Raw genomic sequence first — 144,179 nt, 5'->3', positions numbered from 1 at the left:
CTTATTTTGCTAATGAGAAAACTGAGGCCCGGAAGATTAAGTAAGGTCACAAAGATTGCAAGAAACCATAGTTTAATAAAGAAATAATCACATACAGGATGTAGTTCAATAAAGACAACTGTGGAGCTGTGCATTAGGAGGGAAAACAAAAATACCCCATAAATCTGGCAGAGAAAAATGGCTATGATCATATAGTTCATGACAAGTTGACCATGAAGCATTAGTCTGAGAGTACAGCATAACATTTTTTCTTAAAAAAACCCCAACCCAACAATATTAACAGATTGGAGGGAATTCAGAAAGGAGGGAAATGTATAGCAAAAAACATGTAAATGGGAATCTATTCCTATGCTGCTACCAAATAGTTAAGAAGTTTAATCAGTTACTTAATCTATTTGACCCTCAGTTCCTAAATATATAAAATAAACAGGTTAATTAGGTGATCATTCCCTATCATTAGCTTTTTAGGAACTATGCTCTACTGGTTGGTATACCTACTGAAAGTGGATTTCCTGAGGGCACATACAATAATACATTATTTTTAATTAAAAATTACATAAATTTGAAGAATAGTCACAAAACTAATGTTAGAAAGAAACTGGGGAATTTTAGAGAATTAGGGTTAAGGGATAAGAAATAGGAGACGAGAAACGTGTGGTAGTTATGGCATCACAGAGTTGTATAACTGGGATATCAAATACTACAATCCTTTCCTTTGGAATATGAAGAAATGGGGAATGGGAAAGTTAAATGCTATGATTATAGTTGAAAGTTAACAAATGACAGAGAAGTAGAATCCAAGTCTAAGTCACTTACATTGCCCCTAATAAAGTAGCAAGCTGTGTTGCATTACTGTGGCTAGAATGATAGGATTGAGGAATAGGGAACTTAATTCCAAAGCATTCTCTCCACCTCTTTTAGGAGGGGATGTTTAGTAATGTTAGTTAATGTTTAGTATCGAGCAGTCTGGATACTCAATAGAAATTGACAATCTTATATTTTAATTATTTTTTAAAATTTTCACTTCACTTTCATATTTTCTTAATGATGTTGGATATTGATCCTTGTTAGGTATACCTGTGGTTAATTTTTGAACAGTAGTTAAGATTTTCTAAGAGAGTAATGGCTTCTATTTATAGAAGTACTGAGTTTACTATGTAGCCATACTAGTAGTCAATGAATCCGAGTGGAGCACAGTAACACGGATGTTCATCAGTGGGTTTACTTCTCAGTGGCCTAACATCTTTAACAGACAACAAGTTTATTCAGGTTTCATGTTTCTATTTCCTCAAAAAATATTATCTACCAAAAAGTAACGTTGAGGAGACAGGCAATGATTTTAACATATGTGGAAAATATACATATAGTAAACAAAATCTCCTGAACAAAGGAGCATGCCTTTCTTGATAAGTAAAAAAATGATAAAAGACCATTTGCCAGATGGAAGGGTAATACTGCAAGATGTAAAGTGTCTTGAGACAGAGGAAATACAACAAGGGTTATGACACAGTTGGATCAGAAAAAGAACCATGCAGATGGGGGCTAAGTTCTGATGAATATAACAAAATAGGGTCAAGCTGTGTACCCAATAAAGGGAATGGAACTCAAGGGGTGACAGCTTAGCGTTAGATGGCAAAAAAGGAAAATTACGGATATTACCACTGGTATTCACATTCTGTATGAAGATGTTGGAAAGGCTGAAAGCCAAATCTGAAACAACGTGTAAAACCTATTAAGAGCAAGGGGTGCCTCACTGAGGCAGGAACAGATCTCCACACTTGCAGGTTATCTACTCCATTTGCAACGAACCGTAAACTGTGGTGAAGTCTAAGTAACACTGAGGTAAAGGGAAGTCATGGCTGCTGTGTGGGAATGTGCATCTTCCACTTAATAGTATATACAGAGGCGAAATTTCTAATATAGCTAGACTTCCTTTTGGCACAGTCATTTCTTTAGGAGGGATTTGGATGTGGGGCATGCTCTGTAGTAGTATACTTTCAGAAAGAGATGTTGCTAGTAGCTAGTTTTAGAGGGTCTTTTCCAGTTTGCTGTGTGAAGAAAATGAGACTGCTTTTTAACCTCATTTCAAATATCCAAGAAGTGCTCTGGGGACCCACAGCTGGCCATCCATGTCGGAATATTATAGGCAGTTGCATGCTTTATTAAGATTAAGGATTCTGGGTTTTATTCCTTTTTCTTTTTTTTCGTTGTCTAGGTTATTTTGGTTTTCTATGAAATTCAATGGTGCAGAGTAGTTAGTTATCATAATATTCATGCTAGTGAGTTTCATTTTTCTTTAGAAATAAATTAGAATGTTCAAGAAAGGTAAGCGTTTATAGTCAGAAGTGATTTTTAATTTTTAAAAATTAAATTAATTTTAGCAAGCAACCATACATAATGGGAAAAACCCACAGCCTTGTGTATTTAGGCAATCTATTTTTACAATATAATTTTCCTTGGTAGATAAATCCTGGAGGTATTGGAAAACTTTAGAACCAAAGTTCTGTAGATTTTGATCAACAGCACTAATTGTTTCAAGAACCTCCGATTTGTTCCTGCATTGTTCCTTACCATACTTCATTGACAGTTTCCAGACAGCAACTTGATCACACTCTCCACCTGGTCTGTCTTTGTCCGTACATCCACCCCATTCCCTAACAGCTGAGCATTTCTCTACTCACACGTATAGAGCTGTGCGTGAGAGGATGGGCTCTGGATGAGGTAACTGTCTCACAGGAGTGGCACAGTACGTGGGTGCTCCCAAACTTTAGGCTCTTAATTTGAAGCTCTATTTCCAGGCAATTCAGGAAAATCTTCACTCCCCTGAGAAGAAACAAAATGAACTTCATATTTTAGTACACTCTCAGTCATAATACGCTAATCATGTATATAATGAATTATAAAATTATAATTAACCGCCTATCTTAGTCTGTTTGAGTTACTAACATACAATTACCATAGATTGGGTGGCTACAACAACAAACATTTACTTCTCACTGTTCAGGAGGCTGGGAAGTCTAAGATCAGGGTGCCAGCAGACTCAGTGTTTGGTGAGGGCCTTCTTCCTGGTTCCTATGTGGCCATCTTCTCACTGTGTCCTCACATGGTGAAAGGGGTAAGGGAGATCTCTGTGGTCTCTTTTATAAAGGAACTAATCCCATTCCTGAGGGCTCCATCCTCATGACCTAATCACTTCCCAAAAGACCCACTCCATCACACTAGAGACTAGGTTTCAATATATAAATTGCGGGGGGGGGGGGCGGGCGGCAGGCATGAACATTCCATCTATGACATCACCACTACTGTTTACTTTGGCCCACAGTGTCTAGATTACAAATTACTTTTTCCTGTCTGTTCTTGAGATTTTCCTCTCAATATTTAAATGGCTGGAGATATTCTACAAACAAAGACAGAGTCTGATTCGCCTGTTTGGGTTAAGTGCCCAAACTTTGGCTTGAGTTAAAGTCTTAGCAAGACCATACACAGTGGAGTTGTGCCAGTTCCCTGAAATGAATTTTGGCTCCTTTTACCAGAAGAAGAGAGAAAAGATGTAGGGGAAACCTAAAAAACACAGCTTGTACAGAGCAATCTTCTCGCTGTGTCTTCACATGGTCATCCCTGTATTGTCTGTGTCCTAAAATCCTCTTCTTAGGACACCAGTCATATTGTATTCGGGTTCACCCAGGTTACCTGATTTTACCTTAATTAACTCGTTAAGGCTCTATCTCCACATACACTCACATTCTGAGGTATTGAATTTTAGGAAGTCAATGTATACATTTTGGAAGGTTCACAACTTGGCCCGTAACAAAGTTTACTTAAAATAATATCTCTTTGTAAAAGCATTAGAACAACTACTAACTCTTTAATATATTAGAAGGCAATATATTAAATCTTTCTCACAGAATCACCAAACTGTATTATCCTTATGTGATCTTGGAGATAGCTCAGTCCAACTCCCCATTTAACACGGAAGAAGTGGAAGCCTGGCTCATGGATGTGACTTGTTCAGATTTACTCTGCTGTGTCACTCCATAACAAGTGCTTAATATTTACTTCATTTACTGATTATCTCAACACAATGTAGTGCGCGTCTATTGGATTTTTGACACTGTGATATGTGCTGTGGAGTTTGTGGCAGGCACAGGCAGAAATAGTCCTAGCCCTCATGGAGCTTACAGCCTCAGAGAATGTACAAATACTACAAAATAATCATGTCAAAAATATAAAGCACACCTGTGATAGATAATACAAGAGAAATCCATAGTGCTGTGAGAACCTACCATAGGGTGCCTTACTTGACTTGATCAAGAAGGTCTTCTAGCGGAAGTAAACTTGAGCTAAGGGCTGAATTATGAGTAGGAATTAACCAAATAAGGGAGAGAACCTTCTAAGTAGAAAGGCCCCATGGTGGGTGGTCTACAAAGCCCCCATTACCTCTTAGACATTTCTCCAGTGTCCCCTTCCCCACTCAGTATCAGTTACACTGTCCTCCCTGCCATCCTCTGAGAAGGCTGAGCTTGTTTCCTCAACCCTTAACGCTCTAGCCCTCATCCATGCCATATCTCCTCAGACAGCTCCTTAACATACATCAGGGGGACGTTCTCAATGAAGTTTCTCCTGACCACCGTACTTTCCATAACACTATAATCTGCTCCACTCTATCCTCCAGTACTGCTTTATGTGGCGTGATTACTCTTTTTTCTTCTTCCCATAAGATATCACTTTTCCACATAGTTTATAATTTATTTATATGTAAATATTTATCGTGTATTAACTGACTTCAGCTAGAACGTAGGCTCTGTTGAGGGCAACAATATTTGTCTGCCGTATACCAAATTTTTCTGGTGTATACCAAATACCACAGACAGATACACAGTAGTCATTCAAAAAATACTTACTAGTTGAATTGACTGATTTATTGATTGCTGAAGGAAGGCTTGTGTCTGGAGCATGAAGTTTAGGAAGGAAGTTAGGGGCCAAACCTGGCAGTCTTGTGATGTAACTGAGGTAGAGATAGAGAGAGAAAGGGAGGGGGAGAGAGAGACCATTAAAAGATTTTAGGAAGTGGAACATGAGCAGATATAAATTTTGAAAAAGTTCCTCTGGGATTAGTCACTGTAATAATCCAGGCGAAGGCTATCAGCTTGGGTTAGGGTGACAGAGGGCAAGGTGGAAAGCAGAGGATGGAGTCAAGAGAACTTAGGAGGTAAAATGCTGTGTACATGAGGAAAGTATGTCTAGCCAAGAATGCATCTTTTTTCTCGATTCCTAGCCCATGTTCTTTCTATTACAGAGGAAGAGAGAGAAAAGAGCATAGACTTTATATTCAGTAGGTCCTCAGCTTAAATCCTGATTTCAAAACATGCTAAGTAACTTTGGACAAGTAACTTAACCCCTGAGACCCTCGAATTACTGTCTATGCAAAAGGAATAATACTTGCTGCCTGGCAGATTTTCTGTAAATGTTAAATTAGAAAATGGAGTTAACAAATAGAAGCTATTCTTAGTAAACTCTTTCCCTGAAGAATAACTTTCTTTAGGAAAAAAAAAGCTGTCTTACAAAGTTTGAGTTGCATTTTGGCTTTTCTTCAAAATGTCACTCATGAATGTTGCAATATTAAATGTCTTGTTGTTACTACTGTAAGAGAGAGCATCTACTGTGATTGTCACCTTCAGCAATGCTCTGTTTATGGTACTCTATTGCAGTAATGGCCTCCACTTGTCACCTCCCACACTGACTCCAGGCTTGGCCATATGACTTGCTTTGGCCAATGCAATAGCAAATATGACTTAAGCAGAAAAGCTTGAAAAGCACTTGCACTGTGGGGTTTCCCTTTTTGCTGGTCCTGCGATCACTGTGATTGTCCCCCGAAAAGAAGTCCACTGTAGTCTCCTGGAGGATGAGTGATCACATACAACTGAGCTGAGTTATCTCTGCTATAGCCCCCAAGCCCACAGCCCCAGCTAAGACACTACCTGACCACAGAGATCACCCAAACTGATTCAGACCAGAAGAATTGCCCAGTGGATCTTCTGGCTCAAGAGAAAGAATAAAAGTTTGCTGTTTATAGGTCACTACGTTTTTAAGTAGTTTATTAGCAGCAAAATCATTTAATTGATGTATCATTGTATCTCCAGTCCATAGCAAGATCCCTGGAACATAATAGATGATAGATACAGACTCCAAGAAGTCTGAATCTTTATTTAATGGCCTTAAAACACTATGTGGTTGGATTAATTGCTAAAACTTAATGTTTTGAATAAGAAAACACTTTTCTTCAGCGGTTACTATAACACGAATTATCTGATATGATTTTTTTCTGCCTTGGTAACAGTGTGATAAATACTATTTTCTTAAACTTGTGTGCGATTTATAAGCCATAAAGATCAAGTATCATTTTGGTTCTGTGTTAATTTTGAAATTTTAGTTTGCGTGAGTTAATTACTAATTATGAAAGACAGGAAAATATTTTTGCATACCTATCTACATACACACTTAAAACTACATGTATATATGCATATGTGTGTATTTATGTGTGCATATGTGTATGTATGTATGTGTATAGATGCAAGTGGTTAAATTTTACGTTGTGAGGATTAAATACAATTATATGGTTTGGAGAGCAGTCACAGTTGAGACAAAAAGTTGGCTAAAACCAGCTGTGGAGAAATTTGAACATACCTTGAAGACTGACATCCCACTCAAACACCACAGTCCTTAGAGTACTTACTATGACTTATAAGGCCCTACATATAATGTTACTCTCTGACTCCATTTCTGATTACTCATCTCCTCGTTCTCTCCACTATAGCTCTGATGGTCTTCCTTTTGGTCTTTAAACTTGCCAAACATGCTCACCTCAGGGCCTTTGCACTTACTAATTCCAATGCCTGGATACTTCTCCCAAATAGATTTACGGTTAACTCACTCACTTCCTTCAGGTTTTTGCTTAATAACCACTTTCTCAAGAAGACCTTCCCTGGTTGACCTATTTAATTTCTCAACTGCCCTTCAGGATGTCTCTGATTTCTCCCACTTCTCTGATTTTTATTTTCTCCTTAACACTCATCACTGTATCACATACTATATATTTTACTTATTTATCTTCTTTATTGTCTACCTCCCCACACCAGAATATAGCCAAATAAGGATAGGAATTTTACATAAAGGTTTACTACTTTATCCTCAATACCTAGAACAGTGACGGACGTGTAATAAAGTCTACTAACATTTGTTAAATAAACGAAAGACAAGGGTTTTTATTCATAGGTGTTTCAGAGTCTTGTGAATTAGCTGGACATTTTATGGCGCTTTGGTGTAAATGTAAAGATAATTGCAGTTTTATTGGGAGAGGGTCTATGGTTTTCAGCAGATTAACAGATTACTTGGAGCCGGAACCCAAAATGCTGCAAAGAGTTGATCTAAAGAATTTAAAATATTTTTTGAAATGCAGAGTTGAGAGGTATTGAAGTTTTTGATAAAGAGACAAGCAAGAGAAGAATGGTGTTGAAGGAAGATTAAGCAGACAGAATGATGGATTCAAGTCAGGATAGATTAAAGGCAAAGAGACCAGTCAGGAGGTTATTATAGTAAATAAGACAAGAACTAATGAGGTCTTGAACTGGAAGCATGGTTTTGGGGAATGAAAAGAAGCATTCAATCTCATTATGTTCAAATACTATCAGTAATGGCTACTATGTTACAGTGTGATAGCATTGCTGAAATGGAAATCAAGTACCATAGTAAGAGGAAAATATTCTTTTTTAAAAGTAAACAGAAGTTCAAATAGTGGGATTTTGTGGGCTGAGATAACCTCACTGCATTAAAGAGAGAAAGCTTTCACCACCAATGCCCCAACCAGTTCCAACTTTAATCCAACGGTCATCTTTTCTCTCTGCCTACCGGCGCCACTGTGAATGCTTTTGACTATGAGAAAGATGATGGGACATTATTTGCTTAGTCCCATTAGAGGTACTGGAATAAGACAAAATACTTACTGATGAGCAACACATTACTTACCAGTTTTTACTCTTTTGATTAGCCATGAATATACTTAAATATTTTCACTTTCGGCTAGAAAATTAATGTTATTTGGAAAATATCTTAATGGAAATTATTTGAAATATTTCACTGAATTGTTCCCTGCAGCAGAGAGAAATAAACATGTCACCTTGAGAACTGACCTCTCACCTTAATTCTAAGTCCTATGTTTTATGTGCATTTTGTGTTCTCATCAATAATTTATCTGTGTAATTTCAGTAGAAAATAATACTTAAAATTATTCATTGGTTAAATTCTCATGGAAAAATTCTTTAAGAATATTGATGCTATCTCTATAAACCACCAGTACCATGCTAGATACTCAATTTTGGAAACAAAATGGTAAAGAATTACTTTCATTTTCTCAAATTGTTGCAAAAGGACCACAATATATGGTGAATCATGAGCTAACATAGTTAATAATCAGAAATGAACTAATGGCAATGTTAGCTGCTAGTATTTGAGAAATTGTTAGTATTGCAATGTAATTCAGCAGTTGGGAAGAAGATGCTCTGCACACTTGAATTTCTTTGCACACTGCTGTGAATTTGATGCCCTTACTGCCCTGTTCCTACAGGCCCAAGTCAGGGGTCCCTTCTCTTCCTTGAGCAAGTCCTAGATTCTTATCTTGCCCCTTGAACTTACCTGTCCAGGTGCTATATTCCTTCAACTTCTGCAATTTGATATGTAACTGATCCAGTGCATATGTCCCTTATACTATGTTCATGGATGTTCTTCCAAAGGAGGTCCCCACCCCTAAACATAGGTATATCCCTTCCTGAATGCCTCTCACTTCAGGCCCTTCTTCTCCACTCTCAATGGTACTTCTCCATCTCAATCGGCTCTTTACATCTATGTCCTAACTGCTTTCTCAGCCCTCAGCATTAAAATTTACCTTCCACGTTGCTGGAAATTTGATCACACTATTAACTTTCTCATTTCCCATTACCTTCACAGGTTGTGCTATTTATTTTTTTCCCTGAAACATCATGCTTTTCTCTCTACCTGCTAAATGCACTCATTCCTTGTCTTAGTTTCACTGACTCCCTTCTCTTGCCTAAGCAGATTCTTTTTTTTAATAAATTTACTTATTTATTTTTAGCTGTGTTTGGTCTGCGTTGCTGCGTGTGGGCTTTCTCTAGCTGCGGCGAGCGGGGGCTGCTCTTCGTTGTGGTGCGCAGGCTTCTCATTGCGGTGGCTTCTCTTGTTGCGGAGCACGGGCTCTAGGCACACGGGTTTCAGTAGTTGTGGCTCGCGGGCTCTAGAGTGTAGGCTCAGTAGTTGTGGCACATGGGCTTAGTTGCTCCGCGGCATGTGGGATCTTCCCGGACCAGGGATTGAACCTGTGTCCTCTGCATTGGCAGGCGGATTCTTAACCACTGCACCACCAGGGAAGCCCCTCCTAGGCATATTCTTCCTTCCTGTGTTTCTACTGAACATTATCTCATTACATAGTAATGGTTAGACAATTTCTTGGTCATCTTTTATCTCCAATGTATAACATAGTGATTGGTGCATAATTTGGTTTTTACAGTGATAATACCTTTAATCAAATGATGATTCAAATGATGGAAATTCCAGGTTACATATGCGAGAAGGGAAAGTAATGTCTTTCAAACTGTGCCAGATATGTTTAAGGCAGGCTTAATCACTACTATTCAACCGGTACATTTAGGAAACAATCAGCCCTTGGCTGACTCATTGTCTGGGTTCTGGCTCCCGTAGTGAGGCCATGTGGACACCTAGGAACGAAAGATGAGGGAAGGAAAAGTTTTCAGGAATGAATCAAGGAAACTGCTACCTGGCTTCTGCAACCTCATGCATAATGGCTTCTGGAAGTACAGACAGCTGGGCAGGAAAATCACTGGCTCTCAAAGGAGAGAAACAAATGCTAACCATTTTAATCCTTGCTGTGACTATGCAGGTAAAAAAAAACAAACAATAACAGCAAAAACCCAGCCTCTCAACAAAGAGCTACTTGGCTCCCTCTGTACCAAGGAAATGTCAGCAGCCATGACAGCTTCCTTCATCCAGGTACTGCTTTCTGGAACACAAATCTTGGACCATCTCAGGAATTCTTGGCTTCCTGACAAGACTCATCTAATCTCACTGTCTACTCAAGTTAACCATCTGGAAACGAACCTGCTTGCTAAGATGAGCCACCTTGTGTGTACACATCCAGACACACTGGCACTGTAGCCCTGGTCCAAAACCAGGGTTTCTGTATCTTGAACCTAGAAGCATATAATGGGTCCAACTGCTAGAGTTACAGAAAGTGCTCTACATTTCTGGAATGAACCCCTAATACCTATGAACTAATATTAAACTGAATTTCATTTGTTAAAGGGTCAAGTTTCATTAAAAAATGAAATGATTGTTATTTTAAAATAATGGCATTCAAACATTAATGAATGTATGTATTATAGATGCTCTTTAATATATAAACATAGTCTCTGTATTTTTACATAAAACCGAACTTGCAACATACAGTAAATCTACTTTTAAAAACGTATTCCACATTTCTAGTTCCCTTTTTATGACTTCTATATCTTATAGGAGACAAGCAATGAAGCCATTTCATTAAGAGTTGTATCGAAAACAAAAATTGTTACTTTTGTCCTCCCCTTCCCACAACCTCATGAGAATCTGAGGACTATGTGAAAAACAAAGTATTCAGTGATTATTGATTCAATGATTCCCTCTCTCCTTTCCCTTCCTGGCAACATCTGTAAATCATGCTTCATATAAGTTTTGAAAAAAATAAGAGGGACACTAAAATAATTCATATACATAAACATAACAGTATATTATTTGATCTTTACATTTTGCCCAGTATTTATTTTACTATGCTATCATTTGTTTATAAGTTTCAAAAATGGGTCTGTGTAGTTCTAAGAAATAGATTCTAAAATAGGATTACCAGAGCATCACCCAACAGAAATAGCACCAATTAAGGAATCTGTTTATCTAAAATTCATCTAGCGCTACTCCACTAGGAATGGAAAGATAAATCCTTGGCTCTCGTCCTCAATATTTTATAGAACCCTGCTTCCTTCTGAGCACGCTCTGTATTTTTAAAAGCTTGGGATCATATTACAAAGTTACATGGTAACTATATTTCCATTCTATGTAAATAGCTTAGCATCTAAACATATTAGCTGAGCAATACTTTCCTTGATAAAGGAAGGAAGGAAGGAAGGAAGCCTAAATCTGAAATTAGAAGAGGATTTGCCACTGTGCTCCCATGCCAAAGCCACACCATCTTCAGTGGACAACAGCAGAAGTGCTCTCATCTTGGGACCTAGTGCCGGCATTTGTGGGTTTTGTTGGCATCACCCAGGTCAACCTCAGCCGGAAGCAGTGGTGATAGAGGTGACAGTAGGTGGCAGTGAGGAGTGGTGCTGGTAGAGGCGATGAAGAGGTTTCCTATGGGTTACTCAAAATGGAGGTCTCAGAATAGACGGCTTATCCAAGGGTACACATGAGCCACTTCTTGGGACTCTGCCTAGTATGTGAAAAAGTCTTTGAAGAACATAAAATACTATGTTTTCAAAGAAATAGTTTTACTTAGTCTGAACATGACACCATATTTATACCTAGACTGGAGTAACTAGAAGAAATGGAAATTACATTTGTGAAAAAAAATTTTTTTTCTAGAGGAAATTAGACTGGTAAAAAATAAGACTTATATTTCAAAAAGTGATTTGGGGGGAAAATATTCACATTCAAGGAGGCCACAAAATCCAAAGCCAAAAAAATAAAAGCCAATGTCTAGCTTTGAGATCACTTTTACTAGCAGTCAATGTAAGATATTTGTGAGAGATACAAAGACTCTGAGCACTCCTAAAATCACAGTACATTTTCCTCTGCCACAGCCCTTCATAAATGTAATAGTCACATGAAGTCTACTGAACGGCACTGTTTTTCCAGTTGATAACTTCTTGTAGACTTTTCTTTACAGACATGTATTCATTCTTTCCCCTCTTTAAAAGTTTATATAATAGTTTAAAGCTTATTAGAAGAAAATAAAATCCTCCTTTCTTGAGAGAACTTACGGCTACTGATTAGAACTAAACTTCACTCTTAAAGGGAAGAAAGGACCGGTGAGAGCAGATGCAAACACTTCACCTTTTGCGTACTCATTTCAGCTCAGGTGAGTTTAAAAGTAAACTAAACTCAAAGCAATTTCATTTGAACTTCTCAGTGACCTTTCTGAAATTGGGCATTGGCAGCTTGTGGTACTTCCTAGAGGAACTGGCCGTATTTCAAAACACCAGCGTAATTGGCGCTCCTTCCAATAACCTTTTCAGAGTCACAAGCGTAAGTGGAAACAGAGCAAAGCAAATATTCACAATGGTCTTTCTTGGACAAGGTTAAAGTCTTTTTTTGTCTGTTTGTTTTGTTTTATTGCGTGGTTGTTTTTCATAAGAGGGAGTTTTGCCCGTAATTCTGTCAATCTAGAACCTTTTATAAATATGGAGATAGAACAAAGTCAATCCGGCATTACATGTATTTCCTGTATAAGAATCACTGTAAGAGACACACACACAGAAAAAGAGTAATCAGATCTGAACACAAAAACGCCCATTTATTAAGTCTCCTCGTGGTCAGAACACTACAAATGATATAGCTACATGTTGAAAGCAAGAAACATCAGGGTGCTTTTTTATTTTTCTTAACTGGTATGCACGTCATGGGGCCGACAGTAACCGTTCTATTCCTCCATGACCTGCTAATTACTGGAATACACGACAGTAAGTTAATTGCGTATATGTTTTTGTTTAATCCTCGGCATAGGGAGAATTGAATGGCTCTTGCTTCTGGCCCACTGTGTTTTACCATCTGGATGCCCACAAACTGCAGGAAGTGCCCCTTCCTCCCGAAGAAAAAATAAAAGATAAATGCTTTTGAACACTACCTTATGCCTGTTTAAACATCAATTTCTGACTATACACAGTAGCTTCTTCTACCCCTCCCCCTCATTCTGTTCGTTTCCCTCCCTCCAACTATCCTGACAAGAGAAAGAAGGAAATCTTACCTGTACCGCATCCCCATTATGATCCCCGGTGGGGTGCCATTAAATAGTCCCCTTTCTGAGTGAGTCTAATTGGCCGATATATGGTGCTTTCTATTGATGCTTTTTCGTCACTACAGAGTTCGGTGTACTTACGTGTATATAATTCATCACACGAAAGTCACTTTCTTCACCCTTATTGTCCTGCCGTTTAAATAGTTATTCTATATGAATTTCCATGTAATTAACTGGTTTGGTCGCAATTTCAAGCACTTCAGAAAGACAAAGGGAAAACTGAAAAACGCCACATTTGTGAATTGGCTGACATTCAGAAGCATTACTTGTCGTTTCCCTAGACCACCAGATGTCAGCCTAAATTGAAGAACGGAAAAGAAACCCTGTATCATAGTGTTAGTGTCTAGTGTGCCAGATGGAGTTTTGCACAACCCTGCAGGAAGAGTTAGCCAGCAGTACTTAAAATTCAGCGTTAGAAATAGCACAAGTGACACTGCATGCACTGTAGCATTTTTTGATCATGGAACTTAATTGTATCGTAGATCACTGATAGCTTAATGTATGAGGATTGACTTTGTTAATTCAAGCAGTTCAAAAGTCCCTGTTAAAGCTTCAGTCCATTTAATTGTATCTGACTTAAGCTTCACTCAGGCTCTCAGAAGACGAATGGCTGCATAGAGGTAATACATTTTTATCTTTTCTGCTGTTTATCCATTTATTTCTACATGTATCATTTACTGTGATTTACATTTCAATGAGCAGTATTAGATATATGAGGCAGATTTTTCTTTTAGCTCTCAGTTGAGCTAAAAAAAATGCAAATATTAAACCATTTTAAAAATGTGTCACTTTTGATTTCACTACCATGGGAGAACCAACAGCCCTAGAAGGTTAAGGTTTTCTTTTCAAAATTATCAGCCATCTCAAACTGAGAGATTACAGGTATTACTTCTTAGGACCAAATTGTTGTGGGCTAATCTAACAGAAGTGGTCTGCTATATTTTTCATTAATATATGCAACATTAAGCATGAGGGAAATGCCATGAACACATGCATTAAGAAAAGCAGTCAGGAATATGTTTAATTTTACTACCTTTTGAATTTAACATGGGAGCATGAATAATATATTACACATGAGCCAGTGCGTGTGTGTGTGTGTGTGTGTGTGTGTGTGTGTGTGTGTGTGAGAGAGAGAGAGAGGGAGAGAGAGAGAGAGGAGAGGAGATGAGATATGTATGTTTTGCCCTGTTGTTAGTTTATTTAGGATTCAATCTTGCTCAAGCTGACTCTCATCACTGATGTATCAGTGAAATGAGGTTTTTCTCCCTCTGTCTCTTCACTTTCTCCCTGAATTTTTAACCCTGATGTTTATTTGAACACCAGTAGCCAGCTTCTTATCTTTTTTCACCCCACTGAGCTATGAAAGCCAAATTCCCTTTGAAGCCAATGATAATAATGATAATAAAACCTCTGGTTTGCTTATCATTCTGAAAATAAGAGCGCTTAAAATATGCTACAGACACAATCTTATTAACCTCATAACAAAGTCCTTTTTGACTTAGTGAATGCGAATTTCATAAAGGTTAAAGGCCTGCTCCATGCTTGCACAGTATATCGATGGCAGGATCAAATCAAACTCCTTATTTTATCTCAACGGCGGCTTTGACATCTGAACTTCGTTTAAATCAGATCAGCAGGAAAGAGGGACAAAATAAGAAGCCGGCCCTTTATCCAGTTTTACTTAATCCTTAATAAGGAAGTCTTTTATAGTGAGTTTCTGTGGTAGAAAATAAAATCTGAAGACTTAAGTTTGATTATGTCCTACATATTATGTTTGTATATTTTGAATCTCAAACATCTAATCTATATGTCTTCCATTTTTAGCAAATACTATAATAACCCAGAGGCATATTAATCTCTAGCACATTACAAACAGCCTAGGGTACAGATTTTGTATTATTTACAAAATAAAAAATAATCTTCAAATGGTAGAGATACTGCTATCCAAAAGAGGATAGAACATTCTTACTTCTTTCCCAACATAACCACAGCATACATTAAGGAAAAGTATAGATTTGATTTGCTAAATGTAATTTCAGAAATAAATTACAAAGAAAATCAAAGGCAAAATGCCCAATACAAGCCTATGTGAATTATTCATGCCCACAGGTGTGGAGGGGACATATGGGCCCTGTTACCACAGGTGTGATTAGAGACTGAGTCTGAACATATGCTTTCAGGAACAGGGAGGTAACAGTATACCACACATAGTGGTTTTAGTTTTGCTTTTGTTTGTTTTTGTTTTTCCTATCCAAAGTGGCACAAGATTTTGGGGTTTTGCCTTGCCTGTGCTCCCCCAAATCTCAAGTCGAAAAGAAAAGAAAACAAAGAAGGAAGGAAGGAAGGAAGGAAGGAAGGAAGATAGAAAAGCTCTTACTTTGTAGAAGTCACAAAATAGTAGATTATAGTTAAACCATTCTGAGTTTCACCAAGTTAATTGTTTATTATTTAGATCACAAATAGTTTTGAGAATTTCCCTGAGGACCTGTTCACTCCCATACTTCAGTTGCTTGATGCAATTGAAAACTGGGATTGAGGAAACTTCTATCCTTTTCCACTCAATTCAGCAACAGCCCAAGTCCACCACAGATAGAAATGCATGACGATTTCCCTCCCTGTCAACATTGTGATATTGACTAACAATCATAGTTCTTTTTCTTCCAACTCTCTGTGTAATCTCTCAGTTTGGGAAAATAGGTCTCAGAATGACTTTCATCCCTTTTGCTCTCTGCTCACCCACCTTTCCCATTATGCATCTTTGCATATATAATCTGCAACTTTCTTTTTCTCCTTTACATACTCAAAGCTATTCAACAAACATTTGCTACTAGGCGCTGCAGAGGGGATTCCAGGTGAGTTAGTCTTCCTAGAGTGCACAGTCCAGCAAGGACAGCAGTGGTTAGTGCTTTATCAAAGTAATAGCACTCCTGCAGGAGCCTAGCAAAGGCAACTGTCTCTTCTTTCCTGGATGTGAAAGTGGCTTTGGGAAAGACCCAGCAAAACAGCCTTGAAGCAAGGATAAGATGTTCCCATGTGAATAGTTTGGGAGTGTTTATTCTAGATGTCAAAGGCAGAAATGTATAAAACTTCAGAGGATGTTTGAAGAACAGTATTCACAGAGTATCCTGGGGGAATGATAGCCCTCAACACTGACTTTATCTAATTCTTCTACTTTAGCTTATAACCTTCTTTTTAAATGTGTTCATTTATTACAACCCCTGTTAAGCACTAACTAGGCATTAGACTCTGGGGGATATGCAAACTTCAAATAGCTGAACATTATAGTTCAATTGTCTTCCATTCTTTAGAAACCTCACAACTTCATATTTTTATTCACTTCCTTCCATGATTTAGGGAAAGTTAGCAACTCCAACCTTTACTGCCCTTTGGAATCACCTAAAGGGCTAAACAACAACAACAAAAACAATAAAAACACCCCATACCCAGAGACCTCCTTGGACCAATTAAAGCAGACATTTAGGTGATTCTTGTGTAAGGAGCTCTGGTATAGGCTGTCTAAGGAGTATCCTGTTGGGTAAAACCAAGACCCCTGGAAAGAATTGGCAGTACAATCCCCTACCCTGCCCCAGGGCCATGAGCATGGAACAGATTAACCTCCATCAATCTTTTAAAGCCCTGGCTGCTTTTATCTTTCCTGAGTTAGATACTTAGAATATCTGGAATATCTTTCGCTGGGTCCCCATGGACTTCAGGATAAAGTTAAAATTCTTCACAGAGCATTCAAGACCCTTCGCTGATTTCTCACTAGAGATATATTCAGCCTGAGCTGCTGCCATGAACCCACACACACACACACACACACACACACACACACACACATCTTTTGCTCAAAGATGTAGACGCACTGGCCATTCTCAGTTTTGAACATGCTCTTCCTTCTTCTTATCCTTGTCTTATTCCCTCTTTTCACTCCACACCTGTGTATGACTAACTTGTTCTTCTAGGCTCTATGAGCAAGTGTTTCTTGGTCGTGCCCCATTCCTCAGGATGAATTAGACCCTCCCTCTCTCTACTCTTTGTGCTAGGTCCACTGCAGTACTTTTCTCCCTGTGTTATAATTGCTAACTTTTCATTAGTCTCCTCACTAGAAGGTGAGCTCCTGCTGAGTGGGCAGGAGGTCATGTTTATTTCTGAAACCCTTTGTCCGCCACGTTTGACACACAGCAGAGGCTCAACTATGTATTGAAAAAAAGAATTTTATGATTTCGTTAAGATGTTACTATTCCATAATATTTCCAGATCCCTGCATTGTCGCTAACTGGTTTTTAAACTCTTGGAACGTTAAGGAGCCAACTGCGTGTAGCACGTTTTGGCTATTGCTAGACATATGCACAGCTTTCTGTGGATAAAACGCTTCAGTTTTAGAGTTATGTTATTTTAAAATTATTCTATATATTTAAAAAAGTTGAAAATGCAGACTCAGAAAATGTTCAGTAGTGTAGTGATTTCTTCTCTACATTTATAAAAACTAACTGGATAACTTTATTTGGAAAAAATTCCATGCTGAGAAGGAAAGGTCTTTTCTTTGTGTTTAATTAACTGTTGCTACTTCAGGCTTAAGGTAAAGGGAAATGAGAAAAACAAATTTATTTAAATTGGATAAGCAATCTGCAGATCAGTGAGAAAGAACCTGACGTCCTTTGAAGAGCCCTTTTCTTCAGGTTTCTCCCATTAAAAGGGTAGAAGAGCATTGAAATTGCGTAAATAATGCTAATTAATATTTAATGAGTGATTGACCAAATGCCAGATGTGAACCTACCGTGACCAAAACCAAGGAAATATCTTTCAGTGGTTTTCACAGTCAATGTCTCTGGGGAATCATTTTTCAAATAGGTTGTTAAAATATTCCTAGTTTTCATAATCAGGCATTTATCTTCTGCTTCTATATTTAGGTGCGAAGTAAGAATCTTTGGGCTCATAATCAATAAGCCAAAAATTGTGTCTCATGGAAGTACAGCGTTGTGTGCTTCAAAACTACGGGAAGCACAAAGATAATTTAAACCCTACTGTGCCACTATGCCATTCTGAACTGCTGCAGAGAAATATTCCTGTTATGTAATGAAACTTTTCTCTTTGGATCATTTCCTTTCTTACTATTTTATCTCCATTAATTGCTACTTGCTCTCTTAATACCAGGCTGATACTGCCAAGATGTTACAACTGAAGTTTTCATTCTTAAATGTTGAAATTGGATTATTCCCCTTCACACTTCTATTTTCCTAAACAAATTTTTGGGTCTCTCCACAGTTTTATTTTCTCCATCTGTCTCAAGCATTTTTATCTTACTCATTTCATATTCTTAACTAGCAAGGGACTTTTGCAGGTTGGATTGGCTGGGAAGCAGACTCTGAGATCCAATTTTTTTCCATAAGGTTTATTAGAGAGTGGACTCTAGATTGACAACTGTGGAAAGAAAAGAGAGGAAAGCAGGACTGAGCAGAGGAAAAGATTGAGTGGCAACATAGCCACATCCAAGTCTTCAGCTCAGTCAGTCAGCTGGTCCCATAGGGAGCACAGGGGCTGAGATGACCCATCATCAGTCCTGAGTTTAAATGTGGGTGTTGCCAAAATTCGGTCTCTGTTCACTGGTGCTGGCTTAAATCTTGGAGACAAACCTTGGGGTGAAGTAGAAAGAAATAGCTTTATTGCTTTGCCAGGCAAAGGGGGCCACAGCAGGCTGATGCCCTCCAAGAATGTGTGTCCTGCCCTGGAGGGCGTAGTGAAGAGTCTTATAGTGTTCAAGGAGCAGGGCGTGGTCAGTTCGTGGACACTCTTCTGATTGGTTGGTGGTGAGGTAATCTGGAGTCAGCATCATCAACCTTCTGGTTCCAACCAGTCTGGGGTCTACTTGCTTGTAGGCAGTTCACATACAGTTCACTTCTCCCACCTGATGGGGGTTTCAGTATCTGCAGAACAGCTCAAAGGACATGGCTCAGAATATTATCTATAGTCCTGAGGAAGAACTAAAGGTCCTTGACTTTGTTTCATGGCTAAAGTATTATTATTTTGTCTTGCTTGACTCTTTTCCTTTCTTTCTCCATTTTCTCACTTCTCTGATTAAATGTATTCTTTGACCACAGTTTTTCTACAGACAAAAGGCAGGCAGAGGACACGGGTGGGGATCTATTCTGGGAAGGCCTCATAGGGTCCTGCTCGGTTACAAGGGGCCAAGGCCTTCATACACAGACCAATCATTAGCTCTGGGCTGCCCTTGGTCAAGGAGACTGTCTTCACCTGAGCCAATTCCGGGACTCACAGAGACAACACTACCAACGGCTAGGGGAGAAGTCTTTCCTTCCTGATGGGGGATCTCTGTGCCACACCATAGTGTCCACTACAAGATCAAACTGGTTCAAATGTGCCTTTTAGCAAAGAGAGCTAGGCCAATATTTCCTAAGGGAATTTAATGACTATTGCCAACTGAGGTCTTTAGATAATACTCTGATGTGCGACATGAAAGGTCTCCTTTAGAAAACAATTTGAGAGACTGAATTAGGTGGGGAGGGGGGCGCCCAGGGGGAAAGAGCAGAGAAAATGAGGTGGGAATGAGAAGGACTGAGTGAGTTCGTTTAAGTGGAACAAAGTGCCAATGAGAAACCCCAAGTGGCATGGAAGCCAAAAGGATTTTAAAGAACATAGTTGTCAATATCTGATTGGAAGTTGTTGCTGTTGCTTCAGTGTCAGCCTCTCTCAGCTCCCTCACTCCCATGAAAGTCTTTAATGAAATTTACTTCATGCATGTGTCCTGCATGAATTATGTAATTTTAGTGGAGGTTAAGGTGTAAGTTTGAGATTCATAAATGGGCTGACATAGCATATGTGCAAATAGGAGCTCTGTGAATCAGTAGTTTTTAAGGGGTGATAAAATTCCATGGATTTGATACATGTGAAAACATATATAGTAGTTTGAAAATAAATAATGAAATTATAATTCAGAATTTAGCGAAAGAACCGCTTTTTGAACTCATTTCCCTTTGAGATAGTGAAGACACACTAAATATGTTAGTACACACCTGATAGAACCTTACTGCCAGAATGTCTTTTCTTGCATGGATATTTGTGTCAACAATTTATTAAAGGACTAGAGCAACGAAAATTGGATTAGTAAAATCTGTTTGGGGAAGAAAATCATTGCAATTTTAAGATTGAACCTAGAACAATTGGAGGGATAAAAAGCAAACAAAAATCTGCCATTTTCCAAGTACCCATTCTTGGAAGTGGGTACAAGTACAAGTACCCAAGTACTCACCAGGCCTTGAGCAAGGTGTCCTGATCCTAACACAACCTTGGATGGTAGATAGTCTCATTTTGCATGGAGGAGCCCAAGGATTAGAGAGGTTATGTCACTTGACTGAGGCTATAGAACTAAGATTCAAACCCAGGTTGGTCTGGCTAAAGGCCCATGTTTTCTCAATTGCTGAGAAGTTTTGAAACTTTCTCATTAATTCCGATAAAAAGGAAATGCTCAGTCTGACTGACATGTTTCAGCAAAATTCTATGGTACAGATATTATATTATTTCCAAAATCCTATGTAGAATATAAATTATCACAAAATGAGGAAACAGAAGGAGAAAGGACAAAAGAATCCTCATAGAACCATTAGTATGTTGGGCTAAGGTGTTTTCAATGACTAAGTAAGAAGGTATTGGTGATTAGCAAGAATGTCATGGTAATTATATCTGCATATTATTTGAATTTGTTATACAACATCTGCTCTGGTTAGTAAATTATAACCTGTTCCTTCCATTATCCAATTCCAAACCCATAATATTGCATCAATGATTATCGACATGATTGTGTTGACCTTGAGAGAGATATCTGAACTCACGTGCCAAACTCATAGTTGTAACCACAGAAACAGCCCCCATATTTGTACATGTGGGCTGACCAGGCAAGCAGCATCATTTACCTAAAGATTTCTGAATCAGATCTGTCTATGCTTATTTCTGTTATACCTTAAACTTATAGATGTCAGAAATACCTTATTTTTAACGTATCTATGAATGGCTATAATGGAAAAAAATTTATTCAGTGTGAAGAGCTAATCACACTATGTCTCTGTATTTGTTAGATAAATTTGTTGTGAATCATCTTGGGTAGGTTTTATGTAAACTGGCCGTTAAAGAATGAATCCATGTGGTATGTAAACACAAGATTATATTTAAATTCTAAATAATTAAAGGTGGAATTTCTAGCATTAGAGGATATACTCTTTTAAATTGTTATAATAGTCTCTTCTCCAAAGAGGTATTTTTAATAGTTCCTTGGCGCTTCTTACTCAAACTTCTTTTGATTCTTATGTATTCACCACCACCTCCACTTTAGTACAACTACCCAATATTTTTCCATCCACTCTTCAGAGAACTATTTGGTCATTTTCTTCTATGGCCATGGACTTTTGGGCTTTGTGACTTTATCTTGTTCTGTTCTGCAACTCATAAAAATTAGTTAGCAAGTGTAACACTAAAATCATTTTCTACCACAAAGCCAGCTCCGGTGTCTTCACCAAAAGAAGATGTCACTGCTCAGTTTAGAGAGAGCAGACATGTACAAATCAAATCAGGGCTGTCCCCTGTAGGTTCCAGCATCACACAAAAGCTTGACTCTCCAGTTACCCAGAGTCTGGTCTCAAATATGCTTTCCTTCTAGGCAGGTTTTCTGTAACAGATCCTCTGCCCACAAGACTCTCCCTTGGGCAGAAGCAAGCACAAAGGCGCTTTGTCTTCCTCTTGAACAGGATTCAAGGCGACAGCCCTGGTTTCTTTGCTTGTATGTTCTCCAAGCTGTTCAGCGTGACAGGAGGAAGCAGAATGTGTCTGTGGTCCTCCCACCTGCCACATTACTCTGAGTCACTTGGGAGCAAACTGTTGGGGACCCTCATCCCACTTCTGAAGTGCAGCTTACGACTCTTAACAGGAGTCTTGAAAGAAGCAAGCTTTCCTTTGGTTATATTTATGTGGTTTACTTGGTGTTATTTCCTAAAGGTGTCCTTCCTCTGAGACAGAATAATGTGCCTTTACTGTATGATGTACTTATCAGGAAATATCAACACACACAAATTAATATGTTTCCACAGGGTAGAGGAAGAAAAAAACGTTTTTTTCTTTATGTTTTACATATGTAAAACATATGTAAAACGTGTCTTTGTTTCTTACAGAACCAATAAATATTGATTGAGCTCCTGTAAGTGCACATGAGCAGGTGATGATGAGACTGAAACCCTATGCTTCATACAGGGAAAGTGTGTTCTATCAGTGGACTACAACCTCTAGGAATTATTCCTTTACTTGTGTTTCCTTGCTTATTTCTGCTACGTTAGACTTTATATCCTCTATCCTTCCAACTTGTTTGGCAAAAATTGCCAAATGCTATGTGTTTTCCCCCTTGTCATTTTCTGAATTTCTGTTTGCCATATTTGATTTTCATTGTTCATAACGTGGTACAGTATTTTTAACATCTCTTTTTAATTCTGAGGCCATACTCTTTACAATGTTTCTCTCCTGTGCTCACGGTTTTAAAATCTTTCAACACTTCTAACTTTTAAAGGTTTTATTCTGTGCTTAGCCACTTTCATGCTTTATTTCTCTCTTTTTTCATCCTTGCTTCTGGGTTTACATTCCTAGACTGTGATCCTGCTGGGCAACCGCCTGTTACAAACTGCAACGCAGGAATCTCCCGGGAACAGCCTGTCAAAATCGTCTACTTGGCGATCGGTTACAATGCTTGGCAGGTGGTGTGTGACTGATCACTGCTTGAGCAGAAATGTATTAAACTGATATGTGGCCACATTACTGTCACCTAAACAGCTGATTATAGATGATAAAGTAGCCGTGGAGCAGAAAAATAAAATTATATGAACAAAAAGCAAAATTACCAGTGAAATCACACAAAATAATGGTAAAGTGTCAAAAGATGGACCAAAACATTCATGTTTCATTGTTCTGAGACTACATTTTCTTGTGCTATGAAATAATTTGGTGTACATATGTGAAACAGCATATAGTGTGGATATACCTGTTCAAACTGTGATTTTTAAAAAATATTTTCTAATTCTCATCTTTGTGTTTCTGTTCCCTAGTCTCTCCCCATGTTCACTGGAACGGACCTAGATACTCTACAGCAAAGCCATTGAGTAGAGGATGAGAATGGAGTGGGAAGTGATAAAAACGACGAGGAATGTTGCCTAGGTCCCTACAGTATAACGGTATGGTATTCTACCTCTGGGCCTTAATAAAGTCAGAAACTATTCTTTTATATATGTTGAATAAAGAGGAGCAAGAAATTCAATTTTGGAAAAATAGCAAAGGAATTATATGAAAAAGAAAATCCTTTTTTGAATAATTTATTCTATTAAACCAATAATTATATTTAATCACAAAAATGTTTGATTAAAAGACAACCAGATGAAAAATAACAGGTGCTGGCGAGGATATGGAGAAATTGGAACACTCATATTTTGCTGGGGGAATGTAAAATGGTACAACCACTGTGATAAACAGTTTGGCCGATCCCCCAAAAATTAAAAATAAAATTACCACATGACCCAGCAACATTCCTAGGTATATGCTCTGGAAAACTGAAAACAGGTACCCAAGGAAACACTTGTAAATGAATGTGCATAGCAGCACTATTTACAATAGCTAAAGGTGGAGACGGTCCAAATGTCATCAACAGATGAATGGATATATGCGATGTGGTGTATACAAACAATGGAATATTTTTAGTAATAAAAAGGAATAAAGTACTGAATATGCTACAACATGGATGAACCTTGAAAATATTATGTTAAGAGAAATACATCAGATGGAAAAAGTCACATTTTTGCATGATTCCATTTATATGAAATATTCAAAATAGATAAATCCATGCAGTCAGAAAGCAAAGTGCTGGTTGCCAGGGACTGAGGAGAGCAGGCAATGGGGAGCGATTTCTTAATGGGCATGGGGGTTTTCTTTGAGGTGATGAAAATGTTTTGAAATGGGGTACAGATTGGAGTCACACAACATTGTAAATGTACTACATGCTACTGAATCGATCACTTTAAACTGGTTAGGTTTATGTTTTGTGACTTTCACCTCAATTTAAAAAAGAGAGAGAGAGAACCAAGTCTTTTTGGAGATCCAAAGAAAGATAAAATTTTTCCTGACAATGTGAGGAAATGTATATTTCCACAAAAGTTTAATAATCACCTTGCATTTGAATGAATAGATGAAATTGTAGTTTTACATCTTCTCCTGAAGGTTTATTCATCATTTATTTATTTAACAAATATTCATAGAGTGCCTAGTATATTCTAGTTATATTTTAGTATCACTTGGTTCATCCTTCCGGGGAAATTTTCTTTTTTTTTAAGCAATGTTCTATTAGGTTTGTGGATAAAAACAAATAATTACATGTCTATTTAAAATCTATTTTCATGTAGTCTTAGACTTTAAGGGGAATTGTCAAAGAACGTTTGCTTAAAAGATGAATAAGTTGGAATTGGAATCCAGCCCAACATTTGTTTTCCTCGCTCCCTCCCTCTCTTTTTCTCTTTCTTACTTCCTTTTTATTTCAAAATTACTAAGTCAAATATATGAGAATGTTTTTAAATGATAGCTACAGAAGTTTAAAATATTATGTTTTTGATATATATATAGTATATTTGAAAATAGTTGTGTGTATATTTTTAAAATGTTCCTTTTTTCTATCCTTAGAAGACCAATGATTTTCTAATTCATTTTAGAGCAGAATCCTGTTTTTAAATTTAATCTCATGCAGGAGCTCAATATAGAAAACAGATAAACATGGAGCTGAGCAACTTGAAGCTGCCCCTGCTTTACCCTTCATCAAGTGGCCTCTGACCTTGGAACACAGTTTGAAAACTGCTACTTCAACCAATTCAATATATTTAATGACATTTCTTGTTCCCCTATTTCTATATAATTTGTTGAGCCTGTTACTACAAGAAAGGAACAAATTGCTCATTTTCAGTGATACATGGATTCAGGGATTCCTCCAGAATACAGTTAGTAAATTACTTCTAGTGAAGTAAATTGTACTTTAGTAGCCTGAAAGAGATCATGAAGTTCAGAAGAGAAAACAACCTATGTCTCATTCCATTCTTTCTGTTAGGTTCTGGACATTCTGTACAGTTTGGGTTTTTAAAGGTTTTTGTTGTTGTTTGTTTGTTCATTTTGGTTTTTTGCTTATTCCCATCGGACTAGGTCACGGATCACAGGTTATTGGTCCCTCTTTCTAATTTTTTATTATTAACCTTGAAAATCATCTGCCAGCTATATCTTCATCTAAGCACAGATGATTTTAAAACTTATTCTTGGGGAATGACCAAACAACACATAGTTAATTATAGCAGGAAAAGGCAGGGACCGCATTCATTGATCTAATGACAGCCACCAGGAAGAATTCATTCTAGCGAGATGCATCTCCGTAGGGGCTGGAGGAAGACAAAAATTGAGTTTATCGTAGCTGCTTGCATGATAATGCCTTAGGTGTCCTATCAAGACAACTATGTACTAATTAGGATTTCAAAAGCTGACCAATGTTTATTCCTATGGAGTCCCAAGACATCTATCTTCTGCAAGCATCAGAGACTGCTACTCTTTCCAAAACTTGGTAGAGGCCAGGAAATTACAAATGACATTATTTGCTGCCCACCTGTGCTATGGTTCAGTCATAAATAAAATTATTCAATACAGAATATGTAACTTTGGATAGGTCTAAGCCCTTTTGCCTCCTCGCTCTTTTCCCTCTCACCACCACCAGCAGCATATACTACTTTGACTAATAATTCTGGAAAGTTCATACCCATATCATCCTCCACGCTACGCACGCTCCTCTCCTGCTACCCAACTACTTTCTCGCCAATGTTCAAGAACAGGCCTTATCCTATTATCTTTTTGTTGTGTCCGTTTGGCAAAATGACAACCCTAGATCAGTGTAGTTCCACCTTTCTTTTCCCATACAGGAGATACTGAACGGTCATAATTGCATAAATTGATACTGTAGCAGACTCATTGTGTCCAATCCTGATAGAACAAACTCCCGTTGCTGACCGTCAGTCATTCTATGAGCAGTTCTCTAAATATTTATTAAATCTCTATCACGTGCCAGGAGCTATTCTATGCTCTGGTGAGGTAGCTGTCAGGAAAACAGGAATGGGTCCCTTCTGTCACAACACATTCCAGTTGAGGAGAGAGAATATAAACGAGTGAACCAGAATAAGAGAAAGTTTCAGTTACTGTTGAGTGCGGTAAAAAGGGTCACCAGGATGATATGATAGAGGTATATGGAGAGTGCCACTGCTGGTCACGGTCAGGGAAGGTCTCTTTCTTAGAGGAGGTGACTTGAGTTGAGCCAGCAAGACAAAAAACACAGGGAGGGCATCTCTAGAGCAAATAACTAGATTCATAATAGAACAGGGGCTTTCAAATCAAAGAAATGAGGCCAATGAGCTCAGAGTCGAATATATAACAGTAAGTAGAGTGAGCAGGACTGATCATACAGGGCTTGTAATCCATGCAAATAATGTTCTGAGTACTAAGGGAAAGCCCTTTAAAGGGTCTAAATACTTTTTTTTTACTGTCTGAGAAAGAGGTTAAGCAAAAGGGGAATGCTAGAATGCACCCTGTGGTACTGCATTAGATAGGAATCAGCGGAACTAATTACAAATAGTTATTTACAAATAGATAGATAAAAAACATAAGTGTATGTATGTGAGTAAAGTTTCAGGGTACATGCATATATTTCCTAGCTCAAACACTGAGAGGGTCTGGAAGCAGTGAGTAGCTCTTTGTCAAAGAGCACACCCAGCATCTAGATCTTGGTTTTGAACACATTCTCCAATAAAAGAACCCAGAATTCCTTGGAGAAGCTGATTCCAGGGCTGTGCTGAGAAAAATGCAAGAGAAGCCTAGAGCATCTCATGGTGCCAGAATGTACAAACCCATGCACAAAAAAGAAAAAACGCTGGGGTCAGATTGAAAGGACATAGGAGCCAACCTGAAGGAGCTCCTAATGGTCATATCTGGACCTATTTAAGCAGCAATATACACAACTACGGTACTGGATTATAATGCATACGGATCGGGAATCTGTTGATATTTACCAGTACTGATACAATCCGGTTTTGAAGCTTTTTATGGTTGGCCTTTGTTTGAAGCTGATTTTCACTCTTGGTTATTTCTGTGAGGACTTGCACAATGTACTTTTTTTTTTTTTTACACGAGTGATATATACCTGGCTGAGTTCTTGTTGCATCCCCTCCCCACATCTATCCTTTTACTCCTACGGTCCCTTGTGTCAGGCAGTCACCCTCTTGGGGAAGGTCCCTTCAAGGTGACTCTGGCTCAGGGAAAGCATTAATCCTGAGCCCCCCTACAGACCTGCAGATATAGTTTTTGTTTCCAATAGCCACCTCTATCTACTTTAAGATCAGAAAAGCTAGTCATCTCTAATATCTCATTTTAAAACTTTTCCAGATGTGAATGACACTGACGTAGTACCTCCCCAAAACTCTAGGCAGTACAAGTCAAACTCTGAGTAGTCCTCCTGACTACCCACTCGATTTGCTCATGTTAAAAGGCCAATAACCTGATCCTTTCTTCTGCTGGGAGAAAAGGGAAAGGGAGGAGAAAATGCTGCAGTAGTTCACTAGCTTTCTTCCAAGAAACTCTTTCTCTCCTGTTCATTCAACTTCAGACTTCTAGAATTCAAAGAGGGAATGGCATAGGAAGAAGTATTGGCTAAGTGCACAAAGTTGATTTTTGATCACTTGTTTACAAGTCCTGCATAGATGTCTAGCATATGACTATGAAATGTGGAAATACTTGCAAGCTGTGTGTTAATTCTCAAACTGGCAACAAGTTCTCAAACTTTTGGGCCTTCAGCTATCCTCAAGGTCCAAAGAGGCCCATTTTCTTATTTTGAGATAAGAATAAACTTGCCTAATAAGAACTCATTGCCATTTTCCACAAGAGACTTGAATAATTTTCCAAACAATTCTTGTGGGCCTTGGTAGGAGACCTTACCTTATCTGAAAAATGAACTCCAAGAGAAATTACCTCAGTTTTGCCATTTCAGCTACTTTTATCCTTCCCTTCTTTTTCATGGAGTGCCCGAATTAATGGATACAAATAAATCCATACCTAGACACATAGTGAATATTCAGAACACTCTGGACAAAGAGAAACTTCTATAAGCTTTCAGAGAGGAAAAAAAAAAAAATGGAGGGACACTAATAAAGGGTGAAGGGTCAAAACAACTTTGAATTTCTCCATGATCACATTGAAAGATGTGATCAACGGACAACATGCTCAGATGGCTGAAGGAAAGTTGTTTTAAATTGAGAATTCGAGATCAAACCACACTCAATCAAGGATGGGGATAGAATAAAGATATTTTAGTCATGTTGGGTAGCAACGAATTATGTCCCTTGTACTCTTTCTGTGAAAGCCAGAGAAGATGATCCATTCACACAAAGGACTGAAACAAGAAAGAGGAAAACACTGAATAGATTCTGTTTGGAAAGACATGAAAGGAATCCCCACAATGAGAGTACAAAGCGTCTCTGGAAGACAGCTGTGCACCAGGCCAAGGGGGCAATGAGACTAGATTGGAGTCAAAAAATGAAATTGATAGAATGACATAAATCTGATCATTTAGGAGAAGATTTAAACATTTGGCAAAAGGTTTGGGATTGAATTAGTGATGAGCATAGAGAAAGCTAAGCAAACAAAGAAGATAATTAACTCCAGAGAAAACTCATCTGTTACTAGCATTTGCATAATCATTGTAATGTAAACAAAAATATTAATCTAATCAACCAAATGACATAGCTATATTGGGAGGATTAGTGATGGGATGGTTGTGTATTTGTGGGACTCATCTTCCACAGTAGCAACTGATCAAATGATTCCTAAAACTGAAATATCAAGAAGTAGGAATACCAACATGTTGATGAAAACCATGGAGTTAAATACCACAGTAATCAGTTAAAAGTGATGAACATCATTGCCTATGAAAAGGAGAAACGTGGGGAAAGCGTCCACGGGATTGCTTTGTTACCAAACTTAGGCATTTATTTCTTTTTAAAACTTCTGCATATACCCGGAGAAAACCATAACTCGAAAAGATACATGCACCCCAATGTTCATTGCAGCACTATTACAATAGCCAGGACATGGAAGCAACCTAAATGTCCATCAACAGAGGAATGGATAAAGAAGATGTGGCACATATATACAATGGAATATTCCTCAGACATAAAAAAAAGAATGAAATAATGCCATTTGCAGCAACGTGGATGGACCTAGAGATTGTCATATTGAGTGAAGTAAGTCACACACAGAAAGATGAATATCATATGATATCGCTTATATGTGGAATCTAAGAAAAAGGGTACAAATGAACTTATTTACAAAACAGGTAGAGTCACTGATGCAGAAAACAAACTTATGGTTACGGTGGGGGGATAAAGTGGAGGGGAGGGGTAAATTGGGAGATTGGGATTGACGTATACACTTTACTATATATAAAATAGATAACTAATAAGAACCTGCTGTATAGCACAGCATAGGTCAATACTCTGTAATGACCTATATGGGAAAAGAATCTAAAAAAAAAAAAGAGTGGATATATGTATAGGTATAACTGATTCATTTTGTTGTACAGCTGAAACTAACACAACATTGTAAATCAACTATAATCCAATAAATATTTTTTAAAAAACTTCTGTACACACAAAATTTTAATAACAGTGAAAAGAAAACACAGTAAAAACAAAACATTTACAGGACTAATGAGGTCTCACCCCTGTCAGTCATGGGACTTACAGTCCAGTAAGGGAAACAGGTAAATAATAACTAAATAAATAAAATAATGGAACAATAGCAAACAGGGTACCTGATAGAGAATAACTGGGGAGGTTTCTTTCTTCCTTTCTTCCTTCCTTCCTTCTTTTCCTTCTTTCTTTCCTTCTTTCTTTCTTTTCTTCCATCCATCCTTTCTTTCTTTCTCTCTTTCTCTCTTTCTCTCTTTCTTTCTTTCTTTCTCTCTTCCTTTATTTCTTTCCTTCTGTATTGGGTGGTCAGGGACAATGTCTCTAAAGAGGTAAAATGTAAGCTGAAGTTAGAATAAAAAGTCATACGTGGTGGGAATTCCCTGGCCGCTCAGTGGTTAGGACTCCGCACTTCCACTGCAGGGGGCACAGGTTCAATCTCTGGTCGGAGAATTAAGATCTTACAGGCCACAAAGCCAAAAAAAAAAAAAAAAAAAAAAACCAAAAACAAAACCCCTGAAAAAAGTCATACATAGGAATAGCTGGAGGTGGGGTTGGAGGAATGTTCTATGTAGAAAGAAATGTCAGTTAGAAAACTTGACATTTAGAGAAACTGAAGAAATTCGTAAGTGTTCATTGTGCATGTGATGAAGTGTTTGAGATGAGTTTGGAGAAACAGGAAGGGGCTAGATTAGGCATGGATTTCACTTATAAAATTATATCTAGAGGAAATTAGGATGTTTAAGCAAGCAAGTAAACTTGTCTAAAGATCAACCTGGCTGCCTAATGGAGAATGGGTTGGACACAGGCAAGATTGGAAGGAGGTAGTCCAGACAAGAAACAATGGTAGCCATGGAAATGGAGAGGCATGACTTAATAGAAAACATATTTGTCATATGTACAAAATTAGGTGATAGATCTAACATGGTGTTTAAAGGAAAGGGAAGTATTAATGATAACAGGTTTCTGGTTGGAGCAAGCTGGGAGATGACGGCAGCATTTACTAAGGCAGGGAATGCCAGAGAAAGAACAGATGGGAAGGGGAGCGTGCAAGTAGAAAAGTAGAGTCTTTTCTGCACAATTTAAATTTCAGATGCCTTTAGGTACTGAAGAGGAGCCGTGAATCTCGCAGATGGATTTGTGAATCTGGAGTTCAGACATACGTCAGGGAGCCGTCAGAGATGGGCAGGAGAGCACGGTGATGTAGAAGTCAAAGAGGAAATTGTTTCATGATTGAGAAAGGAAATCAACTATGTTCAATACTGCTGGGGGGAAGGTAAGAAGAGAACAGGTATGTGTCTCTTGTATTTGGCAATATGGAGGATATTAGTGACCTTGAAAAAAATAGCTTTACCAGAATGGTGGAGGCAGCAATCAGAGCTGTTGAAGAGTGAGAGCTGAGTGAAGAATTAAAAACAGTAGAAAACAGAAAGGGTTATTTCCTAAGAAATATTTGTTGAATGAATTGGATATCCAAACAACTGACTGGTCCCTCAGTAAATGGGAAATGTTGAGTAGGCCACAGGATGAGTTGCAGGATAGGCAATAACAAAGGTCAGGAAAATCCTATATCATAGGAGATTGTAGTGTAAGCCTCATAAGTTAGACATTAGATCAGCTCCAGACTAGTAACAAATGGCTAGTTTTATTTTTCAAGTAAAAAGCATTCAAATAAGTGTAAAAAAAACAAAATAAAATCAGAGCCAGTCTCTCCACCAGATTCATAGACATCAAGAAACCCAGAGCTCTTAACACCCAAGTAGTACTTTAGAATTTTAGTTCATAAAAGCAAGCTATTTTGAATGCCTATTGACTCTGACATCTTCGATATGTTTTTGTTAATCATACGATTTTAAAACTGGAAAGATCCTGTGTTAGTTTCATAGGGCTGCTGTAACAAATTATCAAAAACATGGTTGCGGGGCTTCCCTGGTGGCTCAGTGGTTGAGAGTCCGCCTGCCGATTCAGGGGACACGGGTTCGTGCCCCGGTCCGGGAAGATCCCACATGCCGCAGAGCGGCTGGGCTCGTGAGCCATGGCCGCTGAGCCTGCGCGTCCGGAGCCTGTGCTCCGCAACGGGAGAGGCCACAACGGTGAGAGGCCCGCGTACCGCAACAAAACAAAACAAAACAAACAAATAAAAAACCATGGTTGCTTTAAACAACAGAAATTTATTGTCACAGTTCTGGAGATCAGGACTCTAAAATCAGTTTCTTGGGCCAAAATAAGGTGTCAGCAGACACCTGCTGACACGTGCTCCCTCCGGAGGCTTTCGGGAAGGATCTGTTCCTCCCTTCTTCCAGCTTTTTATGACCCAGGCATTCCTTAGCTTGTGGCTGTATCGATCCATGATCACATTGCCTCGTCCTCTTCTGTACCAACTATCCCTCTGCCTCCTTCTTATAAAGATGCTGTGATTACATTTGGGGCTCACCAGATAATCTGAGATAATCTCCCAATCTCAGGATCATTACCTTAAGCACATCTGCCATACATATTAGCTAACTTTTACACATTCCAGGGTTTATGTTCAGGGGAGAGGGGCATCACTTGGCCGACAACAAGTCCTCAGAGAACATTGAGTGTAACTCTCCTTGTTCATGAGGGAAAAGATGCAGAGTTGAAGTGACCTACACAGACTTACCTAATAACAGGACTGAAGCCAGATGCCAGCCCCTTGCTGCGGAAACCTCACATTGAATTAGAAGCAGAAGGACACTTTTTTTCTGGTGTTGTACAGGCAAACTAGAGATTCATGAATTACAGAGACTGGAGATCAAAGATTCGAAAAGAAATCATGAATTTGTGGTTTTATTTGGATGATAAACCGAAACCTTATTTTTAACAGTTGTACAGATGAAGCTTCTCCTTTGTGGTGCTAATTCATACTTTAAAATGTTTTGTTAGATTAAGGATGTAGTGACTCCAATTAGTGTTTCTTCACTGGGATGTGTGGGCAATTTTCCTGAGGGTTCTGGAAAATTTTATTCTCTCTCTTTTTTTTTTTTTTTGGTTAGACTTGTTCCAACTTTTTTTTTTGAATGAAAATTTTTTTTTCTTCTTTTGAAGAAACAATGTTTGGAAACAGTGGTGTTGATCAGTGTGTCAATTTATTAATCATTCAGATAATGAAACATCATTTCCCCTCACACCAGGAGAGATAGAAATAAGCCTTGTGTGGCCAAGATCCCTCCTGTTGAAGGAGCAGGGAACGTTAGCAGGGTTTTCATGCTTCCGAACCATTTGTTTACAATCACTGCAGTGCACTCTTTTCCATTTTATTTGTATATTTGTTCCATACATAAGGTTTCCTAGCCAAAGGGAGGAAAAAAAGTTAAAAACAATGTCTTGGATGAATAAATCATACCACAGACGGTGCTGAAATGGTAAAACTGCTGTTGTCAGTTACCACTGCAGACTTTTCCAAGTGTCAGGTCATTCCTATTAGGTGAAAAAACCGTATAGTACAAGAGGAAAATACTCAATTCAAATCGCTTATTTGACAGTTACTCAAAATTGCCACAGGGAGGGATGAAGAGATAATATCAGCATATCTTCAAGATAATTGGGTCAGTTCTAATGCTATTTGGAAACCTCATTTGTAAATATCTGTTGAAGAAACTTGTCCATTTCTTAACGTGTTCAGCCCCACCATACCTTGTCTGAAAGCTGAGCCTAACAAACGCCATGTTCTGATTCTCGTTTTATGGTTTTGTTTGCAAGAATGTGGGCTGCCTGGGTCCTTCTGTTCTGGTGGGCTGACTACTGTGGGTGGTCTAGCAGGTGTGGCTGGCCGCCGTCCCAGACCGTGCCTGGTTGTAGGGTCCGGGTCACCAGGTGGCGGGCTGTAAAGCCCAGGGGGCCCGGAGCTAATGCTGCTCACTGGCGGGCAGAGCTGCATCCTGGGGTCTGGTTGCAGGATCCAGGGCTCCCAAACCTGGTGCCGGACCACTGGTTGGTACGGCCAGTTCCTGCCACAGCTTGCTGCCGGATCTGGGGTGTCCTGAAGCTTGTGTGGACCTTTGGTGGGTGGGACCGGGGCTCATCCGGTCCAAAGGCTGGTGCTGGCCTGCTGGTGGGTAGGCGGGGTCCTGCCACCACAGGCTGTGGAGCTGTGGTTGTCCTGGGGCTGGCATCTGCCCTCTGGTTGGTGTGTCTGGTCCCAGAGTCTAGAGCAGGCTTGCTAGTGGCATCAGGCCCCAGGGGATTCTGGAGCTGGTGCCTGCCCACTGGCGGGCAGAGCTGGGTCCCAGGCTGCACCCTCTGGTAGGCAGCATGGCGTCCTGGGCAGGCTGTGGGCTCGGGGGTTTTCTGAGAAGCCTGTGTGCTGTTGCGTGGGGCTGTGGCCCTGCTCAGTTAGTTGCTTGGCCTGAGGCTAATAGGCTGGAGGGAGGATTCCAAAGCATCGCTTGCCAACACCAGTACTGTGGTAGAAGGAGCTCCCCAAGCGGCTGCCGCCAGGGTCTGCATTCCAAGGGTGAGCTCCGCTTGCTTCCTGCCTCCCTGGGAGACTCTCCAAGATCAGCAGATGGGCCTGACCCAGGCTCCTATCAAATGACCTCTGCTAGGGCTTCCCTGGTGGCGCAGTGGTTGAGAGTCCGCCTGCCGATGCAGGGGACGCGGGTTCGTGCCCCGGTCCGGGAAGATCCCACATGCCGCGGAGCGGCTGGGCCCGTGAGCCATGGCCGCTGAGCCTGCGCGTCCGGAGCCTGTGCTCCGCAACGGGAGAGGCCACAACAGTGAGAGGCCCGCGTACCGCAAAAGGAAAGACCTCTGCTGCCCAGGGTCCTGGAGCACGTGAGATTTTGTGATGCTCTTTAAGAGTGGAGTCTCTGTTTCCCACAGCCCTCTACGTCTCCCGCAAGTAAGCCAGGGGGCCTTCAAAGCCGAACACTGGGCGGGGCCTATCTTCCTGGGGCAGAACTCCCTCACTGGGGAGCCTGATATGGGGTCAAACACCTTGCTGCTTGAGGAGAACCTCTGCAACTGTAATCATTCTCCCATTCGTAGGTCACCCACCCGGGGGTGTGGGTCCTGACGATACCGTGACTCAGCCTCTCCTCGTCATCTCCTTGGGGTCCCTTCTTTATACCCTTAACTGGAGAAGATCTTTTCTGGTATGTTCTTGTCTTTTTCGCTGATAGTTTTTCTGTAAATAGTCATCATTTTGGTGTGCTTGTGAGAGGAGGTGAACTCAGGATCTTTCTGCTGTGCTGTCTTGGGAACGCCCTCCAATCATTAATTTTAATAACAAAATATCAGATTTTTTCTATTGTGATCAGGCTTATCCAACCATTTTTCATGCTTGATTTTAATCACCTGATCAGCCAGTTGTATAATTTTAAATAAGGGTTTTCAACACCCTGGTTTATTAAATAACATCAACCTGAAAATAAAAATCTTACAATGCAGAACCCAAATAGAACTGATACACAATTATTTTAGTGAGAGTTATGTATTCGTGTAGCATAGTAGGCAAGAGAGTGGATTTTGGAGTCAGACATGGTTCATATCTTTCCTCTGACATCCGGTTCAGATTAGTGAATAGTCTAACATTTCTGAGTCTCTCAGTAACTGCTTATGTAAAATCGGGATAATAATATCTTACTGGTAGGCTAATTTTGAGTTTTAAATGGTTATTGTATATAAGATGCCTTATAATGTCATTTTAAGATACCACTTATGTAAGATTTTAGAGAAGTAGAGTACCAAAATATTTGAAACCTGCAGTGTAGTAGAATCCAGTGAAGTTTCCTGCTGTCACTAAAATATATGAATCAAAATATCCCTATAACTATGGAGTAAATACAATTCCTATGAAAGTGAGAATTATAAAGCACCATTCAGGTGATGGAATGATTCTCACAATTTTACTTTACAAATGACACTCAGGTACTTAATCAATTTTTCAATTGCTCTTTGAGAGATGAAAAATAAACTCACATATTATCAACGTAATAATGTCAGCTGAAACTGTACTTCAGATGATAGTCTTGGAAGGAAAATATAAATTAGATTCAACAATTCCGGAGCCACTTTTTCTCAAGAATTAAATCCCATGGGTCTTAACGATATCTTTAAAACGAATGGGAAAATGCTTGGCAATATTAACAATAAGGTACCGTATGTACTGCGTGAGCAAAGAATAAGCTTTATTTAAGGGAAAACGTATGCTCTATGAGAATGTGAGGACCCATGATTAAGGATTCAAACACAATAGACCTGTCCAACAATGTGGAGGTTGACAGCATGCTGTTATCAGCATACGTGAGCGAATGATTGGTACATTCTTCTGAGAGAGGCAGCCACCATGCTGTGGGAAGATCAAAACACAGATAGAAATTTCTCATTAAGTTTGTTAGGTTGGAGGCAATTGTGTAAGTGTGTTGTCAGCACTCTTGAAAATGCTCTTGGCTAGAAAAGGCAAATTCCTTGGTAGCAAAGTAAATTATATGTCCCCTACAAGCTGTCTATAAGGAATGATCTCTGCATTCTGTTGTTTTTTCAATTCACAGTTAGTGTTTTCCAGGATAGATGAAAACTAATAAAAATTTATTACTGACATAAATAAGTTATACTGACCTTAATATTGTTTCTTCTAAGGGAATTCACCCCACTGGAACATTTATAGATAAGATATAGATGATATAGACATAGATTTAATGTTATCAAACTCTTTTAATTATCTATAACTAAATATATAAATATTAACGTTATATGTCAATTTATGTTAATTGTTATATATTAATGTATTTATTTATGTATATAATCAAAAATACATGTATATGATTGTATAATAATTATATAAATAATTATATATAACATACACGTATAGTTTCCTAGGGCTGCCATCACAAAATTCCACAGACTAAGTGGCTTAAGTAACGGAAATTTATTTCATCAGGAGGCATGAAGTCTAAGATCAAGATGTTCACAGGTTTGGTTCCTTCTGAGGCCTCTCCCATAGGTTTGCACATGGCCTCTTCTTGCTGTGTCCTCACATGGTCTTTCCTCAGTACAGGTGCTTCTCTTATTATGAGGACACCCGTCCGTGGATTAAGACCCACCCTCAAGACCTCATTTTAACTTAATCACTTCTTAAAGACCTTATCTCCAAACACAATTACATTCTGACGTGCTGAGGATTATGATTTCAACCTATGAATTTTGAGGGCGACTTGATTCAGCCCATAACAATACATTTTATATTAATTATGTGTATGACTACATATTAATTATGTTTATAACCACATAATTAATAGACTTTGATTATAGTTGCTAAAAGTTTTACATGAGTAAGTTTAGTGTTCCATTTTCTTTTGTAGAATATCTTAATGTGAAATGGCTCTAGACTCCTTTTAGGTCTCAGCTGCTACAATAGTGGAACAAGATGCCTACCGTCCTGTCAAATGATCCTTGAGTGACACTCCCAGGGAAACTGGAAGTGCTAAGGGGTGGACATTAGCAATCTCAGTGTCAAAAACCTGCCACACCCCTGACGATTCCTGTTAGGCATAGCTTCTGAGCATCCTACCACATGGTGTTTGAACTGGTCCTTGAAGCAAAGCACTCCCTTCTGGGTATGACATTCTACAAGAGATATTAACAAGCCACAGCAAGAATGTAGAGATTATTTTCTATATGACTGTCCATGGCAGAACTAAACTAACTTGTGAAAATGACAGGGAAATGTATTTTACCTCAATATTGGGAACAATCTATGTGGCTTAAAATAGAATGGGCTTCTTATTATGTGGTTAACCCCTTGTCCAATAAGTATCTAGAGGGAGGATAATCCCCAGGCCACCCTCCATGAAATACTCTACTCTTTCAATTTCTACTGTTATTGTAACTGGATCTAACTTGTGCAGGTAATTACTGATTTGTTTCCTCCCAGAGAAAAGAAATCTGCAGATAAGTGGAAAGCTTACATCTGATAGCATCAGGGTTTCTGGAAGGTCAAAGACTATTAAATATAATGGGACAGTTATCATCTTATTCTCCTTCAGTTTTTCAATATTTTGAGGATTTTTAACTGTAAAACTAATTTAATAAATTTTAAAAATCAACAAGCGAACTCCTTCTTTTTAGTGATTTTTTTCTATATGAAGCAGTTATGTTATCCTCAATGGAAAAGCAAATATATGCTGGTGCATTATTTTTCTTTTTTTCCAAAGAATTAACTGTGCAGTCCATTGTATGGCTTAAGAGCTATGGTAGCTTAGTATAATATATAAATGGATTTTTTTGGAATAATTTCAAAAAGCTTGACACCCTCTGACTGTGCATCTTCTCTTTGTATTGTCTCTTAATTCATGACAAATCAAATAATGAGACCAAATTAACTGAAGAAATTTTTATTCCCAGTGATTTAGAAAGGACCCTGCTTGGGCAACTGCTCTCCAAAAGAGAAACAGGCATAATAGGGCAGAAGATGGGGGCATGGGGATTGAGAAGAGGGACTGAATTACATTTCCCAGAGTGTTGTGTACCTTGTATAGGATCATGAGTTCAGAAGTTAGGTTTAGCTTGGGCAGAACCAGTTCTAGGAGAAAGGGAAATGGATTTGACCCTGCATTCCTGGCCTGAGAGTCATATTGCTACACCTAGCAAGTTATTTGATCCTTCTCTCCCATATTTGATGTTGAGTTGAATTTTTCCCCAACATTTTGATATAGTAAAGGGAACAAATACCATATAATGAAACAAAAAATTGTGATTTTTCTCCAAATCTGAGATATATAACAAAGATAGTTTATTATTTTTTTCCTGTGTTTATAATCTTTTTTTTTAACATCTTTATTGGAGTATAATTGGCAGGATGGGAATAAAAATGCAGACCTACTAGAGAATGGACTCGAGGACACGAGGAGTGGGGAGGGTAAGCTGGGACAAAGTGAGAGAGTGGCATGTACATATATACACTACCAAATGTAAAACCGATAGCTAATGGGAAGCAGCTGCATAGCACAGGGAGATCAGCTCGGTGCTTTGTGAATAAAGATATTTTAAATCTATAAACACATGTTATAGTTCACGTGGATGTTATTCCTTTAAATGGAACAAGGTATTTACTTGCTTTATACAACAGCATAAAGATAAGAGAATTCTGAATTTCAGAAAGTAATCTATTACATCTTCTTCTGTCTATGCTCTCATTTTAAGTACCCAACTTTTCCCCCAAACACAGAATGACTGATTTCCTAGGGGTTAATGATACATGTGCATTTCAAAAATAGATGGGAAATCTAGAGTGCAAAATTATTTTCTCCCAGTATTGTTTTTCAATACTTCAACTTTTCAGATGTATATGTATATGACAAAAGAAACCGTATCTTCTGTGAATGTGTTGTCCATTCTCACCTTGTTGCTCTTTTCTCTCTTTGCCAAATCACTAATCTGAATCAGTCACTAGACAACAGAGTCAGTCTCAACCTAGTTCTATTCCCATTTTACTCTATCTAACTGCATTCATTGTCAAGGTGTGTTCCACTGTTTTAATATGCTTATTCTTTCATCAATATTCCTTTGTTCTTTTTTTTCTAAATTTATTCATTTGTTTATTTATTTATTTTTGGCTGCATTGGGTCTTCATTGCTGCACGCGGGCTTTCTCTAGTTTTGGTGAGCAGGGGCTGCTCTTTGTTGCGGTGCCCACAGGCTTCTCATTGCAGTGGCTTCTCCTGTTGCAGGGCACAGGCTCTAGGCTCACGGGGCTTCAGTAGTTGTGGCACACAGACTTAGTTGTTCCGCGGCATGTGGCATCTTCCCGGACCAGGGATTGAACCTGTGCTCCCTGCATTGGCAGGTGGATTCTTAACCACTGCACCACCAGGGAAGCCCTCCTTTGTTCTTTATAGGGGTCTACTACTATGATCTGTTTTTACCTCCATGGAACACTTCTGGCACCAAATGTGTGGATTTTCCACACCAAGCAATTCTCCAGTTCTCTGTGGACACCAGCTCAGTTCCTACACCAATTCTGCCACTATCTACCCAGACCCACAGCTTAAGGGAGCAGTCCCACATGACTGCCCTCCACCTTTAGATGCCAATCACACGTAGTAGGTCCCCAGGTCACCCACACTCTTGTCTGACTTGGCTACAAACTGGGGGTTTCCACAACCGCCTCCTCAGTTTTAATAATTTACTATAATGGCTCACAGAATTCAGGAAAAAACTCTACTTATTATTACCAGTTTATTGTAAAGGATACTCTAAAGGACGCAAATGAGGAGCCAGATGGAGGCACTGGAAGGGTCCCAAGTGCAGGAGCTTCTGTTTCCATGAAGTTTGGGGTACACCATCCTCCTGGCACTCAAGGATGCATTGATCAACCCAGAAGCTGTCCGAATCCCCTTGTTCAAGGTTTTTACGGAGGTTCTGTTATCTAGGCATGATCGATTAAATCACTGGCTTATGGTGATTAGATCAGTCCCCAGCCCCTCTCCCATCCCTGGAGGTCCAGCGAATGGGACTGAAAGGTTCAGGCCTCTAATCATATGGTTGGTCCCTCTGGCAACCAGAACCTTATCCGAAAGCTATCTAGGGGTTCCAGCCACCAGTCATGTCATTGACATATACTCAGGTGTACTTGAAAGGGACTTATTATGAATTACAAAAGACAATCTACTCAGCCTTTTCATTCAAGAAATTATGAGGGTTTTAGAAGCTCTATGCCAGGAACTGTGGGTAAAAAGCAAATATCTATTTCTATTACATCACAACTTCATAGTGGATTTAACCACTTTGTAAAAGAGCTAATTGGATATTTTCTGACCTTCTGTTTGAGTGAAACATAATTCAATCAAGCATGCAGGAATCCAAGTGGATTAAGTTTGAAATCTGTGACTTACCTGTACCATAGACTGAACACTGGAAAAGCTTCAGGTGGGCAACAGAGGTAAGTGGAAATCATTTTAGTACTATCTGAATGTTTCTGTTCTACATTAGCTTACTCAAGATATTCTTAATAAAATGTTTCCTGTAGTTTTTTCCTTGTATTTGTTTCAAGGGAGATTTTCTGGGAATCTCAAAATCTTTGTTTAAAGTGATATCTCTGAGATTAGAAACAAATATTTTGTTAGATAATAAATTGGAGTGTACAACTCTGAGCAACACTGTACTGATGTCCAAAAAGTTTTTATCATTTTTTTAACTTTAAGATTATTTCATTTATTTTTTGCCATCACCTTTAAGTGAAACTCCAGAAATGCTAATAGTGGATATTTCAAGAGTACTGATTATATGCCAGCTAATATTCTAAATGCTGTATGTCTATTAATTTAATCCCTGCACCAACTCTATGAGGTAAATATTATTACCACTCATTTTACAGAAGATGAAACTGAGGCTCAGAGAGATTAAGTAACTAACCTAAGGGCACACAGCCGGTAAGTGGCAGAGTCAGGTTTTGAGCTAAGCAATCTTACTTGTGAATATTATGCATTCTACCTCCTTAAAAATCTTTTATTTAATTGCTCCTGCTCTGCTTTTTCTTTCGGGTCTTTTCTAGTGTGCTAGAGCGGGGGAAAACATTTTTAATCCAACTTTTAAAAATTCTTACTTTAGATAAATCAAGAAATTTTAGGGAAGCATTTTACCACTACTGAACCAAACAATTCTTAGCAATATAAAATGATTTTCTTAACTTTCATGCAATTTTGATATATTAGAACAGTTTGTGAAGTTCAATAGTTTTAACTTCTATACGTTCTATGTAATCTGTTATCTTGACACTATGGTTAATATAATACCTAAAGAAGATATAAATACTATGGTAAAACTGATTTTAAAAGGCCAAATAGGGCTTCCCTGGTGGCGCAGTGGTTAAGAATCCGCCTGCCGATGCAGGGAGCACGGGTTCAAGCCCCGGTCCGAGAAGATCCCACATGCCGCGGAGCAACTAAGCCCGTGCGCCACAACTACTGAGTTTGTGCTCTAGAGCCCGCGAGCCACAACTACTGAGCCTGCACGCACCACAACTACTGAAGCCCGTGCGCCTAAAGCCCGTGCTCCGCAACAAGAGAAGCCACCACAATGAGAAGCCCGTGCACCACAACGAAGAGTAGCCCCGCTCACCAGCAACTAGAGAAAGCCCGCGCGCAGCAACGAAGACCCAACACAGCCACACACACACACAAAAGAAAAAGCCAAATAATCAGGCTAAAACTTTATTTAGCAGCTTATTTCTACTTCTGAAACTAATATAATGTTATATGTCAATTATATCTCAATTTTAAAAAATTTACCTATATGAGAAATCCTTTTTCATTTCGGCAAGGTTTTTCTTCATATCCTTTTGTAGATAAAACTTTTTTACTTCCCTGCGAGGTTTGTGTCACTATGACCTAAAGAAACGTGAAGAATTAATATAGCGTTTGAAGTTGAACAAATAATTTCCTGTTGCATTTTCTTCTTCATATGCCCTCATTTTCTATGTTTCCCCCAAACACTGATGTATCACCACAGGCTAAGGATACATTTCAATTCAGAAGTACGCTATCCAGTGTGCAAGGGTTTCTTTGTACTTATTTTTCTTTCAGTTTTTCAGTCTGTTACATGATGACTATGCAAGTTTCTTCTGGTAACAGGGTATATTTTGTCTTATCCGTTTTCATAAGCTTTCTTACTGTACTAATAATTGCTTTTTATTTCTTTGTTAAAAGTTGAATCCAACAGTAGTTGCGAGCTTGCTATTTGTCTCCTCCCCTTTTCTGTGCCTTCCCCTTTACCCTTCACAATCTTCTTTCCAGCATCACAGTGCTAAGCTCATCATTTATTGAGTACTTACTAGGTGTTAATCATTGCATTTAACATTTTACACGAACCATCATATTTAATCTGTATACAAATCTTAATAATAAATAGGAACTATTTTTATGTCTATTTACAGATAAAGAAAATGAGGCACAAAAGAGTCCAGTGCTCATAACTGGAGTTTGAACTCAGTAATCCATGCCCATAAGATCGGCCCCCCAATAGACTGCCTCTCCCATAAAATAGGTGTGACCTCTGGGTTTGACCAACTGACAACTGATTTCAAGCCTTGTTAAAGAAACTCCTGACCATCTTGGCTCCTAAATAAATCATTAATTCTAGTCAGAAAATTTGATTTAAATAAATAATGAAATTGGAACTTTTAGTTAGCAATATGCAAATAGTCAAGCTGTGGTTTACAAATGGTTTTTATAGCCTTTTATTGGGAGTCGACCCAGTTCCATAGGTTTAATTGTTACACAGAACAGACAGGTTACAGGGAACTCCAATTATATAAGGGAGATTGTTCTTATAAACATTAAATATTACACTTACTATTTCACACACCTGCATGTATAAATTATGCAAATCTTTATGGCATCTTTCTGTTTGAAGTAATTTTAGTTACTTTCTTAGACAACATGAAACATTTGTACTTACCTAAAACATGACCTTATGAACACTTTACTCAGACATTTTTATTCAAGTCAAGTGTTCAGTAAACAAATACTAAATAAATGTCTACTGTATGTTGACCGTTGGGTTAGTCCTGTGGGTATTGCAAACAGGAAAAACCAAGATTAACTGTCTGTGAAATAACTTTAATAAATATAACAAATAAGTGAACATTGAAGATTTCTGATTCTGGGATTCCTTTTTTTTTTTTCCCCCCTATAGTAGCGATGCCTGAATGTAGATACCAAATACCAGTGTTTCTTTGTAACGGAAAGCAACACGTATAGGGTTTCAGAAATCTTTTCTTTTTTAAAATTTTGGTTATTTGAGCAATAAGTTTGATTATTTAGAGAGGTCTATAAATTATCCTTTATTCAAAATGTCTATAATTTTAATCATGTTATTTTAGTTGCAATAGATTGTAAGTTTGCAATAAAATAACAGGAAGGCTGTAACAGATGTTCTGTCAGCACGTGTGATTTCATCTGAGACAATCAAGCATTCATCATGCTTAATCTTCATCGATTGAACTGTACTGATTTTCAATAATGTGAGCTCTGTACATTCAAAAGGCTTCGGATACTTAGGAAGAAAATCTTTTGACTGGGACATTTTTTGTTCAGTGGCTAATTTACCCCAAGGATTGCCTCATCTATTACAAATCATGTTATTTAGTTGTGTATTATTTTCATATTACTTGATTATAAAGGTGGCCATATACAGTCCTTTTTTTTTGGTCATTCATTCCATATATTTTTTTGCACATGACAAATAGTTCACCTAAATAAGTAGAGTATTTCTCTGCATAAGATAAATATTTCACCTAAATAAGTAAAATTTATGTTTAAACCGGATGCAATTTGTAAATAACGATGTTAAATTATTTCTTTGAAATATACGACCCAGATGGCTGTTTAATTAATTTAGACAGTTACAGAATTCTATTGAACAACACATTAGTAGTAATACTTGCAAAAAAGAAAATACAATTAGGCTTTCCTCAGGTCTATTACACAATAAAATAAATTTCACTGAAAATATAGAATTTCCTGGAGAGTGTTTTGTTTTGAATTATTCTTGGACCTTAGAAAATATGGGGCAAAAAATAAAATAGGGAAAAAAGGGACAGCAGGACTTTATAATCTGTACATTCTTTAAATGATGGTTTATGGAAATGTGTGTAAGAAATGGAGAGTGGGGAGGAAAAAGCAGGACAAAGGAGAGAGCCAAAGAGATCATGAAAGTGAAAGAAGAGGCCAACAGGGGTAAATAGAGAAAACACAGGCAGTTAGAAAACCAAAAGAAGAGGAAGAAAAGAAAGAAGAGGAGAGGAAGAGGCAGAGGGCGAGGGCAAAAGGAAAGGGAAATAGAAGGGACCTGCCAAAGGAGAAGCAGAATCGTGAAAGTTCAAGACCAAAGCTCTTCCTTTCACTCGCAAGGCCAGACATTCTCAGACTAAGGCTCAGACGTTCCTGCAGCTCGCCAAGCTGCTGCGTAATGAGAAGGTGATGTCCTGCCTGGAGGCTTGCTTTCCTAGAAAAGGAGTGGTTGTAGGGGGAGAAATGAATGAAAGCTCCTGCCAATGGGACCTGGGGAGAGGCAATTAGGTCTTGGCTGGTTCTCAGGTCTTGCAAAGGCCATTCGTCTGCACCTGGAACCGTCTTGGTTGCTGGGTAAATGACAGCAGTTTGAGAGGCTCCTGAGGAAATGTGGGGAGTTGCCGAGAAACACAGGAAGGGTGAATCTAGAGGTCAAAGTAAGATTTAAAGTGGGCAAAAAACGGTATAGAGTCGCCCTTATTTCTTTGCCTTTTCCAACAAAAGGGTTGGAAAATAAAATAATATACCTTCCAGAATGTCTTTCCATTTATTCTGAAAAAACTGTCATTTTAATCCCGGATGATGTTATATTTCAGGGAGGGAAAATCAGAATTATATGCTTCTGATACCTGTTCTGAGATTTTATAAAGAACTTCCTCTCCCAAACTCCACCCCGACAGTTAATTATTTATATAATGCATTTGATTATCAAATTCTTTCCTTTTCCAAAAGACATGCAGGCTGAAATCAATGAAATGTTACTTTAGGTGGAAATTTCTTTTATCTTTTAAGAAAAAAGAGAGAAATTTGGGGGAGAGATGCATATTATGACATCATTTTATGATCTATCTATCTATCTATATCTATCTATATATATATATATATATATTTTTTTTTTTTTTTTTTTTTTGCGGTACGCGGGCCTCTCACTGTTGTGGCCTCTCCTGTTGCAGAGCGCAGGCTCCGGACGCACAGGCTCAGCGGCCATGGCTCACGGGCCCAGCCGCTCCGCGGCACGTGGGATATTCCCGGACTGGGGCACTAACCCGTGTCCCCTGCATTGGCAGGCAGACTCTCAACCACTGCGCCACCAGGGAAGCCCTATGATCATATTTATATAGAACATATTATACTTTATATTAAGAGCAATCTGAATTAAATGCAGATTCATTTTAAAGCCACTAACTCTAAATTTTTAAAAATTCGATGCATTTTCTTCGGTTTTAGATCTCAGAAAACATATAGAAAGTTTATATTCGCTAACTTCCTACACTTATTCAGCAGCAATACCAGTTTAGATGCTTGGCAATTCTTAGCATTACTGGAGCATAAGCTTCATTTGTTGAAAATGTGCCCACGTTACCCATTCATGCAGTTTGTTTTAATGTGCAGACCTGCCTCACAGGACTTCAAGGAGAATGCTGAATAAACACACTAAAAATCATGTTATACCAGGAAACAATCTTAAAATCCACTAAATGAAAATCTGTGGGAATGCTAACTTCTTCTCTTCTTAGACACATTACCAAGTTTCAAGAACCAAAATATGAGAAAACAATCATAAAGAATTTTTGGAATGAGGGAGTAATACTTTCCCCTTTGCTTCCCAATTTGTGAAGCTACTGTTACATTACTCAGAGAATAGTATTCCACACAGCCCAAAGGACAATGTCAAAATTTTTTCAAGACAAAGTTACAGGTTTTCAAAAAGGCAGCTGGAGTGTGGAGAGACAGTAACAAGAGGCATTGTACACTTTCTCTGCTAGAGAAAACACTTTGAAACACTGCGTAAAACAGTGACCAGCTTAAACCAGTTTGTCTTCTTAAATAGGTTGTTGATTAATCAAACTGAAACAGCTGGTAAAGCACTGATCCGCTTAAACTGGTTTTGCCTCCTTGAATAGGCTGTTGATTAATCAAACCTTGAGTTATTTTACATAGACAGCACTGGGCATGTGCAAGATGAGAACCCATGTCTCCTGGATAACTCCAGAGTGAAGGATCTTCAGTCTATGGAACTCAAAGAATAGAAGTGTTGCCACCAGAGCCCTTTAGCAATCAAAAATTCCTTCAGTAAGGAAAATCTGGCTTCCAGCAGCACGAGTAGTTTATATGGACTGCTTTGAGACTAGCCAGTCAGCTTCCAAGTTTGAAATTTCCCAAACCCCTTGAATTTCACCCTGAAGCCTAGAGCAGGAAGACAGATTTGAGCCCTGTTTCCTGTCGCCTTGCTGGTGGACCTCAGAAGAAAGCGCTCTATTTTCTCAAAAGCCAGTGCCAAAGTATTTGCATCTGTGTGTGAGAGGCGGCGAGTCCTTGCTGGTTAACGATGTCGTCTGGGCTTAGAGGTAAGTTGATGAAATGGTACCAGTACCTTACATCTCAGATGGTTTTCACTCCTCCACGCTATCTCACCCTGTGTTTTCTTCTGTTCCCTCTTAGCACTCTCCTCCTCTCATGGGAAGCCTCCCCCTTCTACTCATCTTCGTTTTCCTCCTCCTTATTTCGGTTTTTTTTTTTTTTTTTTTTTTGCGGTACGCGGGCCTCTCACTGTCGTGGCCTCTCCCGTTACAGAGCACAGGCTCCGGACGCGCAGGCTCAGCGGCCATGGCTCACGGGCCCAGCCGCTCTGCGGCATGTGGGATCTTCCCGGACCGGGGCACGAACCTATGTCCCCTGCACCGGCAGGCAGACTCTCAACCATTGCGCCACCGGGGAAGTCCCCTTATTTCTGTTTTGATCTTTCTTCTTTCTCTTGTCTCCATACATTTTCTGTCAGAAGCAAGAGGAAAAGGAAATATTTAGGAGCTTTCTCTTTGTAGTTTGTGTTGCTTTTGATTTTACAGTTGTAGGGGAAAAAATGATGTTATAACTTTTTTTTTTAACATCGTTATTGGAGCATAATTGCTTTACAATGGTGTGTTAGTTTCTGCTTTATAACAAAGTGAATCAGTTATACATATGTCCCCATATCTCTTCCCTCTTGCGTCTCCCTCCCTCCCACCCTCCCTATCCCACCCCTCCAGGCGGTCACAAAGCCCCGAGCTGATCTCCCTGTGCTATGCGGCTGCTTCCCACTAGCTCTCTATTTTATATTTGGTAGTGTGTATATGTCCACGCCACTCTCTCACTTTGTCACAGCTTACCTTTCCCCCTCCCCATATCCTCAAGTCCATGCTCTAGTAGGTCTGTGTGTGTAGTGATACAAGGGAGGTTAGTAAGTTGGTGTGATGTGTACTTCAAAAAGAGAACGGCAATTCATATTCTGCATAATTACTTACTAGTGAAAGTAGTCGTTCTTCCGGAGGTGGTAGCTATTTTGCCTTCTTGCAAATAGTTTCCTCACAAGGTTACTTGCCAAGATAATTTTTCCATTGGTGTGAAGAAGACATAACTTGCTAGCAAAACTGCATCAGTGTATTAAGGATGTATCTAGGGCAAATAAGTAGCTGTTTGTTACAGCCCAGAATGAGAAAATTCGATGCCTTCATCACAGGGCTAAAACCTCTGTCTAACAAAGGTAACAACATTAGCCAAATATAGATGTCACATTTTAAATCTCTACATCAAAAAAAAAAAAAAAAAAAAAAAAAAGTAATATTTTTATAATTGATAAAAAAAAAAAAAAAAAAAAAAAAAAGAAAATCAGGACTAGTTTTGGGGTTGGTGATCACAAATTTGAATATTCAAATTATTTTTGTTCCATTAAAGTAAGTAAAATGAATTTTACTAGAAAATTTTCTTTTAGTAAAATTAATAAATTTAAGACATTTAATTCTTTCCGGTTTACAGCATGTTCTGTGTATTTACTGATCTCAGTGATCTTCCACTAGCTGCAGTGCCAAGAACTTTATTGATGGGCAAATGGTACCCGACCTTGTGGAATTCTATTGTAAGGTGCTTTATAGGCATCTTAGTCTGCCCATTTTTCAGAATACACTACAGAATCAGTTTTCAGGTACTGGTACTGCTCTAGTAACAATGCATTTCTGAAATATAAAAAGATAGGTTCCTTTGTGATACCCAAGAATGCCTTTAGGGATGTTGGTGGTCATTGTTGGTAATGATGATGTTGTGGTTGCTTTCTCAAATATGCTGTACTTTGAGTATACCACATGGGATGAGAGAAGCCAAAATTATACAGACATGCAGTGATGGTCTTTGTTTATTGCTTCCATTCATTGAGTGGGGTGGAGTTCACAGTTTGCTGTTAATATGGAACTCTGTGAAAGGCTAAAACCCACGTATGACCTGTCAGTTTGCCAACCATTTAAGGGAATGAGAATTAGTGTTTATGAAATAGAATCATGATTCAAAAACTTAATGACAAGCTTCAGAAAGGGCAATGAAAGTAGCATTAAAAAGACATGTAATCTCTGGAGAGTCTTTTAAATCTACAGAATAATTTCCACACTATTTAGCTGCCTCCTCAGCAGGATTAGAGAGCTAAACATGTTCGTTAAACAGCAATTCTGCGATGGTGGGATAGGGAATCAGTAGGGGATTGAAAGAGGGTTTCAGATTGCGGGAAGCATCTCTGTAGAGTATTCTGTGTTAAGCACAAGATTACTCTGTGACGTATACATGTGAGTATATCTAAGAAATTAGGCTAAGAAAAGCACATGTTCTTGACATATATTGGATGTGTAAGTAGCAACTATCTTTGTTAAAGTTTAATATTTTTCCTATCATATATTATTCATCTAGCCACCTCAAATGATTTTTGGAAATGGCTAAGTGGTACAAATAAGTGTATTTTTTTCTACACATGTTTTCTGGCAAATTATTGTCATCCTTAATTCACAAATTTCATATAGATGAAGAAATAGATATGCAGTCCTCTTTATACACATTATGTGCAATTAAATGCATTGGTGGTGATGATGGTGACAGCAAAGATCAATGGAGGGAAGTAAGTTACAAAAAACATTTTTGAAACTATCTGTAATTTTAGAAACTATCTGTAACTGTCTGTTTCCTGGTAAGAAGGATCTAGTCAAATTCTTCAGTAGTGGCTAAGGTAAGCAAAGTAGAGTAGTATTTATAAGAACACTCACCCCTCGGGTTGTGTCATGTAGTATTTTCATTCTTAACCTGAGTGGACTTGATACAGTTTTTGTTTGAATCTAAAAGATATAGGGAATTCAAGTGTTTGAATACAAATATTTGGATGTAGATTTAAATACATTGAAAAAAACACACTAACTCCTAGGTTGCAGTCTTGCAGCATTTTAACTGTAGTCTTCAATGGGCTTGGATGTAAGTATTTATTTGAATCCAACAGAAAATCATGTTGCCACCAGGATCTGCTATGGACTAATATTTTTTAAAATATGGGAATAACATTTTTAAATGTTCTAAATATTACTACATAATACTAAATATTACTACAAACGACACTTGGTACCAGACCAAAGTCTGGGCTTTGATATTTCATGAAGAAACCCACGAATAAAAGTACTAAAAAGTACTAAAAGTACTAAAAAAAAAATCCTAAATTTGGACTTCTTCCAAAGTCCAAATTTGGGATTGTTTAATCACGATGCCAGCCCAGAGAAATGAACACTACTTTGTTGTTGTTTTTCTCCAAGCACAAACGCAGTATAGCTCATTGAAGATTCTCACTGAGCTGTGATAAAAGCTCCCAAGGGAAGGTGCTTTATAACACTCCTCTGCTCATTGATGAAACCCTGGGTTTGAAACCACTGGGGCAGCAAACATCTCTGCCTCTTACAGGGAGGATCAACCTAACTAAATGTACAATCTAGGAAGGGCGGGCTATCATTTCTGCTCTAATGCATCCCACACATACTTGCAAGGATAGAGGATAAGCAAACTATTTTAAATAAGGAGAATTTTATTGCATCAAAAATTGCTTTTGAAGACAAAGATTATTACTCAGCTAGTTTCTAGTGTGAAAAAGTTGACAGTAATAAACCATAGCAATTTTTTTTTTAAAGTACCAAGTTGTATACCCATTTTCTTTAGACTTGGATAAAAAGTACATGATAAAAATCTTAAGTTGTATATGTATAATATACATAATTTATATATATTAGATAGAAAAATATTTATATTAGATATATATTAGGTAAGTGAAAACCTTAAGTTATATATATATAACATAACTGAATGTATATGTAATATAAATATATGTATTATATAGAAAATGTTTCTATATAACTGAACTTCTACAAATTAGAAATTCATTCAATTCAGTAAATTTCTATTTTGAAACAGATAAACAACTTCAAAAAATCCCCTTTAAGAGCATTAAACCAGTCAGCCGAAAATCAATATGGCTTATTTTTAGCCTCTTAATGCCCAAATGATATTAGTCCATTCTACCAAAATGAGAAATTTGGTAAGAGACAGTAAGAAAGAGCAATGTAGGCACACTTGGCTTCGAATACGAAGTTTCTTAATTCTTAGAGTGATCCAAAAGCAAGTAATGGAAGTTCAGTCAGAGGTGCAGAAAAAAGAGGGGTTGGTTATTAAAGATACATTTCCTATCCTTATGGAACTACTCACGATTTGGTGGAGTAAATCGCAGCATGGCTCTGAATAATGTATTTAAAATGCAGTATCTATCTGTGCTGATTTACTAGATACTTATTTTTACATTATTTAATATATGATTTATCCTGCCTGTCACAAAGTAGGTGTTTATTAAATAATTGATGAATGAATGGGTATGAAATTGTCATCAGTAATTAGAGTCTTAGTATACTTTGGGAGTTTGCTGGGCAAGAAGGTCTGGTGAGAGAGTAGAGCTCTGGAATTCAATCTAGGAAATAATATCCATTAAAGTCTGCTGTCTCCATAGGAAAAATCAAGAAAATCCCAGTGTTATATTTTTTATACATGGAAAGTTTGATCATGATGATTAGAAATATATTACACAGCTGTCCTACATTTTATTGGGTGGCTTTTTAAAAGATACCGAGACAAGGTCACAGCAACTTAGAAGTGGCTGGAACGCTTTTTGGCTATGGGTGGCAACTTGTCATTTAACTGTGTATTTTTACAAATACGTATGAAAATAAAGAATAATATTAGTAATTAAAACTCCAAACACCGAAGCATCATTTAGTGCTAAATGTTCTAAATTATCTAATTACAAAATCAAAAATTAAATCGTGCAGGGCAATAAAAATATTGTCAAATGATTTACTTCCTTCTGTTCTTGCTAATATTACAGAAAAGGCAGGACATTGAAATCACTGGTATCTGTTGAAGTATATTTGGAAGAAAAAGATTCTGTTTAATCTAGGAGTACTTGAAGAAATTAAAAAAAATTATTTTTATTTTTAATTATTTTTTAATAGATCTTTATTGGAGTATAATTGCTAACAATACTGTGTTAGTTTCTGTTGTACAACAAAGTGAATCAGCTATATGCATACATATATCCCCATATCCCCTCCCTCTTGAGCCTCCCTCCCACCCTCCCTATCCCACCCCTCTAGGTGGTCACAAAGCACCGAACTGATCTCCCTGTGCTATGCAGCTGCTTCCCACTAGCTATCTGTTTTACATTTGGTAGTGTATATATGTCCGTGCCACTCTCTCGCTTCACCCCAGCTTCCCCCTCCACAACCGTGTCCTCAAGTCCATTCTCTATGTCGAGGTCTTTATTCCTGCTCTCCACTAGGTTCAGTACCATTTTTTTTTGTTTTTAGATTCCATGTGTATGCGTTAGCATATGGTATTTCTTTTTCTCTTTCTGACTTACTTCACTCTGTATGACAGACTCTATTTCCATCCACCCACCTCACTACAAATAACTCAATTTCATCTCTTTTTATGGCTGAGTAATATTCCATTGTATATATGTGCCACATCTTCTTTATCCATTCATCTGTCAATGGACACTTAGGTTGCTTCCATGTCCTGGCTATTGTAAATAGTGCTGCAATAAACATTGTGGTACATGTCTCTTTTTGAATTATGGTTTTTTCAGGGTATAGGCCCAGTAGTAGGATTTCTGGGTCATATGGTAATTCTATTTTTAGTTTTTTAAGAAACCTCCATACTGTTCTCCATAATGGCTGTATCAATTTACATTCCCAGCAACTGTGCAAGAGGGTTCCCTTTTCTCCATATCCTCTCCACCAATTATTCTTTGTAGATTTTTTTATTATGGCCATTCTGAACGCTGTAAGGTGATACCTCATTGTGGTTTTAATTTGCGTTTCTCTAATGATTAGTGAGGTTGAGCATCCTTTCATATGTTTGTTGGCAATCTGTATATCTTCTTTGGAGAAATGTCTATTTAGGTCTCCTGCCCAGTTTTGGATTGGGTTATTTGTTTTTTGATATTGAGCTGCATGAGCTGCTTGTATATTTTGGAGGTTAATCCTTTGTCAGTTGCTTCATTTGCAAATATTTTCTCCCATTCTGAGGGCTGTCTTTTCATCTTGTTTATGGTTTCCTTTGTTGTGCAAAAGCTATTAAGTTTCATTAGGTCCCATTTGCTTATTTTTGTTTTTATTTCCATTTCTCTAGGAGGTGGGTCAAAAAAGATCTTGCTGTGATTTATGTCATAGAGCTTTCTATTTATGTTTTCCTCTAAGAGTTTGATAGTGTCTGGCCTTATATGTAGGTCTTTAATCCATTTTGAGTTTATTTTTGTGTATGGGGTTAGGGAGGGTTCTAATTTCATTCTTTTACATGTACCTGTCCAGTTTCCCCAGCAACACTTATTGAAGAGGCTGTCTTTTCCCCACTGTATATTCTTGCCTTCTTTATCCAAGATAAGATGACCATATGTGCGTGGGTTTATCTGTGGGCTTCTATCCTGTTCCATTGATCTATATTTCTGTTTTTGTGCCAGTACCTTACTGTCTTGATTACTGTAGCTTTGTAGTATGGTCTGAAGTCAGGGAGCCTGATTCCTCCAGCTCCATTTTTCTTTCTCAAGATTGCTTTGGCTATTCGGGGTCTTTTGTGTTTCCATAGAAATTGTGAAATTTTTTGTTCTAGTTCTGTGAAAAATGCCATTGGAACTTTGATAGGGATTGCATTGAATCTGTAGTTTGCTTTGGGTAATATAGTCATTTTCACAATGTTGATTCTTCCAATCCAAGCACATGGTATATCTCTCCATCTGTTTGTATAGTCTTTAATTTCTTTCATCAGTGTTTTGTAGTTTTCTGTATACAGGTCTTTTGTCTCCTTAAGTAGGTTTATTCCTAGGTATTTTATTCTTTTCATTGCAATGGTAAATGGGAGTGTTTTCTTAATTTCCCTTTCAGATTTTTCATCATTCGTGTATAGGAATGCAAGAGATTTCTGTGCATTAATTTTGTATCCTGCTACTTTACCAAATTCATTGATTAGTTCTAGTAGTTTTCTGGTGGCATCTTTAGGATTTTCTATGTATAGTATCATGTCATCTGCAAACAGTGACAGTTTTACTTCTTCCTTTCCAATTTGTATTCCTTTCTTTTTCTTCTCTGATTGCCATGGCTAGGACTTCCAAAACTATGTTAAATAGCAGTGGTGAGAGTGGACATCGTTGTCTTGTTCCCGATGTTAATGGAAATGCTTTCAGTTTTTCACCACTGAGTATGATGTTTGTCATATATGGCCTTTATTATGTTGAGGTAAGTTCCCTCTATGCCCAATTCCTGGAGAGTTTTTATCATAAGTGGGTATTGAATTTAGTCAAAAGCTTTTTCTGTATCTATTGAGATGATCATATGGTTTTTATTCCTTAATTTGTTAATATGGTGTTTCACATTGATTTGCTTATATTGAAGAATCCTCGCATCCCTAGGATAAATCTCACTTGATCATGGTGAGATCCTTTTAATATGTTTTAATATGTTGTTGGATTCTGTTTGCTAGTATTTTTTTCAGGATTTTTGCATCTATGTTAATCAGTGATGTTGGTCTATAATTTTCTTTTTTTGTTATATCTTTTTCTGGTTTTGGTATCAGGGTGATGGTGGTTTTGTAGAATGAATTTGGGAGTGTTCCTCCCTCTGCAATTTTTTGGAAAAGTTTGAGAAGGATCAGTGTTAGCTCTTCTCTAAATATTTGATAGAATTCACCTGTGGAGCCATCTGGTCCTGGACTTTTGTGTGTTGGAAGATTTTTAATTACAGTTTCCATTTCAGTACTTGTGATAGATCTGCTTATATTTTCTAATTCCTCCTGGTTCAGTCTTGGAAAATTGTACCTTTCCAAGAATTTGTTCATTTCTTCGTGGTTGTCCATTTTATTGGCATATAGTTGTTTGTAGTAGCCTCTTATAATCCCTTGTATTTTTGCAGTGTCAGTTGTGATTTCTCCTTTTTCATTTCTAATTTTATTGATTTGCGTCTTCTCCCTTTTTTCTTGATGAGTCTGGCTAAGGGTTTATCAGTTTTGTTTATCTTCTTAAAGAATGAGATTTTAGTTTTATTGGTCTTTGCTATTATTTTATTCATTTCTATTTCATTTATTTCTGCTCTGATCTTTATGATTTCTTTCCTTCTACTGACTTTGGGTTTTCTCTGTTCTTCTTAGTTGCTTTAGGTGTAGGGTTGGATTGTTTATTTGAGATTTTTCTCGTTTCTTGAGGTGAGATTGAAGTGCTATAAACTTCCCTCTTAGAACTGCTTTTGCTGCATCCAACAGGTTTTGGGTCATCGTGTTTTCATTGTCATTTCTTTCTATGTATTTTTAACTTTCTTTTTTGATTTCTTCAGTGATCTCTTGTTTATGTAGTAGTGCACTGTTTAGCCTCCATGTATTTGTGTTTTTTACAGTTTTTTTTTCCTGTAATTGATTTCCAATCTCATAGCATTGTGGTCAGAAAAGATGCTATTTCAATTTTCTTAAATTTTCCGAGGCTTGATTTGTGACCCAAGATGTGATCTATCCTGGAGAATTTCCATGTGCACTTGAGAAGAAAGTGTATTCTGCCACTTTCAGATGGAATGTTCTATAAATATCTATTAAATCTAGCTGGTCTGTGGTGTCATTTAAAGCTTGTGTTTCCTTATTTATTTTCTGTTTGGATGATCTGTCCATTGGTGTAAGTGGGGTGTTAACGTCGCCTACTCTGATTGTGTTACTGTCGATTTCCACTTTCATGGTTGTTAGCATTTGCCTTATGTACTGAGGTGCTCCTGTGTTGGGTGCATAAACATTTATAATTGTTATATCTTCTTCGTGGATCAATCCCTTGATCATTATGTAGTGTCCTTCTTTGTCTCTTGTAATAGTCTTTATTTTAAAGTCTATTTTGTCTGATATGAGTATTGCTACTCCAGCTTTCTTTTGGTTTCCATTTGCATGGAATATCTTTTTCCATCCCCTCACTTTCAGTCTCTATACATCCCTAGGTCTGAAGTGGGTCTCTTGTAGACAGCATATATATGGGTCTTGTTTTTGTATCCATTCAGCCAGTCTGTATCTTTTGGTTGAGGCATTTAATCCATTTACATTCAAAGTTATTATCGATATGTATGTTCCTATTACCATTTTCTTAATTGTTTTGGGTTTGTTTTTGTGGGTCTCTTCCTTCTCTTGTGTTTTCTGCTTAGAGAAGTTCCTTTAGCATTTGTTGTAAAGCTGGTTTGGTGGTGCTGAATTCTCTTATCTTTTGCTTGTCTGAAAAGCTTTTGATTTGTCCATTGAATCTGTATGAGATCCTTGCTTGGTACAGTGATCTTGGTTGTAGGTTTTTCTCTTTCATGACTTTAAATATATCCTGCCACTCCCTTCTGGCCTGCAGAGTTTCTGCTGAAAAATCAGCTGATAACCTTATGGGGATCCATTTGTATGTTATTTTTTGTTTTTCCCTTGCTGCTTTTAATAATTTTTCTTTGAATTTAATTTTTGTTAGTTTGATTAATATGTGTCTTGGTATGTTTCTCCTAGGGTTTATCCTATATGGGACTCTCTGTGCTTCCTGGACTTGGGTGACTATTTCCTTTCCCATGTTAGGGAAGTTTTCCCCTATAATCTCTTCAAATACTTTCTCAGGACCTTTCTCTTTCTCTTCCTCTTCTGGGACCCCTATAATTCGAATGTTAGTGCACTTAGTGTTGTCTCAGAGGTCTCTGAGATTGTCTTCGATTCTTTTCATTATTTTTCCTTTATTCTGCTCCTTGTCAGTTATTTCCACCATTTTGTCTTCCAGCTCACTTATTTGTTCTTCTGCCTCAGATATTCTGTTATTGATGCCTTCTAGTGTATTTTTCATTTCAGTTGTTGTGTTTGTTTGTTCTTTAGTTCTTCTAGGTCTTTGTTAAACATTTCTTGTATTTTCTCAGTCTGTGCCTCCATTCTATTTCCGAGATTCTGGATCATCTTTACTATCATTACTCTGAATTCTTTTTCAAGTAGGTTGCTTATTTCCTCTTCATTTATTTGGTCCTGTAGGTTTTTACCTTGCTCCTTCATCTGTGACATATTCTTTTGCTGTCTCTCTCTTTTTTTTTTTGGATGAGTGGGATTGTGTTCCTGTCCTTCTGCGTGTTTGGCCTGAGGATTCCAACAGTGGAGTTTCTAGGCTGTTGGGTAGACCTGGGTCTTTGTGCCAAGATGAGGACCTCCAGGAGGCCTCACTCCGATGAATATTTCCTGGAGTCTGAGGTTCTCTGTTAGTCCAGTGGTTCGGACTTGAAGCTCCCACCACAGCAGCTTCAGCCTGACCCCTTGCTCATGAACCAAGATCCTGCAAGCCATACGGGGTGACAAAAAAAAAAAAAAAAAAAGGAGAACAATAAAAAATAAAATTAGACTAGGAAACTAACAGTTATGTTAGAAAGAATATAAAAATAAAAATATAGATGAAACAACAACTGGAATTCACCTTGTTCCTGAAACAAAACCACAATAGTAAAAAAGGAGAAGAAAAAAAATGGGGGAGAAGGCCTTGCTGTGGAGGGTGAGGCCTAAGAAGGGGTGGGGTTTGGGTGGTGGGCAGGGCCTATACTTAGCACCCACGGGGCTGGAAAAGGCCCTGGGGGGTGTGGAGTGTGGAGCTTAGGCTCAACAGAACAGAAGGGGCCCAGGCGGGTCTCCTGCCTCTGGTCTCAGAGGGTGGGGGACCAGCCTGGGTGCTCATCAGGTTTCCCGGGCTCGAGTGGGTGGGGCAAACATCCTCTGCTCCTCTCCCACTCCTCAGGTCCTGGAGGGCCCCTCCCACCTGCCTCTCTTGTAGATTGTGATGTAATTTCAGGCAGGGACTAAAGAAATTATCAAAACTTTCCCAATATTTTTGAAAATGACACATTTACACAGAATAGAAATTGTCAATCATTCGGCCTTTACTTGTCAGCATCTGGCTCACACTCTTCCCCAGTGTCCTGAGTGAGGCTCAGCTGTGAAGGCACAGCTATGTTGGCTCAACATGAGACATTCTGATGGGCAGTAGTCACTTCACGCTTACCTGCAGGGTTCTTCCAGGTTCATTAGGCTGCAGTTTGAAATCTTCTACAGATTATCTGTGATATGTGTTGTAGTGTGTTCATTCCTTTTTATTGATTGGCAGTCCTCTGCTGTATGGGTATGCCAGAGTTTGCTTAACTATTCATCTATTGCTGGACGTGTGGGTGGAACCTAGTTTTTGGCTATTATAAATAAAGTTACACTGAACATTTGTGTACAACTCTTTGTCCGAACATATGCTTTCAAGTTTCAGCAAATTTGAAAAATTTTTAAGTTTCTGCCATGAGGAGATAATATTTTCACTTTTGAGATTGGCAATATTTTTAAAAATTGTGAGTTTTAATGAGTATGTGTTGGGGGTAATGAGTACTCTTTAAACATGAGCAAACTGGGCCTATGGAGTGGTACAAATCTTTTCAAGGGCACCTTGATAGTACGTTAGAAAATAAAAATATATGCTTATCCTTTGTTCCTGAAATTCTCACAATTTGCTGAACTATTGGGAAAATTACCTTCTTCCTGCCTCTGTTCCTCATAAGTATAAGGAGAATAATACATGATACATATCTCACATGGTTAGTATGTTATACATAGGACTATAGTAAGCATTAGAGGAATTAATTCATGAAAAATGTTTGCCATACCAAAAACTTCTTACTTATTATTTTTAGGATAATTTATAGGAATCTCTTGTTCAAAACTATCTTGTTAAATACATAGGGAATATATGTTTAAGGGTGTTCACTACAATAACATTGTTATAATGAAACATTGGAGATAATGCAAATGGCCTTCATAAGAGATTATTAAATCAATTATGGTACATCTTAGGAGGTAACATACAGAAAGGATGGATGTGGGTGCTGGAGAAGAATGGCTGATTCTAAATACTGCCTCAGTCCTTCCTACTTGTGAAGCTTGGTCCATTCCTTAGTCAATTGCTGTTCAACCATAAAAATGATGATAATAATACCCACCTTATAAAAGCTTTTGTAAGGAATCAGTAGAAGTTGCTTAGAAGAAAACCAAAGCAGAGGGAGCATCCCATAAATCCATAAATTGTAGTATCACCGTGGCATATATGCACCTGTTATAAGAATAAGGCAGGTCTGCATGTGTTACCACAGGATACTCATTAGAGAAAAGTGTTATTTTTTTCCCCTGTAGATATTGTATGATGGAGGCAGGTAAAATGTCCACTTCTATATTTTTAGACTTGGGTGTAAGTGTTCAAATGTGTCAAGTACTACTTTATTCTCTAATTATAGGAAGGGAACAATAGGTTTTTTTAAAATTTTATTGAAGTATAGTTGATTTACAATGTTGTGTTAGTTTCTGGAGTACAACAAAGTGATTCAGTAATACATATATATATTCTTTTGTCAAAGTTTTCATTATGGTTGATCACAGGATATTGAATATAGTTTAGGAAGGGAACAATAGTTAAGCATATTTTAAGTTTCTAATTCAGCTTTAAAAATTCTCATTACAAATGAAAATTTTAATATGTAAAATTAATCAACTCAACAGGAAAGAATAAAAATCAAAGTTAAAAGAAACTTCTTGGTCTTTGAGTACTTTATTTGAATTTGTGAATTTAAGAAACATATGTTATATATTTATGTACACAGAGAATACCAAAAGTTAAATGTTCTATTGGAAAGACTACTGTGACTGGCAATATTGAGTGATTGTCATTTTATAATATTTCTTTTACACTGAAATGCCTTAACATGAAAAGACAAAAATAGGAGTGGTTATGCTAACAAATGCACTTTGTTTTCCATGCCTCTAAATCTCCTTAGGAGCAAGAACTCCATATACAGGTTGTCCAAAAGATATTCAAATAATTTTATGAAATAAACAAACTTGCAGCCTTACTCAGATTTTAAAAAGAAGTTGGTTTTCATTCATGTGGAAAAACCAAAAACAGAGCAAATGTGCATGCAAAGATAAATAAAAACACTGGCTGCTTCTCAGTAAAGGTGACAGTCTGTCTTTCACACTAATTTATGTACGGTATAATAAGTAACCACTAAATGTAGTAGCAGGGGGAAATTTGGCTGGAATTGTTCCTTTTACAAGGTGCAACCACACTTCCTGCCCATAATTTAATTCTAATAAGGCATCCCCAGTCAAAACCCTATCACAGCATATCTCACCGTTAATACTTTCAGACTCAAATGCAAGCTTGTCTACTCCATCAACCACTAAAAATCCAGAGATATGAGCACTAAATGACTCAATGGTATACTTAAAAACATACACCCCAAGATAGGGGATTCTGAATTTTCCAGTTCTTGGAGTATATGAGGCACCATAGTTGACATCCAAGTTATTAAATAAGATAGGACCAGGTGCAGTCATTCCGTATGTATGAGATGCAAAAAATGCCACCATCGGTGCATATCTGTAAGATCCTTTTGAAAAATCTGTTAGCGGAAAAAAATGGAAAGAGTTAATTTTCATGTTTTGATCTTGTTCTGTTTATATCTTTATCATTTTATCTCGGTTACAAAAAACGTTAGTAGAAGAAAAAAGGTCATTCATCAGACTTAACAAGGGCATATGTGTCTGGGTGTTTGCCCCTTTTCTTGCCTGAACTACCCAAAATTGCTTAGCCTCTCTGAGACTGTTTCTCCGTTTAGATCAGGATAGAATGGTGGTAGTAACACTCAATACCTTCCTCATAGAAATGCCTCAGAGATTAATTTGCATGTTGCTTTGATCTCTCCAGAGATGAAGGAATTCAGAGCACTCTGATTATTATGGTATGTCAGAATGTTTTAAAGCCTCTTGCAGGAATTAAAACTGATATGATGCAGAAACAATTTTTCCAGCACCTTGTCAAACAGTTTCTAGAGGCTAAAACAGAAACCCAATGAAATTGTATGCACTATCGAGAAGTAGACAAAAGCAATCTTCTATGTAATTAATGCCAAATGTACTTACAAAGAGTGAGATTTAAAAACAGACTAAAAAATGTACTCTTTATTATGCAGCGCACTATTAAGAAAAGCCTGATCTGCAACATATTTTTTTGCTGTCATTTTAAAGAGACTATATTTTAAGCCCTGCACACATTTTCTTGTATAAAAATCAGAAATGGTACGCTCTGGAAGTAAATCTATAGCAACCAATACTTACGAAAGTAAATGGGCAAAAAGGCATCTTGTTCTACTCAATACATCTGAGCATGTTCTAACAGCCCTTAGCCAGTCAAAATGACACTATGAACTTGACCTTCATAGAAGACATACTGCTATTCACTTATTATGGCTTCATTTAAAGGATCAGATCTGATATGAATCAAAGATGTATTCTTTAACAACTTGTTTGAGGAGAAAAAGTTTATACTAGTTCGACATATATATATATATGTATTTTCTTTTAAGATGCACTAGGAAAAAAATAAGTGGGGGGGGGATTTTCACTAAACTGCCTCTATTATACCAATATTGACAATTTCAACTTGTGTATATCAGTGAGTTTACCTGACAAAATCATGTATGTTATTCACTTAATTTGAGAAGTAAAAGGAATTAATCCTCAAGTGAGTCCAGATTAAGCAGGTCTAAACATTCATTCGTAAACAGTTCAAAAAATGTTTTTATGACCTTGAGCAAATCCAAGGATGCGTGTACTTTCTTACCTGGAGCTAAAGCATTTTCTTCCACCACCTTGACAGTACAGTTGTCACCAGTAAAAGGATGTCGGCAAGCACAGATAAAGCTAGTTCTTCCATTTATACATGTGCCCCCATTCTGGCATGGAGATCTACTACAGTCTGAATACTCCTCTGTTACTGAAAAAGAATCAAGATGAAAGAGGGTAAAAGTGACCTGTTTTCCTGTTGATCTCCAATCATAGTTTGCAGCAGAATTAGAATTAAGGAAAATGCATTCCCAGGCCCAGGACACCCACCAATGTAATCATGGGACTTCGTGCAAATCTCTGAACTACCTGAGCGGCTTCTTCTGAAGCCCTTTCCTGCTTTGTGGAAGTGGGACTAATTCTGTGATTCACTGCATTTATGTGTGGTAAATATTAAGATTTTGGTCAACTGTAGAACAGATAGACTATCTGGACACACAATCATGTATATTTGGAACCAGTACATGACAAAAGTAATATTTCAAATCATTGGAGAAAAAAAAGTCTATTCAAGAAATGGTGCTAAGCTAATTGGATATCCATAGAAATATAAATTCCATGTGTGTAAAAATACTAAATGTGAAAAAAACATATATGATTGCATTACAATCAAATAAAAGGAATACCTTTGTTGAGCTTTAAAATTTTGGAAAGCTCTTTCAACACAAACAAAATAAACAAAACCCAGAGGCCATAAGAAAAATCCTGACATTTGACCACCTAAGAATTAAAACTCATCTGCAACGAAAACCACCCATTATAGAATTTCAAAGTGCCAGATTAAGAGAAACTATTTTTTTTAACAGCTACAACAATGTAATGACTAATTATAGCAAATGAAAACTTCTGACTAATCCAAAAGAAAAAGTATGTAAACCTGTAAAAATAGTGAAAAGTGGGCAAATAATATGAACTGGCAAATCATTGAACAAAAACTACAAAAGCTCATTAAAATTTTCAAAGCTTATTCAACCTCACTACTAATTAAGGAATAACAAATTACCACCACCAACATTTTATCAGGTGGCAACATTTAAAAACAAAATAATCATGCACTATGAAGGAAAATGGGCATTCTCATACAATGTTGGTTAGAGCTTATATTGTTGGAACCTTCGAATAGGAGGACAATTTGACCATATTTGACAGAATTAAAAAGGTTCTTTTGCTTTGGAGTCAGAAATTTCTCCTGGCCAGAATATATATTCCAGATACCCTTGCATATGTATACAAAGATAATTATTCAAGAAAGTTCTTTGTGATATTACTTGCACTAGTGAAAAATTGTAGGACACCTACATGACCATTGATGAGGGACTTATTAAATGAATTTATAGTATCTTTTCATCCAGGAATATTAGACAGCAGTAAAAGAGTGGGGTAAATCCCCAATATGTTTGATTTGCTGAAGACGGCAAGTTTCAGTTCACTTATTAGGTATAGAATAATTTCAGTTATTTAGGAAGCCTCAAATTGTGAATACGGTTATAAACATAATTCATAATTACGTGGAGAGGAAAGGTTGGAAGAATACATTACTGGCCACAGTTACCACTGTGGCTCCACCTTGTGGAAATAGTGTAAACAGTTTGCAATTCACTCATTTCAAATCATGGTCACTGATGATTTTTAAATTTAGGGTTATTTGTTTTAACATTTGTCTCAAGAGTCAGATCTATAAATATTTTAAATAATTCTACCTCATATTTAATAATTCTAATTCATATAAAATGTGACCAAACTGCATGCCTGTATAATTAGAATTAAAAAAATTTTTTTGAAGTGTAGTTGATTTACAGTGTTATGTTATTAGTTTCAGGTGTACAATATAATGATGTAATATTTTAACAAACTATACTCCTTTAAAGTTATGATAAAATATTGACTATATTCCCATTTTGAGAAAAATATTTAATGGATCAGTGTCAAGTACAGAGCCTTATAACATACAACCAAAGATTGGTTGGCACTGATTTGTCCTTTGAGACTATTTGTATTTCATTATGCAACCAGCTACAAATCTACTTTTGTATATCATCTGACTCATATTTTTTTACTTTATTACTAAAATACTTTAAAAATGGTTAGCTACCTTTATAATAAGTTCCTGTACATATTTGTGCTCAATAGGCAATTTCTTCTTGAATTAACAGGAAAAATCAGACTCCAATAAAGCATCATTTTCTTTTTGACATCTTTCCTCATCCCTTTTGATAGAATTAATTGTATGAATTCTCTTCTTTGTTGTCTGATGCTCTGAAGTTCTGTTGAATTTATCATACCCTACTGTAATTGCTCACTTGTCCTTACTTCCAATGAGTGTGGGCTTTTGTGAGGTGAGGGCTCAGGTCCTCCATTTCTTAAACTTTGTGTCACTATTGACTAGCACAGTGCCTGACATATAGAAGTGCTAAATTGTCTTTTTAAAGATGAATAAACAAATCAATGGAAGATGGAGTAGATGACCTCATCCTTAATCTAATACTCTTATCCCTTCATCACATGTTCTAAAACATCATGCAGAGTTCGATGCTATGATGTCACTGGCATGTTTTTCTAGAGACATAGAATTATTTCAAGCAGACTTTCCACAACTTCTACCTTGGGCTTCCATGACCTCTTAAACTCCTTCCAGTCCATTTATTTTCTTTGTTGGAGATCGTACAATTAGTTAAGTTCTGCCAACTCAACATTCTACTGTCTTGTGCAAAGAGCATAACTAATCTTTTAATATTCATTTCCCTGCTCTGAACATGACTAAAATTCTTTTACCACTGTCTTGGAATGTTTCATAAGTCTCAATTTGTTCTGATCTTTGCTTTCTGTGCCCTAATATGTGCTCAAGTTACACTTTTCTATTAATCCTACTTCCATATTTCATAAATATTCATGTTAAATTTGAACTGACTGAAGAGCTCCTTACATTTTCAATGCACTCTCTTTGCCAGTATTTACCATTCTTTATTTTAATTACTTGCTTAATGTCTGAACTCCGTGAGAAGAGGGATTGTGTTGAATTTACCACTCTGTCCACTCAACCTTTCTTGGCGCTCATTCAGCACTTATTCAATAGGTATTCAATGAATAAAATGAAAGGCCGCTTTATATTGATGTCTTCTATTTTTATTTATAGTACCCCTAACATGTCATATATAATATGTTTTACATAACATAATGTTTTACTTTTCTTAATTACTTATTTAAATTATTTTTAAATTTGTAAAGCTTAGTTCTATTTTAGCATCAGTATTTTATTTTTTTATTTCTTCATTTAAACAGTAACGTTATAGAGAGCAGATAACTCTGATGTCTGCTTAGGGCAGAAATGGAGTTTGAAACAGGTTAGTGAGGAGACCTATCACTGCCTCTGGGTGAGTTTTGTCATACACAGGAAAACATTATACAAATCCACCAGTATCTGCTCTAGATACTGTATCCACACAACATTAGAACTTTTCTTTATCTTTCATCCTGATGCCAATGCTCTCTAACACGTTTTCACCTTCATACCGATGGATGCATTAATTTTCAATGCTATTCTGTTGCATCATTTATCAAAATTATACCTATCAAATAATACTTATCCTTCCATTGCTCTAAAAATACTTCATATGTCCCTTTTCAACAACTTCTAGAAATGTGAACAGTTGTTTATATTACATTTTCAGATTCATTGCTCTAATCACTCATATTCTGTTCATTGGTGTATAGACAGATGGCAATATTGTTTCCAACCATCTTTACTACTTTTCCTTCAATTGTCAGTTTTAATTTTTGTTCTTCTTTTTAAATCGCATCTGTTGTTCTTGATATTGTTTCTGGGATCTTTTTTCTCAACCTTTCAAATATAATTTAAAGCTCATTTAATCATATCAGCAATCTTTACCAAATGAAGTAGCCCTGTCCCAGATGATTTATTATAACCCTTGTCATTAAACTATTTTCATTTATCTTAAGCCATGACCCCAAAAATTTAATGTTTTTTATTTGATATTATCATCTGTTTTACCTTTTTCTCATAATCTTCAATCAAAAGAAGTATTAAAAACAGCAAATATATTGAAATATGCTCAACAACGTTAGTCATTAGGAAAATGCAAAATAAAATCACAATTAGATACAGTAATACACTTATTAAAATGGTAAAATAAACAACATTGACAGTGCCAAGTGCTGACAAGGTTGTGGAGCAATTAGAATTCTCATACATTACTCATGGAAATAGCAAGTGATTGGCCTGTCCTTATAAAGTTAAAACTGTAATTATCTTACAACCAAGCTATGCTACTGGTACATATTAGCTCAAGAGAAATGAAAACATATGTGTACACAAAAGCCTTTATGTGAATGTTTATAGCAGCTTTATTCAGAATCACCTCAAACTGAAAACAGCCAACATATCCTTCAACTACTAAATGTGTAAACAAACTGTAGTACAGCCATACACAATGGACTACTACTTGATAATGAAGAGGAATACATGCAACAACATGGATGGATCTCAAACATACTATACTAAGTGAAAGAAGCCAGACTCAAAAGCTTACACACAGTGTATGATTTAATACACTTTGAAAATGTAAGGGAAGAAAACAGATCACTGGTTGCCAGTGGCTGGGAGTGGAGGTAGGGTTTGACTACAAAGTTACGTAAGAGAATTTTGGGGGGTGATAGAACTGTACTTCATCTTCATTGTTGTGGTGATTGCATGACTACACATCTGTCAGAATTCATAGACTGCACATCAAAAACAGTGACTTGAACTCTATGTAAATTATACCATAAAAATCAAACCTCTCCCCAATATTTTTACTTCTATTATTTTGTTTGCACAGGTCTCCTACATCACTATGTCTTCTTGTCTTTTTCTTAAAGACTTTGAGTTCAGAGAATCACGCACTTTCCTTGTTCTGATGGTTCTGATTACTCCTCCCCCAACCCCCGTGCTCTCTTCAAATAAAGGAAATCTCCATGTTTCTGTCTTCAGTTCTTTTCTTTTTCTTTAGCTACCTAATTCACTTCTTTGCCCCCAGATATCACTTCCGTGCAATAATTTCCACTTTTTATCTACAAACCCTCTTTTGGTTCCAGACCTACATTTGTAAATGACTTCTGGACATTTCTGTAGGGATAAGAGATCTTTAAACTCATGTATCACAGAATAAACTTCTCTTCCTGTGTACAACTGTACTTCCTCCTTAACCTTCCTATTTCCATTAATGGAATTGACCAACTTCCCATCACTGATGCTTTATTTAAACTTTGGTGTTATTCTTTATTCTAAGAGTTTGTATTTTCAATTAGCTGTTTTCTACTGAATATATATTCACTTTTAACTAACATTCCTAGTTTCCATTTTGTTCCTTTCTCTATCACTATTTGAAGTCTTAATCTATTCAAGCCAGGGCTGCTGTAATAATTTTCTGACTGATCTGTGGAAGAATGCAAAATAAATCGTAATAACGCACATACGAGGTGATGTCATACTCCTGCTCAAAAATGTTTAATTGTTAACAATAGGATGAATTTAAACATATTATACTCAACACAGTGTGTAAACGGTTGATTGAATAAATGCTCAGCCCAAAGCTACCTCTTCCGTGAGATTTGTCCAAACATCCAGTTCTCAATAAGACACGAAACTCTTATGATAATGAACTCCTATAACATTCATTTAGTGCTTAGTACATGCTGTGGCATGTTTCTTTTCTTTCACATTCAAAACAGCTTTATAACAGCATAGTGTTCAAAAGCACATGGAAAAAATTTTAAAACTTAAAACATAACAACCAAATATCACATTACTCTGTAGGTACATCTTCCGCTGTCAACTTTTGTTACAACAAAATAACAAAGTTTCCATTATATCCCTAGTTGCCTGCAGAATTCACTATTTTTCCCACAGTTGAAGCCTATCCCACCATCTTATTTAATAATACTGCACTTGGCTCCCAACACACTCAGCACATTCCACAAAACTCTGCTTCTCTACCTTTCTCTTTTTTTTCTTTTATGCATAATATTTATCACCTTTTAACATACTATGTAATTTACATTTTTACTTACGTTTTTTTTCTCTATCCTTGCTAGAGTGTAAACTCCAAGAAGATAGAATTTTTTTAAATGTTATGATGTATCCAAAGCATCTATAACAATACCTGATTTTATTGGCACAATATTTGTGCTGATGCCTCTCGAATCTAAATATCCATGAAAAATTTTAAATTTAACGCTTGCTTAGGATTATAAAGCCTAGAAAAGAGTTCTTAAAGGACTGTTGATTAACTATAAAAATTGATTTCCTTTTTTGTAAAAGTTAGATGTGTATTTTAATTCCTATATGACTCTGGCACATTGACACACAATAACTTTCTTTCACTGATTTCTTTAGCTGTCCAAACACTGTGTAATAATTTTTCTGGTAATTTGTTCAAGAGGTGAAGAGACTTGAGTTTTCATTAATCCATAGTATCAACAAAGTGCCATGTGATATTTTCCCCTAAAACAATGATATTCAAAATAAACAGCTTTGAATAATTCAAATTAAGTTTATAATAAAATACTTATTTCCATTCAGATCCACTTTGAGGCTGTGTATAGTAAAACTGGCAATTACAACTTTTAGGGTATGTTTTCCAAATTTCATACGCAGTTAATATACGGCAGAGCTATTTTTTTATGCTGCAATTTTTTTGTCAAGATGCGAGTATCATGTCCACTCAGACTGCTGTGCCACATGGTCACAATCTGTGATTTAATAATCCCAGCACATTCTTTTTCATGTTTGATAATCAATACAGCACAAAATAATACTATCGTGTGCAATTTTGAACTTATAGTGTTGTCAGGGACTGGTGGAAAGACATCTATTCAGTGTATTTAATTACAGACCAGTTAATAATCAAATTTGGTGTCAAAACTTTCGTGTCAAAGAAACAGTCTATTGTTGAGAAATAGCTCCTGTGATTCTTGTTAGAAAACGAATCCCAGCATATGCAGTGACTATGTAAATGGAGCCTGGTATCCTGTCCCATTTCCTTTTTATTGTCAGACCATGTGTCATAAATTTTGGTTCAGATGTGAGTGTCAAGTGCATGAGTTTCTGACTGTTCACCTTAGGTACCATGGTCACTTTATTGCAAGACATGAAGCAGGAAAGGATTGTTAATTTTGTCAGCATCCTCTCTTCAACTGTCATCCTTCCATACAAAGGGGCATCCTCTGGAAAACTAGGGGAGTCTTTTCTTCTCCCAGGGAACAATGAACAAAAACTAGTTCATTTAATATTCTTTTCAATACTGATATGTTTTATTGACACAAACTGGGGAGGCTGTCCCCAGAAGACAGGTTTGCTAACCAACTCTGACACAAAGAATATCTTTAATATCATGAGCAGAAAAGAGTCAATATAACAGGCCTGAGACTGCTGCCTTTAGAAAGGCTGACTTGCAAGGATTTTCCCTTGATCTATGCCTGGGAACTTGGCTTGTCTCTATTCTCTAACTATTTAAAAAGTGTCTTTTGCAGTGCCTTGACTCTTCAGACAAGCTATATGGTTTATGCTGAACGTCTACTTTCCTTTTAGAGTATGGAGTTTTGGTATGTGCTCAACAGAGGGTACCTACGTGACCAGCCCTATTATGGAGTGAATGTTTGTGTCCCCCAAAAGCTCATAGGTGGAATTCCTAACTCCCCAGGTGATGGTACTAGGAGGTGGGGCCTGTGGGAGGTATTTAGGTCATTTAGGTATTTAGGGTGGTGCCTTCACGAATAGGATTAGTGCCCTTTTAAAAGGGACCCCAGAGAACTCTCTCACTCCTTCCCTTTCTGCCATGTGAGAATAAAACAAGAAGTTGACAGTCTGCAATCCAGAAGAGGGCTCTCATCAGAACCTGACCATGCTGGCCTGATCTCAAAACTGTGAGAAGTGAATTTCTCTTGACTATAAGCCACTTTATCTATGGTACATTGTTATAGCAGTGTGAGCCCCAATAAAACCCTTGAGAGCTTAATATCTGATGGTCTTCTCTGGGCAGAAAAATTGCACACATGTGACTGCATTTTTTGGTGACTGGAAAACAGAACACATAGAAGTACACCCCCTCATGGGAGGGAGGGAGCATAAGAAAGCCTACGCATGGATTTCTCCAGACTCCGCCTGGGTCTTTCCCCCTTGCTGATCCTCTCATCTATTATTTCACTGTAATAATCCTTAGCTGTGTGTATAACTAAATGCTGAGTCCCATGAATGCTTCTAGCATAGCAAGCTTGTGTGTCATTTTGGATACCTTACAGAACACATCGTAAACTCAATTCAAGTAGCTATCCTTCAAAATTTAATTAGCTTATAGTCAATATTTTGTATAGAAGTCAACTTATCCTGAGGTATATGTGAGAATGTTTATTTTTTATGATATGGAAAAGCATATAAAGAGTTGAAATACCTTGGAAAAAACTCTTGTTAACACTTTTGTGGATATTTTTTAGTGCTTGTCAGTACCCATGCATTTTTATACATTTAAGCCTTTATATTTTTAATCCTGTTCTTTTTGATTTATTATGTGGTAAGCATAAGCTCATTTATCAACACATGCTGAGTTTAAAACACAGTGACATAAATTAACGATGGAACAATGGAATACGATGAGCATTTAAATTACGTTGCTACATGGAAATAATTACCTATCAAATATTAAGTGAAAATTTTAGAGAAAATAAAATATAAACATCGAATATAGCTGAGAAAATTGTATCATATAGTCCTAACTACCTCAATAATACACTGTATGAAAGTTGATTTCTTTGATTCTCAAACTTTGTAAGGTAGATATGTTATTCTAATTTTATAAATGAGGAAAGTAAGTTTTAGAAAAATAAATGACTTTTACAAATAAACACATTGCTAGGCAGGACTTAAACTTTGTTTTCCTGATTCCAAGTTCAGTGCTTCTTAGTCATCACAACTGCCTCTGTGCTGTGTCACAGAATTTAGAAATGGTTTTAAAGTGATGTAAGACAGTAAAATATTCACTAGGTTCTTATTTTTTCTTTTAAATTGCTTATATTCACAGAAATGATAATTTAAAAAGTTGTATTTGGTATACTGCCAAATCTGTTACAGAACGTAGTCTTTCTTAAGAAGAGTAGTTAAAGTGACAGTGATGAATAAAAGGTTTATTAAGGAGAGTTAAATATACTTAGTAAATACTGGAGGAACGGTTAAAATAAAGAGTCAATGGTCTCAGGAGCAGAAGGCGCGTCGTCAGCCATGCTGCTGACATTGTTACAACAGTTCAATTCAGGATTCAGCTCCTCTTGCAAGGCAAGCAGCCCGACCTGCTCTGCGGGGACAAATCTGCCAATTGCTCCACAAACAAGTCTTCAAAGAGGAAATAAAATCCTCTTGGTGTCTACTGGACTTTTGTTTAGAAACAAATCAAATATTTAGGGATTCAACCAGAACAGTTTATCTATCAGAATTGGCCTGAGAGGAATCATAATTAGCATAACTGGATGTGGGAATGGCTCAGGAGAAAGTGATATGGAAGAGAACTCTGAATGTTACCTCCCACTGCATCAGCTCAGAGAAGATATGGTGAACAACTGATGCCAACTTTCAATGGCAACTGCCCACTGGCCATTAACACAGAAAAGCTAAACTGAAAAGTAGCCTTTTCACTTCCTTCTGGTCAACGCAGAAACAAGTGGTAATATTTGGGTCCTCAAGAAAGCAAACTCCCTGGGAATATCAACTCTGGCCATATGGAATATTCAGATATGGCCAGACTCTGAGATAGATATGATTCGTCAAACACAAGCAGAAGGAAGAGAAAGGCAGGTGAATAGACTTCACAATCTACTTCCGTACAGTAGTTGAGCGGAGCCCTGAGTCCAACAGACCAGGAGTCAGGCTCCATCACTTACTAGTTGCATGACCTTAGGCAGGATCCCTTAGTTCATCTCTCTGAGGTTTAGTTTACTCACCTTCAAAATAAGAATAATGATAGCTACCTCATAGATATTAAATGAAAGAACATATGTAGTATAATTTGTACAGTGCCTGGGATGTAGTAAGTGTTAATACATGGTGTCCAATATTACATCATTATAGTATTACTATTATTAGGCTTCAAAGGAGGTTATCAGTTATTAAAATTAAGATTAAACAGAAAGAGAGTCACAGACATAGAAAACAAACTTATGGTTACCAAAGGGGAAAGGGGGAGGGAGGAGGGATAAATGAGGAGGTTGGGATTAACATATACACACTACTCTATATAAAACAGACAAACAGGGCTTCCCTGGTGGCGCAGTGGTTGAGAATCTGCCCGCTAATGCAGGGGACACAGGTTCGAGCCCTGGTCTGGGAGGATCCCACATGCCGTGGAGCAACTGGGCCCGTGAGCCACAACTACTGAGCCTGCGTGTCTGAAGCCTGTGCTCTGCAACAAGAGAGGCCACGATAGTGAGAGGCCCGTGCACCGCGATGAAGAGTGGCCCCCGCTTGCCACAACTAGAGAAAGCCCTCGCACAGAAACGAAGACCCAACACAGCAAAAATAACTAAATAAATTAATAAACTCCTACCCCCAACATCTTAAAAAAACAAACAAACAAAAAATCCAGACAAAAAACAAGGACCTACTGTATAGCACAGGGAACTCTACTCAACATTTTGTAATAACCAGAAGGGAAAAGAATCTTAAAAAGAACATATATGTATAACCGTATAACTGCATCACTGTGCTGTACACCTGAAACTAACACTATATTATAAATCGACTATACTTCAATTTAAAAAAAAGAAAAAACAAGATTAAATTTTAAAAACTATGTTTCTGTGGTTTTTCTTTCTACAAACTGCATTTATTCTGCAAATGATGGTGGCTATAATCTGAATAATATTATTGTGAGATTTGTAAAATCGTGATAAATTACCTTCTGGTGTTAGGTAGGGGAGTAATGTGGCTAGACAGTATTTACAGTATCATAGCAAAAGTCAAAGGAAACACAGCCAAATTTAACTAGTATGGCAGTGTGTCTCACAGTTGGTATCCAAGGAAGTAGTTTATTTTGCAATTGGTTTATTCTTAGAGGAGAATTTAGCCTGAGTCCACTGGTTTCATTATCTTGCATAGACTTTACCTGCTCAGCTGTTCAATGAATACCATCAGTTTTACGACCCATAGAAGCAGAGCCGGCTTAATGAGCACGCATATCTATGCATCCACTTGAAAGGGCCTCACACATTTTTGTTGCTGATCCTGCGGTACAGTGAATATCTGCCCCACATATGAAATTAGGCCAATATACCTTTATTGCCCTGACATCATTATGGGTTATCTTTACAAAGATAAAATAAAGAACTTTTAATTAATTATTAACTTGAGGCCTAGAAAAATTCTACTTACAGTAAATAAAGGAGCAAGAAACAATTATATCAAGGCATCATTAAAAAGAGAATCAGTACTAAGTTAATTATTAGCCCATTAAGCCCAATATTGAGTCAACTTGATATAAATGTCTCAATGCAATTTTTATAAGCTCCTAACATGCATTCTTTATACTCTGAAAGTTTATTAGTTCTTATGTTCTACTGAGTCTCTTAACTCAATTAATTTTGAAGCTATTTAAATTTATACTTACTGTAGAGATACGGGTATTTTTTGGTTTAAGGAAAAAAGAATGACCCAGTTTGCCTGGTGTATGATCACATATCCTGCAGAGTTTAACTGAAACTCATTTGCAGTGTCCACAAGAGAACCAAGGATTAAAGTAGTTTGGAGAAAGAGCAACTCAATATTTTTCCTAAAATGATTATTGTAAGAACATCTTGTACTGAAATACTACTTTTCTCTTGGAAACGTGTAAGCCTAAATAATTTGTTCTGTGATCCCACATGGTAAGATTAGTCCTCCTGGGTCAGATTAATTTGGAAGGAGTCATAAATAAATACAATAGCTTAAATAGTCAAGAGACAACTCAACTTTGTATTATTCTGTGATTTTTCATATTCTCTGAACATTCAGAGATTAAACATGAAGGGTCATGTTAAGCTAGGATAATGATTACCCTTCTGTAATGAAAAAGCAATAAAATTCAAAATTCATCCAAATGAGTGTATATTTTAACAGCAGACTCATATGAGAGGTTCACTGTATTTCTTTTAATAAGAGTCCGTAGCTATTCTTTTCATTGTGGAAAGATTATTTAATATTACTCATATGCCAGACATCTTAATAAAACACTTCTTTCATACAGAGAGACTATTAAGTAGTTTATATGCACTACACTAAATTCCTCTTTCTTCCCAAATGTGTGCTTCTCTGGTGTTTACAACATCTGTCAATGGTACTTCGACCCTCTCATTTCCCAAATGCAAAACCGCAGAATATTCTAGATCTCTCCCCTCCCCAAGTGCTGTGTATTCAGGCTGTGAAAAGCTCATGTTTTTTTACAGCAATGCAGTCTGCAACATATTTCTACTAATGAGCTCAGAAAAATACCTACTGCAATCCCATCTCATAAAAGGAAGAAGCCGAGACCCAGAGAGGGGAATTACTCAAGGCTACACAGAAACATACGGAAATAACTAGGACCGGAATCATGATTTGTTGTTCCTTAGACCATTAATTTTCCCACAATCTTTCTGTTTCTGTTGATGTTACTTTCATGACACTATTCATACCCATCTCCTCTGATGCAACTACCTCTTCCTAAGATCTGGCTTTCACTGATCTTGCCAATAGTGTCCTAACTGGTATCTCTGATTTCTTCTTTGTAGTCATGCTACACGCTACTCCTAGCTTCGTGCTTCTGAGACACAGTTCTCACCATACCCAATGCTCTGCTTGAAATTTTCAAAGACCGTTCTTTACAAAATCATGTCTACATGCCTTGAATGTATCTCCCCAAAATTTATATGTTCATATCGTAACTTCCACAGTTGCTGATATTAGGAGGTGGGGCCTTTGGAGGTGCTTAGGAGATAAGGATGGAGCCCTCATGAATGGGATTAGTGTTCCCAGAGCTCCCTCACCCCTTCTGCCATGTGAGGACACAGCATGCAATTACTGGAACCAAGTGAACCTGAAAGAGGGCCCTGATTTTGGACTTTCCAGTCTCTAAAACGTCGAGAAATAAATTTCTGTTGTTTCTAAGCTACCCAGTCCGTGGCATTTTGTTAAAGCAGCCCAAAGGGACTAAGATACTTAGCTTGTCATTCAAGGCCTTCTGTGATCTGCCCAAACTAAATACCTGCTCACTGTACCTTCACTCAGCCAGACAGTCATTCAACAGATATTCACTGAGTTCCTGTTGCATACTGACACTTTGCCAGGTAACACCAAAATGAATAGGATACAATCTGGTCTTACTCATCAGGGAGCTCATTGTCTAATAGCTTCCTTTAATTACACATGTAAAGAAAAATGTTCTACAAGGGCAAACTTGATTGTTTTATAGGGGTCTTGTCAGAAAAAAAGTTAAGAAATATGTAGAAAAATATTTACACTATAAACAGTTGTTTTGTATTGATGCCTGCTTTATATAGGATAAAATCAGCTTCAAATAATATATCAGGGATCTTTGAATTTCTTAACTATTTACTCAAGTTTAAGTAAGTGTTCTTTATATCTTATGGTCTTGCTAAACCATACAGACCTACTAAATACCACTTAAATAGGAAAAGAGATTAAAAGTTAATTTTTAACAATAGCTTACCAGGAAGTAGAATGTTGTCTGTGTTTCTTTGGGTCCGGCCCATCAGGACAGTGGTCAGATTCACTGTTGGTTTCTTAAGTGTATTGGGTTTCTTCAGCAATGGTTTTATTTGTTTCTGTGACTTGACAATGTTTGCAAGACTACCAGACAATGACTGATTTATATACCGAGTTAAATTAGATAGGGCAATTTGGGTTTTTATTTCAATCACTGATTCCACAAATTCTGTCAGACCTTTCTGAAGAAGCTGAGTATCTGGTATGGAACCTTTTATCTTGGGTATGGTAGCATTCAGTTCTGATATACTTGTAGAAGCATCATGACATATTGTTAAAGCTTCATAGAGAGTCTTGTTAAGTAAAGAGAAATTAATGGAAAGATGAATGGATTTTGCTTCCAGTGCTTTAAATCTGGAATTTAGTACCTGCAGTTGTAGAGCCTGGTCTCTCTCATTTGTAGCCACAAAGCCTTTTTTTAGTGACACATAATAAGGTATGAGCGTCTTGGTCACTTTAGACTCAACGCCTTGCAACCGAGTTTCAAAATTTTTGGAAATGTTTGTGGCTGAGAGTATTTTTTCCTCCAAATGACTCATAATTTGCTGGTATTTTATCACTTGGGAACTGGTTTCATTGATCATTTGAGAAATCTTTTGAAAGTTGGACAGACTTAGTTTTTCATCTTTAGGAATATTTGCAAGGGCCTTGGCAACTTGCAGAACAAAGTTATATTTCTGATTGTCATTGACCAAAATCTCAATAGAATCATTCAAACGTTGGAACTGAGAAATGAATGTCAAAATAGTCTCCATATTTTGGGTACATTTGTGATGGACCTCAGGGTTATACTTTGTTGTATCTAAAGTCTCTTTTAGCATGTAGTTATCTTGAATGAAGTCAATGGCATTATTTATAATAGTTATTGTCTTATTTAGACCGTCTTCCATTTCTAAGGCATGTTCATTGATACGTCTGTCTAAGGAATCCCCACGACTCTGTACTTCATTTCTAAGTAAGTTGTATCTTTTTGTAAGTTCTTTGATAAGCAAATTTAGACTGCTAACAGCAGTCATCAGATTTTCCACTTTTTCCTTTGTAGCTACTACTTCTTTTGGTTGCTCATACGTCATTGTCTCTCTAAAGGATGCTCCCTGCTCGAGCAAGGGTTGAAGAATCTCCATATCGTAAGTCAGATCATTTAGTTGCTCATTCATTTTATCCATCTTAGTGTCCATTGGAAAGAGAACCTCAACCAATGTTTGGTTTAAAACTTGTAAATTCTCTTCTGTGTCCTTAATTTGAAATTTAAAATCATCTCTGCATTTGGATAACATGTGTTCACATTCCTCCCTGACAGATTCTTTCTCCATCTCCAAAGCAAGGGTGAGATTGTTAATCTTGCTATCTTGGGTGTGCAAATCATCGAACATACGCAGCAGCATCAAACCCTGCTTCTTTACAGTCTCATGTAGAGTAGACGTGTATTCAGTGACGTTATTGCTAACTGATCCAGCAGCTGGAACACTCTTCTGATTTGATACTTGTTCAGTTGATAAAAGATGCTCCTGCATGTCCTTCATTTTAGAAAGGGTCTTGTTGAGGGATTCATGATACAGAATGCTCCTTGAGCGCTCCTGTTCTAGAGCACCTTCTAAATGAGTCTGCTTTGCTTCTAGTTCTTTAATAGGCTTCTCACATGTAAAAGTCATTTCTTGTCTTACATTCACAATGCGATTTTTTAGATCCAGTATATCAGTCGAAGTGGGCCTATTTTCTTGCATTAAAACAGACTTTTGCTGGACTGCTACTGAAACCACGGTTTCATTAACTTGTCGAATTATCTGTCTGGTGTTTTCAAGGTCCTCTGAGAGAGTTGATACAGTCTTGAAGAGCTGCACTATGGTCTCCTGCATGTCATTTTGAAAAATTTTAAATTGTTCTCTTACTATATCTTTCACCAGATCATTAATGCTTTTGGATTTTAGACCTGGAGAAAGAAATAATAAACAACAATAAATGATACATGATTTTAATAATGTAAACTTTAGATAGCTCTAAAAAGATAAAAGTTTGAGACTAAACATTAATGACATGAAATAATGAAAATATCTCTTGACTACATTTACTTATGAAATTTTAAAAAAATTACTAGAGTTCATATAAGGTGGTCACCCTCTTAACTGATAAGTCTGAGGGAAAAAAATCAGTTGCCGGGAACACGCTAGAATCATAGAACTAAGGTTCTCTGGACAAAGGCATAAAGGAACTACTACCGACTTCAGTTAATACACCCTTGTAGGCAATGATTCTAGCCTTAGTCTTGCATAAAAATAAATGGTTTGGGGCTTTCTGCCTTAGTAAATAATACCTGATGTTAGCTCATGACTGTTTATTAGGTTTCTAGTACAGTTGACCCTTGAACAATGCAGGGAATGGAGTGCCGACCCTCTGCACAGCTAAAACTCCACATATAATTTATAGCTGGCCCTCCGTTATATCCAAGATTCCTCTGAATCCACAGTTGCACATCCTTAGATTCAACCAACCGACTGTGGATTGTGTAGCACTGTAGTATTTACCATTGAAACAAGTCTGCTTATGTAAGTGGACCCAGGAGGTTCAAACATATGTTGATCAAGGGTCAACTGTAATTAGGTTTCAGAACTTGTGTTTCGAGCTTATAAAATTTAATATATTGGGCTTCCCTGGTGGCACAGTGGTTGAGAGTCCGCCTGCCGATGCAGGGGACATGAGTTCGTGCCCCGGTCCGGGAAGATCCCACGTGCCACGGAGCGGTTGGGCCCGTGGGCCATGGCCGCTGAACCTGTGTGTCCGGAGCCTGTGCTCCGCAACGGGAGAGGCCACAACAGTGAGAGGCCCGCGTACCGCAAGAAAAAAAAAATTTAATATATTGACTGCAGAGACGAAATTTAATGAGGTTCCCAGAGGAGGAACAATATGAAGTAATAATCACAAGATTCAACAATAGTTCATAATAAAAATAAAATAAAAATAATGAGAGGTTTGAGGATCACAAAACTAAGTCAAATGACAGAAATTTAAGATACACATTGACTCTCATAATATGACATTAATTTTTTTTTTTTTTTTTTTTTTGCGGTACGCGGGCCTCTCACTGCTGTGGCCTCTCCCGTTGCGGAGCACAAGCTCTGGACGCGCAGGCTCAGCGGCCATGGCTCACAGGCCGAGCCGCTCCGCGGCATGTGGGATCTTCCCAGACTGGGGCACGAACCCGTGTCCCCTGCATCGGCAGGCGGACTCTCAACCACTGCGCCACCAGGGAAGCCCGACATTAATTTTTTAGGTGATTTTATTTATTTTTAGTTTGATAATTCTTTTTTAAAATATTTCTATTGAAATATAGTTGATTTACAATATCATGACATTAATTCTTAACAAAAAGAGGAGAGGAAACTTGCCACTAATGAAGCACATACTAGTTATCTCCCCTTTAGAAAGAATAGACTGATCACGAGCCAGAATTATGGATAAACGTAGCATTAGAAAAAAAAAGGAAAAAGAAAAAAAGGGTCTTGAACTATTCAGAACTACTTAGAACAGGAAATAAATATTCAAACATGTAAAAACATAGAAACAAACCTGTTGCATACAAAAACAGAAAATGGGAAAAATAAAACATGCTTGAGGCATATTTATAGTACATGGCAATGAAACAGATATAAATGGAAGATATGTTCATTCAAACATGTAGCCGATATCTATAAGGTAAAATACAGGCAACATAATACAAAGCATTTTAATCAGGAAGGTCTGTACAATGGAGTATTGTGAAGTAAGTTATGGCTACTATGAAGTCTATTCAAGAAAGATGATTATAGGATAAAAATACATAGTCTCTACATGTCTCTATTTTGTAAGCAAGTTTTAAAAAGTATTTAAGTTGCTTGAGAGACCTGCATAAAACATATTGTGAAAGAGCAATTATACCAAATAGAATGATATATTGCTTGAGGGTCTTGATACTAATTAATGTGGTACAAAGACAAAGCTGTGAATGGATAAATATTTCCCTGGAAATCCTAGACCTTAAAGATGCATGTTTTTAATTGATCTTTAGGGTCTAGGATTTCCAGAGTACAAAAGTTTATTTTACATTTCTAAATCTAGTAGAAACTGATATAAACTTAAAAGTCTAGAAACTATAAGTAAGTGAAAATCAACTTGTATGTAATAGAAAAAAACAATAAAAGCACATGAAGTATGAAATAGTAATCAGTGACACACAGCACCAAAGTACTAAGGAAAGGCTTAGAAAAGATTATATAGCTGCAGTTAAGATAAATTATACTGAAACAGTCCTAACTTTTGCATTTACTAACATGAATAATCATACCAAGAAAAGTTTTAAAGTATTTTTATTTTCTAAATTTTACTTAGCATTTGACATGTCACTCATTTATACAACAGATCTTTGTTGAGTACCTTCTAGATGCTACACAGAAAATGAAATTTGGAAAATTAGATTTCTTATGCTTAAAATAGAATATATTAGCTTCACTAAGTGTAAGTGCTATTAACTACTTAATACTACTTAAAGTGCTATTAACTGCTTAATTAACTACTTAATAGCAAAGTTATTTTTATTGCACTTTCTACAGGATCATTTAGTCATTTCCTGTGGGTTGAAATTGTCTTTAATTCTCATGATGAAAACAGCTAGATGAAACACAATAAAATAATTAAGGTTAGGAATCAGACTTCCCTAGGATTTATAACCTCATAATTCTGGCTTAAAATGTTTTTCAAGATTGACAAGGTAAAATAAAACTTAAGCGTAATTAAATTAATTAATTAATTGTGGACAATAACAACAGGTTTTAACTACAGCAAGGGAAAAACTACATGATCTGAAAGTCAGAAAAAGAATGAAAATAGGCGAAAACACTGTAATAGGTAAAATTCAGTACAGAATCTTGATCAAATTAACTAGGAAAAAAAGTAAATAATCAAAGTAAAAATTAGAAGGTACTCTCATGCTTTCAAACTTCAGTGGAGGCCGGGGGCCCCGCCGCAGGGAGGGGAGGAGGAGAGGCAAGAGGGTTTGGCTGAGCTGCAGCTGTTTGTCTGTTTGACACGGGCTTGGGCCCTACGGGGGGGAGACGGAGGCCCAGGACTGTTGAAGCCTGGAAGTCCCTCCCCTCCCCCTCTCCCCTCCCCCTCCCCCTCCCCCTCCCCCCTCCCCCCTCTGCCGCTTTGTGGCATCCCCCTCCCTCCACCCTTTCCCACTCTTATAATCTAGCCATGACTAGCAGAAGCACAGCCAGGCCCAGCGGGCAGCCCCAGGCCAGCAAAATATGTCAGTTCAAATTGGTCCTGCTGGGTGAGTCTGCAGTGGGGAAGTGTAGCCTGGTATGACGTTTTGTCAAAGGGCGGTTCCACAAGTACCAGGAGAGCATCACCAGAGCGGCCTTCCTCCCCCAGTCGGTTTGTCTAGAGGACACAACAGTCAAGTTTGAGATCTGGGACAAAGCTGGGCAGGAGCGATACCATAGCTCGGCCCCCATGTACTGCAGAGGTGCCCAAGCTGCAGCTGTGGTTTATGACGTTACTAATCAGGAAACCTTCGCCTGAGCAAAGACGTGGATAAAGGAACTCCAGCGACAGGCCAGTCCTAGCATCGTTATTGCCCTGGTGGGGAACACAGCTGACCTGGCCAGCAAGCGCACGGCAGAGTACCAAGAGGCCCAGGCGTAGGCAGATGACAACAGCTTACTGTTTATGGAGACTTCAGCCAAGACAGCTGTGAACCTGAACCATCTCTTCCTGGCGATAGCTAAGAGGTTGCCGAAGAGTGAACCCCAGGATCTGGGGGGTGCAGCAGGCCGAAGCCGGGGTGTGGATCTCCACGAGCAGTCCCAGCAGAACAAGAGCCAGTGTTGTGGCAACTGAGGGGTGGCTAGCGGCAAACAAGGATGGAGCTAGCGCGAGAGCTCAGAACTAACCTCCGCCCCCACCGCTCAGCACACAGCCCCTACGGTAACAGCACACTGGGCCCTGGCTCCCAAGGGCTGCCCCTTGACAGCTCCGTCACGGCACTTTGTAACGCTTCAGCAACACCAGGCAGCTGTTGCCACTGGCCTCCTACCCCTACTCTGGGGCTTGGGGGGCAGATCCCCCAGGACTTACCTTCCAAATCAAACTTTCTTCACTTTGTATTATAGGTGCAAGACAGTGACCTACTTATCTTTCCTCCTCCTCCCCATTTTTTCAGAAAACTCTCTTTTTGTCTCCTTCCCCTTCCCCTTCTGCTTTCGGTCAGTCTCTGTTCTTGATCCTCTTTTTCTTCCCCTCCCCGGGATGGAGAAGGTAGTGAACCCAGGAACTGAGGAAGGAGGTTTGCAGTTCAGTCACATTAGGGGCCCTGGGGGAAAGTAAGCCTCAGAGCAGAGGGGAGTAAGGAAATATTTCCTTTTTGTTTTTATGTGGCTGGAGTTCTCATATTTGGAAACACTGAGTTGGCCTTGTGGAGGGTGTTTCTAGGTAGAGGCGAGAATGGGAAGGCAAGCTCTCAGGCACCAGGTTGGAGTCTTGTTGTTAGCTAACTGGGCAGAGGTGGAGATGCAGTGTCATCTGTGGCTCAGGAACTCTTCCAAGGCTTACTGTCCCCTCACCCAGCCTCTTAGGTAGCTTCTCCCCCATAGTGGGGGAGATTCTGGACCCCAGAGTCCTCCAAAGAATCTTCACTGGCTGCCTGCATCTTTGGCTCTACTGTGATCTACAGGGAGGGACCAGCCTCTGACTTACACATATGCATTTTTTTCTCTCTGGCGCTCAGATGGCCTCAGACCCAGACCCTATATCCCCCCTGCAGTTTGTACTTTAATTGATGGTAGTTCAGTTGTGATACTGTTTTATGGGGGGTTTGATTGATTTACCTGCCCTCTTAACTTTTTAATTAAGTGTAATCCGAGGTGTATATGAGGTTTGGGGAGGGGCTGTAGAGAACAGTACCGGTGGCAGCTACTCAAGCCCAATCTCCATTGCTAGTTTCTGATTCTTACTTCACCTATGTTCTGGTCAGCCTGACTCTTGGGTGTACGTTTAATCTTTCCTGAGGAATTAACTGAGCAGCTGGAGAGCAGTCTCAGGATAGCACAGGCCATTGTAGGGGAGTGAAAAGGAGTCAGCAAGATGGAAGAGTTTTCTGTCCTTTCCCAGGGTTCCCATTCAATTTGATCCACCTATTACCATGTCTTTTCTACTTCCCTGTAAATAGGTATGATCTTTATTTCCACTGTACAGTCTGTTCTGCCCCCCACCTCCCGTCAGGCCCTATTTCTTTTCTCCTTTGTTAGTATCTTCGGTTTGGTCCCTCCATGCTTACCCCCCAAACCCATTACCATGCAACCAGTAGTTTAATCCGCATACCACTAGGAGGGTAGTACCACAGAGGCCTACTTGTGGCCCCCTAGTACCATAACACCTGTTCCTGTGGACAGGGAACGACTGGCACTGAGGGTCCCTCATAACTATCTCACATCACCAGAGGATGTTGGTCCTTTCTAAATCTTTAGTCTCTTTTCACATCCCTCATCAGGTATTTTAAGATGTCTTTGGGAGGCCATCAAGGCAAGAGAGAACTCTAAATCCCTCCTTGTTCTAGCCCAGGGTTTTGAGGAAATTGGAGGAAATAAGATAGGAGAGGCCATAGTGACCTAGGATTGGAACCTTTCTGCCCTTTTGGCTTGCAGACTGCCTCCTGTCCCAGAGAAGCTGAGAAATCCATGAAGCTGAGATTCTGAAGGACCCAGCTTAGGGTCTTCCACTTACACCTAAATTCCCTTCCTTTACCAGGGACAGCCTTAGTTCCCGTGGCCCTGAAACATGTACACATTTTCCCCTCCTTTTCCCAGCACCCACTAGCCCCCCAAAGCAGCCAGTGCATCCTTACAAGTGGAAGAACTACGCCGGCTCCCTTAAGTTTCTTAGAAATGAAGCTCTTTCTCTGTGTAGTTTTCCCCATGGAGCAGTAGCGAAGATGTTTCATTGCCTTGGGGCTGGGAAACCATTTTCTTCTCCCCCCCCTGCCCCCCTTAGGAACAGGATTGGCCTTAGCTTCTGGGCCTACCTGCTGCCTTCCTTCTACTTTCTATTAGCTCTTCTGATTTCCTTTGAGCTCTGTTGGGCTTAGGGAATCTTAGTTTTTATTTCATAGCTCTTCATTTTTTTCTTCTGATCATTTTTTTAAGGGGGGGGTATCATTTTTTCTTTTTTGGCTTCTAAGAAAGCATTTGCCTTTTTTCCCCTTTCCTCCTCTCCCAACATAACGATCGTGGTAACAGAATGCAACTGCTGATTTACCGATGTATTTAATGGAAGTAAAAAAGGAGGAAAAAAAAAAACCTTCAGTGGAAAACTACATTGGGCACAGGGTAAAAATCACAGCAGTGTCTGAAAAGGAATCAAACAGATTATTAGCTTAAAAGCTCGTTTCAGGAAAACAAGCTTTTCAGATAATATTTCTATAATTTGTTACTAAAGAAACAACCGTGCAAGAATCTGATTTTGCAAGGATACATCAAAGTGCTTTATGTCAGTGTATGAGTGGGCACATCATTTTAACTCTATTTGATTCTGTGTCATGTGACTCAAGTGCTTCTACTTCCTAAACGATTTGATATTGTATTTGGTAACAACAGACATATTTGATTATCAGACACCTGGGCATGTCGCTTCTGTGGTTGTGAATGCATGGCCTATTCATAAGATTCAGATACTTCTTAAGGTGTTGGGGCATTTGATTTTGAACAGTTTCTCTGGCTACTAGCAGATGAAGCACTGCTTCTCAACTTGGATGTAGAGTAAGCCAGAGAAGGGGTGGTGGTTTCAGGAAAACACAGTGCCTTGGGGGTGAATTTAGTTTTTGTTTCCTGTATAAACATTCATTAACTGCAAGCCATCTGGTTCTCGTAATTGATTGTGCTCAGTAAATGATTAACGTGTCCTGTTGAAGAGGGAATACTGTTGTTGTTGTTGCTGTGAGTGTGTATTTTTTCCCATGTCTGGGTCAGAATTTTTGTTAGTAGGTTCACAAACAGCTGCTGACAGGCCTAATTCACTGAGGCTATGATAACCAAATTTTGCTAGACAAATTTCATTACTGTGGTTATAGTCAATTATGTACTGTTCCTATTTCACTTCTTTCTCATGCTCACTTCAGGGAAAATATATTCCTCTCATGCTTGCCATGGGTAAGTTTTAGCCATAGGGAGCATGCCAGAAACATAGGACAGAGTCTTTCAGTTGGTTAATAGCATCAATAATTTACATGATTAAAAAAAATCATGATTGCTCTGTACTGGTAAAGGATATGGAAATCACCTTTTTATTTCTTTTACATGTGAACCACATAAAATAGAGAAAAAATAACTTGTCAGTGATAGAAATGGGGTGTACAGTGAGTATGTTTTATGCATAAAACAAAGTGAAAGGGACCAATAATCCTGAAACTTGGGAACAAACAATAAGCCCAGTGAATTGAGATGCGCATAGTAACCAAAATACTTTCTGGAATATCTGTGCGCTACCTGAAACCTCTGCCGAACTAACTCCCCCTGATCCCTTATCAGTTGAGATGGTTTTTCTTTGCAGAAACCTTCCCTGAAGTCTAAGACTGGATTGATTGAAACTATCAAGGGGCCCCACTGTATCGTACAGAACACTACCATGGCAATTTCTCACTATATATTCAGCATACATCTCTCTGGTAGGCAGAAAAATGCTGCCCCACCTAAGATGTTCACACCCTTATGCCCTTAACCTGTGAATATGTTACCTTCCATGACACAAGGGCCTGGACATATGTGATTAAGGTTGAGAACCTTGAAATGAGGAGATTATCCCGGATTATCCAGATGGGTCCAATGTAATCATATGAGTCCTTACAGAGGAAGGAGAAGGCAGAGGAGTGGGCCTGAGAGCTGCCATGAGGGCTCAACAAGGCCACAAGCCAAGAAATGCAGTGGCCTCCAGAAGCTGGGAAAAAGCCAGCTTACAGTCATCAAGAAAATGGAATCTCAGTCCTACAACCGCAAGAAAATGAATTCTGACAACTCAAATTAGCAGGAAATGGATCAGCCTGTAGATCCTCCAGAAAGGAACACAGCCTGCTGTTTTTAAGAGCACAAAATTCAGGCAAAACTGACTCACATTTCTATGAATAACAACCTGATATGTTTTAGAATATATTTTATTGATTATATTCCATGAGCGAGATACTTTCTGGGATAATAATACACTTTAGATTTATCCTCAATATCTTCATCAACGTTAAGATGACCATGGATCTAGCTGTCCCTGACAATCATCCCTTAACCTCACCTTTATCTTGAGCTGCGAACCACAATTGGAGCAGATTAAGTACGGCTCATTTTAACTATAAAGGAATACAAGTTAGACTGTAACTAGGTACATAATGTCAATAAGTCAGATGAAATATTCAGACAAAAAGTTGACTATATTAGTAAACAATATTTAGATGCTTCAAGTTATTTCAGAAATTGAGGGATTTAAAAGTATCTTATTCAAAAAAAATCTTAGACTTCTCTATCACCCAATCTAAAGCAAAAATCCCAAAATGATGTGAGAAAAGATAAATGAGTCATTTGCTGTTTGTCTCAACTGAATGAATAATTTATTTTACGTTTACCTTTTAGAAAAGATTGAAATTCCCTGCCTTTATCTTCACTGATTTTCCCTTCCAGTGAGGAGTATGTGTTCTTTATATCACTCACGGCCAAAGAAATATTGTCAACCTTCTTCTGCAGAAGGGTCAGTTTCATTGCCTGGTAGTTCATCTGGTCAGTCATTTTTTGTGTCACTGCTGCATATAGAAGAAGAGAAAATGGGAAACGTTTAAACATACATATTTAAAAACCACTCAAATTTCATGATAGATTGAAAGGTCATTCAAATAAGCCATGTTTGCACTTCATATTTGAAAATACAGATTATATGCACTTAGCAAATGGCATCCTGAATTTTATACTAATATGTAGGGGTAGAAATTTGTAAAAAGCATTCTAATATCTTAGATTTCTAAAATGTTTTAACTTTGTCTAGAATTTTCAGTCTCTCTTTTGCTAACCTGAAAGAGTTGTTGTTAAACTTTCAATAGATGAGGAAATTGAGGGTCAGAAAACTGAAATACCTTGCTTGAGGTTACAGAGCTAATGCTTTATCTTCTGCTTTCAAATCCAATGCTCCAGCATTAAATAGATGTAACCACAGATATACACACACACATATGTATATATACTACATGTACGTATGTAGTTTGTATCTATATTCTGAGAATTTTATTCTTTACTGAGGTATTCTTTAGAGAGAGAGAGAGATTCAGAATTTGGTTAGAATCACTTTATAAAGCAATGATACTTTCCATGCCATTACACATGCATTTCAATAATTCAAGGAGGATTTTACGGTATCTTGTGAAAATACTGAATTTCAATCCCTTAAAAAAATTTGAGTACAGATCCAAAGCTATATTCACCTGCATTCTTAAAGAGATCCCCTTAAATCAGATTTCTCAATTTGAGTGCCTTATTCTGTATGACTAGATATATGCCAAACATAGTGAGATGTTTTTAGCAGTAACCAACTTTATGTTTCTAAGAGATGAGGTTAAGTCTAAAAGGAATGGTAAAATATTTATGATTAGAAAGATGAGAAAATATGTAACATGCCAACTTTAGATCAACACGAGGTCCTCGTTGATTCTGAGCCACATTCTTTGCCCTACTCGGTGAGCAATACCCCTCAGTGATCTCTTGTCAACCAAGGGAAGGGAGCCTTCTTAGCTCCCTTAAAATGATCCAGTCCACCCATCCATGTCAAGGTTCTTCCATGATTGTACTCTTTGCAGGACAAAAGTTTCATTTAATTTTGGAAACCTGTGATTTCCTTACAACCTAGTATGACAGCATTTTTATTCTCCTTCTGTGTCTGCACACAGAACTCCAGTAATTACACATGTTCCCTTCAGGCTGGGAACCTGCAGCTCACCCATAGTTTCTCCCAACAGGCAAATAGAAAAGGATCGAGAGGTATGTTAATGTCACTATCAAACGTTTGACAGCCAAGTGATGTCTTGTTTGGAAGTCATCATAAATAGTGTTGACAGTGATTGGGTTTAGGGATGACAGTAATTACAGTCTGTGACCTGTGTCACCACAGTCTTGCTGCTGCTGCTCGGGCATCCCTCTGCCACCTGCGGCGTGACTCTCAGCCTGGTTGCTGTGTATCAGCTGCTGTTGTTCCTGGGCTAGAGGGAAGCAAAAAGAGAAGAGAGACAGTTAAGCACTGGGACCGCCTCATTTTTTTCCAGTCCTGAGCAGCAATATGGCTGCTGTGCATTTTCCCGTGTACTGAAGCTTGACGGTCAGCGATGACTGCAGAATAAGAGGCTCCGCCCCCATCCACAGGGTGATGTGCTCCCACATTGGTGTTGGAAGTGCAAGACTCTAGTTCTGTTTGGAAAAAATAAAATTATTAAGGTTTCCTTTTAGGTGAAAATGGTGGTAGTTTGGGGAAGCCGTGTAAACCGGGGTACGTAAACTGCCGGCATGATTGAGAGGAACCTTAAAATCAGCTGTGTTAAAAGCTAGAGCAGCTTTCTAAGTGGACTGTCACAAAGATGGCTTGTTTAACAATGCAGTTTCCAACTGGTGGCCACTTGGAAGTAAGGGAGAGCTACAGGTTCTTTACTAAAAGAATACCTGCGTAATAGTGCCACTTAAATGGGTTGTTCCCAGATTTTTAAGAAATGCATAGGCTCAAAACCTAAGGACTGCATGTAAAAGTAAACCATTATAGGGCATGTCTCGAGGGGTTCTATCTGTAAAATCAGTGAAATTTCAGAAGAACAGAAATTCTTGTAAAGCAAATTTACTCTATTAAAGAATTGCTTCTCATTTCCCATGAATCAAGTAATATTTTAAATGGCAATATAAGTTTTCATTGGGGAAAACAGTTTAGAGGGAAGATTTATTAAACATATTGAACACATCAAGTAATGTATGTCTGTAATTTGCAGACTTCTAATGAACAAATTTATTCATGGAAGTCTGCATATCAGACATGAGAAAACAAGTGTTTGGGGTCTGACTGTGCTTCTTCCCGTGTGAAATTATGTACCAATGAAACTGCACCTCTGGCACATGTTAATTATGCTCCCTAAGGCATATGTGGCTGCGACAATACTACTAAAGCATCTCTACTCCATAGAAAATATATTTGCCACTAATTTGAGTTAGTCTCTATTGCTAGATTGAATTTTGCATTGCTTTCTTCAGGGCATTGAGCTAAATTCATGAATCTCCATTCATGTCCAAGGTTTTTGCTTTGATTTTGTTTCTTCTTTTTCTCCACTGCATAACAGATGGTGCTGCATAACTTGATTTATTTGGTGGAAGAAAACAATCTGTAGCTTGGGGAAAAGTGTATGCATTTGAGGGCTGCAGTAGGTGGTGAGAAGTATTAAACTTTTGCTAGATCCTAGTAATAAAGTTCTTATAGCCCCAATTCAAATGAATTCATACAAATATATCTGCTAAATAATTGTATGGTTTTTAAAATCAAGGTTCCTTCTTAGATGATGTAATAAAGCATTTTCCTGGCAGCTAAAATCTATCTACCCAGGAGGGTTACCAGAGAGTAAAGCAATGATTCTCAGACCAGGCTCTCTGAATCAGCAGTGTCAGCATCTCCCGGGAACTTTAAAAAATACAACTTCTGGGCCCCATCCCAGACCTGCTAATTGAAGAAACTCTGGAGTGAGGCAGCAATGTGTGGTTTAACAAGCTCTCCAGCTGATTCCAATGCACACTAAAGTTTGAGAACCACTGGAGTAGAGCATCAAGATACATCTTCCTTAGCAACTTCCCACCTCGCTACCTTCCCTGTTTCTCTTAGCAGTGGAAGAGTGTTCAGGATACAGACTTGTCAGTATTACAGCAAAAGGAACAGGTGGGTTTAACAGAATGAACAAATGGGTCTATTCATTTTTTTACTGCTTACCTTTCTGAGCTAGATCATAGGAAAACAAAAAGGGCTGGTGTATTGAAATGCATACCACGACTTGGTAGGCAGAAGACTTTGTTAGGAAGCAATGTGTAATTATGGTAAAACAAAGACCATATTGTTTTGTGACATACAAACAAGGTTGCTCTTCAAATTTCTTTTTCTATCATTAACTTTTAATGCATATTATGTTTTTGCTTTGTTTTTTTTTTACGTTTCTTTAGAATAGTGATTTTTCATCATGGGTGGAAATCAGAAGCATCTGTTAACTTTGAAACACTAAGTGTTAATGTTCTCTCCATCCTCCTCCCACCCATCTGAAGATTATGATTCAGTAACTGTTCTGGGGAATTGAGCATGTGTGTACAGAGTTTTTTAAACTCTGCAGGTGATTTCGATGTATGACCCTGGTTAAAAAGCACTAATTTAGAACAAATTTCAATATTTTCTAATTCTAATAAGTAAATTCAGTGGTGTAAGGCAGAAAATACCAGATGTTTAAGTTAAAAATTGCAATCCAGAAATTGATCTTCAGAGATTTTTCAACAGCCGTAAGTGCTTGTTGATAACAAGAGCATATGTTCAAGACTTGATTTATTAAAACTCTAGTGAATGAAAACCTTTAGTCTCCTCCCATTCCATAGAGAAGCGGGCCTTTACAAGGAGTCAGTGAAGCGGGGTGGACGTGCAGGATGATGGTCACTGTTCGTGACTCCCTAGTATAGATGATATTATTCTCTCTGTTGTTAGGACACAGAATCGCTGAAGAGGGACTCCTAAGCATGGATGCATGTGAAGTGTCTCAGCCACCTCCCCAGAGATCAAACCCAGAGTCCACTTACAATTGTAGAATGTCTCAGAAATAAAAGGGCCTTTCCACTCAAGGCCTAGGCTATCGCTCCTGACTCCTACCTGGTAACATTCCACATACCCCAACTCCAAAACTGTATTTAGTCAGTATGCACTGGTGTGACCTAGCAATTATTAAAATACTGAAATACAGCCATACCTATTGGCAAATATATAAAGTGTAATAACTGATACAATTAATTATAAAAATCAAAATATTAACTTATTCCAAGTTAATTGTGGATGCACGATAAAGAATAAAGATATATCTTGTAGGATACATGATAAATGTATGGAATTCCTATTATAATAACATCCGAGAACCGTTTTTCAGAACTAGCAGTTTGTTGGGCCCGTTTCACGCACTACATAGAGTTTATGAAACATTCTATGTTTTGGCAGAATCATCAGTTTATCATTATGTGTGATTTATGTAGTAGTTAGAATTTCCAAATTGTTTGGTACTTACTTTAGTTTACTTGCTAGCACTAATTGTCCTCAGCACATAATTTTTGCTAAATATTATTAAAGAATTTATAATCAATTATTGAAAACACTGGAAGAGACAAAAGTTTAAATTTTCAAAGTATTTCTTTTAGATATCATGAGTTGGAATTTTTTGAATCTGAGAAAAAAACAAATGTTTTCAATAATGAAACTAGTCCTGGATTATCTAATATACAGTGCAGAAATCAGTTAGTCTGGGAAATCTTTTGATATATAAAATATCAAAGTCAAAAATATCAATATCAAAAATCAATTCAATTTAAAATGTAATTAGTATTTTTGAAATAAAATCAGCTTGATTTTCAATAAAAATTAGTGGGCTATTTTTACTTAATATATAAATGTTGATTTCAAATAATGATATGAATTTGTATCATTTAAAATAAAAATTGGGCTTCCCTGGTGGCGTAGTGGTTAAGAATCCGCCTGCCACTGCAGGGGACACGGGTTCGAGCCCTGGTCCGGGAAGATCCCACATGCCGCAGAGCAACTAAGCCCGTGAACCACAACTACTGAGCCTGAGCTCTAAGGCCCACGAGCCACAACTACTGAAGCCCACATGCCCTAGAGCCCGTGCTCCAAACGAGAGAAGCCAACGCAATGAGAAGCCCGCGCACTGCAACAAAGAGTAGCCCCCACTCGCCGCAACTAGAGAAAGCCTGCGTGCAGCAACTAAGACCCAACACAGCCAAAAATAAATTAATTGATTAATAAAAAAAGTAAACCCTCAATACTAATCTAAATGAAATTACAATACAAGCCTATATGAAACAAGTAAAATAAAAATTACTAGACTTATTTGTCCTCATAATGACATTCAATTTCTGTTAAAATTCATTTGTGATCAAGAGAAAAATATTAAAGAACTTCATGAAATTAGTCTCATGAAATAAGCTTTTGTAATAATAAAAATTTTCAAGTTAAGCAAAGCTTTTGAAATAAAAAACTTCAAAAACACTTTATCAAGTATGTTAATAAAAATCAATAAAATAAAAATATTTAGAAAAAGTTAGAACTTTTAACATTATCATATAATTGAAATAGTAGATCATTTCAGCAAAGAAAAATATTATGGAAGTTACCTGACAAAATAATTCTGATATAAGAATATCATTTCAAATCAGTTTTACGTTTAGCATTTGGAAAACAAGTTTTTTACAAAAAGAAAAAAGAGAATTGGTTTTCAGAAATGACAGTCTAATAGAAATGTCAATCCTTTTTTATCTTTATAAGGGAAAAAAATATTCCCCTTTTTAAACTGGAGATAACTTGAAAACTGATAAAAGATATTTTACATATGAAAAATGTTTATACATACTATTTGACACAAAAATTAATAAGGGATAAACTACATGAGAAAACATAGATTTTCTAATAAATCATATGAAAATGAAATTTTTATGACAAAACTCAGAAGTATAATAAATGTTTAAGTTCCTTGATTTATGATGCCCTAAATTTGACCAAATGATGTTTGCAAAGCTTTATGAATTAATTAAATAGGACATTCGTACAAGAATTTTTATGATTTAGTTAATAATAAATATACTAAATATTTAAAAATGCACACACTATTTAAGGACTGAAAAAAAAGGAATGCAATCACTGTTAACTCAGTAGTGGCCAGTAGATAATTCAGCAGGATGGCAATATCATTGATGTTAAAAGAAATTATAAACATACTGAGATTTCCTGTCACCTAATGGCTCTAAATCTGATGGAGAAATCTCTAAAGGAGATGGACCTGTATTAAATCATCTCTCTGACATCATTTAGCTGGTGTCATCCATGTCAAAAGAAAGAGCACACCAATAATTTGTAGAAATTAATAAGCTGTTTAGAAATTATTTGAATGATACACGATGAGTGATTTGTGTTATGGCTTATATTACTTGGTATATAGTTTATAATATAGATAACATATGCATTAACTTAAGAAAATAAAAAGTAATGCATTCTTAATTTTTGATTTTTATATTAATGTATATATTAATTGATACTGAGTCGGTTGTCAAATGTTTGAATATGACCCCTGCCCCTTCTTACCCCATCCTCATAATCAAGAGGCAGATTGGTTGAGGCAACCACGATCCTGACTAAGGTGGAGTCACCGCAATAGAAATCACGACAGCATTTTACACAGGGTTTATTTCCAGGGGCTCAAAATCCTACGCTAAAGCTTTATTATAAATCATAAGGCATTATTTTATATTGCATTATCATATTCTAATGAAATTGGGTCTCTTCATCTCTTTACAAAGTATTACATCTTGCATAGTTAATGTAGAGATTATTACATTGCATCTCATTGAATATTCTCCATTTGAAAAGTACTGGCAAAGCAGGGAATCACGCGCACACACACACATACACTCACACTCACACAAGAGGCAGTAGGGGGTATTTTACGTGTGCTCCGTTCCTATTGGAGGGGGGTAATTCATCAAGTCGTAGTTCTCGCTTTGCCACTCAGCCCAGGCAAGATCCTGAATGTGCAAGAAGTGAAAACAAACCTAGGTTAGAGGGAAAGGGTCAAGAACAGAAAGGAGGCAAACAAAAAGAACTCAAGAGTAATTTTCTATTGACCTTAGGGTCAAAAGAATTTCAAATAAGTCTTATTCATGCAATCTGGAAAAATCCTATTGCACTGCAAATGAGAGGATAGAAAGTGACATACCAGAGAAAATCAGCAAATTAGAAATAAAAACTAAAAAGAGAAGAAAAAAATTTTAAACCAGTGACAAGTAGGAGAAGAGAAATTAAATAAAGCTTTCAGGAAGAAAAAAAAAATAAACTGAAAGGGATAAAGATTAACACATAGAAGTATTGAGTGGAAGTCTTCAATTTTCTTGCACACTCGTTTTTGGTGATTCACTCCTCAGTATGTGGAAACAGAATATCTATGAAATAAAAATGAAAATTTCTCCATATTTTTGTAAAGTTTTAAAGAGACTGATTTGAAAGAAAATGTAATTGGAAAAATCCTTTCAATATTGAATTACAAAAACTAATGTGATTGTGTGTGTGCATAAAACTTTCCATTTGCTCTTAGCTATAGTTATTTTTAAATTAATTGTTTTAGGAGGAAATAGGTGAGGAAATTATACTCCTAATTGTAAAAGAAACAACTATTAAACATCACACAAAGATCTTTGAGATCCAATTGTCATATGAACCTCTTTTCTCTGGAATTCATTGGATGGGGTCTGTGAAAACCTGAAATACCTGTTTAGCAAATTCAATAGTTTGTTATCTTTCCTTAGCTCTGTTTGTTGACTGGAGTTCAATACTTGCATTCATCCCAATTTATTTCGCAGTATTTAGCTGGTGGAGAAGCACTGATAGGATCTCTGACAGAGGAGTCAGTTACTCTCCTGTGATGAAATTCCTGGTTGATCGATGCTCTTTTGTTTTTTCATTTAGCAATCTTTGTGTCTTCCCCACGTATTCTCTACCACAGGACTGCCACGATTCTAGGTTTTCCAGGCAATGTATCTTATCTTGCACTTAAGCACAGACCTTTACTTTGTTCCACAGGGCCCAATTTTCTGTCTCTTCTTTTTTGATCCTTTCTAAGATATTGGAGCTGAGACAGATGGGCATTTATTTAAGTCAAATAATTTCCAGAGATCTTTATGTACTTCTCATTTAAAAAAAAATTCAATATATTTTAAAAATTGGATTTCTTTTTTCTCTTCTCCCAATACAATTACTCTTTTTCCCTTGCACTAGAAACTCTGATCTTGGTGGATCAAGGACTTAGAGAAGCAAGGTCAGCAAGTGTCAAGAGCAACCGTTTTCTTATTAGGTGCTTTTTCTTTCTTTCTTTTTTTTTAATTAGACAGGTATTATTTGTGAGGTTTTTTTTTTGTTTCCTTCCAGGCCTTTGAGGCATATCGTGGAAGTCATTAATGGCAACTCAGTAATGAGGAAGCTTGCTCTCTCTGCCTTAGAAACAGAAACTTTCCTGTGTGGCTTGACAAGACGGGTTTCCAACTGATTCTTTGATATCAACTGAATGCTTGCATGACGATGTTCAGTACATATGTAAAGATTTACCGAGATTTAGTAGTTAAACAGTAGAATGCAGTTTTATGCAACAAAGGTCCCTGGTGTTTTTTGACTAAATGTATCTTAATTTTATTGAGCAAAGATGCTTACAGGAGGTAATGTTCTTTTTCAAAAAGGAAAGCATTAATCACCACCGAGGAGAACCAGATATGCAAAACTATAAGAAATACAGGGTTTTTTCTGTTTTAAATATTATAACTTTTATGGCATAGTAATTGGAGTAATATTTAAAATAATCTTACTAGAGAAGCCCCATATTTATAGTGTTAGTTACAATAGCTCTGACATAATTTATTGAATTAGTGCACACTTGTGAAATGAAATATTTCTATATATTCATAACATATGGCAGGGTTAGTTTATTCCAATTACTGCATAATTGCATTTTTTAACATTCATAATAACTGTGATAGATTTTATAAAGCACAATTTTATGAAATATCTTTTCCCTACATAGAGGATCTGATCAAAGCTGACTGGACTTTGTTTTTTTATTTTTTAACATCTTTATTGGAGTATAATCGCTTTACAATGTTGTGTTAGTTTCTGCTGTATAACAAAGTGAATCAGCTATACATAGACTTATATGCCCATATCCCTTCCCTCTTGCATCTCCCTCCCACCCTCCCTATCCCACCCCTCTAGGTGGTCACAGAGCACTGAGCTGATCCCCCTGTACTATGCGGATGCTTCCCATGTGGCACATATATACGATGGAATATTACTCAGCCATAAAAAGAAACGAAATTGAGTTATTTGTAGTGAGGTGGATGGACCGAGAGTCTGTCATACAGAGTGAAGTAAGTCAGAAAGAGAAAAACAAATACCATATGCTGAGTAGATTTTTTAAAAACAGATTTGCAAAGAAGTTTTTTTTTTTCCTTCTCTCTGATCTAACATTATTTGAACTTAAATTCCTGTACTTTGTGTCATTAGAGCAAAGCCACAATTTCCTTGTACTACTTGAGAACATTTTAGAGACATCTACTGGAAAAGCTAATTATTGCAATTTTTATAAAACTGGCTTAAAAAGTATGTTGTTACTGACATTTCAAAAAACTTTCTCGCATATCATATCACAAATCTAGCTCCCTTTCTGAGACAAACTCGTTGACCCTCAAAAAGATATAACAAATGTAAAATATATAAAAAGTGTTACTTTGCCATTGGACTTAATGCTCCTTTTTCTCCCAGCAACACTCTATTCACTTAGACTTCTTAAAACTTAGTTTCTTCTTGACAGTATGACTAATATTTTTAATAAACTGATCTAGAACTTATTACCAGAATTTTGATTATCTGAGTTGCAGCAAAAAGAGCATCTGTGGAGGGTTAGTAATATTATAAACAGCATATTGGAGAATAAGACAACGGAATAATTGCCCCACGGATTCTTTTTTAACTCTTTATTTTATATTGGAGTATAGGTGATTAACAATGTTGTGTTAGTGTCAGGTGTACAGCAAAGTGATTCATTTATACATGTACATGGATCTGTTCTTTTTCAAAGTCTTTGGACCCGAATTTTGAATCACAGCATCCTTTACGAACAGGTCGGGGATGGGTCTATGGAGAGAGAGAGAGACAGAAAAAGAAAAAGAGAGGGTAGAAAGTGAAGGAGGAGAAATAAACAAGAGTACAGTTGCCAGCAATTCCATTTTATTCCTGATCTACCGATTTTTTTTGTATATTTAAAAAGACCTCCCTACTGCAATTTAAATTAAAATGGTTACTTTTTCTATTACGAAATGAATTTTGTTGTGGGGAGGAAACTTGTTGGGGAAACAGGGAGTTGTGAAATTCATGTAATAGTTTACAAATTTTCTGTGAATAAAATAATTTCCTCTTGTTGTAAAGGACTAGCACTGAAGTAATTATCACGGTAGCTACATAACCAGGTTTTCCAAACCCTTGAGGGCTCTGAAGAGCTTTAAAGAACGGATCAGTCACACTGATTATTCTTGCCATATTTGGAGCTGCTTGTCATATGAGACAGTGTGGAGAGTGCTGTCAAAGGAAACCTGACAATTTTCTCTGCCACATAAGAATAAAAGACTGTTGGCACATATATAAAGTGTGATGAAAAGGGGAGGGGGACCTTGGCACATAATTGGGTAAGAATCAGAAGGAAAATATGTGCACCTCCCCACCCCCTGCTCCAAGGATAGATGAGATAATGAAGAATGGCTCAAGGGACAAAGGGACTCAGTAGTTCTTGATACTACCAGTGCATCAACTGCAGTAATAAAGAATTCAACAGCTTTTATGTACTTCAATAAAAGGGAAGATGAGGATGGTCAGGATGCCGTAGGGAGCAACAGTCGGTTCTTTTGGAATCACAGTTGTATTAGAGTTGACTGTGTGACAAAATGACACAATGGGCATATCTGCCATCAGAAAATTATTCCTACCATAGATTTCAATAGAAAGAAGTCCTTCCCACAGCAGCTTAATCAGCACATACCTGAATTATGAGTAATTCTAGTTACAGTATTGTGACAGAGAGTCACAGAACTGTTCTGGGACATTTTTGTTAATGGGGATTCAAGACAACGATTTGTGAATCCAGTATTAAAGATATCCACAGGTTGCATCCATTAGAACATGAGGTGTTAGTAAGCAATCAAAGCTAAACTGTTTGAATTCCATTTAAATATTTCATATAATACTTCTCTAAAAAAGGGAAAAATAGTACGTAGCAGGTATTCAAAACTGTCAACTTGTCTTGTCTCTTGTATGTGTATTTATAATGATGGAATTCTATGTTTTTCCCTCCTAGGCATATACAGTCCATCATAGTGATTAATAATCGATTAGCAGGTATAAAAGGAAGAAGCATGAAACAACACAGTCCTCATCAGCTGGACACCATGACATTCTTTGACATACAGACTTTGCTTCCTATCTCTTATGTACGATAGGGTGTGGAACGACATTCGAAATTTCTAGAAGGGTATATTGTGAACAAACACTGAATATTTAAGAAATGATCATGGAATTAAAATCCTTTTTCATAAGGAGAGAAATATAAAAATTAATCTTAGACTTTAGAAATATAATTCTAAATACTCTTAACCGTCTGACATACACAGACTATAAACAAATAGGCTTTACTGCTGTGAGTATATCTGTGCACCTCACGGAAATTAGAAATCCTTTGAAAGCAGGATCATATTTGGAGTTTTTCTTTTTTACAATATGGTAAAGTATCTTGTTTGCAAATATTTTTGGTATAGATGATATTTTGTTTAAAACTTTATTTTACCTGGTTATAAATGAAGTACATATTCATGCTGTACTCTGGAAATGTATTAAATTTTTATAACATCTTTGAAATTAAGGCCATATCCAGAATAAATAGCGTTACAGTGAAATTTGCCTATAGATTCTCAACGAATGGGCTAGAAGAACCATATATAATATCCTTAACTAAACTGCAGGTTTTCTAGAGCTTTTATATTACAACTTTCTTTTTGTAAAATGTGCATCATAATGGTTTCTCCACACTTACATTAATTTTTAATCACAGTCTCTTACACTGCTGATTGAATTCCCCACTACCGCTAATAGCCTTCCTTGTACTATTCATTCATTTAAAATATGTATGCGGAGGCCATATCTTACGTTTCACAGGGAACCTGTTTAAAGCCCAAAGCAAAATAACAGCCACATGGATGCTACGCCACAGCAGGTTACCATGTACTTGATGAGCCTTTTGCCACCAGAAAATCCTTAAAATCTGTTGAAAAAATGGCTCCATTAGGAGATTTTTTTAAAAGCAGGATTATTCATGTCATATTGGTATATTCTTTACAACTGAATTTCATTTATAGACGATATTATTTCCAATAACTGAACTGGAACAAAACTAGAGGGTAATCTTATTTTTACGTAAGGTCACTTCTAATGACAGTTTATTTAAACATATACAATTAGGATTTCTGATATTTTAACAAGGCATGTGTCTATGCCATATAGCTAAGAAACAGTAAGGTATGTAGTCAGGTCTCCAATTATTCATCCTGTGAAACCAACACAAAAATGATGAGAGAAGTTAAAGGACAGCTTATGAGATATCACAGCTACTAAATTAGGAAGCTCGAAGAAAGTAACAGTCTTGATAGTTTGGCTACATGTTAATTAACTTTGTTCAAAAGATAAATTGCAACTCTTTTCTTCACTGGAATCAGTTGCTTATTCTTTAGAAGTTTTATGCTTCTCATTGTTATTATGAAATTAAGATTAGAATATACCTTCTAACTGACATTTTGGTCCACTGAATCCAGGACAGCACTTCCATTCTAATGAGGTAACAATTTTATGTTGCATCCTGTACACAGGATTTGATATCTTCTGAGATCTAGAGAGGAAAACAGTTGGGGGAAAACAGATTATTTGTCTCACGTTAAATTATCAATTGGAATAAAAGTGTTTGGGATGATACCTGGAATATAATAAACATTCAGGGACTTCCCTGGTGGTGCAGTGGATAAGACTCTACATTCCCAATGCAGGGGGCACAGTTTCGATCCCTGGTCAGCAGATCCCACATGCATGCTGCAGTTAAGAGTTTGCGTGCCACAACTAAGGAGCCCACCTGCCGCAACTAAGACCCCATGCAACCAAATAAATAAATAAATATTTTTAAAAAATAAGCATTCAGTAAGTGTTATCTGTTCTTATTATAAGAATCTTCATCATCAATATTATTGTCAAACTTAGATTTCCTTAAGTACATTACAAAAAGCATTAAGGTTTATACTTTTTGGTATTTTAAATTTATACCTATCATTATGTTTTCTAAAGACTCTATAACTTTTCCCTTGGTAATGCTTTTCACTAAACCAATGTTAAAACTTATTGTAATTCTAATTTTTAAATAGTTTATGGGAATAATTTTTTTAGTTCTTATTTCTTAAATCATTATTGTTAAAAGGATGTGTTTTCCTCCAGATCAATATCAAATAACTCAAAACAAATTAGATATTCCACTGTGACTTCAACCTGTACTTTCTCACATCTCAAGTTTTTAAATTGTACCATCTATTATTTCTCTCATCTAGTATTTCTCTAAGAGGGAGGTGAGGAAGGGAAGAGGATCTAACATGAGAAAATGTTGTTTTTGAGAAGAAGCCATGAAAGGGAAATAAAGAAACTATAACATTTCAAATTAACAATCAATATAAGTAGTGAATGGCCCTAAATTGCAGGCGTTATGTATGTAAATGGAAATCATAAATCCAATTTGGCCATATTAGCCTTATCCTCATGACTTCAACATTTAGCTAATACCTATCAAATGATTCTGTGAAATGGGTATGTATTATCTTGTTTAGTCCTCATATTAGTTCTATGAGGAAAGTATTATTATTATCTTGACGTGCTGATGAGGAACCTGAGGAACAGAGAGATGGAATACTTGCTGCAAGTCCCACATCTAAAAGTTATCGAGCTAGGATTTTAATCCACTCTGCATGGCTTAGCCTCTCCTGTCATTATCTAGAGTTTGTTATGTATGACTATGGGGCGACCACAGTAGTCACTCTCATGGATTATGTATTATAACAGACTGGGTTTTAGTTTCTGCTATAACCTGATGGGCAATTAATTATGTGTGAAATTATTCCTCAATTTTAAAATGAGCTGTAAGACTCCTTCCATCTCTGAAAGTAGGCTAATCATTCATCTGTGTTTATTTCTGTAAATTATACTCAGCCAATAACTCTGTTCAGTGAAATATCATATCTAGTCCAACAGCTAGTGCTAAACAGGAAGTAAGGTAGCTTGGAAGGGATTCTTTAGAGTTTATTAGGGTGAACTCAAGCAGTTAGTTGCATTATTATTGGATTCAATGTTCCTGCTTTGGCAAACCGGATTGCTGGTGTATGTGGCTCAGACAGAAAGAAAAAGTGACAAACAGTGCATGTGCACTGAAATAGTGAGTGAATGGAGAGAACCATTCAAATGCAGAGAAAGATAAAAAATGAGAATAAAGATACCTATTCCTAGTTTGTTTAAAGAGAGAAAAAAGCTCACCTTGAACTCAGAAGGGCAGTATGATGGGGGTTACTGTGGTAATAGTTTCATTACTAAAGAATTAACAGTGCATTCTTTGTATCTCAGGTTGACTAGGAAATTGTCACAAAGGGAGTAAATGCCAGAAACAGAACTGGAGCTCAGCTCTCCCAAATCCCTAAGATATGCTTAGTTCTCTGGACCATGAGCCCTAGCTATTTCTTTAGGGACTACGAAACACCTTGATTTTATGTATCCTTATTGCACACTGTTCCAGATTGCCAATGTGTCAGATTCACTGCCTGAGTTACTCGTATGACTATTTGTATAACATTAGCCATCGTGGCCTGAATGACAATTTTAGTTTTTATTGCAGGCATTCCTGAAACACCCCCAGCTGAGCTACTGTGACTGTATGAATTCAGAGAATTTATCAATTACTCAGCCCCACATTTTAGGACAATTACATAATTAAAACAAAAACCCCTAAATAAGTCATTACAATAGACACAAGAAGAAAGGCCCTACTTAGCTGCTTTACCATGCATAATAGCAATTAGTGGCTTGCAAAGTTATGGACTTCTCTTTGGCCTAGTATGAAAGGGAAATTATCAATAGCCCTTTAAAACTGTGTATGAATTTAATGGAATTAAAGGACAGGATTGTTGGTCAGGTCATAGAATAAAAGTAATAGTAATAGTAAAAATAGAAAGACACATGAGTTAACATTCACTGAAGACTCACAGAGTACCAGGTACTAGGCTAAACATATTACTCCATTTATCTCACATATTCTAAAAACACCCACATGAGGCAAGTATAATTAGTTTCTGCATTTTAACTTATTTAAGATCATACTTCCAGTTTAATGTGATGACCCTACCCTGACCCTCCTATACTTACATGTACCTGGAATGATTAACTTTCTCTATATATTCCAGGCCACACATGATTATGGTACAAGAAGTAGGTATTTTCAAAAAATATTACATACCTCTGAGGACAGGATCCACTGGTCCAGCCACAGGGCCCTCTACCAGCTGGAACATAAGTGACTTGGTTGTCCAGTATCACTGTTGGAGATAATCTGGTATGTACATAAGCACACCAGTTCCTAAGGAAGAGATCATTTTTGTTAGAAAAAAATTGTCAGAAAGAATTCTTTTCATCAAAGTTATTTGCATAGACCTATACTGTCAGTACTGTGTATCAGATACATTGAAAACTTGATATCTGGCTTTAAAATATCTAGAAATGACAGAAAACATATGTTACTTCATTACTGTACTGATGGACAGTAAAGAAGCACTGTAAGGGGAGATTTGAGAAGATGGCGGAAGAGTAAGACGCGGATATCACCTTCCTCGCCACAGATACATCAGAAATACATCTACACGTGGAACAACTCCTACAGAACACCTACTGAACGCTGGCAGAAGACCTCAGACCTCCCAAAAGGCAAGAAACCCCCCACGTACCTGGGTAGGGCAAAAGAAAAAAGAATAAACAGAGACAAAAGGATAGGGACGGGACCTGCACCAGTGGGAGGGAGCTGTGAAGGAGGAAAGGTTTCCACACACTAGGAGCCCCTTCGCAGGCAGAGACTGTGGGTGGAGGAGGGGGGAAGCTTCGGAGCCGCGGAGGAGAGTACAGCCACAGACACGGGTGTGGAGGGCAAAGCGGAGAGATTCCCGCACAGAGGATCGGGGCCGACCGGCACTCACGAGCCCGAGAGGCTTGTCTGCTCCCCCGCCGGGGCGGGCGGGGTTGGGAGCTGAGGCTCGGGCTTCGGTCGGAGTGCAGGGAGAGGACTGGGGTTGGCGGCGTGAACACAGCCTGAGGGGTGCTACTGCGCCACGGCTAGCCGGAAGGGAGTCCGGGGAAATGTCTGGACCTGCTGAAGAGGCGAGAGACTTTTTCCTGCCTCTTTGTTTCCTGGTGCGCGAGGAGAGGGGATTAACAGCGCTGCTTAAAGGAGCTCCAGAGACTGGCGCGAGCCGCGGCAATCAGCGCAGACCCCAAAGATGGGCATGAGACGCTAAGGCTGCTGCTGCCGCCACCAAGAAGCCTGTGTGCAAGCACAAGTCACTATCCACACCCCGCTTCCGGGGAGCCTGTGCAGCCCGCCACGGCCAGGGTCCCGGGATCCAGGGACAACTTCCCCGGGAGAACGCACGGCGCGCCTCAGGCTGGTGCAACGTCATGCTGGCCTCTGCCACCGCAGGCTCGCCCCGCATCAGTACCTCTCCCTCCCCCCGGCCTGAGTGAGCCAGAGCCCCCGAATCAGCTGTTCCTTTAATGCCGTCCTGTCTGAGCGAAGAACAGACGCCCTCAGGCGGCCTACACGCAGAGGCGGGGCCAAATCCAAAGCTGAACCCCGGGAGCTGTGCGAACAAGGAAGAGAAAGGGAAATCTCTCCCAGCAGCCTCAGGAGCAGCGGATTAAATCTCCACATTCAACGTGATGTACCCTGCATCTGTGGAATACCTGAATAGACAACGAATCATCCCAAATTGAGGAGGTGGACTTTGGGAGCAAGATATATTATTTTTTCCCCTTTTCCTCTTTTTGTGAGTGTGTATGTGTATGCTTCTGTGTGAGATATTGTCTGTATAGCTTTGCTTTCGCCATTTGTCCTAGGGTTCTGTCCATCCGTTTTCTTTTTTCTTTTTTTTTACTTAAAAATTTTTTTTCTTAATAATTTTTTACTTTAATAATTTTATTTTATCTTACTTTATTTTATCCTCTTTCTTTCTTTCTATTTTTTCTCCCTTTTATTCTGAGCCGTGTGGATGAAAGGCTCTTGGTGCAGCAGCCAGGAGTCAGTGCTGTGCCTCTGAAGAGGGAGATCCAACTTCAGGACACTGGTTCACAAGAGACCTCCCAGCTCCATGTAATATCAAATGGCGAAAATCTCCCAGAGATCTCCATCTCAACACCAGGACCCAGCTTCACTCAACGACCAGCAAGCTACAGTGCTGGACACCCTATGCCAAACAACAAGCAAGACAGGAACACAGCCCCATCCATTAGCAGAGAGGCTGCCTAAAATCATAATAAGCACACAGACACCCCAAAACACACCGCCAGACGTGGACCTGCCCACCAGAAAGACAGGATCCAGCCCCATCCACCAGAACACAGGCACTAGTCCCCTCCACCAGGAAGCCTACACAACCCACTGAACCAACCTTAGCCACTGAGGGCAGACAACAAAAACAACGGGAATTACGCGGCTGTAGCCTGTGAAAAGGAGACCCCAAACACAGTTAGATAAGCAAAATGAGAAGACAGAAAAACACACAGCAGATGAAGGAGCAAGGTAAAAACCCACCAGACCTAACAAATGAAGAGGAAATAGGCAGTCTACCTGAAAAAGAATTCAGAATACTGATAGTAAAGATGATCCAAAATCTTGGAAATAGAATAGAGAAAATGCAAGAAACATTTAACAAGGACCTAGAAGAACTAAAGAGGAAACAAGCAATGATGAACAACACAATAAATGAAATTAAAAATACTCTAGAAGGGATCAATAGCAGAATAACTGAGGCAGAAGAACGGATAAGTGACCTGGAGAATAAAATAGTAGAAATAACTACTGCAGAACAGAATAAAAAAAAAAGGATGAAAAGAACTGAGGACAGTCTCAGAGACCTCTGGGACAACATTAAATGCACCAACATTCGAATTATAGGGTTCCCAGAAGAAGAAAAGTAAAAGAAAGGGACTGAAAAAATATTTGAAGAGATTATAGTTGAAAACTTCCCTAATATGGGAAAGGAAATAGTTAATCAAGTCTAGGAAGCACAGAGAGTCCCATACAAGATAAATCCAAGGAGACACATGCCAAGACACATATTAATCAAACTATCAAAAATTAAATACAAAGAAAACATTAAAAGCAGCAAGGGAAAAACAACAAATAACACACAAGGGAATCCTCATAAGGCTAACAGCTGATCATTCAGCAGAAACTCTGCAAGCCAGAAGGGACTGGCAGGACATATTTAAAGTGATGAAGGAGAAAAACCTACAACCAAGATTACTCAGCAAGGATCTCATTCAGATTTGATGGAGAAATTAAAACCTTTACAGACAAGCAAAAGCTGAGACAGTTCAGCACCACCAAACCAGCTTTACAACAAATGCTAAAGGAACTTCTCTAGGCAAGAAAAACAAGAGAAGGAAAAGATCTACAATAACAAACCCAAAACACTTAAGAAAATGGAAATAGGAACATACATATCGATAATTACCTTAAATGTAAATGGATTGAATGCTCCCACCAAAAGACACAGACTGGCTGAATTGATACAAAAACAAGACCCGTATATATGCTGTCTACAAGAGACTCACTTCAGACCTAGGGACACATACAGACCGAGAGTGAGAGGATGGAAAAAGATATTCCATGCAAATGGAAATCAAAAGAAAGCTGCAGTAGCTATCCTCATGTGAGACAAAATAGACTTTAAGTAAACACTATTACAAGAGACAAAGAAGGACACTACATAATGATCAAGGGATCGATCCAAGAAGAAGATATAACAATTGTAAATATTTATGCACCCAACATAGGAGCACCTCAATACATAAGGCAAATACTAACAGCCATAAAAGGGGAAATTGACAGTAACACAAACATAGTAGGGGACTTTAACACCCCACTTTCATGAATGGACAGATCATCCAAAATGAAAATAAATAAGGAAACACAAGCTTTAAATGATACATTAAACAAGATGGACATAATTGATATGTATAGGACATGGCATCCCAAAACAACAGAATACTCATTTTTCTCAAGTGCTCATGGAACATTCTCCAGGATAGATCCTATCTTGGGTCACAAATCAAGCCTTGGTAAATTTAAGAAAATCGAAATGGTATGAAGTATCTTTTCTGACCACAATGCCATGAGACTAGGTATCAATTACAGGAAAAGATCTGTAAAAAAGACAAACACATGGAAGCTAAACAATACACTACTTAATAACGAAGTGATCACTGAAGAAATCAAAGAGGAAATCAAAAAATACCTAGAAACAAATGACAATGGAGACACGACGACCCAAAACCTATGGGGTGCAGCAAAAGCAGTTCTAAGAGGGAAGTTTATAGCAATACAAGCCCACCTTGAGAAACAGGAAACATCTCAAATAAAGAACCTAAACTTGCACCTAAAGCAATTAGAGAAAGAAGAACAAAAAAACCCCGAAGTTAGCAGAAGGAAAAAAATCATAAAGATCAGATCAGAAATAAATGAAAAAGAAATGAAGGAAACGATAGCAAAGTTCAATAAAACTAAAAGCTGGTTCTTTGAGAAGATAAACAAAATTAATAAACCATTAGCCAGACTCATGAAGAAAAAAAGGGAGAAGACTCAAATCAATAGAATTAGAAATGAAAAAGGAGAAGTAACAACTGACACTGCAGAAATACAAAAGATCATGAGAGATTACTACAAGCAACTCTGTGCCAATAAAATGGACAACCTGGAAGAAATGGACAAATTCTTAGAAATGCAAAACCTGCCGAGACTGAACCAGGAAGAAATAGAAAATATGAACAGACCAATCACAAGCACTGAAATTGAAACTGTGATTAAAAATCTTCCAACAAACAAAAGCCCAGGACCAGATGGCTTCACAGGCAAATTCTATCAAACATTTAGAGAAGAGCTAACACCTATCCTTCTCAAACTCTTCCGAAATATAGCAGAGGGAGGAACACTCCCAAACTCATTCTATGAGGCCACTATCACCCTTATACCAAAACCAGACAAAGATGTCACAAAGAAAGAAAACTACAGGCCAGTATCACTGATGAACATAGATGCACAAATCCTCAACAAAATACTAGCAAACAGAATCCAACAACAGATTAAAAGGATCATACACCATGATCAAGTGGGGTTTATTCCAGGAATGCAAGGATTCTTCAATATATGCAAATCAATCAACGTGATACACCATATAAACAAATTGAAGGAGAAAAACCATATGATCATCTCAATAGATGCAGAGAAAGCTTTTGACAAAATTCAACACCCATTTATGATAAAAACCCTGCAGAAAGTAGGCATAGAGGGAACTTTCCTCAACATAATAAAGGCCATATATGACAAACCCACAGCCAACATAAACCTCAATGGTGAAAAACTGAAACTCCACTAAGATCATGAAAAGACAAGGTTGCCCACTCTCACCACTCTTATTCAACATAGTTTTGGAAGTTTTAGCCACAGCAATCAGAGAAGAAAAAGAAATAAAAGGAATCCAAATCAGAAAAGATGAAATAAAGTTGTCACTGTTTGCAGATGACATGATTCTCCACATAGAGAATCCTAAAGATGCTACCAGAAAACTACTAGAGCTAATCAATGAATTTGGTAAAGTAGCAGGATACAAAATTAATGCACAGAAATCTCTGGCATTTCTATACACTAATGATGAAAAATCTGAAAGTGAAATTAAGAAAACACTCCCATTTACCACTGCAACAAAAAGAGTAAAATATCTAGGAATAAACCTACCTAAGGAGACAAAACCTGTATGCAGAAAATTGTAAGACACTGATGAAAGAAATTAAAGATGATACAAATTGTTGGAGAGATATACCATGTTATTGGATTGGAAGAATCAACATTGTGAAAATGAGTATACTACCCAAAGCAATCTACAGATTCAATGCAATCCCTATCAAACTACCACTGGCATTTTTCACAGAACTGGAACAAAAAATTTCACAATTGTATAGAAACACAAAAGACCCTGAATAGCCAAAGCAATCAGGAGAATGAAAAATAGAGCTGGAGGAATCAGGCTCCCTGACTTCAGACTATACTACAAAGCTATAGTAATAAAGACAGTATGGTACTGGCACAAAAACAGAAATATAGATCAATGGAACAGGATAGAAAGCCCAGAGATAAACCCACGCACATATGGTCACCTTATCTTTGATAAAGGAGACAAGAATATACAATGGAGAAAAGACAGGCTCTTCAATAAGTGGTGCTGGGAAAACTGGACAGGTACATGTAAAAGTATGAAATTAGAACACTCCCTTACCGTACACAAAAATAAACTCAAAATGGATTAAAGACCTAAATGTAAGGCCAGACACTATCAAACTCTTATAGGAAAACGTTGGCAGAACACTGTATGACATAAATCACAGCAAGATCCTTTTTGACCCACCTCCTAGAGGAATAGAAATAAAAACAAAAATAAAGAATGGGACCTAATGAAACTTAATAGCTTTTGCACAGCAAAGGAAACCATAAACAAGACCAAAAGACAACCCTTAGAATGGGAGAAAATATTTGCAAATGAAGCAACTGACAAAGGATTAATCCGCCAAATTTACAAGCAGCTCAATGACAAAAAAACAAACAACCCAATCCAAAAATGGGCAGAAGACCTAAATAGACATTTCTCCGAAGAAGATATGCAGATTGCCAACAAACACATGAAAGGATGCTCAACATCATTAATCATTAGAGAAATGCAAATCGAAACTACAATGAGATACCATCTCACAGTGGTCAGAATGGCCATCATCACAAAATCTAGAAACTATAAATGCTGGAGAGGGTGTGGAGAAAAGGGAGCCCTCTTGCACTGTTGGTGGGAATGTAAATTGATACAGCCACTATGGAGAACAGTATGGAGGTTTCTTAAAAAACTAAAAATAGAACTACCATACGACCCAGCAATCCCACTACTGGGCATATACCCTGAGAAAACCATAATTCAAAAAGAGTCATGTACCAAAATGTTCATTGCAGCTCTATTTACAATAGCCCGTACATGGAAGCAACCTAAGCGTCCATCAACAGATGAATGGATGTAGAAGATGTGGCACATATACAATAGAATATTACTCAGCCATAAAAAGAAATGAAATTGAGTTATTTGTAGTGAGGTGGATGGACCTAGTGTCTGTCATACAGAGTGAAATAAGTCAGAAGGAGAAAAACAAATACCATATGCTAACACATATATATGGAACCTAAGGAAAAAAAAAAAAAGATGATGAAGAACCTAGGGGTAATACGGGAATAAAGACACAGACCTACTACAGCATGGACTTGAGGATATGGGGAGGGGGAAGGGTAAGCTGGGACAAAGTGAGAGAGTGGCATGGACATATATACACTACCAAAGGTAAAATAGATAGCTAGTGGGAAGCAGCCGCATAGCACAGGGAGATCAGCTCGGTGGTTTGTGACCACCTTGAGGGGTGGGATAGGGAGGGTGGGAGGGAGGGAGACGCAAGAGGGAAGAGATATGGGAACGTGTGTATGTGTATAGCTGATTCACTTTGTTATAGAGCAGAAACTAACACGCCATTGTACAGCAACTATACTCCAGTAAAGATATTAAAGAAAAAAAGCACTGTAAGATAAAAGTAAATTAAGAATAAATCAGAGCTAAAACCAGAATCTCTATTGTTTAGCTATAAGCTAAGTCAAATCCAAAATTGCCCTTATGCAGATATCAATATTAGACTGAGGTAGTGACTCAGACGTAGATCTGTTACTTCCACTGAACAATGTGCAGTAAGATGAAAATAAATAAATAAATGATGTAAGGATCTAAAATGAGGGAAAAAATAACTTATTAGCAGCAGGTGATATGATTGTGAAGAAAGAAAATATAAAGGAGTCTATATGTAAATGATAATAATGAATGAGTTCATCAATTTAGTGAAGATCAATATAAAATGTTTTATAATTAATACAAAAGTTTAGCCATACAGTTAAGATCAGTTATAGTTTGATGTGCTAACAACAAATTTAAGAGAGATACTGTTTATAATAGGAAAAATAACATTGTTCTTGTTAAATTTAACAGCATGTAAAAATAAAACATTGACCAGCTTAAACTGGTTTTGCATCCTTAAAGAGGACGTTGATTAATCAAACCTTGAGTTATTTTACAGACAGCCCCGGGCATGTGCAAGACAGGAACCCACGTGTGCAGTATAACCCCAGAGCCGAGAATCTTCAGTCTATGGAACTCAAAGAATAGACATGTTGAAGCTTTTATGAAATGAGAAGTTCTTCAACAAGGAAAACCTGGCTCCCGGCAACAGTGGGAGCTTATATGGACTAATTCAAGCCTAGCCAATCAGCTTCCAAGTTTGAAATTTCCCTAATCCCCCTAAACTTCACCGCGAGCCCTGGATGGAGAAGACACATGCGAGAGCCTTGCTTCCTGTTTCCTTGCCGGTCGATCTCGCAGTAGAGCTTTTATTTTCTCCAAAGCCGGTGCCTTGGTATTGGCTTCTGTGCACATTGGGCAAGGAGCCCTTGCTCGGTAGCAGTGTTGGTCACCACAAAGGGACGTAAATCTCGTGACTACCTGCCAGAGGCACCACAGCCCCTGGCAGAGTGCAGGCCCTCGTCACCCACCCTGAGCGGCCACCCAGACCAAACTTGTCTAGAGGGTCAGCTGTCACATTGCTGCTTCCCGCTGCTGCTCTCCAGGCTCCTTGGTGCTACTTTCACTTTTGAGAGAAGAAACTGCACCTGGATCAGACGTCTTTTGGGTGAGTAACATCGTTAAAACGTGCCAGCACGTAAAGTTGTCTAATAACCTTCTCAGGATTGTGAGAAGGGAGGGAGACAATATAAAAGGTTACAGCTGCTGAGGTACTCAAAGGATGGAGTCCTAAGACTTTGGATTTCTTTGTCCATGTTTGTCGATGTCTATTTCGTTAGGATTGGTTAAGAGGGGTTGGCTCGCGGATGACTGTAGCAAAATATTAAACCTGATATTAGTGGGGATCCTCTGAATCAGGCAGTAAGATATTGCTCCCTGACTAGAAATCTTGCCTTTACGCAGGGGTTGGTTTTTCACCCATGCCTAACATGATCGCCTGGAGGTATAGATACAGGTGTGTGTCCTTAATGGAACCTGCCCCGATTACCATGTTGTGTGAGAGGGTAAAGGAGAAATGAGGGACTGTAAATCAGGAAAACTCTCCACTGCAGAACGTGTTCTGTGCCTAGGTTAGAGGAATTTCCACCCAAGACGCCTCCTTGGTGTCATTTTGCTCTGGTCATCCTGAGAAAAAGCCCTTCCAAAATGGGGTATGTCGACGATATACCTGCTAATTTAACAGGAAGGGAAAAGAAGAGACATGTGATCATACCAGTCAGTCTAAGGAGTAAGCACAGTAAAAATAAATAGGAAATATAAGAAGTAAAATTAGTGAAATGGGAGCTAAGAGAAAAATCGTCTATTTCCAAATTGGTGGCCAGCATGGAATAAAAAGCACACCTGTGTCTTTAGAGTGAGTTAATGAAAGGCAGAGACTAAAGAAACAAAACAGGTGGGACAATGTTATTAGACAAATAGGGATTTAAGGAAGGTTGAGATTGTTAAGGCAGTAACAGGACAAAGAGGAATTGTGTATAATTACTTGCAGTTTAAATAATAAATATGGTGGTCAGACTTGGCCTACATTTAGCCGACTGTAAAGCAAAGCAAAAAAATCTTCCAAAACACAAACAAAACTTGATAAGAGCTATTTTCGACAGTCTCACTAAGAATTCTCTTACGTATTAAACACATCTGAGAGTGGCTGGAGAGGGCTGAAGTATTTTGAAGATGGAGATAATGTTTTCTAATGGAGATAATGTTTTCTAATGGAGATAATATCTAAGAATCAACTGGATATAGAACTCGTATCAGTAAGTTTGTACCTGTCCTTTCTGATAATGTGGCTCTTTTAGCTACGTGCTTTTATTCTATAAATGGTAACGTATTATGTTCTTAATTCTGTATGACTTCCTACTGTATGTGGTATACTGGAGTTACGAAAAAGAAGAAAATGACTTTCTTTTGTAACACAGCCTAGCTCCAACATCGGCTAGAGTCAGGGGGAAAATGGCCTGAGAATGGGTCTTCGAATTACAACACGAACTTACAATTAAGACTGCTTTTGCAAAAGAGGAAAAATGGGAGGAAACCAGCTGTCTCCCTGTTTCTTGCAAGGAAAGAGGCCTTTATACAATTGGACACATTTGGGTTTTTCCTCAGTGAGAGTTTTAACCCTCTTTGGTATGAGCCAAGCTAGCAGGCATTGAACTGCTTTTAAGTGTGTAAATATGTATGTTAAAAGGAAACTTTTCCAGGAGGAGCAAACCTTGGTGGTGCTAAATACCATGGGCTACGTGGAGGCCTAAATGCATTCTACCTGGAAATTGCCCAGACGTCTAGATTAGCTCGTCTGTGATCTCTGCTGGGGAGGTAAAATGTTTTGATCTTCTCCCATGAAGATTAAACCCCAGCGTGCTCAGAAAGAAGTGAGGCCTTGATTATTTCAGCCTATATCCTCTGTCAAATTCAGCTCTGAGTCTCGGGCAGACTCCCCACTTCACTTTCTTCAAGGGGATACAGTCACCTCTTCCACCCTCCTCCCTATTGGGTACGTTTTTCAGGGTGGCGAGCGAAACAGAGGCTGGACTTTCCTAGGCTCCTCTGCGGTAGGCAAGTCCACCTCAGCACATGGGGGAGAAATACTAGCAGGATCCTCTGACCAAACCGGCTACAGTCTTGGAGCTGCTTGGACGGATTCCTTGGCAGCTGGGAAGCATGCGTGTAGGCTACAGTTCTGACAACCATCTCCAATGGAAAGCTTTCCAGGGTTCCCTAAGTGAATCCTCAGGTCCAAGCTAGTCAGTCGTCTTGGAGACTTGGTCCTCAGTGGCTTCTCAGGGAATTCTTATAGCCAAGTTATAGATAGTCCCTGCTATATTGGCTTGCTTCTTTCCAGTAACCGAACTAGGAGATGGAATGGGTTCTTAAACCCTCAGGTTCTTGCTTTCTCTCTCACGCCTCTTGAGGCTGTTTGATTTCCTTCTGCTTTTTTTTTTTTTTTTTTTTTTTTGCGGTACGCGGGCCTCTCACTGCTGTGGCCTCTCCCGTTGCGGAGCACAGGCTCTGGACGCGCAGGCTCGGCGGCCATGGCTCACGGGCCCAGCCACTCCGCAGCATGTGAGATCTTCCCGGACCGGGACACGAACCCGTGTCCCCTGCATCGGCAGGCGGACTCTCAACCACTGCGCCACCAGGGAAGCCCCTCCCTCCGCTTTTTGAGGGGAGTGAGGGAAGGTCCTTTTCTAGAGATTTGCAGCCCACAGACTGTTCTCAGCTCTTGCGTTTGAAATCTGGGATATTGACCGAGCTGTGACCTAGGAGTCTCGTGCTCACACACGTGCTCTCTCTCTCCAAACCTCCATTCTCAGAGGGGATGGCTAACCCCTCAGAACTAGCACTAAGGGGGAAAGCCTTTGAGGGGGCAAGCCTCTAGTGTGCCAAGGTGCTTCCTATAAAGGAAGAAGTGGGCTTTGAGTCCCCGGATGTGCCTTCCTTCATCTCCCGTGAACTCAAGGGTTTTCCAGGTGCAGCCAACATTGCTGCATCACACAGACCCCGAGTTTCTGGTAAAGCTGCTGGTTGACACCAGGCCCAGTTCATGAAGGCTAGGAAAGGCCTTTCCAGGCTCTTGGTGTATGTCGCCAAATAAGCAAATTTTGAGAATTTGACAATCTCACGTGTTCAGAGGATATAGAGAACTGGAATCTCATATATACTGTTCGTAGAAATATATGGTAAAACCACTTTGAAAAACAATGTTAATATCATGTAATAATGAACATGCGTATACTGACCCAGCAGTTGCACTTGTAGATATATACTTTAGAGAAACTCTTGCACATGTGTTCAGGAATCATGTTATCTGAGTATTTATGGTAGCAAGCATTATTCATAACTATCAAAACCCAAAAGTAGTTTAAATGTCCATTTACCATAGAATGGAGAAATACATTGAAATATTTACACATAGGTATTATTCACCAAACAAATGAACTGTACTATTCAATAACCCAAATATAACTTATAATAAACTTGTGTGATACAAGCAAGTTACAGAAATAATACCATACAATGCTTTTTTCTTACATAAAGCTAAAAAATAAAAGTGAATGATACACTGTTAGGGATACATATGGTAAAATTAGGTATTATAATACATCTATTTCGTATCAAATATAGCACAATTTTAAATGATATGATTAAGAATAACAAATAAATCCTGCCTTACAGAAAGATTTAGCTGAATTGCTGTTCTGATCCACATGTCTTATCAATTAGACCATATTGTAGCCATAACTTTCTCAAGCCCATTTCTAAAAACCTTTGTTTATATCCATCCATGTATGCTTACTGTCTTCAACATATAAGATAGTAGAGGAATATGAATTGACCACGCTCCAGTGAAGCTGAGAAACTTTAACAGCATCAAAGTAGGCCATTTGCCACAAAAATGCCGTGATCAGACAAAAACAGCCTTTATTAAAATACCTATTTTTAGATGACATTCTGGTAGAAGCCAACCAAAATCATATAGATACTGTTTAGGAAAACAAAAATCAGCCTCATTTCTGGTTGTAATACCAGTTATTTTATTATAAAACATCCTATACTAAACTGTAGAAAGTTCTTAATAACTATAGATTGAATGATTGGATTATAGCATGATTTTTTTCTCTTTACTTTTCTGTTTCTGTCATTTTTTCCCTATTGTGAATATGTACCTTGTTATGTTAAATTTATATTCTTCCCTCTCATTTGTTTTCTGAGGTTTTTTATCGAGGGTAGAGGCAGAAATGATTTACAAAATCTAGTACTAAAGGAAATGGTAAAATCAAATCACTATGAGTTCAAATTGATATGAGATGTACGCCACTAAATCAGTGAAACGTAAGAACTCTATGCTGCTTAAAATAATAATTATTATCATAATTAAAATAATGCAGAAGTCAACCTAAATGTTAAAAAGCAAAGAAGGAACACATTTTTCCCCAGAGTAGAGTCACTAAAGTTAGTAAACATCTGCTTTGGAATATTTAGGCCTCTTTGGACCACATGCTCCTCTACAAATAAAGCTGACTCAGCCATTCATCTGTCTAAGGCAGATAAATTGAGCACTGTACAGCTTATTGTGCAAGGTTCTCTTGAATGAGAAGTTTGAAAATTCAGCTCCATAAAGGCATGAAAAGACACGTTGGTATATTTTGTTCAAGCGTGGTGATACTTGGCAAAACAATGTGAAACTAAGTACGGCAAAAACAGGAAATAAAAATTTTAAAATTAATAAAGACACCATGATAAAGGGATATTTTTAAAATAGATTTCTCCTGCAAATCCACTGATTATCCTAATTACAGAGAACGTCTAACTTCATCAGAAGCACACATTGTCTGTCACGTGAGCACTGGCTGAATGACTATGGAGGGCACAGGGCGAGGCAGGAAAAAAATACCACCGTCCCTGCATACCCTGGATACTGAAAAAAAAAGAAAAGAGATGGTTGTTAGAAAGACAGACAGACAAACAGAAAGATATTGTTTGTGAGAATAAATCAGTGTCACCTGCAGAGATTGTTTAAAACCCTAAATAGTGAAACCATTTCATGACTAAAATAGTTGAGTAGGCAGAAAAGCAGATTGCCAGGGGCCCAGCAATCTTTGATCCAGTGTAAATTGGAAGAACAAGCCACAGCCAGAGCCCCTGGTGTGACTTGTAATTAGGTTTATGCCACCGATGAAATAAGCTCATCAAGAGATGTTAAAAATGTAAATATAAATTTAAAACTAAATAATCTGAAAATATAAGTTTAAAAACAGAAAATTCAGCATGGTGAAATGGTGACAGGCCAGTATAAAAGCAAATGTAATGATCCCAGACAAGTATTTTGCTTAAATCTAGAGATCCTTTGTACGTTTCCAGAGTGATTATGGCCGACGGAGAGCGGTTTCTTTGAAGTATTGGGCTTTCCGTGGGGTCCGAACACTCCTAACAGCAGATTGCATTTGGGATTCTCTTTAATGGTTGCTTTTGTGCGGCAACATGTACTGAAAAAAGCTTGTATTGATCCTTTGGATTTTCCAAGTTAATAGGTAAAATGTTTGTTTGAAGAAAAAGCAGACATCTTTTGTTATTTATGAACGTGAGCCTGGCTTGCAGAACTTACAAAAGGGAGCAAAGGATTCTATTTTGACAGAGACAACTTGAAGTCTTGTGGATAATGAACTAAGAAAAGCATTGTAAGTAAACAATCACTGTACTTTTGGTTGAAACATTTTAGAAATCCGGTCTTCCAAGGAGCCGTGAAAACACTAAATTAAAAACAAAGATTTCATTAATTGGTCATTTGCCATTTGAAGTGTACCCTGACCAAACCCTGGTCCAAACATATCCATTCTTATCCTGAATTGAGAGTGGACTGAAGCAACAAAGGATTCATTTAAGTAATGACCATGACAAGTATTTTCCTTAAGAAATAGAAGATATCAATCTAAGAATTAATGTTATTTATTTATACTAGTCCTTCGAACACAGATTAATAAATTGCTTGTCATCCTGTTCGTAGAAGACAATGTTTAAACATTTATATTCATAACCTGTGATTTGAATTGACACCATAGCATGAAAATACCAAGTCCTGAGGCTATTCACTAGAAATCAAGGTGAACCAGCAACATCCCCTCCATAAACTAGCCAATGATATGTGATTTTCTCTTGGAAGTTGGAGAAGATTTTCTGCTTCGGGAGATGATGTATTTAAGGACATTTTGACTTTGTTTCCTGTCATCCCGTTATTGAGATGCACTTAGGGATTCAACGAGGAACAAGAGAAAATGAAACAACTTATTAGCCATTAGCTTGTTTGTTCAATGTGGCTTCCTCATCGATACAATGAATATAATAATATTACCTACCTACCTCACAGGATTGTTGTGAGATTAAATAACTTAATATATGTAAAACACTTGCTGCTGCTGGTAATGCCTAGATGATTCAGAGAGCTCAGTAGGATTTTTTATGAAGGGAATAGATACCTATATAGCTATATATATGTATGTATATATCTCCCATTTTGTTTCTGGCCTCGTACACAAGTAGAGGTTGCTCCTTTCTTGTTTCAGTAATGACCTGATAAATTCATCTTAACCATAATTGCTTATGTATATCAGGTCAATAATAAGTTCCAGAAAACCATGACAGAAGACTATTATTGGTGATGTTCAATTCATATGATGAGGCTTAGCTCTCAGAAGAAATATATTCTAAATGTCTTTATAGTCTTAAGTAGTTATGAACAAAAATACTTCCTAAATGTTATGGAATCTTTATAGGAATCTTTATTTTTTTCAATCAAACTAAAAAGAAAAGATGAAATTATTAATTATTATGAGAGACCAGGATTTACAGGTAGTTCATCAGTCATAAATGAGAAAGGAAATATACCCAGTGTGAAAGAAATATTAACAGAAATTGGAAGTAAGCATTTAGATTTAGTAAAAAGATTCTTAATATGTAAATCACACACAAATAAAGCATTAGACTTTTTATATTTAGTTTTGGCTATTAGTCCAAAAGATAAGTCCATCTTGATACGAATCGCCTTAAGAAAATTACTATTTTCAAATTAAAAAAATATTGTGGTTCATTTTATTTTAGTGTAAATACCTTTATATAGTCCATCCTTTTTCAAAAGTCTATATAATATATAAACTGGGATAGAAGTATTAGTTTTATAAAAGAATCATGTAAATATTTGAAACAAATCTTGAGAGGCAATCATGAAAAGCTCAGATTATGGGGAATATCTGATACTTTAATTTTCTGGTTAATTTAGGTTTTAAGATGAAACCCCTTTTATATACCAACTTTTGCAATGAAAATCTTTGGTCAGGCACTGATTTGCCTTCCACGGTGGGCACAGTGTAGTATGTAATTGAGTTTTTAATGATATATGCCGTATAGTACCTCAGAGTCACAAATCATTGTGTACATACAATAATACTACTAATAATTTCTCAGTGTAAAATTTTAGGAGAATGAGCTGAGTGTGTCCCCCTCTCAGGATGTGCATGGAGTTTGCTTTTTGGATCCAACCTATTTTCAAAGTTTTAAAGCCAATGACAGTACATTTTTAAGAGGTACACTGAATTAGATATAAAAATACATATATTATACCTAAGAAACAATTCTTAAAGGTACCTTAATTAAAGTTTTTTCACAAATTTGTTTTCTTTTACCTAACTTTATTTTTTTGTTTCTTTTCCCCATCCTGTTACTTCAACGTATTCAGGGACATTGTAAATTCTATTCCAGTAGGTGTCAGACTTTCCCAGTGTGCAGACCACAGAGCCTCGGGAAAGGCAAGCTAATAGGTGCTGTGATGCTTAATTCTATACTTAAACCAGTTGTTCCTGTAAACTGACTCTTTTAGCATTTCCCGAAATAACACATTTTTAAATTAATATTTTGGTATTTAAAGAAACAGAAGGTGTACAAACGTTTCTTGTTTAATCACCTAGACGGTATAAATTCTGGCATGTATCATACAATATGTGTGTGTATATTCAGCGGCAATTTAGTGAGTAGAAATATCAAAGAAATAAAAAAGGAAACGATTAATGAGAAAAAAACTGAGGTACTGAATATACTTTAGTATTTTCACTGGCAGTAATGTAGTAGATACATTTAATTTCTCAAGGACATAAAAAATACTCTTTAATATAATGGTGTGTTTCTTTTTAGAATTTAACAGCATGTGAGAATAATCCCCTTGGATGCTACTAGGCCACTGATAAGAACTTTGCAAACTAGACATGATAAAGACTGAATGTTTGTGTCCCCCCAAAATTCATTTGTTTTTGTTTTTGTTTTTTTTTGCCGTACGCGGGCCTCTCACTGTTGTGGCCTCTCCCGTTGCGGAGCACAGGCTCCGGACACGCAGGCCCAGCGGCCATGGCTCACGGGCCCAGCCGCTCCGCGGCATGTGGGATCTTCCCGGACCGGGGCACGAACCCGTGTCCCCTGCATCGGCAGGCAGACTCTCAACCACTGCACCACCAGGGAAGCCCAAAATTCATTTGTTGACATCCAAATTCCCATTATGATAATATTGAGAGATGGGGATTTGGGGAGGTGGTTAGGTATAAGGGATTAGTGCCCTTATAAAAGTGGCCCTAGAGAGATCCCTCATGCCTTCCACAATGTAGGAGTACAATGAGAAGTCGGGAATCTGAAAAAGGCCATGCTGGTAACCTGTTCCTGGGTTTCCAGCTTCCGGAACTGTGAGAAATAAATTTCTGTTGTTTATAAGGAACCCAGTCGCTCATTTTGTTATAACAGCCTGAATGGACTAAGGTGGCATCTGAATTTAATTGACCAGATTTTTCACATGTAAAACCTCATAATTTACAGAATTAAGCAGAAAAATGCATATTACGATAGGCAGCAGAATTAATTTAATGGTTAGTTTTTGTAATTTTAAACCATTAAATTTTAAAATTTAAATTTTCTATTTACAAGTGGTTTAATAAAAGACTTGTAGAGTTTATCATGTTAGACATATTAGAAATCAGAATCCATTTAACTTGAGCCACCTATTTGTACATAAAGCAAGTTACATAGCTTATAGAAAGAATAAACAAGTGAAATTCTAAAATAAATAAAGTCAATAAACTCAGCAAACATAGGATTCATCTTGTTTCATATTCAACTTTTCCCTTCTGGCCCTTTCATTAACATTTTACCATATTTATGGCCATTCTATATGCAAAATCAATACAATGACAAACAAGTAAGTGGGAAACTCTCTGGAAGAGCTCTGATTTCTGCCCTCTCCCCCTCCTCCCTTTCGTTAAAGAAAGAAAGAAAAACTCCTCAATTGAGCATCCGTATTTCTATAGTTCTCATATTTCCCAGACTTATATTTCTAGTGTTTATCTCCGCTGTGAACTCCAAATCCATCCAATAATCAGTCATTCCACAGAGTTTTGTGGAGCTCTCTCTATGTGCATGGCACTATTGTTGGCAGTGAATAGAATAATAATAAGGAAGAAGGTCAAGGGTCCTATTTTCACAGAATGTATTTTGTGGAAAAATATAAAATACACAACTGTCTGCATAAATAGACCCAATAATTTCAAATAAATGCTCTGAAGAAACAATAAGGGTGATAAGATAAGGATGGCAACTTTCCATTCGGTGGTCAGAGAAGGTCTACTTGAGGGAGGGCCATTAAAGCTCAAATTGCATAAGAAAAGGAGTCTTTTGTCTAAATGCTGAGGGAAGAGCATTCTCTCCAGAGCAAACAGGAGTTTCCTTGAGATATGTATTAACTTGGCATGGTCAGTAACCAGGAGGAAGGGCAGTGTGGCTGGACGAGATTGAGAGGATTGAGCTTGGAGCATGGTAGAAAATGAGATGATAAAGATAGGCAGGGGTCATGTCAAGCAGGACCCTGTGTGCATGGTGAGGATTTAGGATTTTATTCTAAATGTATTGGAAAGCTACTAAGTGATTTTGAGCATGTGAGCAAAATACTAAATTTCACAGGTTTTAAAACATCTCTGAAATCAGGAATATATTTTGAAATCAATGATATATTTTAGTCACTACTAGTCAGACAGTAGTTTTTGTCATTGCCTTAGAAATGTCTTAACCAGTTTCATTTATATCTTCATTTCAAGGAGGCAAAAGTGATATAAAATAAGATAAATAAGATAAATCTGAAAACTTTAAATAATGTCATACTTTCTGATTAGTACATAAAATCACATCACAATAGATGAAGTCTTACATCCAATGAAACGCATTAACCTGAATTAAAGTTTAAATACCTTAAATGTATACAATGTTCTATGTCCAATGTATTCAATAAAAAAAAAGTTTGAAAGATCTCACACTTGTGTGGAGGCAAGAGTGGAAACATGGACAAGTTAAGAGACTAAGTAGTAGATAATGGTGGCTAAGAATAACATGGTGTGGTGAAGGTGGAGAGAAGCTGGCAGATTTGGGGGATATTGGAGGGAACACCAAGAAGACTTCTTGATTGATTATATAAAGGCCGGGAGAGAAAAAGTATAAAGGGTATAGCCAAGGTTTCTAGTTATGGAACTAGCCGTTCACTGAGATGAAGATTCAAGTACGTGTGTGCAGGGGTTGGGATTGTGAGAGAAGTTCGGTAGGCAGTTAATGCCAATATCTCGTTTCACCTACTATCCTCTCAGGGAAAGCTCATAGCCTCCAGGTAGACCGCTCATCCTGTTATGTTCTCTCATAAACTTCGTTCAGAATGTTTGTTCATCACCATTTTGATTCAACATCAGCATTTGTGATGTACTGTTTTTCCTCCCCATGCCCTTTTCCCACTGGACTGCAGATTCCGTGAGGACAGAACAGGTGGGAGTTAGTCTTCACTGTTTTACCCTCAGCACAAGCACAATGCTGGGCACATATTAGGTCCTCAGCAAATACTGGTTCAATACCTAAATGCATTAATCCCAGTTTCTTCTTTTTATCCTGCCTGTTTCAAAGTGCTTGGTCACGGACCAACACCCACTGTTCCAGACAGGAAACCACAGCTCTGGTGTAGCCAGGAGTTCCTGTGGTGGTAAGATAAGGGAAAGTACAAGATGAGACAAAAATATGCCAGAAAAATTCTGTTGACAGAAGTATTCCTTTTACATAGAACCACTATAAAATTCCAAAAATAGTAAGGAAAAAGAACCCCAAACCTGAGATGAGTTTATCCCAAGTCAACAAGGTTTTATTATACAGAAATATTTCTTTGGGAAGGATTCATCTATATATTCACATATAGATCCATAAACTTTACATTCAGTTTGTTAAATACTGTGTACTTATTGTAAACCAAACACCTTACTAGCACTGGAAATATGTCCCTAAACTCAAGGAGATCACAAGTTCACTGTAATTATAACACTGTAAGTGCGGTGATAGAAGAATTCAAAGAGAGCTATATGAGCAGTTAGAGGGGCCACATAACTGAGCCTGAGAAAGCTTCCTGGAGGTATTATTATCAGCTGTAAAAGAAGTAGGTGATGGGAAAAGAAGACCATGCTAGCCAGACGGACAAACAGGGAACAAAGATAGGTTTAACAAACAGCGTATTGTGGACTAGAAAACTACAAATTTTCATGGCCAGAAAGTCACAGAAGATGAAGCTGGGGAAGTAGGCAGGAGCCAGATCAAGGATGACGTTGTATGACCGACTGGGAATGAAATCTGGAATTTATTCTGGAGGCAAAGAATAGCCTCCGAAGCCTGAGAAGTGGGGAAATAAACTGGCCACTCGTATTTTCCCAGTTGGGATAATAGACTGTATTTGCTGAAGGAGTATAATGTACGGATTGAGAGCTACGTCTCTGAAGCCAGCCAGCCTGGGTTTGAATTTTTGTCCTGGGATTTACTAGCTAAGTGACCCTAGTTAATTTTCTTAACCTCTCTATAATGAAATAGTAACAGAATCTTCTTCATGGAATTATGGTTATGATTAAAGGATTGAAAATATGCGAGTGTGTGTGTATACATATGTATACACACACACACACACACTCAGAATAGTACAGTACTAGGAAAAATGCCATAAAGTGTTTGCTATTATCATTATTTGCTAATCAAACGAAAATATGAAAGACCTCTTTTGACCTTACCAAGGCTTATTTGCATCAGCACTGTGGCCATAATAGATGGACCTAAGTTTTCTCTAATACTATTATCAATTGCATGGCTAATGAGTAAGAAGTCTGGGACTTAATGAAGTATTACTTAATGAATGAATACTTAATGAAAAGTATTACCGGGACTTTACCTGGTGGCGCAGTGGTTAGGAATCTGCCTGCCAATGCAGGGGACACGGGTTCGAGCCCTGGTCTGGGAAGATCCCACATGCCATGGAGCAGCTAAGCCTGTGCGCCACAACTACTGAGCCTGCGCTCTAGAGCCCGCGAGCCACAACTACTGAGCCCACGTGACACAACTACTGAAGCCCGCGTGCCTAGAGCCCGTGCTCCGCAACAAGAGAAGCCACCGCAATGAGAAGCCCGCACACCGCAACAAAGAGTAGCCCCCGCTCGCCGCAACTAGAGAAAGCCCACACGCAGCAATGAAGACCCAATGCAGTCAAAAATAAATAAAGAAATAAATTTATAAAAGAAAAGAAAAGTATTACCAAAGAGAACCTTAGCTCTCTAGGACCTCAGGATGTAGAATCTCTAAGTACAGTTAGTTCTTTTCTCTAGAAATAATTTAAGATTCTTTTCATTGGAAAATGCATGGGATGGAGTTCGGCTCAGCAAGTTACACCTTTAATATCTTGTTTCCTCCTAACATATAATGAATTTTTAAAAATCTGAGATATGTTGGTGCTTGCTTTTCATATACCACATTCCTTGGGAGCAGGAATTATTTTTATTTGAAAAATTCTGTTTCCCCCGAGACCAGCAATGTATAAACAGTCATCAAATAAGTAAGGGTTCATAAGCTTTGACAGTGAGGTCTTTGGATAAAGCAACTAGCATTTATTTAAAAACTAGTATTCATCAAATTATCAATTACTAGTTCTAATTATGAAACAACCATATGCTACTTTCTATATGCTATGTAAAATTTAATTGGTATTTTACGTTCAACTGTTCCCTTCTTTTGGTTATATTTACTAGTCTATTGAAAAACCCCTTTATAATAACATCTCTAAAAGGTTCCAATCATTTCCTATGAGTGCCTAAGACTTCTATATAATTGGTTTAAAAAATTACATCATAGTCTAACAAAATATGATTAATAGAAATGACATTATACATGACTCAGAAAAGACTCTCAATAAATTACATTTTTTACTTAATAGACCACATTCTGTTGTTCCTAAACATGAGAAAGTTTAATTTATATCTGTTAAAATGTCTGTTTTAGACAGTCTGTCTATCCTAAGTTGAACATTTTGTAATCTGTAGCATTTGTTTTTACAGTAAATTGGCATGTTCCAAATTCCACCATGTTAATAAGTTTTTATAAAATCAAATTTACTTTCATGTTTTAAAAAATGCCATAACCTTTGAAATACAGTGAAAAATGGATTTGAATAATAAAGAATACATAAATACAAATTTATTGGCTTATATACTTCCCAGTGTCTCATGTTTATATCAACAACAGTGTTAACACAATGCCTTTCATAGCAGGTGTTAGTTGCTATTATTAACTTGAATTATTTTACATAGTCAGGTGTTTAACTTTGAACATTAAATGAATAGAACATTGATGCGCATTTTCCAGGGTTTTGTTTTTGTTTTTTGGTCCTTTTGAAAGACTTCTTTAATGATACTTCTTTAAGCTTTGTCTTATTATTTTGCTTCAACAATTCAAATTGAATTTTCTCTCATTTTAAATCAAAATCAATTTGAAAAATTGGCCTTTCTAGTCAACCCATTCATAATGATGGCATAATTCAGTATAATGGTCCTAGTAAAAGATGACTTGTTGAGTACCTATTCTGTGAGAAGCGTGTGTCTAAGCACATCTCATTAATTTGAATCTTGCATGATAACCCTGCAAAGTTGGTATTTTTGTCTGTACTCCTTATACCATATCTGTCTTTTACAAAAGAAGAAACTGAGATTCAGGGACATCAATTGACTCGCTCAAGTCAAGGATCTAGACAGTACTGGAGCCAGGATTCCAACCTAGCTCTGCTTAGTTTGAGCTTTCCACAGCGCAGGCTGTTTCAGTTTTTAAATCTGTTCACACCTTAACTGTAATGACATTTTTTCTTTCATGTTGTGTCCGTAGTTCTGAGCACAACCAACATACCCTTGATCTGAATTAACTAACAGTCACTGTGAGGTTACACTGTTTGTTACCGACTATCCCCAGTTAAAGCACCTCTATTAGTAACTTGGACCACTTCAATTACAATAAATTGCTGCGTTTTGTTTGTCCATCTTTTCCCTTTTAGATAAGGTAGCACTTGATTACCTCACCTAACTGAAATATGATCTGGTTTCATCTTGGACATGAAATCCTTTTCTGGAAGTGAGACAACTGTTAGCTTGCAATCTTATAAACCTTATATTTAGAAAGAAAAAAAAAAAGAATGTTTCTTACTTTCCTCTCGTTGTTTCAAAGCTTGATTTTTGGTAGCTGGTCCTTTGGCTTCCAGGGCTGTCACCTCTGCTGAGGTACGTTTCCCGTGGGGATCGATTGCCAGCGCCTCTAACCGAGTTCAGAGAAATGGCTTGTTCATTCGACTTTCTGGCAAAGCTCTGAAGAAATTTCAGGGTGGAGTTGGAAAGGACCACTGACTCTGCTTTAGGACTGAACCTGATGCTCGATTTGGTCGGGAGGGCAAGAGTTTGTAACTTCAGTACCACTTCTGTCTTCCCTGTGGGTGTGAGAGTTTGGTTTCTCACACGCTCGGGAGATGCACTTGTCTCTGAGGGAAGCAATGTCGATTTCAGAAGACTCTCCTCGGAAGTGCTTGCCTCGGGAGCTGTGGCCATCTCCACTGATGTGATCCGGGTGGTTGGCAGCACGTGAAGACTTTGTATTTTGCTTAGAGGAGCCGGAGCAGAGGTCTGGGAGTTCCAGGAGTTCTCATCCTCGGGTGTAGTCCAAGTATGTGTAGTGTTGTTACGCCCAATCCCCCCACTCCATAAACTAGAAAGGAGGATGAATAGCCTTGCTCCTTTCATTTCAGTAGTTTGAAGCTAGAAAGCTCGTGTGAAATCGGGAGGGGGATAAAGTCCTTCTAGCCTCTTCGATGGCTGCTTCCACACTGAATCTGCTAAGACAGAGCTTTGCCAATTTGAGATGTGTAGAGGAAACAGGTTTCTGTGTTTTGCAGTGGACTCAGGAAGTTTGATTTCCTGTTTCTGTAGGTTCTGTGGGATCTGTGACCTCTGGGAGGATGATCTATGGAAGCAGTGAAGGGTGTCTGACGAGGCTAAGGGTAAATGGAAAAACACAGGCAATTATTATCAGGAAAACCCATGAGAGAAACATGAAGTAAGTTTCCTTTCCTAGGTTCACTCATATTTCATGTGTTGCTGATTTTGAAGAGAAATTTCACGTTGATCATGGAATTTTGTTTGGATGGGCTGAATCAAGGAGTTTAACATTTTTTTTCTACTATACAAGGAACTCGAGAAAAAGTTTTGTGGTGCTTCCTTTCCACGGTGCCCCATCCAGAGAGCCACATTTTGTTCAAGGACATATACGCATGTACACGTGTAAACAAAAACTCATCTGCAACGTCTCTGCTCTTTCACACATCGCAGGCTGAATTGTGAAATATATATATACAACCTTATTTTTATATATACATTTCAGCTGTAGCATTATTTGAAGTTAATCTCAATGATGATAATAAAAAAGAAAAGCATAAATTATTGAATTATGTGAGTATACAAGAAAATCACTTTAAATTATGCTCTCCAAATTTCTATTAGAACCAATTAATGGAATGAATAATCAGAAATTTACTTCCTCTATTTTCTAATCCTTCTAGTGGTTGGGGGGTGATTGGTATTTTACCACTAAGGAAGGGATGAAAGAAAAAGTGGAGTCACATGAAAATAAATTAAACTGGGACCAGTTTTTGTACTTCTTCTGTAGTGCAAAATATAACAGCTGCAGAAAAGAGAACTAAATTGATCAAAGACTTTTCTGTGGTTGTTTTCCCAGTAGAGATGCTTCGTGGGATTTATGATTTCACTACTCCAACAAATGTCTGATTCTCAGACTTCCATTAAGTTCTCTCATCTGTAAAATATTCCATAGCAAACTTTTCAGACATACAAGTAACAAGCTAGAACAGTTCATCCATCCATATACATTCCTTTCTTCCTTCCTTCGTTCATGTGGTAATTACCCAAACCCTCAGTCAGCTTTAGTAAGGTACTCGCTTAGGTGCCGAGATTATAAGCAGGAATATTCTTGGCTCTCAGTTTGCTCGTGGCCTATATACGCTATCTGAAGGCTAGATCTCTGTGTAATTAATCCTTCTGTCAGCTTCTATGTGTGGCATTTGGTTCTTGTTAAATATTCAGTCATGGAATGTTTTCTTTCAGAACTGGAAAATTGGAAACCTTGTGACTATTTGGTTATATATTATTGTAGATATATACTCTTGTCTCTAATCTTGGATACAGGACACCGGGGTTTGAAACAAGACCTAGTTTTCCTCTGAACTACTAACTTTTTGGTGTTAATACTCCTTTCTCCCCTTACTCTTTGCCATTCTCTTACACAAGCATATGGTCGACATATTAGAGAGTATATAGTATGAGGTTATTTAAACTACGGTACACAGTAGTCGGCAGCAACCCCAGTTGACTTTGGCATGGAGTACAAACATCTGTTTCTCGGCTATATCACAGAACAATCCCACAAACTTGGCGTTAGTAAAAGAGCAGAACGGTCCAGCACAGACAATCCAGGCAGCAACTAGTAACTAAAAAGAGTGATGAAACTGCATAATTTTCACACAAACATGGTTTTCAGTACTAAGAAAAAGACATTACAGCTTCTTAATCTGGGAAAGACACAAGCAACTATCTTTGGCTTAGAGCAGAATAATAGTTAGAAAAATCCAAGTAAAGTATCTATTTAGTGCACAATTTTAAATCCGTTTTCCTAGATTTAGTAAAAGTCGATGAAGAAACCATCTTGAAAGTTTAAGAAACAACCAGAAAAATGACACGTGTAGATTTTTTTGCTTCTATGATTTGAAAAACAACATCTTGATCCTGTTTAGGACAAGTGAACTTGAGTGGTAAAGGGTCACTCATTGGATCTATAAGTGATAACAAATGGCTCTCAAATGGTAATAAAAACTGAACTGAGCTAAGCAATTCATTCCTCCTCCCGTAAGTTATTGACCAATAATGATCTTGGTTACTCTTATCCTAGCCTACAAGTGACCTTGCAATCAAAAGCCTAAAGGTTCTGTATCTCATTATCAATTCACTAAGCCATCCTGTGCTATAACTCCCCAGAGTCCCCAGCTCATCTGATGGTTTTAGATGTATGGATCGTCCCTTAACTGGAGACGTAATTTATGTCTGTACTTCAGAAACTGTCAGAGAAGCTGCTTTCTGAGGCTCATTAATACTTATCAAATAACAATTAAAAAATAATATTCCTGGGATTATTGCCTAAAGAATACTCAATCATTTTTCTAACTACTCTAAATACTATCCTTGGATTAAACTATATCATCAGATTTTTATATACCTGGACCCCATCATTCTGCTACATCCCTGTGCCTGCTAAATTTTTTATATTAAATTATGTTTTACCCTATTGCCTTTTTTTTCCACTAAGTGATTTATAAGAAAGAAACTATGAAACTCATTATATTATGTGCTATCAGGAGGTTTTTATGTCATTTTTCATTGTACCATAAACAAAAGATTGAATACGTATTGCAAAAGTGGTTCTCTCTAGGTGATGGTATAATGGGTTTATTTCAGTTTTCTTTCTCTTATGTATTATTATTATTTTTAAAAATAAATATATTTATTTTTGGCTGCTTTGGGTCTTTGTTGCTGAGCACGGGCTTTCTCTAGTTGTGGCGAGCAGGGGCTACTCTTCATTGTGGTGCGCGGGCTTCTGATTGCAGTGGCTTCTCTTGTTGCAGAGCACGGGCTCTAGTTGCTCAGGCTTCAACAGTTGTGGTGTACAGGCTCGGTAGTTGTGGCTCATGGGCTCTAGAGCGCAGGCTCAGCAGTTGTGGCGCGTGGGCTTAGTTGCTCCACAGCATGTGGGATCTTCCCGGACCAGGGCTCGAACCTGTGTCCCCTGCATTGGCAGGTGGATTCTTAACCACTGAGCCACCAGGGAAGCCCTCTAATGTATTATTATTTAATTTATTATACATTATTATTTTAGTCTTCTAATCATAAGAAAAAACAAAAATGTTATGAAGTTGAAACAAAAATACAAATGAGTTAAAAGAGAATCTTAGATTAAGGATTTCCTGGTTTGTAGATGGTGCCACGTATTATTTAAAGCCATTTTTATGGCTGCTAGAGTTATTATCCTTTGTAAAATATTGGGAGTAAGGAATAACTTCCACTAGATTATTAGGACTTCTTAGCAGCTTCTTTCTTTCTTACATGAGAAATTATTATTGTCTTAAAATAGTATGAAACTTTTAAAATAATACTTCACTACACCCCTTCTCCATAAATTGTCACTGTCAGAAGATAATTGCAGAAAACAGTGCTCTAAGCTTTTTTCGATTTTATGTTGGTTGAAAGTATTAAAAACATGTTACATTTATATGTGGACCCAAGGGGGGTTATAACCATACGGTAATAGGGCTGGGGGAAGGACTGAAACAGATTTACATGTGATTTTTTTTTTTTTTTTTTTTTTTTTTTTTTGCGGTATGCGGGCCTCTCACTGCTGTGGCCTCTCCCCTTGTGGAGCACAGGCTCCGGACGCGCAGGCTCAGCAACCATGGCTCACGGGCCCAGCCGCTCCGCGGCATGTGGGATCTTCCCGGACCGGGGCACGAACCCGTGTCCCCTGCATCGGCAGGCGGACTCTCAACCACTGCGCCACCAGGGAAGCCCTTACATGTGATTTTGATGAGCTAAGCAATGTGCTAAATAAGTTAAATTTGGCATATTAGTTAATTCTCCTAATCATGCCAAGTAAGTATCCAACTCTCATTTTACTGAGGGAAAATCAGGCTTAAAGAAGTTAAGTAACTTCCTAGGGTAACACACTGGTAATCGATAGATATGTATGTCCAATTCTGGTTCTTTCCACCATCTGAAAATATGCCCCCAAAAGAAATAGTAAACGTCTAAGTTTACAAAAATCTAGAGAAAATAATTTTCAAATTATCTTAAATTCATTTTCTCTATTGTTTTTAACTCAATATTTAGCTTTTATTTCACAGCTAAAACATATAGTGAGATAATGCTAATAACATTATGATTTCTATTTGTTCAAATTTATGGAATTAGAGGGGAAGTGTTGTGTTTATAAGTTTGCTTTTAGTCTAATCTTTACTTTTTATTCTCTTTGGTTGGGTGCCTTTTTCAATTCCTGTGCAGTATTGTAAGTGATGACATTGCCTTATCCTTGACAGCACAGATAATATGCTCCTTTCATTTGCTAGATTGGAACCTCCAGGACAGTATAAGACTGCTACATCCCCGGCATCTAGAACAGTGTTTGGTAGGCATTCAATAAATATTTATCAAACACATGAATGGATAAAACTATGAATGTAGTTCTATATATCTGTAGTAGCACCTGTCAGGGGTTAGAGAGGAGGATCTATTTCCCCAACTCATAGCCACACAAAAGAAAAAAAAAAAAGCAATGTAAATAAACACAAGTACTCCCTTTATGAATACAGCTTCAAAAGGTCTCCTAGAATACCCTTTCAATCAGATTACCTCTTGCAAGTCCTTCCTAAGTAAAACTCAGAAAGCCCATTTTTTCTGCCTCATCTGTTTTCAAAGTATATTTGAAACAGTTTATTTTGAAACCATTGCAGACACAAGAGGACTGTAGAGCAAAGTCTAAGAGCTGTATAAGAAAGGGTAGTAACAAAGTAGTTAGGCCAGAAAAATCTCAGGTGTGCAACAAACTGAAATTAAGAGTAAAATTTAGGTCTAAGTAGGCTGGTAGAAAAGGGAATATGGAAGTATAATGAGTCATATAATTCTTAATATTAAATGAGAGAAATGTATTAGTTTGTCAGGAAAAAACACAACATATTTTGTACTAACATAAAAATTTTAACGCTATAATTAGGAACATTAAGAACAAATTGATAAAAGATGACCAAATCTCCTTCATAAGCAAATGTTTATATTGGTAGGATGCAAAACTGTACTATTGCTTATTTTATATTTCCAATTTAAGTAGAGCAATACACTTGAAAAAGTTAATTTAAAAAGTCTTTAAGCCTAATTTCTTTTGCACATTTTAGAAATAACATTTTCTTTACCTTCATGAAAGTTATGTCTGGTCATTGAGTGATTATCATTAGTGACTTCTGCTTCTGGACCTATGGAATAGACATACTTTTCCCTATTCCTCCTGCTAAGTACATCTAAAAATCCTGGACACTATATGTAAAACAAACATAAGACTCTGAGGTGAAGAAAAGAAGGCAGATTGGCTAGGAGACCCAAGGAACAACACAGCATTGGGTTCTCTGGATTTTCTTTTTGCCTCATACCTCCCAGACTGAGTGCTGGAGAATTTGGCAAACTAGAAACACCAATGGCATGAACAATAAAAAAAAAACCCAAGAAAAGCCAAAGGACCAGAAAGCGGTCAACCTAGAAAGACAGAAATCTTATTAGACAATAACTGCTCTACTAGCACAAAATACCACAGAAAGAACTGTGGTGCTGCCCCGTCCCTGCCTGCAGAGCCTGAATGGAGAGCTTAGGCTTCCGCACTCACATGGTTTGTACAAGCAGCCTCAGCCCCCATCCCTTCCCTGGGGTAGTGACAAGAGAAGGCTAACAGAGGAGAACTTAGTCTCCACTAAGTCACTGCCATAACCCTCTGTAGGCTGGGTAAAGGGCAAGAGAATAGGAAAAAAATAACTTTGAGGCATGCCAGGTCTTCACTGAGCACACTTCGATGGTCCCCCAAAGGTAGGTGATAAGGCAAAAAGTCGGAGATATATCTTCCATAGTGTAGAAATCCAGGGAGTGGTTCTGGGGAAGAAAGATAACTCATCAGAGATGAAAAAAATAGATTTTTTACTGTAAAGTAGGAGATCTCCCACAGTGTTTTAATCATCTCCTCTTCACTGGTGAGGAAGGAATTCCCACCCTAAGGTTATGGGGGTGGCTGAACACATGGCACCCGATACTGGATGAATGTATACTCACAGAGCTGGGAAGGAAGATACCACACACCATGCAGAGCGGCACAGGGGTTGCACTTGAGAACAGAGCAAACAGCCAGGAGCTGTGAGAGGCAGGCTGTGTAATATTAAGAGTATAGGTTGCCCCCCCGGCTCTCACTGGCGGATGCAATTGGCTTGTTTGAGTAATTCTACAGGCTGGCAGAGAACTGAAATCCACTACTCAGGGACAAGCAGGAACTGTGTCTGGTCCCCTTGATAAGAATTATTTGGCCAGGGGACCTTATCCGCTGGAGCAGAGTGGGGAAGGGAACTTGTGGTTAGGCCATATGAAGCCCTCGGGGTTTCACATGTCAAGGCAGCATATGATAGTAAACCTTAATTTTAGGTCTTATAACACACAAAGTTCAGAGAGCTTTTTTCTGTATTGCAAAGAATAAAGAACTCTCTGGAGCTTCGTTTCTGCTCAGATCTTAAGCTTAGTTGAAAGGAAAATACTGATCACACCCTCAAAGTATTTAAAAACTATAGTGAGTTAAAACCAATAAAAGATGCAACAACTTGGTTTAGATGAAACCGAGCTCACTGCAAATTGGTGTGAATCAGCCTCCATGCCAGAGGCCTGACAGGAGAAAAGGTATGCCCTTCTCTGAGGTAAATATTATTTACTACAGTTCTTTTACACATAATGCCTCTCAAAAATTATGAGGCAAATGAAGACACGAGAAAATGTGACCCGTAGTCAAGAAAGAAAACATCAGTAGAAAAAAATCCAGAGAAGGCTCAGATATTAGATGTATTGACAGAGAATTTAACCTAACTTGGCTAGAATGAGGGAAGCATGTCTGAAAGGGAATTTGAGCAGAGACAAAAGCTGTAAAGAAAATGGAAATGCTAGAAACAAAAAATATGATATCAGAAATAAAGAATTAATTTGGTAAGCTTAATAGCACTGTGGAAATATCAGAGAAAACAACTGGCTAATTTGAAGACAAGTCAAAAATAAATTGTCGAAACTGAAACACAAAAGAGATAAAGGTGTAGACGAAAGGAACAGTGCCTGAGATCTGTGGAACGTTTTCATATGGTATAACATAGATGTAATAGGAATAAAGAAAAGAAAAGAAAAGAAAGAGGTTAGGAAAAAAGATAAAATTTTAAAAGATAATAGATAAGAATTTTCCAAAATAGGTGAAACACATTAACCCAAACACTAAAGAAGTTCAGAAAACCCTGAGAAGGAAATTGTGCCTGGACACACTGTAGGTAAAATCCTGAAATACCAAAGAACATTTTGAAAGCACTCAATAATTTTTCTAAAAAGTCACAATTACATAAAGGGTACAGCAATTATGGTTGACTTTTCATTAAATACAATGAATGAGAGAAGACAGTGGAATGACGTCTTTAAAGTACTCAAAGGAAAAAAACCAGTTAATTTAGAATTTTATATCTATCTAGTAAAAATATCCATAAAAGGAAAGGAGAAATAAAGATATCTACAATAGGCAAAACCTAAAAGGATTTTTCTCCAGAAGACCCACATGCCAATATGTTTGACAATTTAAATGAAAAAGATATATTATTTTTTTAAAAAACTTACTAAAATTGATAGAATCATAAAAAAATCTAAAAATCCCCATTCATAATAAACTTTCCAATAAAGAAAACTCCAGGCCCAGATGGTTTCACTAGTAGGTTCTATCAAACATTTAAAGAAGAAATATCATGTCTTCATGAGCTCTTTAAAAAAATGAAGTAATATATTCCAACTCAATTCATGAGGTCAGAAAAACACTAGTACAAAATATTACAAAACCAAATACTTCAATAAAAACAAAAGCACAGACTAATGTCCTTCACAGACATGAAAACAAAAATAACTAAATAAGAACACTATGTAAAAGGCTATTATATCATGACCCCATGGCAAAAAAAATGGGAGAAAAATGGAGAAAAATGGTAGAAATTCAGATATTTGAACAAATTAGCTATCCAGAATGTAAAATGAATTCCTGTAAGTAAATAATAAAAAGACAAATAATCCAATTAATAAGTTGGCAAAAGCCTGGAACAGACACATAACAAAAAAGATACACAAATAGCTAATATACACATGCAAAGGTACCCAGCATTTTTTGTTATCAGAGCGAAGTAAAACAAAACTATAATGAGACACCATTCTACCATTAGAAGAACTGAAATTTAAAAAGACAACACCCAATGTTGGAAGGGGGTAAAGCAATCAGAGCTCTCATATATTTCCAGTAGAAGTGTGAAATGGTACTACCATTTTGGAGAACTGTGAGACAATTATAAAGTTTAAATATATATCTCACCCTTGATAGAGGAATTTTACATTCAGATATTTACCCGAGAGAAATAAAAACAAAAAGATCTTTACAAGAGTATTCAGAGCAGCCTTATTCATATTAGTAGCCCCAAACTGGAAACAACCCAAATGTCCATCAAGAGAAGAAGATATAAATGAAGACTGGAATGTTCATACAGTGGAACATTACTATGCAACAAAAAAAGAATGAAGTACTGATATGTGCAGTAACATGGATGAATCTCAAAATCAATATGTTGAATGAGAGATCTGAGATAGAAAATATAGTAGAGAACACAGTTCTATCTATATGATATCCAAGAATAGGAAGCACTAATTTATGGTGGTAGAAATCAAACAGTAGTTTTTTCTGGGGGTAGGAGGATTTATTGGAAAAGGACATGAAAGATCTTTCTTAGATGATGTAAATATTTTACATTTTGCTTTGGGTTGTGAGTAATGATTATGCACAATTGTCAAATCACTTAAGAGCTGTGAATTTAAGTGTATGTAATTTACACATTAATTTTTTTAAGTGCAAGAAAAAGAATTTAATAAGCTTGAAATCAAGAACATTTGCCCCTTCTTAGCAGTGTGTTGAACTTTCTTATATTAAGTGTACAATCTTTCCTTTATCAAATACAACAAATCTAATATTTACATTCATCTGTAGAGCAGAGGTGATTTTCAGGGTAAAAGTCAACTTCAACTGAATTGATATTTACCAAAAATTTAGTATGCCTAGAACATGAAAGAAAAAATACAGTAGGACACTGAGAAAATTTTGCTGTTAGAATCAGGACTAAAATCCAGGGTTTGTAAAATGGAGTCAGTAATCCTTCTATACCTAATTTTGTCTTCATACACATTCTCTTACAACCATCTTAGTAAAATTTAGAGCTTAGAAGATTTGTTCTAATTTTATTAAACTGGACAAAATTTTAAGTGCTGTTTCCAACTAACTAACCATGATATATATATATGTCATTTATTTTATATATATATAAAATAAGTAGCTGACTAGCAATCCAGCAGTTTTTTTGTTGTTGTTGTTGTTTCTTACCGTGACAAAACTCACTTAAAATAGAAAAATAAGAAGCCAATAATATCCTCCCATCTTAGAGGAATTAAAGAATTATGGTCATTCTACAGAAATGTGATTCAAGATGGCGGAGGAGTAAGACGTGGAGATCACCTTCCTCCCCACAAATACATCAAAAATAAATCTACATTCCTATGACTATAGGCAAAGGGACTCTCTGGATTTGCATTGAAGCAGTCAAGAAATGACTTTCCCTTAGGTTTATCAGTACTTCTGCTCCTAAATCCCAGTAGATAAACCTCTCTTCCAAAAACATCTACCCTAACAAAGCACATAGTTTTTCTCATATTTTCATGGACCCCTTCTCTCCAAATTCTTTAACTATTTCTTTTAGAACCGTAGGCAGTGCAGTGCAGAAAGAAGGCAGCATGGCAAATTATCTCAGGTTTGAACCTGAGACCTTCTTTCTCATCCTTGCTCTGTCATGGACTACTGGTATGATCTTAGACATGTCCCTCGATCCTGCTAAGCTTCAGTTATCTCATCTGTATTCTCCTTCCGATGATTACATGGGTCAGTGCACATGAGACTTTTTATACAATGTAAAGTAATATACTGGTCAAAGTTGGGATGTTACTGTATCAAGAAACCAGAGCTATATTTTATCAACCCTATGCTTAATTTCCATTATATTCTCTCTACTCTTGACAAAGTAAGAGCTTCGACCCACCTATTCGTGAATTCCTTTGATCTTCAAGGAAGGATTATTCTTACTCAAAGCACCAGAAAGCCTTCTGTGTGGTTCATCTGTTTTATAAATTTTTGTCGGACACATAAATTTTGTTTTTCCTTCTTATGCCAATAGAAAGATTAACGCTGATTTAACTTCTGATAATTATAATAAGTGTTAGCTTAGTACGCACTGACTCTGTGCCAAGCATTATCTTAAGTGGCACATAAACTGTGTTGTTTTATTTCTCTCACAACCCCTGATATGTGACTCATAATCCCTATTTTACCAAGAAGTCAAGTAACCGCCCAAGGCATGGCAGCTGAAAAGTGACAGAACCGCCATTTGAAGCCAGGTCCTTTAACTCTGAGGCTTTGCCCTCTTTCCAGGTTACCCTGATCTCATGTATTAAGTTAGAGTCTTAGTTTTTGTCGACACACAGAGGTCAATTTCTGTTATATTAGAGAACTGGTTTAAATAGTTAACACAGAGCTTGGTTTCAAAACAAAAGAAAGCAGTCAAATTTGCAAATGCACCAAACGTCCTTCTCCAAGGTTTCTACATCCAGAGCAATCAAAATATCTGTAAAATTAAAGCCGCAACATTCTATTGTCCGAAAGAGTAACAGTTTCACAGTACAAAGTCTTTTGATTTAGGAGTTGATTTCGTCTATCAGTTAAAGAAATAGCTAAATACTTGTGCCATAAGCAATAATAACATGATAACACTTTTCAACATAAATGCTATTTTTCAGGTTGTTTTCATATATATTGCTAAGTTCTGCCAAAAAGTTTTTCTCTACACAAGCTCCTACTGGATTATGATAAATGCCACATATTTTAAAGGAAAATTAATGCTTTAAAAATAAATTTATTATATGTTCCACAAATACTAACACTATTAATACTTAAAATAGACCTGTAATCTCATTAGAGGCAACAGTAGCAAACTTCTGTTTAAAAAAAAATTCTTTCAAGCAGAATGTTAATTGAGAAAAAATCCTTGGTAGCTCTTACCTTAAAATTCTTTGCCCAGGGATATATAAACTAGATGGAAGCATGTGGAAACCTCTGTTGGCCTCTTTGTAGGCTGCTTCCAAATAGTCACTTATTTTCAGAACCAGAGAAACAGCAGCTTAAGCAGGGCAAGGGGAAAAACGCCCTTACAATAGCCCTGCCATTATTCTTTCTGTGAGCGCCTAGCAACAGAAGCCCAGAGAGGGAGCAACTAAGGTGCCTGAGGGCACTGACCCCCAGCCTGCCTCCTGTCCTTTCAGTGTTGATGTGAGCCAAAGGCTCTTACTAAAAAGTGTTATCCAACCTGGAGGTTTAGCCACTGCGATGAAAGTGTTCTTACATTAGTGGCATTATATTTTGATGGCATTATATTTTGTTAATAATATTTAAGCCAATATTGAAAACAGACATAATGTATAAATCTTATTTATTAAGATTTAGACTTAGTTCTACCAGATTTGGAAACAAGAAAAAAAAAAATGGTGGAAGCTAGGGTAACCTGCTCTAGCTTTTCGTTAGCACCATTACTGCAGACCTGGGTTGCATTACTGAGAGCATTTCGCAGTCAGCCACACCTCACTGATAAAATCTGCTTTAATTCTTTGCTAAGGCATTCTATAGTTTCTCACGCAGCTCCAGAGAGTGGATGGAAAATGAGTTCTTGGGAGTCTGCATCTCTGACAGAATTTTTCTAGAGTGTGGAGAAGTTTCAGTCACCTGAAAATCTTTACACTTAGCTTCTGCCTCTGTTTCAGCATTTGTAGCATTTCTGTTGAGTAAATAGATTTTCCTCTGCAAGCTTGTGGGAAGGGCCCTGTGCTTTGTTGTCTTTTGAATTTCTCAGGCCGAATCGTGCACATGATTGCTGATCAGTAAATAATGTGTAGTTCCCTTCTGTAGCTCGAAGCTTTGACATAAGTTTGAGTTCATTCCCATGTATATTTTGATCCGTTGAAGATTTTTCTCTCTCTGATCAGCTGAGAGCTTTACCAACCAAGAGCTTTACTGTTGAAAAAGTCTACAGATTATAGCACATGTAGGTCTCTGTCTAAAACACTTTTGAAAGTTTAAAGGCATATGGATGGAAGTGTACCTAAATTCCAGTGAGTTTTCAATGTTCTGCTTTTGAGACACACACACAAAAAGTCTATTTAGCAATAAACAAAACAGAAAACAAAAAAACCAACTAGAACAGTGTTCTTTTTTTAATTTAAATTCCATTTATAGTTCAAGTATTTGCATGCTTCATGTCCAAAAATTGTGTATACCTTTTGAAAAGAAAACAAATCGTGTTCTTTTTTCTTTAATGATGTAAGCATTCCAATAGCTACCCGACTACTATGAAATAGGTAGAACCATAACAAAGTATCATAAATCTCTCATGTGAAATAATCCAAAATTCATTCACAGATTTTATGAAAATACAACATCTAAAAGAGCACTGCATTTAGCTCTACATTCCACTAACCTATCCTATTTAGAGTCAATCTAGAAAACTTCTGAATTGCTTTATAGGTATCTATCACAAATAGAATGAATTAAATAATAATTAGTCATAGGTAAAGGAAAATATTTTTGCCTTGACACTAACATTTGACTTGAACTTATATTTTAAAATAAGAAATTATTCTTGATTAGACACGTATTTTCACATAAAATTGAAAAAGAGGAAGATATTTAAAATAATAATTGTTGGAGCTTCCCTGGTGGTCCAGTGGTTGACTCCAAACTTCCACTGCAGGGGGGACTGGCCAGGCACCTAAGATCCCATATGCCACGTGGCATGGCCAAAAAATGCATAAATAATAATTTATTAAAATAAAAATATGAAATTATTTTTATAAAAACATAACACAAGTTTGTGAATTCAACAGAGAATATCCTCTGGGTTTGACATACAGTATTGGACATGACAAAATTAAGATTACACTATAAATTATTCTAGTAAAAATATTTTTACTCAAATATTTAAAAAACATGAAAACTCTATATTAATGCATAATTTAACATAAGCATATTATAAATAACATCTATGTAGTATATATATACTATATATAATATCTATACTGCATATACATAATATATATACATATATACATAATATACACATATAGCATGTAGGATATATACATAATTTAGTATATATAGAGATAGTGAGTGTGTGTTTGTATCCCAAATAACTCTAATACAAGGTAAAAGAATGACATTTTTAAAACAGCAAAAATAAATGAAGAGCTATGGGAGTTATTCAGAGATTACTTTTCATCCATTCATTATTATAAATTCGTGTTTGTGCATAGAGAGAGTGATAGAGATAGAAAGGAGAGTCTCTTTATGGAGAATTAAACTTCATGAGGCAAGAGATTTTGTCTTTTTATCTCATCACTGTATCTCTAGAGTGTGGCATATTTATGTGTTTATTAAATAATTGTTGAAAGCAGTTCTCAAAAGTAATGTCAAGTTTTCTGAAATCTTTTTAATCCCTAAATATCACTTTCTCTACTGTAGCCAGAGGTAACGTATGTACAGTGTTAATCATATCATGTATGCTTTCATGGGTGTTAAATCATCGTCTTCCATTGTGCCTAAAATATCACCCAGATTCTCAGGCACTGAATGATCTTGTTACCACTCCAATCTCATCTCACACCACTCTCTTCTTTGCTACTGTGTCCCAGTCAAGCAGGTGCTCTCTTAGTTCTCAAACTTGTCACTTTGTCACTGAACTTTTTTTTAGACCCCTTGCTTAGAAATCTGTCTTCCTGTTCTTCCAGAGGCTGCTTCCTTCTCAAAATTAATTCTCAGCTTATGTAGTTCCCTCTTTCCTATGAGCATCTCCTTCAATATATATTTCACAATTAGTCATTCATTTACTGTTTATTTCCTTTCTACCACATGTCACAATTAGCTGTTATTTCACTTATTTGTCTTCAGTCATTCTCCCAAATGAGTCACTAAATTCCATGATGGCAAAGGAACACACCATCACCTTCATTTGTTTTATCATATTGCCTAGCATGGTATCTAACATATAGTAGGTGCTTAATAAGAATTGTAAATGAGTGGATTAAAATTACCCTCTGAAAACCCATCCCTCTTCATTTGTATTTCTCTTTAAACACTTAATTCTTCCAACCTTATGTTAGAGTTCTTTGGAGTGTAACTGGAAGGTAAGGTCCTCATTTGTCCAGGGCAAAATGTGTTTTGTATTTCCTATTTTATCCTCCATAGCGCAGATACTGCTAGCAGTCTGCTATGGTAGATGCTGTGATGTACCACCCAGGCCCCTTTTCAGGAATGGAGAAATTTCTCCCAGCTGCTGGAAGACAGCCTTCAACTGTCAGTCTTCTTTGGGAATGTTCTCAGCTGAAGAGAACTGTCTTGCCCAATATCATACTTCCCAGCAACAGCCTGCAGCGAATGACCAAAATTGACATATAAAGACCGACCACTCCCCCTCACTCCAACTATGGACAACTCTGAGTGGGATTGGCTTAAGTCTTGGTTGGGACTGAAGAGCAGCTCAGCTTCTCCCTCTATCCACAGCCATTCCCTTCCCCAACCTTCCGTAAAGTGTTGATCCCAGGAACACTCTCTAATAAACTCCCTGGGAAATAATCTTCATCTCAGATTATGCTTCCCAGGGAACTTGAACTGCAACATCTGCAAATATTTATTTCCCTCTTTTCCATAGTAATAGAACACCTTATTTTTAGCTGTATCACCCCGAATGAAAGCTACACATCCTCATTTTCCCTGCAGTCAGTCACGGCCACGTGGCTAAGTTCAGTGTGTTGTAAGCAGAAATTGTGTGCCTAACTGCCAGAAAATATCTTAAAGGAAAGAAATGCACTTGCATCTTTCTTTACCTCTCCCTCCTTCCTGCTGGATGGACTATCTGGAGATCTGACAATCACCTGTTATCATGAAAATAACGAGAAATCAAAATTCATGCAGGGCAAAACTTTAGGATGGACACACCTGGGTCCCGGACATCATGATTATCGTTCCAATGCTAGGCTGTCCATATCCAGACTTCCTGAGTAAGAGAGAGAAGTAAACTTCTATCCAGTTTAATTCACAGTTAATGAGAATTTCCAGTGATGGGCATCCAACTCAAATGCTAACTAAGATAGTAACTGACACAGAGCTTCAAACATTGTAGACTGTCTTTGAAAATAATTTTGAAGGTTGACTCAATCAATAAATAAGTAATTATGGAAAAGTTACTATTTTTAAGGCAAGTTTTCACTATGATTATGACTAAAAGATAAAAGAACAAAAGAAGGCAAAAATACCTTAATAATGAGACTTTCTTGAATGGCACCTTAACAATTTATGGTTGAAGACAGAAAAAAACATCAAATATTATGCTTTGGTTTAAATGACCTTGACTAGGACTATAAAAATATGCATCCTCTTCCCAGTGCCCCAATTTCCCTCTTTGCTTGTGTCTCTATTATAGATATAATTTCATACCTTCTTAGATATATTTGGTAAAGTCTAAGAAAAATGGAGTGTTCTATACAATCCTCTATTAGAATGATTCAGCTTCAAAAAGAATAAATCATGCTAAAAACTTGACATGTCTCTCTGCACTTGGTGAAAATCAGCTGGTCCTAAGAAACTAGTGTACTAAGAAAATATAACTCAAATTTAATTTTTCATCTTATAATGGGAAAAAAATAAAATTTGGTACTCTAAAAGTTATTTATATCAGAAATGTCACCAAGATAAAATGTCATTATTCAAGGGAAGAAAGAATAGTCATGGGTATTGAGTGTGGAATCAGTCAAATCTGAGGTCAACTGACTATCGCTTATTTGCTGTATCTTAGGCAAACTACTCAGGTACTTCTGTCTCAGTTTCCTCACCTCTTAAACGGGGTGCACATAATAATGATTTCTTCACATATCATAGCCTGTACTGAGTTGACGTGGCTCTTTCAGTCTTTTCTAATCCTTGGTATTGATTGGCATAACCCATCTTACCAACTTTATTTATGTCTCCTCCTTAGTCAGCCTAGTCTATTCAGTATCTCCCCATCTTCTGCATCAACTTCTGCTCCTATGTGACTCCCAAACACACAAAGACATGCAGAATGTCTTCATCTTTTTTTATGACTTTGTAATGTCTCCCACTTAAGAAATTAAGATATAATCCACATGCTATAAAATTCACACTTTTGAAGTCTACTGTTCAGTGGGTTTTAGTATATTCACAAGGTTGTACCACTACCACCGTTATCTATTTCCAGAACATTTTCATCATCCCATAAAGAAACCCCAGCCCATTAGCAGTAAGTCCCCATTCTCCCCTGAACCCCTAGCAAAAACGAATCTACTTTTTGTCACTGTGGATTTGCCTGTTCTGTATATTTCCTATAAATGGACTCATACAATATGTGACCTTTGGCTTCTTTCACTTAGCATAATGTTTTCGAGGTTCATTCCTGCTGTAGCATGTACCAGTACTTCATTCTTTTCTTAGGCTGAATAATATTTACTTGTATATATATACTACATTTTGTTTATCCATTCATCAGTTAATGGAGGTTTGGGTTATCTCTCTTTTTTGGCTACAATAAATAATGCTGCTATGAACATATGTGTATAAGTTTGTGTAGACATCTGTCTCAATTCACCTAAGAGTAGAATTGCTGGGTGATAAAGCAACTCTATGTTTTTGAGCAACTGTTAGATTTCTTAAAATTAATTTTTATTGGAGTATTGTTGCTTTACAATGTTGTATTAGCTTCTACTGCACAGCAAAATGAATCAGCCATACATATACATATATCCCCTTCCTTTTGGATTTCCTTCTCATTTAGGAGACCACAGTGCATTAAGTAGATACTAGGTGTTTTTTCAAAGTGATTACAATATTTTACATTCCCACCAGCAATGTGTGGAGGGTTCCATTTTCTCCACGTCCTCAACAACACCTGTAATTTTCTGTCTTTTTTATTATAGTCACTCTATTGGGTGTGAGCATCATTATTTTTGGTTTTTTGTTTTTTGTTTTTGCGGTACGCGGGCCTCTCCCGTTGCAGAGCACAGGCTCCGGACGCGCAGGCTCAGCGGCCATGGCTCACGGGCCCAGCCGCTCCGCGGCATGTGGGATCTTCCCGGACCGGGGCACGAACCTGCATCCCCTGCATCAGCAGGCGGACTCTCAACCACTGCGCCACCAGGGAAGCCCATGTTTTTGTTTGTTTGTTTTTCTTTTCTTTTTTTTTTTTCATTATTTTGGTATTCCTGCTCTTAAACATATAACACAATAGGAGTCAAGGAGAATATTTTTAATTAACTTGTTAACAAATTACCCTAAAATTTTCTTCTCTTTTCTGGGAATGTTCTTTCCCATTTTATTTGCCTTTCCAGATGCTACACATGCTTTTCATTTACTGCCCTTACAGAAGACTTAACCAGTGATTCTAGCTCATAGTTGTTTTGTTGTTGTTTGTTGTTTTTGTCCTGAACTTTGTGGCACTTACTGTCTACACTGCCCACTTATTTACTGCTTTGCAATATTATCTTCTTATTCATACTCCTTATCTTCCCAACTCTATCTGTATGTTGTCTGATGTGTAGAACCATGCCTCATACTTCTGAGTGTCTCCTATAGCGCTTAGCATATTCCCAAATTTATCTAGTAGGGCCAAAGTAAAAGCCTTTGAAGACTGCTTTATTATTAATTTGGGAATATCACAATTTCCTGGTTTTCTCTTGGCTTTTGTTTTTTTCTACATTATTTTCTAAATACTGTGTTATTTTAGCAATAAAGTTTAGATATTCTTAACTGAAATATTTATGGCCATGCTTTATTCTGTAGCCTTTTAGGATATAAAGCAAAACATTTTTTTGATAAAATGAAAGGAAATATTTCCTTCAAGTAACATTCAGCCCTTTAAAATTGTTTGTCTACTCTAAAACCATTTTTAACAACCTGAGTAATTTTGGTAAGATTTGGTAAATTACTTTCAATATATTTACCATTTGATTTGTGTTTCAGTGAGCCATTGGGTAATGGTAGGTAAAATAAATAAAATAAAAATTTTTGAAGTTGGCAAAATCATATATTTCTTTGTTAATAGATGTCTCTGTCGATGTAAACATGGCAAAGAGGAAAATAAGAAAGGAAGAAAGGAAGGAAAATCCTTCCTAAACTTTGTGCTTTCAAAATAACCCAATTCTCTGTTCTTTTGTTCAGAAAACCAGTGGACTCTCCTCCACATGTCCACTTCTTTATCGCCTGGTCTTCCCACACCCCTACCAAGAGGAAGGTTTTTATTGCTTCTCATTTCAGTTGAATCAGATATTCTCAAGCTTGCCTTGACCTGGCTTCTTGGTGA

At 37.5% G+C, this 144,179-nt stretch overlaps 1 protein-coding gene and 1 pseudogene across 1 annotated transcript; one reads left to right on the top strand and one right to left on the bottom strand.

Annotated features, from left to right (window-relative positions):
- Nucleotides 1-59,635: 59,635 nt before the first annotated feature.
- MMRN1 (multimerin 1) lies at nucleotides 59,636-131,939 on the bottom strand. The gene is made up of 11 exons (XM_027116918.1): nucleotides 131,731-131,939; nucleotides 131,441-131,553; nucleotides 130,830-130,889; nucleotides 124,961-125,798; nucleotides 101,947-102,066; nucleotides 99,191-99,297; nucleotides 87,652-87,753; nucleotides 86,137-86,310; nucleotides 75,448-77,433; nucleotides 61,725-61,877; nucleotides 59,636-60,504 (listed from the first exon to the last, which is right to left on the bottom strand). Exons 4-11 carry the CDS (start codon nucleotides 125,545-125,547, stop codon nucleotides 60,083-60,085), a joined length of 3,651 nt encoding a protein of 1,216 aa, XP_026972719.1. The 5' UTR covers nucleotides 125,548-125,798; nucleotides 130,830-130,889; nucleotides 131,441-131,553; nucleotides 131,731-131,939; the 3' UTR covers nucleotides 59,636-60,082.
- Nucleotides 80,690-81,377, top strand: LOC113625955 (ras-related protein Rab-5B pseudogene; annotated as a pseudogene).
- Nucleotides 131,940-144,179: the final 12,240 nt, after the last annotated feature.

The sequence above is a fragment of the Aethalodelphis obliquidens genome, unplaced genomic scaffold, assembly GCF_003676395.1.
Source record: "Aethalodelphis obliquidens isolate GAN/ISIS:26980383/991018 unplaced genomic scaffold, ASM367639v1 scaffold17, whole genome shotgun sequence".
Classification (NCBI taxonomy): domain Eukaryota; kingdom Metazoa; phylum Chordata; class Mammalia; order Artiodactyla; family Delphinidae; genus Aethalodelphis; species Aethalodelphis obliquidens.
This window is presented reverse-complemented; position numbering and strand designations above follow the sequence as displayed.

What these genes read in the sequence shown, in the direction of transcription:
- MMRN1 (XM_027116918.1), bottom strand. Translation starts at nt 125,547, where the DNA reads ATGAAAGGAGCAAGGCTATTCATCCTCCTTTCTAGTTTATGGAGTGGG. An exon ending in AGTGGATCCTGTCCTCAGAG is followed by an intron (nt 99,298 to 101,946) that starts GTATGTAATATT and finishes TTTCCTCTCTAG; the next exon opens with ATCTCAGAAGATATCAAATC. An exon ending in AGACAACATTCTACTTCCTG is followed by an intron (nt 61,878 to 75,447) that starts GTAAGCTATTGT and finishes ATTCTTTTTCAG; the next exon opens with TAACAGAGGAGTATTCAGAC.